The following is a 113,137-nucleotide window of genomic DNA, read 5'->3' on the forward strand; positions in this document are numbered from 1 at the left end:
TCCCAGATCATGATGGTTCATGGCTGTTATCCCCTGAGCAAAGCCATTTCAGGAAGATGGTCCCTCAATCAGTGCTTCTTCAACTACATGGGAGATTTAGACAACTGACCTTCCTGGCATAAGGACAGATATCACCCACAAACCACAGAGATCCCAGCAGCACATCTTGCATGGACCCCCACCCCCACCCCTGAACCTGCCTGCTTAATGGTGGGAGGTGACCCTTCTGTGTCAGAGGGAGCATTCCTAAGAATGGGAATCTGACCCAAGCGATGATTAGTGGAGCAGGGTTTATAACTATAAGCAAAATTAGATTTTGGGGCAGGAAATACATTACAGGGACGAGCAAAGCCTAGCACCCAGCTAACACCATCCGGTCCAAGACATGCAGGTGGAATGACCTCAAAGTATCCGTCTCTTCGCTAAAAAGCAGGTGGAGGGATAAACGAAGAAGAGGCATTGAGTCAATCTTTAACTGCCGCACTGCCCACTTGTGTCCATTCAAGCCATGAGGTACTGAAGAGTCAGTGCTGTTGGATTTGGGCTTGAACAGGGTCTTGTATGTATCAGATCCTGGCTTTGATGATCCTAGCTTATTCCACCATCCAGGCATTTATTGTTGGTCCAAATCTGTTGGCAGATTTGGCTCCACTTTGGGGAGGCATTTTTGCCTTTGTACAGTGTTCTGTTGGAAAAATCTGTTGTAGCCCCATCTTCTTTGAATTTTGCCTAGCCAAAATTGGGATGTCGCCCTTGAGACTGTTCCCAGAATTAGACTGAAATTATAGTAAGTAAAGTGTTTCTTGTGCAGGCTAGAAAGAGGGTCACGGTGCCACCCGCCGCCCCCTTTGGTAATGTGATTGCATGCACTATGGATAAATCATGCCTTTCCTTGGTTCTGCTAAGTGTTCCCTAAGAACTAGAGAAGGTCAAGCCTGAGATGTTTTCTCAAATTACATTTCTGCTTTGGACTCAAATTTATTTTATCCGACCGTTGCCTTGGTAGCAGCTCTTCCTCCTGTCCCTCCAGGTCATTCCTTCTGCCCATTACACCAATCAAGCGTTCTGGGCTGTGGTCGGACTTCGGTTTTATGTGCTGTGGCTGGGTTTCATGGTGACTTCTGCGGCTGCTGTTTTTCAAATGCCATGAGGCTCATGCAGGGAGGTGATAGGTATGTTTTGGGTTACGATTTCTCCTCCGTGTGTGTAATCTGCAAAAAACAAAACAAAAAAACCCTGTTTTTATTCTGTTTAGCATAAAATGGGGCAGAGAGAAGTGGCTTTCTGTTGTTGTTGTTGTTGTTGTTATTATTATTATTATTATCTGCGCTCAGTCATTGCTGACCCTGCAGTGACTGCTTGGACGAGTCCTTGCAGTTTTCCAGGCAATTGTTTTGGAAGTGGCTTGCCAGAGCCTCCTTCCTAGAGCAGAGCCCAGCTGGCGAGCACAGGAGGCGGGGTTTCCGTTGCTTCGCGCCCTTTTCGGGCATACGTGGTTTTTCGCACTTACCGGCAACTGCTCCCAACTCCTTTTTGCAAGGCGCCGCCAGCATTTTTCCTCCCACCAGAGTGAGAGTCCCCATTTATCTACTCACGTGAGTTTTCGAACTGTTGGGTTGACAGGAACTGGGGAGGAAACAGGAGCTCGCTCTGCTATGCGAAGGCTGGGCTCGAACCGCTGAAGTGTCGACCATTTCTGGCCGGCAACTTTCAGCGTCATTAAGCCGCTGCGCGTCCCCCTTCTGTTATTATACCCTACAACAATAAGTAGCATTCCTGGAATTCTTGCAGGGTCTGTTTCCTGGCCTGGCCTACCTCAAAGAGCACTGCCATCTGCTCGCTTGACTTTTACCCCCCGGGTGATTAAATTGGCCGGGTTGGGACTGGCCCCATAATTAAGGGAGGTGAATAATGCCGCCACGAGGGTAGGCCAGCTGAATTCTAAGGCAGTTCTAAGACCTTCCCCTGGACCCAGAAGATCTCCAAAATCATCAATCAGTTTCAAATATTCCATCCTTGGGTAAAGTGATTCACCATGGATTGGTGTCAAGAAGATTCCTGTGGATGTATCTGAAAATAGGAATCTATCGGCTGGTGACAGTTGCATGCTGCATCTTAGCGTACAGCGATAATGAATCAAATATGAGTTCTGGGGAAAATGTGCAACATTCTGAATGATACCAAGGAGAAAAAAATGATCTTAGGTGGCATGAATGAGTGGGTAGGAACAAAACAAATGCATAGAAAAAAATAACTGGGACATTTGGAGATGCAAGAATGAATGAGCATGGTGATTGGTGATATCTGCTTTGAAAAAAGTGTGTTTGTTTTTAAGTATAATCTTATGAACATGTGGCCGAAGTGGTAGTAGGTGGCCTTTGTTGAGGAGTGAATGTTTGTTAAAAGAAGCAAGCGTGTCTCTGTAGAACAGTGTTGTCCAAACCTGGCCACTTTAAGATGAGTGGACTTCAACTCCCAGAATTCCCCAGCCAGCATGGCTGGCTGGGGAATTCTGGGAGTTGAAGTCCACTCATCTTAAAGTGGCCAAGTTTGGACAACACTGCTGTAGAACAATCTGCTCCTGCCCACTTTCTCATGTGGTGGGTATGTTGGGGGAAGCATCAGAAGCAGTGGGATGCAGTGGGGATTAAGAAGAGTTTGTGGTAAAGCAAGCAGAGGGAGGGCCAAGAATGAATGAGCGAGGAGCACAAGAGTACAACAGGGCACGAACGGTGTGTTGAGCTGCTTCAGCCGAACAGAGAGAAGGAACAGGGACTGAACCAGAGGGCAAAGCTGTGAAGGAAGAGCAAATGAGCTGAGAGGAAGGGGAAGGCGGAGCAAGTTGGCAAGACCTTGAAAAAGCCTAAGGCGAGAAGTTTAAAGAACCAATGGCAGCGTGTAAAGTGGGCATACGGGCACAGTGGAAGCAAGGATAAGTTTGTTTTCCCTTTCCTTTTCTTATCTCATGACCATACTTTCTTTGGTTTCTGCACTCTTCTTTCCAGAAGAAGAATAGCAGCTTGGCTTTGTACCGAGTGCTTACGCGTATAGGAAGAGGGCGGGTACCTCTAATAGATACCTGTATCAGGACGTGCGGTTATTTATTACTGTATGAATATACACAAACAAATAAGGGTGTACTTGGCCAGGATGCGAAGGGAGGCTCCTTGCCGCAGGAAGGGGGGCTACTTATGAAGATGGCCATATGCTATCAGGCATTGGCCGGGGGAGGTGGAAATCTGAGATTTTTACATTTCATCACTGCCTTTTTCCCTGCTCTTTCTGTTCCCTGCGCTCTCTGTTCTTGGTCTGTTTGCTCTTCATGGGTATTGCATTGGTAGAATGGTTAATCCAACCTGAATGTGTCTTCTGAATAAACAAGTATTTTCTTTATTTGTCTAAATAGTTTATGTTCCATGGTTTTTGAGATAAAAACTCAATGCTTGTCTCTGAATGGCCCATTCGCCTTGTCACTCGCTGGACCCAGTGCCTTGTTAAAAATTCATTTGACTAGATTCACTGTAAGATCTAGCACGGCATAATATGTAGGTTAATTTCAGGATATTTCTTTTAATTGATTTCTATTGTTGTGTTCTATTCCTCAAAGATTTGTCAACATTGACTTTTATATGCCTACCCTTTGCAATCACTGGCCAACTTTTTAAAATTAATGAGATGAGATGAGGATGGAAAGGCGGCCTGTCTCCACCACAGCAAGCAGCTGAAACTGCCAGGTGAATAAAAATATGCTTATTAGATTAATGTTTTCCAGAGGCGGGGGGAGTGTTTGTTTGTTTGTTTGTTTGTTTGTTTCATATGCCACCTCCCCTAGTGGGTGACTCTGGGCGGCTTATAAAGAAAGAGCCCTGGCTGCTCAATCATGTATTTTTACACCAAACCTTCAAGGAGAAGAGTTCCTGCTCGGGTGCCATGAGACAGACGTTTCCTATGTAACACATTTAAATCTTTCATCTTGAGTTGGAGACTTCTTTGGCTGAACTGAACTTTTTGGAAAAGATCAGGAGCAACTCATACACTCCTAATACATTCTAGTGTGGGATTTGTTTTTAACATACTGTCACTTCTTCCTAGGATTTAACTCCCCTCTTTTTTTTAAATCAGCATTCCCTGGGTTGGCGAGGGCTAAAGCCAAGGAGATGATCCATTTATAAGATCCCCACCGGAAATGGACTGCTTCAGATGGGCTGCGTTCAAGTGCAATCATAGGCTAAGTAACTCACTGGCATGGCGCCTGTTGGAAAAAACGTAAAAGACGCCACAGAGCAACCCTGACCCTGCTACAGTCAGACGGTGCTGGGTGCAGCTCCCGAGAGAGGGAACCCTAGCGAGGCAGAGCGATGCCAGCGAGCTGGCAGAGTTGCGTTGTCCGGGCAGGACTTCCGGCAGGGAACGGTGGCAGCCCCGGTGCGTCAGGTGGTCGCTGGAGGGGGAGGACCTGAACCCACAAGTGCCAGGGAACATCAAAAGAGCCTCGATGCTTCTTGTTTTTATTCAACTGCTTTTTAAAACTATCTGCGGCTGGTGGCCACCTCTTGTCACGCAGGCTGAACAATGCATGCCTTTTTTCAGTCTGCGGAGCCCTTGGGGCTCCCTGGACTTCGTTGGCTGCCTGCAGACCTTTCATTACCCAACAAGGTAACATCACCAGAGTACTACTTTTTCAGTCTGTCCTACTTGCAAGGATCGCCAACCCCGATCCCGTTTCTCTTATTTGAGAAATTCCTTGTGTCAAGTTGGGCTCTTGTCTGTCACACCCTAACGGTCAGCTGCAAAGACCACAACAACCCGCAAAGAATAGATTGCTTTATTGTTCAGAGCAAGGGGAAAAAAATAAAGAACAGAAATGCAAAAGCAAGTGGAAAGAGGAAACAACAAAAACGTGTACTACCTATAGAGGAATATTCAGTCCAGCATCATTAGTTTTTGACTACACAGAATAATATTGGTCAGTCTGTCCATTACAACAATAAAAAGCCAGTTCATAAACAGAAACCAAATACATAACATCAGTCCAAGGATCTTCTTTGCGGGCTTGCTAAATCCATAATTCTCCATATAGTGATAAATTCCAAAATTTTATACAATTACTGTATAATGTATATAATTCAAAAGATCCTTAAATCATACTGATCTTCATAACTCCATATTAACAAACATGGATATTAAACCATAATGGGCAGTAGCAGGACAAGCCCATATCACATGAGTAAGTGCTGTTTTGTACTTCCAACATACTGAAGTCAACAGGCAGCCCTTTTTAAGCATTCTCTGGTGTGTCAGTAAATGTGAAGAAAAACCTTTGCTTGAATCAATCTTGTCTTCTGGTCACAAGAAACATGCGTTTTTTTAAAGGCCTTTACCCATTCATTCATGCAAGATATTCCAAGTCTGCTCTTGAGTTTTGGCAGATAATCACCTTAGCAGTAATCTTTATTTTTTTTTTTTTCAGAATACCGTAGACTTAGACCCATCAAAAGCCACTGCAATATTGACAATGATGTGGGAGTTTGGGATGCTGCTATGCAAAGGGGCCGTGAAAGCCACCCGCTCGCATTAACAATTGCCGGGTTTGGGAGCCCGGGTCAACCTCCCCACGGGCCGGGCGGCTGCGTGGCCTCAAGAACCTGGAGGCAGAAACGCTGCCATCGTGGAGAAGCAACCCAACGCCCGTGCAGGCGGCTCCCTTCCCACCGCCCCGTGTCTCCGGCCCCCGACCATATTTGGAACAGACCGAGATTTCTAGCAGCAGAGTCCTTAAGAACAGCTACTTCTTGTGACATAATTCACTTTAATCTTTTAAGCATTTGACAGCATTTGCTTGAAAGAAGGAGCAACAAGTACATAATTATTGCACTAATTAAGCTGCCAAAACAGAATTCTGCCGCATGGAGCACCTTTGAAACAGTGAGCCCTCGATTCATTAGCATCTGCTGTAAGCTTATTAATCACCTAACAGGCAATTAGCAAGCTGTTACTGTTTGAGACTGGTATGTAAATAAATTCTTGGGTTAATTTCTTCCTCTGATAATAAAGAAAACATTATGAAAATTAGCTAAGCGACAATGTAAACGATCTTGACTGTTAATTATACGATGCCGTTACATGTGCAGCAACTGCGCACTCAGTAGGCAACAAATGCCTCTCTTGATGCATCACTCTGAACATGGAGATGGTGTCACAGGTAGCGGGGAGATTTTGCTAAGCTGCAGTTGTTCACCTTCAACTCATCGCAGTGAAGCACGGAACACCAGACTACCTGTGTCTGGACTCACACAACATCTCATTTCCTCTGGAGAAACTGAGTGTTAGCTAAGGGTTATGACCTGATTATCATTGTGCAGAATCGGCAGATATGGAAGAAGATATGGACTTCTGCTTAAGGTGGAGCTGTGATGGAAGATTACGGCAGGGTTGAGGGAACGCCGAGGCCATGCAGTTCATGGCCCTAACAGATGTTTTGGCATCCTGGGAATCTCCGTGTCCCAACCCTCTTTTTTAAAGCCAGATTCAGTCTCTTGTGGCTAAGAAGATCTGCTCAGGAGGCCATTTGGAATGAAAGCCGGGGGGATTTCAGAAAGTAGAGGTTAGGGTGGATGAATCAGTTCTCCAACAGCCACAGGACTGGAGGTTCTACCAGGCCTTATTTCACGTGATTGTTCATACAAAGAAAAATGGTAATTGCTTTATTTTCACTGGCATAATTCATGCACAACCTAGTAATGGGATTTAATTTTTCCCGTTGCTGAAGCCCCATGGCAGCAGAAATGCAGCCTGGTTAGAAAGCATAGAAGGTTGCATTACATAACAAATTTAATCTGAATACTGAACTAACCCATTTTCTGGCTCTATACAATATACTGAGCCTTGAGTAGAACAAATGGGCTGGATTCACACAATGTGCTAAGTGTAGAGAATTCCCGGAGTCTAGGAAAGAGAAGGAAGGTTTTCAAAACATGACATACAAGGGGCAGAGGAACATTTCAGCTTTCTCTCTTAAGCAAGTGCCGGTCCCTCCCTCGCGGAGCCTAGCACACAGAGGACCAAATAAGCTCACCAGGACCCGCCTTAATGGATTCACTAATAAATGAGGACAAGAGTATACTTACCTAGTTCCCAAGACTGTGTACCCTAGCCCCTTTCCCCTGGTATTAAACCTGATTCTAGAAATCTAGCTACCTTGGCTGTGCACTGATGTTAGGAGTTTGACATGAAGCTTCCAAAAGCAACTTGTTGGGAACATCTTGGAACAGTATTTGACTGCAAACTGAACATAAAACTTTTCTGTAAAGAGCCAGTCTACACAAGGCTTCCTCCCCCTCGAATGCTCAGATTGCTTCTCTCACAAGATCCACGGTGCACTGGTTCAAGCCATCTTTCAGTAAATGGAAGTACATTTACTTCCACAGTATGCTGATTATACTTTGCGCAAGGAAAGTAGTTTCCTTCTTCTCTAAAGAAAATGTGCTTCAGCCTTGCAGGAACAAGGGGCAGCCCCAGCTGGGATGGCCTGAGCAGACTAACTTGGGCACGGTTTACTCAGGTGGCTGTTGATCGCCCTCCTGAGGGAGACCCTGGCACAATTCCTCAGCCCCATCAGTACCAAGAGTCTCCTGTCCTCTTGCTTCCCCAGGTTTGCCTCTGCCAGAGGTGTTTTTCCTGTTCTCCTGGAAAGCTTCAGCTGGCCTGTCCAGAGCCTCTTGGCTTCCTCGAGGCCTTTCCGTGGAGAAACTCTCTCCTCAGCTCCCTTCCAGCGAGAAGCAAGCTTGCGCTTGCCACGAGCGCGGTTTGGGTCCTCTCCAGGCAGGAGGACAGATCGCAGCGCTGCTCCCCTCACTGCCTGGAGTGCTTGGAGCCTTCCCTGCCAACTCCCCTCGCCAAAGGCCCCTCTTTGCTTGCTCACTTGTGAGCTCCCAGAAGCTGCTCACTGCGGGAGGACTAGGCTGAACTGGGTCAAGAGAGGGAAGGAGAAAAGGGCAGGGGAGGGGGAGGCCTCCTCTTGCTCCCCTGTTTTGCTTATAGGGCTGGCCTGTGAGCAGCAGACCCGGATTCTTCTCCTCTGAGCATTTCCCTTTCCTGCATTTTGGTGTCTCGGCAGAGGTCTTCTGCCTGCCTTTTGGTTCGCTTTACCTTTTTAAAAACACATAGGTCTTAATTTTTGTTGCCCCGAGTTTTCCTCTTCTCAGCTGGCTTACGGCTTCTAAAGTCCCCTCACCAAACTTCCACACAAACCTTCCCTGTTTGCTTGCTCTGATCAAGAGCTTTCAGAAGCTGCCTCTGGGTGATGTCTGGACTGTGGAAATCACAGGAGAGGTTGAGTTTGATGCATCTTTTCCTGCAGGAACAATGTCACATGGACAGGCTTTAAGTAACCTTTGGAGTAATATTAATTTGGTTTGAAATCTGTCCAAGTGTTTCAGCTGAAAAACAATAAAATATAGCATTATGTTAGAAAATGGACATGGCAGTGTACAAGAAACCAGAAGAAAGATAACAAAAATATAGAAACAGTAATCCTTTTAAACCATCAAATCGTATAATCAATTACTCTATCAATAGAGATATATTGATGACAGGTCTGAGTGAAGGCTTTTCTAAAGGTCAGTCATGATGGAGCCTTCCAGGTTTCTGGGGGGAGGCTGTTCCATAAGGTGGATGCCATTGATGAAAAACAGTTCCTTGCTTTCTTCCGGGGGGGAGAGCTTTACACATCCCTACCTGAGAAACAGGTAGGATCTCAATGAAGTGGGCAGCCAAGTGCCAGATCACATGGGGCTTTAGAGGTCAAAAACAGCACTTTGAATTGTACCGGGAAGTCTGCTGGAAGTCCAACATAGAGCCTAAGCCGCTGTGTCATGTGGGAACTGTGGACTGCTGGACTTTGGACCAATTGCAGCTCCTGAATCTCCTTCAGAGACAGCTGCACGCAGAGAGTGCATTGCGGTACTTTGACTCGGAAGAGACAAGGGCACGGGTCACTGTTGCCAGTGCCTTCTTGGGGCACAAGTGATGCACCAGCCAAACTGGCCAAAAGCTTCCCTGGCCACAGCCTTCTCTCAGTCCAGCAGTAGCCATGCTCCTTCAGAGAAAGGCTCGCTCTTCCAGGACTGCCACCAGAGAGAGGAGAGAGCCAAGTGAGTTCTGGGCGCACAGCAGGTCCACCTTGCTGGAACTGAACCTCACACTGTTTGTTCAGATCCTGACAGTCTCCAGGCGCTGCCTCAACCCATAATGGAAGTTATATCTGGGTATCAGCAGCCTACTGATGATATCTTACCCCAGACTGATGGATGATCTCTTCCAGGATCTTTATGTAAATGTGAACTAGCAGGAAGGAGAAGAAAGAGCTTTAACTGTCTTCGTAATGGCAATATGGAGACAGTTGCCTTTGACTGACCTATTAAAGTCTTCAATAATGATTCCCAAGAGAGATTTGCCACACAGAATTATTGCCTTCTTGGAAAAGCAGATTTCTTAAGAACGTGCTGACTTGGAAAAAGGTTCTCTCTTATGGCCACAGGGGCTTCAGCTGAGCAAAGTTCAGCTCCGTTTCTCCAAATGAAGCTGGGTTCCTAAATGACTAGAAAATATATGAAGAACAAAAATGGATTCCTGATATGACACATACCTTTATTGATCACTGCAGGACTGAGATAATGAAAACTGACCTTGTTCATAGAGTTTTCTGCAGCTACAAAGGTCAGACCAACACCACAAGCTTCCCAGTGAGAGATGATAGTGAAGCAAGAGAAAGGATATAAATCAGCCAATTGAAAAAAAGGCAGGTTACACAGGAGATGCTGGCTTGCTTGCTCCCTCCTTGTTGGAAAGGAAGGAGATGAAGACAAGTGATCCTCCTGCTGCTGCAAATGTGACAACACAGTATACTGTAGAGAAGCCCAACAGCACTTGAGACCCCCAAGGGGCTCTCAGTAGAGAACATGGCACTGAGTTCTCCACTACTCAGGAGAGACTTGTGGGGATGGGCCTCCCATGAATCTCCAAGGACAATTCAGGTTGACTTTTCAGGCTACTTTTCATTCCTTGGCCATGGGAGCAAGGAACAAGGAGGGGCTATTCCTTATAGATTTCCTACAGAAGTTGGGTCACTCCTGGAGATAGGATGTTCTGTGTGCATTCTATCTCCAGACTCATCCTTGGTTCTCTCTCTTCTCCTAGTGGGGATGTCAGAAAAGTCAAGATGGTGTCCATGAACATGTGATCCAAATTTTGCATGGACATGGGTGCCATATTGACTTTTTGGACCCCTCCTGCAAGCACCCCTGTATCCTGCCATTTAACTCACCAGGTCCCATCCTGGTGCTGAGCACAACTGACTTTTGAGTCTCCATCCTCTCTTCTTGCCTACAGCACTAGTTATACTTCACAGAGCAAGCCAGGGGGCCATGTGCAGCTCTGCGAGAGCCTCCCCCACCAAAGTTCTTCCCTCCTCACCTCCCAGGGCAGGCAACAGAGGGTTCCCCAGCCCTAGCCCTAGCCCTAGCCCTAGCCCTAGCCCTAGCCCTAGCCCTAGCCCTAGCCCTAGCCCTAGCCCTAACCCTAGCCCTAGCCCTAGCCCTAGCCCTAGCCCTAATGATAGTCTACAACTGACCCTAGAATGAACAATTGGCCCTTCTGCCTTCAGGTTGGCAAATTCAGCTCCCGCCCTGAGCTGCCAAGAATTCTCTCCTTGGCCTTACTGGCACTGGCACATTGGTAGCCAGCCCTGTTCTGGGGACTTGGGTTTCCTCCTTAATCTCTGCAAAGTGAAGCACTGGCTGAGATGCAAAATTGCAGGAGTCCAGTTATCAGCCACAACCTGGGGAAAGATTGCGCTTACTGTATGTGAGATTTGTCATAAGGGTGAGAATTCATCGTGCTTGTGAATCTGGATTCCCCTTGTTCTTGCCATGCCCAACAGGCAGCAGAGGAGTAAGACCAAGTCTATTAAGCCAAGTGGATGGTAAGAGAGAACCACGTGGGAAGTGTGCCAGCTCACGGGGGCTGTTTTTGTCTCACGGTCAGACTTGCAGCCTCAAGCCACAGAAAAGCACCCCAGGGGCCAACATGATACTTTGGTCAACATGCTTGATTAAACCAAACTGAGCTCAGGCACTTTGGGGTTCACTGTATTGTGGGAACCCAGCCACTGGTTTAGTGTGCTGCATGAACCAGGTCATTACTTTAAGCCCTTCCATGGTTCCTTTGCCTGCGCATGGCATGTTGTGGGTTTAGCACATTGTGCAAACAACTCAGCTGTTTTGCATGCAAAATATTTCAGATTCAGTTCCTGGCAGTTCCAGTTTAGAAGAAATCAAGCAGGGAGGGATGCTGAGTAGGCAGAAGAAAAGGTTTTGCCATTCTGGGTGCGATGGGGGAAGGCCGGACCCAATCTCCGGCAGCTTCCTGAGGCGGGCGTGACCAGTTCATAACGCAGTAAAACCTTCTGTGATCTGGAAACAAGATATTTTTGCTAATGCTGCCTAAAATTGCATTTTAGCTGACTCACGTTTGGCTTGTTTTCAGAATTACTTTAAGGCAAAGGGGTTCTCTGCAGAAGTGTGAAAAATACAGATTAAGCCCCTGCTGACCTTACATCCTCTAATTCTAGAGCAGCCGGGGGGGAGAAATTTCTCACTTTGGTTTCTGACCATTTTCCATTTTTCTATTCATAAGTTGATTTAACCCCGTTCTGTATTGCACTGGCAATTTTCAACTGTGTTCAAAGTACCTTCATTACTAAAAGCATTTTGTTCAGGTATTTCCCTACCTGATTTTTCTTTGGCAAACCTTGCACTGTTTAACTTCTGTTTCACTTCTAATTTGCCTATATGTTTATTCCCTCCCCACTTCACAGAACGTTGCAGAAGGCAAAGTCTTCTTGCCCCACCAGCCACCGCCGCCACCCCGGTCCTCTCCTCCTGTCCGTTTTCCAGGACAGTTCAGAACCCACATTCAGACCCACCCTCACCCCTGGAAACTGACTAGATAACTTTGGGCCAGTCAGTCTCTCAGCCCAGTCTGCCTAAGAAGGCTGTTGTGAAGACAAAGGAAGGAAGACCCCATATAAACCGCCTTTTGCTCCAGGAGGACAGCTGGGATAGCAACCTGATAAATAAAATAAATACCAATGTTTCTGAATATATGAGCTGTCAGCCAGCAGAACAGATTGCCACATAACGTGGTGAGTTCTCCCTTGCTGTGGGTCTTCCACCAGAGGCTGGAGGGTCATTCTCAGAGAGGCTCCAGAGGATCCTGCATGGAGCAGGAGTTGGACTAGATGACCTCTGATGTTCCTCCCAATGGTACAGTTCAAATAAACAAGTGACCATTTCTAACCCCTCCACCAAGAACCTGGGGAGGTTGACGGGGAGGGAGAGAACTGGGTGCTAAACCAGTATGGGAGACATTGATGCAGAATGTACGCGTCGGATGCCCTCCGAGGCGCAGTGTGACATTTAGGCTCAGCTGCCTGCCTGAGTTCTTGGCTTTTGGAACAACTGACAGTGCACGGGGCTGCTTGAGTGCTCTGCTTGCTGAGTCCAGCTAGTGCGATAAGAGCAGGGGCAAAATGTCATTTTCCCAAGGGGGCGGGGGGACAGGAGAGAAAGGAAGTAGAGAAGCACCGGCCCTCGTTGCAAAGCTCAGCTTCTGCCTCAGCTGACACCCTTGGTTGCAAACCCAGTCCAGGACAGAGACCCCTCGTCTGTCTAACAACCAACTTGAGAAATTGCCGGAAAAGAAGAGGGTCTCTGCCTCCGCCTGTGGGCTGAGGGCTGAATCTAAATGGGAGGGGGAGACCCTTGAAAGAAGAACAGGAAAGGGGGGCACCATTATATGCTCCGCTGTGCCCTTTAAAACGTTGCCAAGCCACATCTTCAGAGAAACCTGCTGGAATGACCATTTTGTCCATTCGTAAAAGGGTAAGGTGGGCATTTACAGAGGAAGACAAATACCCAGGGCTAGAGAGAAACTGTTCTGTTTTGGCTCTTTCTGCAGAAAGGCAGCGCGCAAAGTATCGATCCCCGTGCCCAGCTTTGAGGGGAAGGGCAGAGACGGAGCTGCGAGGTCCGAGAAATAGGCCAGCGAGGCCCGCGACTTCGAGGAGCGACAGGTCTTGGCTGTTGGGCCAGAGCCGCTCTTTCTGCTTCCCTGGCACAGGGGGGCAAACCAACGTTTCTTGGGTGCAGAAACCGAACCCGCTGCAAAGGCACCTCCGCCCTCTGGAAGCTGCTCCACTGCTTGGTTCACCCGCTGCCCTTCATCCCCATCCCTCCTCCCCTGCAGGGGCCAGTCATGGCCCTCGACGGCCAGCTCGGCCTGGCAGCTGCATCTTCAGCTGGTCAGAGGCCTCCTCTCGCTTTCTTCCAGTGATGGCTCCCGAAAACCACCAAGTCTCCTGGCCACCACCTCCCCCCCCACCCCCCACCCCACTTTTGCCAGCACATCTCCAATCCAGCTTTTTGATTTCTGCCCACAGCGAAGCCTGCGCTCCTTTCACCCTCGGCCTGTGCAAGGCCTCCTCTTGCTGCCCACCCCCGGGCTTTGGCTGACGCAGCATTTTGTTTGCGGGTCCTGAAAGGGGCTTGATGGCCTCACACGCCTTGCCTTTCATTTGCACCTTTGAAGTGCACAGCATGTTCTGGGACCGGGGGAGCCCAGGAGCACTCCCCTTCTTTGGGTCGTTTGCTTGTTGTGGGAAGGCGGCAATGAGGGGCAAAGGGGTGGCAGGGCAGGGCAGGGCAGGGCAGGGCAGGAATTCGTCGGCCTGCCCCTTGTCTTGGTCCGCCAGAGCAGCTGCCTCGTGGTGCTCTCTGCCCCAGGGACTGCATGGCAGCCACCGCGTTGGTGACCAAATGGTTTGGAGCAGGGTTCCTCAACCTTGGCAACTTTAAGACGGTGGACTTCAACTTCCAGAATTCCCCAGCCAGCTGGGAATTGAAGTCCACCCATCTTCAAGTTGCCAAGGTTGAGGAACCCTGGTTTGGAGGGTCTGAGGCTGGAAATGGCCTTGTGCGGAAACGCTGGTTTTGTACGTGCTCCATCAGTTCCTGCCTTTGAGGCCTCAGCGCAGGCAGCGGCTTGTCGGGGTGGGGGGGAGCCAGGCAAAACGCCAGGGAAGCCGGCACAGGAAGAGCCCCCTGCGGCTTTGGGTCAGACGCCTTGGCCCATCTCCACCCGGCTTCTCGCCTTCGATCTGCCGGTAGCGGCCCCCAGAGTCCAGGCCCTGCAGGCACGTCGCCCTTTTCCTCCGTTTTGGCTACAGGCAAGCAGGAGTCCGGAGTGTGAGGGACATAGTCCTGAGCTCCTTGGAAAAACACAAAATGGAACCTAACGTTAATAAGGAAAATGCGTCCAGCTGCATTCCCCTATTGGCAGTAACAGAAGGTATCCCAGAAGGATCCCTTCTGCCTACGAGAGTGCAGGGACCCTTCGGGTGCATCTCACAGCCTCCGGCCTCCGGGGGAGTTTCTGTGGGGCTGGATGGATAGAGGCGCCCCTTGGCTTCGTAAAGCAGCCTCCAAGGGGTGAAGCGTTGTGAAGGGCTCCCTCCAAGCCTGAAATGTGGACTTCAAAATATCAGCACAGTGATTTCTGTACCGGGATAAAGGACCATCATCAGCAATGTAATGGGAATAACCTACACTTTGGAAAGATCACACACCCTCTTCTATTTCCGGTGGTGTCTCTGGTGCATCTCTAGTAAACTAGATCTATTTCTGAGCAGAGGCCAAGAAAGATTGAACCTTTTTCGTACAATGTACTCTGCAGGAAACTGGCTTACTTTGCGCTGCTCTTTCAATATTCTGATAAAGTTGCCAGAATTAAAGAAGGACGGAAATAACAGAATCCCAGAGTTGGAGAAGCCATTTAGGCTCAGGAACTCCACCCTCCACTCCATGCAGGAATCCGAATTAGAGCCTCCCACCCGATCAGCGGCTGGTTGGCCTCCACTTGGACGCATCCAGTGAAGGGGAACCATGGCCTCACCAGGGAAGCGTGTCTGCTACTGAAGCTTCTTTGCTGCAAAGCAAGTGCCTTCTCAAGGGTAGATCCTCCAACTTCCTCCAAGGTCTCCTCATTAGACTTGCTATCTAGTCCTCTGATCATCATTGCTGCTCTTCTCTGAACATCTTCTGAACCTTTGTTAGGCCAGAACTAGACATGAGACTTGAGGTGAGATTTGAGCAAAGCAGAGCAAAGGAACTCTTATTTGGAAACAATGCCACTGTTGATGCAGTTTAAAATTGTATTTGCCTTTTTTGCAGCCACATCACACTGCCAGCTCAAAACCTTGTACACAAATACTATTAACTGTGCCAGGTATAGCCAGATATACTCAAACTTTACCTGTGTACTTGATTTTAGTTTCCTAAGTGGAAATCTTTGGATTTGTCTCTGATAAATTTCATTTTATTGCTTGCAGACAATTTCTCTAACCTATCAAGGTCATTTTGAATTTCATTTCTGTCTTCTGGGGAATAAACTACCCCATTTAGTTTCATGTCATCTGTGAATCTGATTCACGGTCCCTCCACCTCTTCATCCAGCTCAATCTAAGAGTGTGGAGGAGGAGTGGACGTGGGCTGAACCTTGTGATGGTCCCCTTGACATTTGCTCCAGTTCAGTGAGGAATGACTGAGAAGCACTGAGCACAATTCTTGAGCCTCCAGTTGTCAGGCCATCTAGCCCACACCTAATAAAGAAAGTTCATGGTATCAAATAATTAATCTCGATCACGACTTTTTGTTGAACTTTGCATATGTATGCAAAAGTCTTAGCTCTTACTTTTACGGATAATAATATTTGTACGGTGATTTGCAATTTCCTCAGGTTATAAAATGTCCTTTTTAGCCTTCTGTTAAAGATAAATTTATCTACTTAGATAGCTGTTATTAATGATTTTGGATAAATGGGGCAGTGGCAAGAAGGAACTATGGTGTCTAGGAGAGTCTCGACAGTCATGAATCTGCCCGTGATTCATCTCAGAATCTCCCTTGAATAAAAAAATAGAGTTCACTTCACTTCGTGATCCTTGGTTACGTGCTAGATTTTATTCCACTTCATTGCCTTAAAGAAATATCACCACAGTGACTGCCAGAGCCTGGCCATAAGCAGTTGGGCGAGTTTCTCCTCTACAAATCTTGTCTTGCCTGAAGCCCTCTTGAATTGGACGTGCGAAGCAGGCACGGGATCAGCTCCAGCATTTCGTTCCACCACAGGAGGACGCCTGTGCCCGGAGAAGTCATGGCGGTGCTTCAGTTCACCCTTGTGGCATTATTCCCCCTTAATTTTCTTGCTTCACGTCTGTGTTCGTTACCCTCTCTCTGGCTGCCTTTACTCCCATTTTTGGCAACCACAGGTTCTGTCTTGCTGCATTTTAAAGTTACAGAAGAAAGTATCCTTATGCCCTTGGGCAATGCAGCATGCCACTAATATAACGAAGCCACCAGATTTTTACCAGGTGTTGCGTAACAGGCAGGACACTAAGAAAGCGAGAGGAATTGGATCCTCTGATTGAACTAGACTGTGAAACTGATGAAGGAATGGGCAAAGTGTCAAGAGGAGGTGGGGAGGCACTGCCCCATCTCCCCCTCCTCAAGGGTTGGTGGGAGGGAAAGGATTGGCTGTTTTCTTTTTACCTAATATACGCATGGGAACAAAAAGCCGGGAGTGCAGGCCTGTCTGTGTTTCCCAAGAGAGAACCAGATGTGAAAACACACCAGTTACAGCCTGTGCTTGCAGCATCACCCAAACTGTGTCACTTCCTGACATCTCCCACATGGCTGATTCCTTGATCCAGGTTTGAGATGCAGGAACTGCTGTGTGTCCTGTCTGCCCTGTGACTCTGCCATCGTGGTGCCAACACCCAAAAGCATGGCAGAGCAGAGGCTGCCCAGATGACCAGTTGCTGCTCCTTTCTGGCCAGCCTGACCAGCCAACCTGGACCAGAAACAAATCAACAGCCCTAGAATCAGCTTCTGCTCAATGCCAGCTTGCTTGCTTTCACTTAAACCAGTGATTAAAAAGACTGAGCAAATAATTAGATGAATAAAGATGAATGAAGCAAGGAAAGCAATCAAAACTTTATTAAAGAAATAAACAGATAATTCCAAGCAAAACGGAACAAACTGTGTTAGACTAATGGCACACGTAGCATCTAAAGAGCATTAGTTGACATTCCTATTTAGGATACTAAAAATATTTGCTTCACCCAAAATGGGGCTACCCAAAAAATCTCAGCCTGAGGTTGGGATTCCCTTGGCCTACGCGCACATTTCTTTTTGCCAAGATTCAGCTATGTATAGCCTAATCCCTGAAATTCCCATCGTACTAGAGGTAGCTTTTGTCATTTATAGCTGGAAAATATTTAGAAAGCTGCAGCAATTAATCTTAATTAACTTGTTCAGACATTGCAAAGCCGGACTTCAGAACTCAGAGATAAACACATTACAAATCTAATTATCTATCCCTATCTTTCTACTTCCTGCATCTGTATCCCCGTCTTAAGTCAGTTGTTGGCTTTCCAAGACACTGGAAAAGGGGCCCGTTCAAAGAGCGGCAGCGGATTCGAGCTTCTTGGCTGGGGCGACAGGGAATTAGGGCCTGGGCACCGGACAGCCACTCGGGAGCCGCCGCAGCAGCGGGGCAAGGCTCTGCCCTGGCATCACGAGGAGCCTGGGGCTCGGAGGGGCCAGTCAGGCGGAGGACCGAAGGCCTGCGGAGGGGCTCCCGTGCCTGCTCGGCACCCCGCCCTACGGAGCGCGGGCCCAGGCCGCTCGCCGGCTGCTGGGTGCGCGCAGGGGCAGGGAAACGCTTAGGACCGTGGCCGCTGCCGAAGGAGCGGAGGGGCGGTGCGCATTTCAAAACACCGAAATGCGGCCCATTATGCCCCAGCGCAGGTTCCTCCGGCTCCCAGCTCGGCGGTGCGCACGGAACGGGGAGCCAGGGCGGGCCTTTGTGTCCGGGCGTTACTTGTCCTCTGGCTCTTTCTTCTGCCGCTCCTTTTCTTCCATCTTTCCCACCAGGCCCAGCTCCCATTCCATAAGCCCCTGGTCTGTTGCTGGAGGATCGTTTTACTCAGCAGCCGTGTTGGAGATCAGCGGCCAACTCCCGTTTCATCCCATGCGAGAAAGTTCTCTAGGCTGAGTCCTTCCAGCCCCCCCCCCCCCCCCGCAAGAGAAAGCTGAGCGAGAGAAGCGTTTTCTTGGTTCTTTTGGCACAATTAATTTTTCCTTTTGTCCCCCAGCAGAGTTCTTTGAGACTGGACCCCGGCTGCATCATGAGCTGCTTTTTGCGAGTGAGACAAGCATCACGTTTGCTGGAGTGCAAAGGGGCTCCTCTTCCTGCTGCTGAATCAATGGCCTGACTGGTTTCCGTGGAATGGAGATCTGTCCTTCCGTCAGTAAGGCTTTCCTGCAGTCTTTGACCAGCTTGAGAAGACTCCAAGAAAAAGATGAGAAACAACAATACTAAAATCCAAATTTAGATTAAAATTAATTACATGAGTGTTGGGACCATACATAAAATAATATAGTGCTAGTCCACTTCTAAAGTAGGATTCATTACAGTTTTACATAGTCTGGTACAATATAGAGAAAAGTGATGCTAAACGGTAAGACAGGTGCATGAATATACAGTAGCCTTTGTCTAAACTACTTTAATGGCTCAGATCTTCAGTTATTTAGAATGAGAGGGAAAATTTAAGAGGAGAAAATCGTAATGTTATTGTATTATTTACCTTTCCTTAGCTAGCTTGCTTGCTTGCTTGATTATATGCCATCAAGTTGTTTCAACTCCTAGCAATCACATAGGTAGATTTTCTCCATGACAATCTATCCCTAACCTGTTGGTCTCCCAACAGCACCCCCATCGCCACTGTAATTGACAACTCCTTGCTGCTGGTTGTCCTCTTCTTCTCTTTCCTTTCACCTTTCCCAGCATTACAAGTAGTCCTCATTTAGCAACTGCCTAGTTTAACAACTCTTCCCAGTTACGACGGTGATGAAAAAGTAACTTTACAACCAGTCCTCACATTTATGACCTTCACAGTTCTGTAAAGCAAAAGAAAGCTGAAGTAAGATCATAAGTACAGTCACAGTTTCACTTAGCAATCACTTTGCTTAATGACTGAGTTGTCAGTCCCAATTGTGGTCGATAAATGAGGACTACCTATAGAGCTTTTTCCAGTGAGCTAGGTCTTGCATAATGTATTCAGAGTAGGATAATTTGAGCCTGGCTATTTATGCCTCAAGTGAGAACTCTGGGTAGATTTGTTCAATGATCCTGTGTTCAATGATTTGTGTTCCTGACTGTCCACAATATTCTCAGGAGTCTTGTCTAACACCAAAGTTCAAAGGCGTCAATACTCTTCCAATCCTTCTTCTTCAAAGCCCAACTTTCACTTCTGTAGAGCATCACAGAGAATACCTTGGCTTGCAGGATTCTGATTTTCATCATGGCATCTGAACACCTTTTCCAAGGCCTCCATGGCTGCTCTACCAAGTGCTACTCTGCGGAGTGTTTCTTGACTGCTTGTTCTTTTACTGTTGATGGTTGATCCCAAAAGGCAGAAACTATCCACCACTCTGATATCTTCACTGCCAATTTTAAGGCTGGTTGTTAGTTTGGTCTGAGCTTCCCTGTGTTCGTGCTTCTTACATTCCACGTTCTTACTGCAATTCTGTCTTTGCAGCTTCAGATTTTCTTTTCCTGAATGGTAACATCAGCAAGTAGACATCTTGAAAGCTTTAATCTAGCCACATCAAAAACGCCATTAATACCCCCAAAGATCCTCGTCTCTCCCTCAGTAGTGAGTTGAGTGCCATCCAACCTGAGGGCCCATCATCCGGCCCTATGTCGTCAATCATTTTATATTTTCTATTCATGTGGTTTTCTTGGTAAAAATACAGGAGTGATTTACCATTGCCTTCTCCCGCGCAGTATGAATTGATGTCTTTGCCATTGTCCCTAAAGTGATCATCAGCCTCCGGCATCTTCCTCTGTCGCTGCTGCCCCATATAGGGGCCTGCTGGCTTTAGCCGGGCAGCTGGGAGGTGACCCTGTTGGGAGGATACACTCTTGACATACACTCCCAACATTCTTTACTCATCCCTCCCAGAAACACCCCCACTCACCCCCATGATGAGGCAGCAAAACAGGTTTTGGGGCAAAGGTTCCTTAACTTACATGTGTCTTAATTCAATGGCCCTATGTTTTAAGTGCCAGTAGTGCAAATTTAGCAACTGGGTGTGTTGTTTTGGGGTCTTTATCAAGGTAAAATTCACCTGGACTACCAGAGAGGAGGGGTACCATCTAAAGTTTTAGTAGTAACTATATCACAACAGGGTGTGGGTCAAAGGTTCAGTGGCCCCTAAGCCACACGGGCAAAGTGTCTCTGCAGGGGGGACCTTCCTGCATCCGCCTTTGAGAACTGCTGATGGAAAGATATTAACTCAGAGCAAAGCAAAAGGTCCTTTGCTCTTTAGCCATCATTAGCTGGCTGAGATATCTCACTAGTCTGGTCAAGTTCATGTGGTTTCCTAATACTGACCTTTGCTATTCCCTGTTTGGGCTTCTACCTCCAGCATCAGTATGGCCTGGTCAAGTCCCAGTGGCAGCAGGGTCCCCAGGGAGAAGGCAGAGTGAAGGACTTTGTCTTCAATTTTCTGCCTCCAGGGGAGTAAAAATTGCCCTTGAGCGGAGGGCAATCTGTGCATTCAAGACGTTAAGTTTATCTAATAACTAAAAACTTGTCTCCATGTCCTGCTCTCTACTTGAATTAATCCAGCTTCTTTAGGATGCACAGCATTAGCCACACAGCAGAACACCTGAAATAATTTCCTTTAAAAAACCAATTGAACCCTCTCTCATTTCTCCTGCTGGGCACCAGGTTTAATTAAGCCTGCAAAGGAGCTGTGACAGCACCTTGCCCCATGCACAGGAATCCTCTTCAGGGTGGGGAAAACATCTGTTTCCAAGGGGAAAGAGTCAGCTCACAGCAGCTGACTTCCAAGTAAGCTTGCTGGCTGAATTCACATTACCCAGATGGACGGGTTCAGTTCTGCACTCCGCACCCTGGGAAGCAGGGCAGGGTCTCACCCTACATCCCACCTTGACATTTTACTACACGGTGATGTAACTCTCCATCCCTTGCACCAATAGTGACAAGGTCCGTTGCATATTCACAAGGGAGCGCACGAGGAACTGCTCTGCAACACAAATCCCAAACCTCCTGGAGAAGGTGCCCGCTTTTCCCCCACTGCCTTGTTCTTTCCTTTGAAGTTCCCTGTAGTTTTGCGGATGGGGCCCTCCTTTGCCTCTCCTGTTAACGCGGGCTGAGATGACCGAGAAGACAGTCCCCCCTGCTTTCCTGGAGGAGCTGCTTCCGGCTCTTGTGGTGGTTTTGATTTTAGAAGGCTGTTAATCAGCGTGCTGCTTCCATCCAGCTGCTGGGGTGGGGAGAGGGGATTTCACGAAGAAGGGAGAAGGTGAAACACCCCTCCTCTGGCTTGGGCCTGGATGGCTGACAAGCCTGGCAGCAGGGCAAGATTCACAGCTGCTCGTCCCCTAAGCTAGGAAACACATGCTGCATTAACCAATAGTGCATAAATCAGTTACCAGCAAAAGACGACTCCTTAATGAAGTGGCAGCACCATCTTATTGTGTCCCACTTGGATCCTGCCCATAATAAAGTTGTGATGGGCTCCCTGGCAGAGGGACCTTCCTGGCCCTGGCGTGGCGCTTGACCCTCCATCAGCCCTTCCTTGTTTTCCGCTGGTCAGCAATGGCTTGGCCTTTCCAAGTCCCCATGGCCTTGGTGGCAGAAAGCCAGCCTTGGTCCCATTAGCCCTTCAGCCACACGTCTCTCTGACAAGAGGAGGAGCCTCTGCAACGTGCCCTCATTAAAAAGGGACGGCAGCCATCCCTACAAGAAGAGAGGGCAAAGAAAAGGCAAGACCTGCAGCTTGGATAGATGAATCAATTATGTGTCTTCAAGTTGGTGTTGACTCCCAGCTACCACATAGATAGATTGCCTCCATGGCGATCTGTCCCTGACCTGGTTCTTCAGGCCTTCCAATGGTGCCCCCATTGCTGCTGTGACTGCTGAGTCCATCCACCTTGCTGCTGGTTGTCATCTTCTTCTCTTTCTTCCCATTGACTAATTGACTGATTAGGTGTCATCCAGTCAGTGTTGACTCTTAGCGATCACCTGGTTGTCCTCTTGTCCTCTTTCTTTCCACCTCTAATGTGGCTTTGACAGCACTGATATTTCAGGCCAGCAAGATCCCTGATGAGATTAGTAATCAGGGAGCCAAGCAGCGATGAGGGTCTCACTCAGGACAGAGGGCCAAGTTCCTCCCAGCAAGCCCCCAGTTTACCCTCCTCTGAATTAAAAAGACAGCTGGCAAAGCATCCTGCAGTGTTTGAATAGGACCGAGCCAGGGTGTTTCTGAGCTGGCCAGGAGACAGCTGTTTGGAAGGGAGTTGAAGTAGTTCCCATGCCAGGGCTGGCGTATTAATAACTTGCACAGATGAGTGCCTACTTTAATTGTAATTAAGAGCTACAAGGAACTCCAATGCCCTGGTGAGATTTTCCCCTCATTTTGGATTCCAGTTAAGTTTTCCTGTGAAAGTGCTGGCAGCAACACCATCCCACTTGTGAGCATTCTTTGCTTTCCAAGAACTGGACACACCACAGCGTAGCAGAGCTATACACAATGCTTTATTGCGCCACACACCTTCCCTAACAATAGGCTATTGCTCTGGGTTAACTCCACCCTCCTGGGGCATGCAAGTTGCTGTTGCCACGTAATATATCTTTCATACTCAATCCAAACAGAAGGCTCAACGTCTGTAAAAAAACATACAACCTTTGCCTTTGTCCAAAAGTGTTTGCACTGGCTGGGGTGAGGTGCTTCCTCAGTGTGGTGGTCCTTTTCTGGTTGCTACTGAGCTCCCAGCAAAGATCCAAGCTGGAGCCCCACCAGGATCGGCTGTTCACTGTGGCTTGTGGTCCTGGCAGTTGACCGATAGTCCTTTCGCCTGCTTGTAATAGCTGCCAGTCTCCCATGCCTCCTCCGCTGCCTGTCAATGTGCCGTTTGCTTATCCCCTTTTCTCTTGCACCCCCCTCCCTGTCTGAGCATTTGCTTTCACAAGCTAAGGGCCCGGATGGGGCGCGGCTGCCCCCCGGACGTCAGCACGTCCTTGGAAACACCAGGGCATGGCCCAGTTCTTACAGGCAGCTGGAATGCTGGCCTGGATGCTCAGGAGTAAAGTTGTGAGTGAATGCATGAATGAATGAATGAATGAATGAATGCATGCATGCATGCATGCATGAAAGAATGCATGCATGAAAGAATGCATGAGGGAAATGGGGTGAGAAGCGCTTCTGCCTGGCTGCAGCTGTGGACAGCTGTCCCAACGTCACTCCCTCACACCACTTCCTTCACTTATTTTTTGAAAGAGAGAAAAACATTAAAATATTCTGTTTCTTCTGCTGTTTGATCAACATCTTTCCATGTGTCACACCAGCCCCAAAGTACATTATCCTACCGGGTTGGCAGCCTCTGTCCTGAATGGCCTGGTGGCTGCCAGCGTAACCTCTGGCCTTCGAGAAAGGTGGCGAGTTGGTCGGGCTTTTCTTATTGTACCTGGGAGGACGGTTAATCTGTAAAGGCTGCTGCCCAAAAGGGAGGGAGAGAAGCCACAGCTGTTTTGGAGGAGCAAAGCCAAGGCCATTTCTTGACAGAGAGCGCCAACATAGTTCACCTCAGGAAACAGAGCAACCCTGGTGTCTTGAGAGCCTTTTATGAGCACCAGCCCTCTGTATCCCAAGGCGGATGCATTACAGGGGACAGAGGCTTTTTCTTGCTAGAATGGATGAAAGTGGCCATTCCAGGGTGCTTCCAAAGAGGTTTTTACTAAGAAATCACGTTATGACATCCATGGAATTTACGCAAAATTGAGGTGATCCAGATAGAGGTGATCTAACAATCCTCTTCTGTCTTCCTACCACCTTCCACAAAACACGCCATGAAGAAAATTGGAGAAAGGAAGGACTGGCTATTTAGGGCGAGATCAGGGCCAAACTGTTGATGGCAGGTGAATTCAAGGGCTCAGACCTTGAACGGTTGAATTATCTTCTGTCAGATGTGTTTCCAACTGTTAATAGTCATGTTACTGCTTTTGTTCTGTCGTCATTTAAACTCAGAAAGAAAATCTTAAAGTCTTAATCATAGCCCTGGCTTATCTTGTTTCACTTCTTTGCATCCAACACTTACTTAATTATTCTGTTTCATTTTATTGTTTTATTGTATTTTTATGTTATGTTACATTGTTATAACCTATGGTTACAACAATAAAACCTATTCACTATTGCTATTTGGTAGGAATTGTGGGAGGTCAACCAAAAGCAAACTGGCTGAGCACCCAAGATGTGGGATCAGTCTCAGTTAGCCACAACTTGTGGCATCAGAGAATTCCTGCAGCAAGACTTAGGCAAGACCTATGGCCCCAGTCCATACCTGTGAAGTTCAGGTGGTCCAAGCTAAAGAAAAGGCTGAATGGGCAAGCCGTGTCTGAGCTGAAACAGCCCCAAAGGATGCATTTGCCACACTTGCTTGTGTGAAAATCTACACCAGACTACAATAAATAATGAATCAGAAACAAATCAGATGGTTTCCTTAATGATGGTTTCAAACAACCGTAAGACTTAGAATCATAGAATCATAGGGTTGGAAGGGACCTTGGAGGTCTTCTAGTCCAACCCTCTGCCCAAGGCAGGAGTCCTCATACCATCCCAGACAAATGGTTGTCCAATCCTTTCTTGAAAACCTCCAGCGATGGAGCACCCAGAACTCCAGAGGCAAGCTGTTCCACTGCTTAACAATTCTGTCAGGAAATTTCTCCCTATTTCCAGGTTGGATCTCCCTCTGATGAGCTTCCACCCATTGCTTCTTGTCCTACCCTCAGGTGCTATGGAGAATAAATCAACGCCCTCTTCCCTGTGGCAGCCCTTCAAGTATTGGAAGACTGCTATCATGTCTCCTGTTAGTCTTCTCTTCATTAAGCTAAACATACCTAGTTTCTTTAGCCGTTCTTCATAGGATTTAGCTTCCAGACCCCTTTTCATCTTTGTTGCTCTCCTCTGCACTCTTTCTAGGGCCTCAGCATCTTTTTTGTATTGTGGGGACCAGAACTGGACGCAGTATCCCTAATGTGGCCTCACCAGTGCAGTGTAGAGCGAAACTATCACTTCCCTTGATCGTGACACTATCCCTCTGTTGATGCAGCCCAGGACTGTGTTGGCTTTTTGGGCAGCTGCAGCACCAAGCTGACTCATACGTAAGTGGTGGTCCACCAGGACATCTAGATCCCTCTCATAGGCTCTACTGTTGAGCCAGGAGCTGCCTATCCTGTACCTGTGCATCTGGTTTTTCCTGCCTGACCTTACTTTTCTCCCCACTGAACTGCATCTTGTCGGATAGGGCCCAGTGCTCAAGTCCGTCAAGATTCTCCTGAATCCTGAATCTATCTTCCGAAGTGTTAGCAATTCCCCACAGCTTTGTGTCATCCGCAAATTTGATGAGCGCCCTTCCAGTCCTCTCATCTAAGTCATTTATGAAGATGTTGAAGAACATTGGGCCCAAGACAGAACCTGGAGGCACCCCACTGCATACTTCCCTCCACGTAGATATAGTTCCATTAAAGACCACATGCTATGTGCGGTTAGTCAGCCAACTGTAAATCCATTTGGAGGTGGTACTGTCTATCCTAGATTGTTCTATCTTGTCAAGAAGTAGGCTGTGGTCTATTTTATCAAATGCCTTACTAAAATCTATATATCCACAGCATTTCCTTGGTCTACTAATTTAGTCACTTGATCAAAGAAGGCAGTAAGATTTGTTTGGCATGACCTGTTCTTAACAAACCCATGCTGGCTTCTAATAATCACCTTGTTCATTTCTAGGTGCTCACAGACCTGCTGCTTGATTACCTTTTCCGGGATTTTCCCAGGTATTGATGTCAAGCTGGTTGGTCTGTAGTTTCCTGGATCCACTTTTTCCCCCTTTTTAAAGATTGGAGCCACATCAGCTCTTTTCCAGTCCTCTGGCAGTTCCCCCATGCTCCAGGAGCTCTCCAGGATTTCATTCAGTGGTTCTGAGATCACATCTGCCAGCTCCTTCAGTACCCTGGGGTGTAAACCATCCGGTGCAGGAGCTTGAACTCGTTCAGAGCAACTAGGTGTTCTCTAACCAATTCCTTACCTATTTGGACCTGCATTCCTCTTCTGTCTCCTATGGTGCTGATTTTGACAGGTTGGACTATTTTTTTCCTTCTGCGTAAAGACAGATGCAAAAAAAGGAATTAAGCAGTTCCGCCTTCTCCCTGCTGCCTGTCACCTTCTTGGCATCTTCTCCCACTAGTGGACCAACCATTTCCTTGACTTTCCTTTTGCTCCTTACATATTGAACGTACACTTTTGACTCTTCCACCAATTTCAAATTATTAAGGAAAGACGTAATTTCCATCTCTCATTAAGCATTTCTTCTCCATTTATAGTTTCTCTGATGTAGATTAGATGTTCCTCATCTTTGTCACATCATGAATATCAATCTTCGCTGATGGGATACAGAAAATAAGGGTTTAATATGTGAAGGTGGTAGCATGTTCCACTGGCAAAATCCATACATACCAAGATATGGAAAGTTGACATTTTGGCTCTGCCTAAGAAACATTTCCTCTTTTAAAGATCATATTCTGAATAAGCAAAATACAAAGAAATCTCTTAGAGGAGGAGTAGAAGATGAGTGGCAAATTTCCTCCTCCATAATTCAGAGAAACCTGCTTTCTGCCGAAGAGATTCACCCAGATCACAGAAGAACTTGTGAAACCCTAGGGCAGCAAAGTTGATAAATTAAATATATATCAATATGAAATGTAAGTGGACAAGTTCCTTTTGGGTACTTTAATTTCTACACATCCTACAGAACAATAATAATTCATTTTTTCTTTCTTTTTTCAAAAAGAAAACATCATGACGCAGAACCATAGGAAGGAGTAAGGAACGGGACCTGGATGGAAGAGATTTATGGAAGTCAAACAGCCTTAACAAGTGGAGAAGATACAGAGAGAATGCAGATTTTTTTTTCACAGCTGGCAGACCTTCCTACTGCTGGTACATGAGGATTTTGCCATCTGAGAGATGCCTCTCTGAATGGAGAAGGAAAATCATGCCTTAAAGCACACCTCATCTCAAAGTCTGCATCTCCAAGGGGAACTAGTGAACACACTAGTCCAATTATGAGTGCTGAGGATTATCAGTCAACAGGAGCCCAAAAGTATACGAGAGAGGGGATTTGGAGCAGAAGGGGAAAATACAAGGAAAGACTAGAAGAGGGAAGTGATGGGCTTAGGTGAGCCACAAGCCCATCACTGCTCAGCTCAGTAAGCCTGTTTGGACCTGGGAGTTGGTCTGCACACAGGTTGGGGGCAAGTGGCCAGACTTCAGGTGTGTCGCCATACAGTTGCTTCCTTGGCTGTAGGTCACTGGTGATCTGTAGGCTGAAACCCATTTTAATGACTCAAAAAAACAGTTATGCCAAGAAACCTTAGAAGTATTCATGGGCAGGTATTGATTCATGACTTTCTCAGCCTCATTCTTCCTTTTGGCTCCCGAAGATCTGTCTTTTCTGTGGGTCCTTGTTTGAGGGACACAATGGGATTCCCACTAACTCCTGACCTTGCCAGGAGGCTGATGGGTGTCCACAATGGCGCTCTTCCTTGGCCATTCCTTCTTTCCTCTGACAGCCTATCAGGCTTGTCCTTCAGGGCCCATAGTGACCCCAATGCCAGGACGCATTCCTTGGCTTCCAAGGGCTGCCAGACCATCATGCTCTTACAGGCATTTTGCTTCCTTGACCAAAACAGATCTTCCTACAGTGAAGAAAGCACAAAGGCTGTTGTCTGGCTACAGCTAAAGGGAAGGGAGCAGAGCCACATTTTGTGACTCATCAGTGGGACAGAAAGTCTTTATCAGATTTTCTGCCGTGGAAGGCAGAAAAGCAGGAGGAAAAGTAACCCAGGGAAAGCAGAGTTTAATGACAGCGGCTGTTCATCAGCATCTTGAGAGAAACGTAATTGCTTTCCTAAAATGAAGAATATCATATTGCGTAAATAAAACTGTTTCAATAATTCATAAAGAATGTGTACTTGGAGGAATCATAGCAGGAGAATTAATTTAGTTTCTCAGGCTAAATTGGCCACTGCAGCTGATTACTCAAGAATCAAAAGAAGGAAGGCTGCTCTAAAAATTAAAAACAAACAAACAAACATGGAGATTCATTTCTACAACAATTAAAACCAAGTAAGGCGGGCCTTGGTGGCTGCTTGTTCCCAAGAGAGACGTTTGAGGAGCCAGTGGTTGCAGGTGGGCCGAGAAAAGGGGGAGGGCGGCTGCCAAGCCTTCCCCCCATCAGGCCTGCTAAAGAATAATCAGTCTGGCCCTCTCTCACATCAAACCGAAGGCAGGCTGGCTGGGAATTCTGGGAGGCGTGGTATACGTATACGTATATGTATAGAGGGAGTCTCTTTTTGTGATAGTGTTACTAGCCTGGTTGATTGGGGAAATGCCATGGATATAGTATATCTTGACTCAGCAAGGCTTTTGACAAAGTCTCTCATAGCATCCTTATTAACAAAATGGTCAAATACAGGTGGTCCTCGGTTGACGACCACTCATTCAGCAACCGTTCAAACTTATGACAGCACTGAACAAGTGGTACTTATGACTGCTCCTCAAAGTTGTGGCCATCACAGTGCCCCTCTGGTTATGTGATCAGGATTTGAGATCTTCCCTGCTGGCTACCCATAAGCAAAGTCAATGGGGAAGCTGGCAGGAAGTCAGAAGTCTCAGCGGCATGATGGCCTCACTTAACAACCTGCAGTGATTTGCTTAACAATAGTAACCAGGGACTGCCGGAACTGCCATCGCTAAGTGGCGCACTCATGTGATGCTGTGCTTTACAACCGCATCACTCGGAGATGGAAATTCTGGTCTCAGTTGCCATTGTTAAGCAAGGACTACCTGTATTGGTTTGACAACTTAACCATTAGATGGATCCACAGTTGGCTCAAGGACCGTCCTCAAAGGGTGGTTATGAATGGCATCAAATCTGCTTGGAGAGACATCTTGAGGGGGTGCCAAAGGACTCTGCCCTGGACCCAGTGCTGTTCACAATTTTTACATATGATATAGATGAGGGTGTCAAGGGAAAGCATAACAAATTTGCAGATGATACAAAGCTAGGAGGGGTGGCTAATACTTGGGAGGAGAGGGAAAATATTCAAAAAGATTTAGTGGTGCGTGGAAACAGAATGAAATTTAGCAGGGAGAAATGTAAAGTCATGCATTTAGGTAAGAAAGATGAAAAAACATGTACAGAATGGGGGAAATCTGGTTCAAGAGCAGGACATGTAAGAAAGATTTGGGTGTACTAATGGATCGCATGCTCAACATGTCCCAACCGTGTAATGCAGCTGCAAAAAAGGCCAACATCTTGAGGAGTATCAAAGGAACGTAGGAAATCATAATCCCACTGCCTTGGTCAGGCCTCACTCGGAGTGTTGCATTCAGTTCTGCACACCCCAGTTTAAAAAGGTTATTGATAACCTGGAGTAAATCCACAGAAAAGCTACCAAGATGATGAAAGGACTGGAAACCAAGTTCTACAAGGAATGGTTAAAAAGACCTGGATATGGTTAGTTTGCAGAAGAGAAGGTTGAGAAGGGAAATGATAGCTGTCTTCAAATACCTGAAGGAACGTCAAATTGTGGAGGGTTCGGACAATTTCTCACTTGCTCCAGAGGGTAAGACTAGAAAAAATGGGATGAAACATCAAGAATGGAGATACAGATTGGACATGAGGAAGATCCTCTTGACAGGAAGAGCTGCCAGTCAGTGGGAAGGTTACCGCATGGAGTGGTTCTTCCCCTTCACTGGTGGCTTTCAAACAGGGGCTTGATCACCATCATTCAGGGATGGTGCAGTAAATCCTGCAGTGGGCAGGGGGTTGGACTTGATGACCTCTGAGGACCCTTCCAACTCTATGATTCCATGAACAAAGATAATACAACCTGGAGTCTTTTCTCCTCAAATTCAAAGGTAGGTTTGGTTTTTGAAGCTCTGTATCTATATTTCCTGCTTGAGGAATGCCAGGAATGTATGCCAAGAGCGTATCCTCCCAGCAGGGTCACCCAAGGGGCTAAGGCCATCCCAGCTGCCCGGCTAAAGTCAGCAGGCCCCTATATGGGGCAGCAGCGATAGAGGAAGATGCCGGAGGCAGATGATCACTTTAGGGACAATGGCAAAGACATCAATTCATACTGCGCGGGAGAAGGCAATGGTAAATCACTCCTGTATTTTTACCGAGAAAACCACGTGAATAGAAAATATAAAACGATTGGCGACGTAGGGCCGGATGATGGGCCTCAGGTCGGGTGGCACTCAACCCGCTTCTGGGGGAGAGAAAAGGAACTCTCTGAGCGCTAATGGGGTTTATCATGTGGCTAGATTAAAGCCTTCGGGACGTCTAGTTGCTGATGTTGCCGAACTGGAAAAGAAAATCCGAAGCTGCAAAGATAGAACTGCAGTGGGAATGTGGAACATAAAAAGCAAGCACTCCACTTGAATGCACGTAGTCAATCAATATGCCCAGTCCCCCAAAACAGCCCTCCCTGATAAATCCACTCATGAATTTGGACCAGTTAAAATTGAAGAGGGGGAAAATCAGAGGAGGTGATTTGCTTGAGCAGAAATGGGGGTGAAATGCTCAGAAATTGCCATTTCAAGCAGTGATTTCAGGTAATAATCCCTGCTTCCCTTCAACACAAGCCAAAACACAGCAGCAGGGACATTGGACAGGGAGCCCTTTGGATCTTCACCCTCTTGAGAACCAGCAGCCATGTTTGAAATGGTCTCCCTGCTTCTTGGGAGGGCCAAAGAACCAACTTCAGCCTCCCCCCCCCCCCCGCCGTGGCTTCCAAACAGAAGGCTCTTGAGCCTTCAATACCAACCGCATTCTGCTCTAAATAAACCCCGAATTGTCATTTCCATACCCAGAGTGTGCTGGCCTGGGACTGGGCTCCCCTCAGCCACAGCTGGAAAGGGAGAGGATGCCCAGTTCTGCGGAAGGTTCTGGCCCAGCAGCTCCTGGTCCTCCCTGGCACCTTCTGCTTGCCAGGCTCGCCCTCAGCCCAGCTGCCAGAATGGCCGTGTGGCAGGGGCCGGCAGCCAGAGGGGCGGGCAGCCGCAGCCCCCGGAACCAACCGGAATGGAGGCCCTGAGACAGGCGAAGGAAAGTGCCACAGACAGGCTGCGTGGCGCTGCTTTCACGGCAGAGGTTGCAAGACGTGGGTTTTCTACATGAAGCAAGAGAAGATGAAGATGCTGCCCTCGCGGCCGGCCAGAGGTGGGCGAGAGCGAGGGGTGTTCCGGTCCCCCAGGTCTGTAAGCGGCCCATTCTCCTCCCGCGGGAAACAGGATACGCAGATGAGCGTCGCGGCGAGCTCAGATTCAGAAGAGGAGACGGACAACGAGCAGCCGGCTCCAGAGTCAGCAGGCGAACTGCCGCCTGAGCAGCCGCAGGCAGAGGAGGGGCTGCCCGGTAGGCAGCAGGCAGGGCTGCCGCCGGTCTCGGGCTTCCGAAGATGAGGAGCCGGGGCTGCCTCCGCTCCCAGCGCAAGGGCTCGCCGCGCGCAGAGCAGAGCAGAGCAGAGCAGAGCAGAGCAGCTTGAGAGGTTCCTCGCAAGGAAGGCGCTTCGCCCGCCCACGCGAGCCGCGCCGGGCTCCGCGCGCCCTGACTCCTGATGGGCAAACCTCGACTCCGGAACCGGACCGGCTGACGAACCTGCCGCAAGGCTTTGACCCTCGGACCTCGGCCGACCGCTCGTCTGCCCGCTGCTTTGGACTGAGACGCTTTCAAAGGCAAGCTCGCTGAAACGTGGGGGGCTGGCTTCTTTGCTGCCTGTGCGTGTTCGCACTCGCGTTCTGGCTGCTCATTTATTCATGTTGCAGAAAACCATTTAGTAAACATTTGCAACCATCTCTCCGTGCAAATGAGTGTGCTTGGCCTGGGACAGGACAGAAAGCAATTAAAATGCTCACCTCCAGGACTTCCTTTTTCAAAACAATACTTTATTTCTAAGTCATGCTTCAGAGTTGAAATCACACATTAAAAAAAAAATCTAAAACAATATTGTATTTCTATATCACAGCACTACATTCCGCTCCCGATGTTCTGCAGAAGGCAGGGGGCTTATAAGGCCAACTAGAAAAGGAAGCGGGCCTGGCTCTTGGGAAACACGTGCCCGGGCACTCTTCACACCTCCCATGGGGTTCGAGGGGCCTAGAGGTTTTCTTTCAGCAAATGCTGAACATCTAAGAGGTTAAAATCCTCCCAGGCTAGAATCAAATGATGGAACAGTGAACACAGAACGTTTTTAAAAAGGCGGCATAATTTGCTACTGGTGACCATGATAGTTTCAATCAACAGGTCAGCAGTTAGTTGGATCAGGGCTTGGGGAAACAGTGTTGCCCAGTCCGGTGGGCACCTGGCCTACAGCTATCACTTTGCAACTCGAGAGCCAGGGAGAACATTTGCTGCTGGAGAGGACGAACAATAAATCAAGACCGTTTTGCACAGCGCATCTCTGTGTTGCACTGAAGAAACTGTGTCCCTCTTTCTGATCTTGACATGCAGACAGGTACATGATTCTGTAGCTGCCGTCAGTCATGGAATTAGACAATATAGCATGCTTAATATACCGACAGTATCACATGATTTTTATTTCCATATACAGCAAATAAAGAACTGGGAATTACTTAGTAACCAGCTGCACCATTGCAAAGGACTTGTTCCAAAATGTACAAACACTTGTCTCAACCATTAAGGGACTTGCTGCAAAGGTGCAGGCTTTGCCCTTTATACGTGCAAGATAAAGCCCCATCAGTTGAATCCATTTCCCCCCTTGAATTCTGTGGTCAAAAAATCCAGCCTGAAGTATCACTGTTCTGGGCAACGTTATTGTGAGATGAGATATTAATAACTGGCCTTATCGCAGCTGCAAGGAGTTGAAGGGTTTCTTCCCCTCCAGCGACAACACGGTTCACTCAGAGTGGATGTGGGAGAACAGGCCCAGAGCTCCACCTGGCCGGCTGGCCGTCACCCTCTAGCTCCCTTCAGCCCTGACTCGCTGGCCAGAAAGTGGCCCTGCCAAAGGGAGAAATCAGTTGCGGACTTATTAAGGGAGCTGTGCTTGTGCCGGGAACCGATGATAGGCATTTTGGGGGAGCCTTTTTATCATTTCCACATTGTTGAATGTGGGGTCTTCCCCAGATGGGAACTCCTCTTTTCTTCCCATGCGCCCACAAACCCGCCCCCTTGTGCCCCTCAATCTCCTCCTAGTGCTGGGGGGGGAGGAGCTACAAAATCTGAGCTGACTACAGCAGCACAGGGAGGGGAGGGATTCTCCAGGGACCCTCCCCTGAAGCTGGAGGGTGAGACAACCTGCAGCCCAAAGCCTCCCTCCCAATAAGCAGAACTAATTATGCCAATGAAGGAAACAGATGGTTGATATTGGGGGGCGGGGGGGGTGCTAACACCAAAGTTGCAAAGCTCACCTTTTGGGGGGACAGAACTTTCTTTTGCTCTGTATTTGTGTATGGTCTGCTGGTGACGATGCTGCACAGCACATGAGCTTCTCTGCCTCTCTTTTCACTTCTCGGGCCCTTTTCCCACCAAACAGCAACAAAGGGCTAGGGTTAGGGTTGTAGCCCCCCCCCCCAGTTTAGCTAAAGGTTCATTTAGGCAACAAAGCCATGGGGCGGGGGTTGACCCCTGCCTAATGCTTGCCTTTTTTATCCTCCAGAGTCTCACTATTATTCGTCCATCACAATGTGGCTGAAGCAAAGATTTATGGATACTTAATTTTTTTAGCCAACGTGGCTTTCTGCAGCTCACCCAACATTACTCAAAGCCACCAGTTCTGTCACTCACATCACTTCCTCTCTCTCTCTGCTCTCTTTTTACACGTACAGCTTCCCTTACTTCCAGGAACTCAAGGCAGCAAACAAGTTCACTCAGCGCTCTCATTTTAACTCTCACACTGGGTGCATCAGGCTCCGGGTCACTCCAGACAGCTCATGGCCGAGCGACGGGACACTGCAAGAAATAAGGCAATGCAAGAGGTGAAATGGAGGTGTGTGTTGCCTATCCAGCCCACATGAAGCACAAAGGAAAGGAGAAGGTGGGCACCCGGAGGACGTCTTCCGCGCCCAGAGACAGCCCGGCAGAGTTTCCAAGGAACAGGCTTACACCGTGACACCCAGCGGGACGGACTTCCACCATCCTGGGAAATTGGAATGCGGAGGAATCAGACAACAGGACCACAGACGAATTCCTCCGAAAGATCACGATGCCGGAAGCAAGCAGTTTTACAGAGTCCTGGGGAATTCCGGGGGGGGGGGCTCCTGTTCTGACCGCACCATTTCCCCTGATAGTGCCTCATTTTTAGGGTGAAAGGTCATTCTTTAATAGCAATTTCAGCCAAGAGAAAAAAAATACTGATTCCTCTGTTGAGAGGAAAGTTCTCTCCTCCCCCAACAAATGCTTTCAGGCAGCAGCATCTGGACAGCCCAGTACCCCCCCCCCCGCCACCGCCGCAGGGTCTTCCCCAGAGCCACCACTGCCCCACCAGCAGCTGCTGCTCCTCCATTGCATTTGACCCCAAAAGGAAAGCTGTGCACTGCGGGGAGGAAGTCAGACGACGCGGCCAGTGGAAGGAGAGGGAAAGCCCATTTCACATGAAAGCCCTTCCCTTGTGCCCATGGGGGGGGGGGGTGTCAAAAAAATCAAGATGCCGGCTGCAACCGCAGGGTCAACGTCCCGCCCCGCCTCTACTTTACAGGAATGCACATTAAAAAGGGGCAAGCTTGTCATTTTTTTTTTGCTTTTTTTTTGCCTCTGAGCATATGTTAAGTGTTTTTCCCTTACAGCAAAGCCTCTTCGCTTTCTCCCCCTCACCGCGAGGCCACCGGCATTCGCGCAGGCGGGACAGGATCAAGAAAGCAAAGGTGGGCGCCCCCCGGGGATCGTATCCCCTCCCGCCCAGGAGGCCCGCCCAGTGCCAGTATTGCGGGGCCGCGCCGGCTCCGGCTCGTTCCGAGGGGCGGCTTGCCCCGCCGGCTCTGAGCGGGCTCCAGGCAAGCGAAGCGTGAGAAGCGCCCTCCGGGCTGCCCGCGGCAGCGCCCAAACTCTGCCTGGGCGGCGGGGCGGCCGGGCGCGCGGACTGCCGGAGCCCTGGGGCGGACGTGCCCCGTCTCCGCACAAACGCCCCCGGCCAGGAGCGGCGGAGGCTTCGGGCGGCGCTGACGGCCGCCCTCCCTTCGGAAGCGGCCCGGCGCTGGCCGCTTCCCCGGCCCGGACGTCCCTCCGCTGACCGGCGGGCGGCGGGCGCTGCATTGGCTCAGCCACCGACGGCTGTAGGCGCCCGGCTCGCCGAGTGGGCAGCCGAGGGGCGGCAGTCGGACACAGAGGCCAGCTCCCCACGCCCGCACCCCGGGCCCGGACCAAGAGGCGACTGACCGAGGCTGCTACGCCCTGCGCAGCCAGGGCCGCGCGGGGCCCGGGTCTCTGAGCAGGCTGGGCGGGTCGCGCCTCGCCACCCGGTCCCCGCGGGGCAGCTGCGTCGCCCCCGCGGGCCTGAGCGCAGGAGCAGCGCTCCGACGCAGCCCTCTGGGGCGCGCGGGGCGGGAAGGGGCCCGCTCGTCGGCCGCCTCCTGGGTGCCTGCTGGAAGGCGGCGCCGCGGGCAGCGGCGGGAGACGGGGCTGCCCGGGTTCGGGGCTGGAGGGGGCCGGTCTGCTACCCGGCCCCGACTCGCCTTTGCCTCCCCGCGCAGCCCCCGGAGGGGGGGCGAGGGAGGGGCCCGCCCGAAGGGCCTCCCGGCGCGCCGGAACGCTGCCTGCCCCGGCCGGGGCCCCTCCAGCCGCTGGCCCGCTCCTGCCCCGCGCCGGAGAGGGGAGCGCGGGGAGCGCGGCGCCGTGCGGTGCGGCGCTGCCCGCGCGTCCCGCCAGGCGCGGCGGCGTTCAGCGTTCCTTTCCACGCGGGTCGGTCGCGCTCAGCGCGGGCTCGGATAGCGGGATACGGGATTCAGCGCCGCGGCCCGAGCTCGGCTCCAGCGAAGCGCGTGCGTGGGCACGGGCACGGGCACGGGCGGGCGCTGCGCGTTGCGCGTGTGCAACATGGACCAACAAGGAAGATTCTGTCCGATGTACGAGGAATCTGGAGACGTCTTTCAAGCTGTAGAAGTCACGGAGCCAGACGTGAATGGATGCTGACCGCGGTCGAAGCACGCGAATTCGCTGAGATGCGTATAAAGCACTCTGCATCTACCAGCAGAGTGTTTCTCAACCTTGGCCGCTTTAAGACTGGTGGACTTCGACTCCCAGGATTCCCCAGCCAGCCATTTTTTTTACTTTGCTATTTTGTGGGGTCCATGTTCTGCACGAATCGAGACGTACCTGTAAATTCACACAGCGTTGGGGGGAAGGGCAGCGTGGCTAGGCTTTTCTTTTTTAAGTGAATTGTTTCTCAAGGAGGTCATAGAGCTGGGTGGGCCCCCAGAGGCGGCCTCCCCCCAAGCGGTGCTGGCCCCAGAGAACCCGGTTCTTCTGGAGCCAGCGGGGGCTCCTCCTCCTCTTGCCCCGCCTGGCGGAAGAGGCTCAGCCCCGAGGCCCCGCCGTGGGGCGCTTGCCCCCTTCCCCCCCGAGGAGGGCTGGCCTGGCCCGGCCCTTCTTCGTGCATCCCCTCTCGGGGCCCACCGAGCCCGGAGGCGGCTCGGCTCCTTCAGGGAGGGACCGGGCAGCCCTGGAAGGGGAAGGGGGTTCCCCAGACCGGGGGCCTGAGGGAGGGAAGGCTCTTTTGCTGGGGAAGGTGGTTTCAGAGGGGCGGGCAAAGCCCTGGTTCCCGGTCTCACGATTAAGAAAAGGAAGAGGAAATCCAGAGCGCTGTGAACTCAGAACGAGAATCACCCTTGCTGTTGTCGTCATTGGCTGGTTTTGGGGGGCGGGGGGGGTTAACGCTGAAAAGGAAGAGCAGCAGCCAGGTGCTTTTCAGTACACCTGCTGAAAAGGACGTGCTGCAGAGTGCAGTGGAAGCAGCAAGCAAGCGCTGCGGAGGCGGCTGCGGGCCCCAGCGGGGAGGGAGAAATAAAGGGGGACAAAGCGGGGGCTGGGAAGCGCCCGCCGGGTCTCCGTGCAGAAGGCCGCCCTCTGGTGGCCACGATGCAGCTTTGCTCCACTGATCCGGTTCCCTGCCAGTTCGTTCCGAAAACCCGCCGAGAACCGCTTTACATTCCCCCTGCTTCGCTCGTCCAAGGCAGAGGAAGGACGCCCGTGGGCGCTCCTCAACATCTGCTTGCTAAGAAATAAGCTCCAGAAGATTTTCCACCAGAAGTCTCTGCCAGAGGGACCCCAGATGTCAAGCACACAAGATAAAACCAGGTCCACAAAGGCCTAAGCTGGGACAGACTCTTCTTGAAACAAGATCCTGTATGTCTCAAGGAACCACTCCACATGTTCAGTACAGTACAGAGTGCCATGTAGGGAAAATCACTGTGATTTTTAGCATGGATATGCTAAATGTGGTATGTGCTATTTTCAGATTTCAATATCCAGATCTGCTTTTGAAAGGGATTTAGAAGAAATCACCTCTTCTTTATATTATGTCCATTTTTATAGTCAGGGTGACACTAAAAAAATGAGAGGTCCAGTAACCTTAGCAGGGGTGAAGAGTCACTAAATTTGTTTATACTTGTTGTGATGAAGGTTGGAAGGTTTACATATTTCTTTTCTCTTTATTCTTACTTTTCTCTTTTCCATTTTCCTTGCACTTTCTACTCTTTCTGTTATCTTCTCTGTAAGTTTAGTTTGTATTAGATTTTACTATTATAATAAAAATTCTTAACAAAATTAATTATATATATATATATATATATGAAAAATTAGACATGCATGCAACCACACTTTTGCAAGACAATCCCAATTTTGAATAAAATGATTAATAAATGGCTAAAGGTTAGAGAGAGAACAGAAGTTGTTGGACTCTCCTTCATGGGAAGCATTGAAGCAGAATCCAGATTGCCATTTCTGGGTTGCTGATGCAGAGCCAGCCGTGTGTCTGGGGTTGGACCAAACAGTCACCAAGGCCCCCAACTTGCCTTAGATGAAGTTAGTACAGAGGCATCAGCGACTCGTCTTCAAGAAGACAACTTCCAACAGACCCAATGTTCACCACCAGGAGGACAAGGATTTGGTATTTTGACTGTGCCCCCATTCCCAGTACTTCAGGGTGGAGGGTGGGAGCTGCCCTTCCACTGCTCAAGGGGGGCTTCCTAACTCTTGATTGAACTGTGACCAATTGGAATACTTCCATTTAAAAGGTGTTAGTGCAACTGATAAAGAGAAAAAAATAGGCCATGCAATTAACTGCATGTTCATACATGTCCAGTCAGGCTTCAGAAGTAGAATACTGTTGCCCATGGACAGAAACTACTGTTGAGGTGAATATAGGCTTTGGGTGATACTTCCAAACACAAACAGGCAGTAAAAAGCAGCACGCACACACCAGCAGGACTTGGAAACAGAGGAAACCACCTTACCCCAGAATTAGAAACTCCCACAATCTAACTTAGCCTAGAAGCAACAGATTGAATCAGCTGTAGGTCCCTTGGATTTCTGGCCAGAGATCTCCATCAGCCTCCCCTGGAAACTCCACGGTCCTTCAAATTAACAAGTGTGAAAAACCACATGGGATGTGCAATAGAAACCAACTGTTGTTCAAAGCCAGACTTGAAACTTCCCTGCTGGCAGCTGAAAGCCAGAGATTGGGAGCAACGGCAACACCTTTTCAGAGGTTTCCCAGCAGTCCTGGTCTGGGGGCCCGTGGACGTGTGGGGAGATCAAATGCCTCATAAACTCAAGGAGCAAACCTCCTCCTTCTCCAGAACAGCTGGCTTCTTGGGACAGCCTCCCACCCCAATTTGGGCTTCTCTTTTAGAGATGGAGAGTGTGGCTTCGAGTGATAAATTATATATTATACATTAGGTGGTGCCTTTGGCTGAAACTCCAATTCAAATGAATGGAATACAGAGAATTCTAGAGATTTCTTCTGATATTTCTGTAAGAGAAATAACACATTTCAGCTTGCTGGCAATGTAACAAGCAATCAATCAACAACTCTCAGATTATGTTGTAAAAGTAGATCTACTGAAAAATAAAAGCTAAAGACCATGGTGTTAAGGCTGATAACAACAAGCCTTTATTACAATCAAATATCAGCTGTACCCAAAATAATAAAATAAACTAAAATGAATAAAATTGATCATCTTTGTGTTAGTTATTGCCTCATTTGAACTGTAGCCACACAAGATTTGGCTATAGTATTGGTGATAACATGACTGGAATCTAGGAAACGAAGTAGTAAGGGTGATATATCATCCTTGTGATGTAGAGGTTGAGTTGTATAAGAAACAGATTAAAACTCTACAATAACTAGACAAAATGAAAAGCAAAGAGTGCCAGGAAGATCTGGATTAGATCCAAGGTCAAGCTTGCAGGGAAAAAAATGTGTTCTGAATTTTTCTTACATAGAAAATAAAGAATTGTTTGCAGTTCTTTTGGAAAATACTTGCAGGAGCTGTTTCATCTCGACTATGATTTCATTGATTCATTGTTTTGCTTGCCTTGAATTATAACTTTCTTTGAGTCCTAATGGCATAACTGTGATTAGGACTCAACCACAATTACATGATGTTTTCAGGGTCACAGAACTTCCTAACAGGAAAGCTGCCAATCCATGGGATAGGTTATCACACGGAGGGCTTTATTCCTCTTCACTCCAGGATTTCAAACAGAGGCTGGATGGTCATTTATCAGGGATGGTACAGTGAATCTTGCAGTGGGGAGGGAGTTGGAGTTGATGACCTGTGAGGTCCCCGAATTGATAATTTACACTAGATTTGTCTTGAGTTGGATATGGACAAAACTCTAAAAATTCAGATGATCTACAGAATAAATTCTTGGGTAGCATAATGAAACAAATTGCCAGAGGAAATTAGTCTCTGGGCTAAGAATGCCCGGGTTATAGATGACCCATAGTTAAGAACGGAGCCTATTGTAGCAAAATTCAAATTAAATACACAAGTATTCAAGTTAAATACACAATGGTTTGTTAATTACACACTATTACTTATACAATAATACTGTTCTGGCTTGCATACAAATTTGACTTAAGGACAGACCTTGGGAATGGAATTTGTTCTTAAACTGGGGACTAGCTGTACTTGTAAAATTCACATATTGTAAGATTAAAGAGGCAACTGATTATGTTTGATTAGATGCCATCAAGTCCATGTCGACTCTTAGTGACCACATAGATCAATTTTCTACATGACAATCTGTCCCTAACCTGGTCCTTCAGGTCTTCCAATGGTGCCCCCATCTCCAGTGCAACTGAATCCACCCCCCTTGCTGCTGGTCATCCTCTTCTCTTTCCTTCCCAGCATTAGAGCCTTCTCCAGAGAGCTGGGTCTGTGCTTCTTACTTTCCTGGCTTCCCTGTGTTCGTGCTTCTTACTTTCCACGTTCTTACTGCAATTCTGTCTTTGCAGCTTCAGATTTTCTTTTCCTGAATGGTAACATCAGCAAGTAGACATCTTGAAAGCTTTAATCTAGCCACATCAAAAACGCCATTAATACCCCCAAAGATCCTCGTCTCTCCCTCAGTAGCGGGTTGAATGCCATCCGACCTGAGGGCCCATCATCCGGCCCTACGTCGTCAATCATTTTATATTTTCTATTCATGTGGTTTTCTTGGTAAAAATACAGGAGTGATTTACCATTGCCTTCTCCTGCGCAGTATGAATTGATGTCTTTGCCATTGTCCCTAAAGTGATCATCTGCCTCCGGCATCTTCCTCTGTCGCTGCTGACCCATATAGGGGCCTGCTGACTTTAGCCAGGCAGCTGGGATGGCCTTCGCCCATTGGGTGACCCTGCTGGGAGGATACGCTCTTGACATACACTCATCCCTCCCAGGAACACACACACACACACACACACACACACACAGTGATGAGGTAGCACAGCAGGACTTGGAGGAAAACAGGCAATACTGGAACTAAAAGCAAGAGAATCTCCTTTACAATTGGGCATACAATAATTGAGATTTTGACAGGTGTACCTCTAGATATATTTAGGAAGAAGAGAAATTTGAGAGTTTTGACAACTGTTCCTCAGCATAAAAAGATCAAATGGGCTACTTCATTTCATCTGGAAATCAGTTGGAATACAACAAGAGCCCTTGTGTATTCTATTGACAATGCTAACAGAATGTTTGAATCTTTATCTGTTACAGAAGAGGGGACAGAAGATCCAAAACTGAACAAAGCAACAGGTAGCATTTAATAAATTAACCTAAGAATTGTTGTCATGGATCAAATTAAAACACTTTCAACTAATATTAATGAGCTGAATAGCCCATTAAAAAGGAAGAAAACCTATTTTTTAAATTAAAAGAGGGAAAAGCTCCTATTATGTTTTCAAGAAATACACAATAAAAATTACAATATAAACCTGTTGGAATATAAACATCTTGCTCAAAACTTTGTGGCCTCAGATAGAAAGAAATGGAGTGAAAAATATGTGAAAAAATTACCATGGACTCTAGAAAAGCAAATCCAAGATGAGGAAAGAAGATTTGTAGTATTACAATTTCAGATTAAATAGGAAAAAATAACTACCTCAATTTATACTCCAAAACGATAATAAAACAAAGTTCTTTGAAATTTTTTTTCAATTACTCCTTGAAATCACAGAAGGAGATGTCTTAATTCTTGGAGATGCATATAGGTTTTATCCCCCACTGATGGATAAAACTATTTCACGCAAAAGGAATACCGGAAAATTTTCACAACTCAGCTTATATGTCATCATTATCTTTCTTGGACATATGGAGATATAAATATTCTCCAGAGAGGGAGAGTATTATTCTTCAGTCCATAAAACTTATTCAAGAATAGAGATGTGCTGGATTTCTAATTCACTGTTAATCAATGCTATAGACATGGAAGTAGCAGCTCCTAATTATGCAAATTATAATCCAATAATTATAATTCTAGGTAAAGGAACTTCTAGTTCAAAAACATAATGATTTTTTATTAATACAAGAGGATATTAAAATTGATGTATTACTGTACCAGGAACTAAAAAGCTTATTCCACTAATATGGGATGCTAAGTTTATTTTCTCTCTGGCATCAAACAGAAAGAAAGCCACGCAGAAACAGAATATACAATATTGCTTTACGAGCCGAAACAATTAGAATCAAGGCATAAACTCAATCCAATTCTGGATTTAGAACAAATGATAAAAGCAGTATAGAAGCAACTAGATTTAATGGATGTAAATGAGACTTACCAAAAGTTTAATTTTATTAAACAGAAACACTTTGAAAAGGCAATGTCAGACAAGTAGTTGCCTTATCAGCTGCATAAGGAACAGGACAAAAGAACTATTCTATCTGAAATGGAACTAAATACGTTTCCACAGTGAAAGAGATAAAGGAGCACTTTGTTAACTATTATTCCAAATGATATAGTACATAGTCATCTGATGCAGAAAAGATGAAAGAACATCTGAATAGACACTACTTAAGAATTTACATATCAACAAAAGTAGTTCTTAATTAACCCACAACTGAAGATGAACTAAACATGGAATAAAAAAACAAAACTGAATATTTCTGCAATATACAGTCATGTGAAAAAGAAAGTCCACCCTCTTTTGAGTTCCATGGTTTTACGTATCAGGACATAACAAAAGTCATCTGGTCCTTAGCAGTTCTCAAAAGTAAGTAAATACAACCTCAGCTGAACAACAGCACATGACATGTTACACCAGGTCATCATTTATTCTACAAAAAGAAAGCCCAGTTGCCTGCTAGAAACACACCACATCATAAGACACTTAGGGCAGGCCATCCTAATCAGCTTCCTACTCTTGCAGGGCCACAGAAGGCAATAAGCTGCATATGGACTAGGAAGCTTTTGAGCCTGGCAAAGAACAGCCACACCCACCATCTTCAGCTCACAAACCAACAGCTCTGAGAGATGAGATCTGGCCCCCTATGAGAGACATGGAGACAAATATGTGTGTAAGAGACAATGTGCTCCATCCCAGACACCCCCTCCCTGGTAAGTATGGAGACTGGACTCCCCCAGCATCAAGAGCCATGGAGAATCCAGCTCAAGCTCCACAAGCTCAGGAAGAGATGCTGCTGAACAGCTGGGTAGTCAGCACACTGCGTATCTGTCAGAACCTAACCCGTCCCTATGGTCCAACTTCAGATACGAAGACACAAAACCTATGGAATAGAAGCCCTGGCCATACCCAAGGCGTCACAAAGTATCATCACCCCCCTACCAGGCCTTGGCGTCATGGGCAATGATGCACCTGAAACCAAAGAGTGCAAAGTTTGGCAGGATCACATCCCCCCAACAAGGTTTGGGTTATGCATGTCAGGTCCCCTTGTGAGTCCACAACCAAGTCATGAATAAATGTGCTCCTGGTGCATAGGGACCTGGCATCCACCAACAGCCCCCTGAGCCATGGAGCCCAGGACTCCAGCCTCCCGGGCCCAAGAATGAGGGAAGCATTTGGGGTAGAACCTTAGTGGGCTCCTCTATGTCTTCCAGGAGCTTCCATGCTATTCCAGCAAGCTCAAAATCCACCTCCAAGTTAATTTATTATAGGTGTGGCCAGAGGACTCCAAACAAAATTGGAGGGCAACCAAACTGAAGCTCAGTCTCCAAGAATAACAGCTCTTTGGTGAGCCTATTTTGGTGATATCTGAATGCAGATTTTATAGACGTAAATGCTTTTTTGCTTACTCTCATGTATTAGTTATTTCATGGTTTTTGGAGTTATTTTTTATAAACCAGAAAAATGAAGCAGCCATTATTCTGCTGTATTCCCAGCCCACCCACCCAAAATAGCAGCATAACATTTCAATAAAGCACAAGGGACACTTAGAAGTGACACAGAAAATAAAGCTTTATTGATATGTAGTGTAAGAGGAAGACTAGAAATACATAACATGTCTCCCAGAGAAAAGAAAATTACAATACTTTAAGTATTAGTATATCAAAACCAGACAATTATTGTTCAGTTATTCAAAAGAAAGTTGCCAAGAACAAGAGCACTTGGTGAATTGGTTGATCTAAGCCTTCCAGAGAAGCAAAAAAGAGGCATTCTCTAAAGTTCTGTCAGTTTTGAAGACAACCCCCACACACACACATTCTAAGCCCACCAAATCTATGCACAGGTTAACCTTCCCCAACTTCCTCTCCTCTGTTTGCAATCAGCTGCATCATCCCTAGAAAAATGGCAATGGAGCATGTAGTCCATTGTAGCCCAACACACTGTAGTTTCCTGTGCATGGAAGGTTCACTTTGGAAGTGGGCAAAGCGCAGAAATGCCCAGTTATTTGCAAATCTGGAAGTTCAGACCCTTGTGTTTGATCAGCATCATGGTCAGCAGAATCAAGTTTTCAGCCTGCTGAAGCAGCACAACAGCGAATCTCCAGCTCCAGATGCTGGTGCCAAGAGGAATTTATGCAAATCAAGGAGTCACCCTTAGAAGCCCACCTGGGTAACATCCTCTCTTAGTGCCTCCAACAAGCACAATGTTGCCTTGTGATTGTTCACAGTTCATGCTCAACTTCAGACGCTTAAGCAACTGGTGTTTTTGAACCAATCCACTTTTAATATTTCTATGTAAAAAGGTGGATTTTTTCCAGAACTCCAGGACTCCATATACCTTGGAACTTTTGCAACTATCCCAAAGTTACTTAAAAAACCAATACCAACTTTCCAGCGCATAGTATTTATTCTTATAAACATCACAACTATGCCAAGTTAATTCTCTCACCAAAACTCTTTTCCTGCATAAATAATATCCCATGTAGTGGATTATCATACATAATTTACAAAATACTATATTTTAAGATGTTGCTATTAATCACCATAAAATCAAAGAATTTGAGCAAATGGGGCCCGTTTTTTGAAATACAAAAGAATTCTAAGGCACAAGCCTCACAACAGGAGCAACAATTTCCCCAGGCTCCACAAGATGAATGGGTCTTTCACAAGAACCGCTTTTAGCAGAGCACTGAATGGCAGAGGCACCGTTCCCCCCAAAGACTAAAGGAGCCAGAGCTATCAGTCATGGCCATCAGTTCACAGAATATGATTAAGAACATTATGAAGTCCACTGGGTAACTTAACAGACGCGCTTGCTCCTCTGCCCTGTCTGGGAGGACGCTCTTCCTTTCTTGACACCAAGCTCAGCAAGCCATGGAGGTCTGGAAAGCACGAGCCCTTCTTCCGCCCCTTCCCAGTCTGCAACATGGCTGCAGACGGGGATCCAGGGTCCAAGAGCACAGTCCAGCCCACCACAAGAGGCACAGGCATACTTCTGTTTCTGCATATTTTTCCAAAAAACGTTTTTTTTTACTTTTTCAACTACTTTAGTTGTTAATTAGCTTACCAGTAAACAGTTTATTTCTTCTTTTTTAAAAATGAATGATCAAACACAAATCTGACTGCTGCATTTCAAGGTAGTATAACAGCTTTTCATCTCTCTCTCTCTCTCTCTCTCTCTTTCTCTGTGGTATTATGTAGATATAGATCTATCCCAGTCCTGCTGTCCTTGAAACTACAAATAGATCAGTAATAAAGAATCTGTGAAAAAGTATCTTGTAAAAAGCAAAGTATTATCTGATGGATTTTTCTCTCATGAAAATAGCAATAAAAAGGCATTACTTTTAGCAAATCTTCAGAGGCAACTTGGCCAGCCAAGCCACCATGGGGCACAGACTGAGCCTTGAGGCCATTCCCAGGATGTTGCTCGTCTGACGCAGCTACAGACCCCCTCAATCTGGCACAGCCCCCACCCCCAAACAATGCAGGCACCTTTGAGCACATGGGCTCAGGACTTGAAATCTGTCCACGTGCCATATTTTGCAAGGAGATGGAAAGGGATATATGTCTGGGCAGGGCAGGGTTTTCTTTCTTTTAGGGTTGTCAATCCGACCTCCAGAAGAACTTCGTTTTGGTCATCATTTTGACTACCTATAAATAACCCCCCCCTTTTATTTTTCAAATCATGAGTGATCTTTTCATTGTGTTTAAAAATGAGTCTGTGTACGTATTTTTTTCCACATTCCTGCTACCAGCAGGTAGAGAGGAGGTGTTTGCCAGCTGCTAACCACTGAGAGGCCAGCTACAAACCGGCAGATATGCCCGCGGCCTGAACAGGTGGACAAGAGCCCCGTTCCCTAGCAGACCAGTCCCTGTCGCATGCGGATGATCTGGAGCAAGGCTGCTTGCACGTCTTCATCCATGTGACCCTGCAAAATTAAGAGGGTATCTTTTTTTAAAAAAAGTAAGCTACTCAACATTTAAGACTCTTCAGAACGCTCTTGTTCTGAAGTTGTATTGCCTGAGTAATTCTGGGGTGTGACTAAGCCTTAGAGGAGACAGGAGGGATTTCCCTCCAGTCACATCCCAGAATAAGAGCAACGGTCCTGGAAGAAGCTTCACAGGCCAAAAGGACCCTTCCCCTCTCCTTCCCACGCTTCCTGAGCGTAACATACCTGAACGGCACTAAGAAGATGTGTCCGGTATATTGAGATGACTTCCTGGTGCTGCCTCTCAGCATCCTAAAACAAAGGCACACCCTGTTATTTTTCTACAGGAAATGCTCAGGCTGGTCAGCTTCACCCTTGCTGAGGAGAGGTGAGATGCTACACAAAGGACTGACGTTGCTTCTGACATCCCTAGAAACTCCTCCTGAGATTTTAGTGCTCACAGATTTATAAATAGAGCACTGGCGTACAAGGGCCAGAAAACAAGAAATCTTCTTTAAAAGGAAAGGAGAGTGTTAACAGAAGAGTGGTGATGCAATCCCATACAGCGTTCAGGCTTCTTCTGCAGAGGCGCAGAGTTGCACGTCATACAAGGACTCGAAGGTGCTTTTCTCACCATTTCTAAGCCCGGACACTCCTAACACACTTCAACTAATTCTCATGTCACAGATCCCCACTTACAGCCAGCTGCTGCTGCAGAGTCTTCACCTGGTCCTGGAGCCCTTCCATCTGTGGATTTTGCCTCTTTGCAGGAATATTGTGGGTAAGCTGGGAGAGGTCATGAAGGGCCTGTTTGAGCCGTTCCACATCACTGAGAAGCTCAGTTATCTTCAAGAGAAACATTGCCAAATCTCCGGTGAAAAGACAAAAAAGCCCTGCCCTTCTACAACCCCCAGCCCACAAATAGGGAGCAAGAATGCAACCCAACCACTAGTATTCTGGCACATTCATCTGGAAGAGAAGGGGACAGAAGTTCAGCTTTGCCCATAAAACAGGGCTGACCCCATTTTTACACTGAATTCTTGCATTATGTAAAAGGGTAGCAAGCAGGAAACAACTGCAGATATTTCCATGCTAAGCAGCTCTCATCTCTTTTGTTTCAGCTACACTAACAGCTGCCAGCACGGAAGAATCTGCTACACGCCGATCCTGGCTGCGGAAGGAAGGGAGGGACGGGGGGAGGCCACCCAAATCCTGGGAGACTTCAGGTCAGAAAACCAAACTCCTGAGAGTCTGAGAGTAAGATTAAGGCTGACAAATCATACCTGTCTTTTGAAATTTGGGGTATGACGTTTGTTTTTAAATGGCAGCGCCCCCCCAGCGCTCGAAAGGTTTGCCAGCTGCTGAGTTACAGCGACTACATGTATGCTACCAGGAGTCTAAGTGGGGATGGTGAGTATATGACTACTGTAATGAATAAATATATTAAATAAACAATGGCAGGTTTAGACAACCATTCTAAACTAGAGTAGAGTCCTACTCAGCCCTTCAAGGACCAGATGCAACAGTCCAGGCAGGGTTTCCATAAATGATATCAGTTTATGCAGGTCACCCACACAAGTAGCCAAGCATCTGCAGAAGAACATCTATGTAATACTGGCACATCCGGTGGCTTCCATGTGAGCACAAAACCCGATGGTGCAGCTTCTTGCTCACTTGGAAATCCCTGTAAAGGTCCATGAGACACAGGTGGATATTCAGGAAGCTACTGACATTTTAGTGTCTTTGGGGGTTTCCATAAAGTACTTGCATGGGGTTTATGAATGCAGCCTTTTGTAATCATGCGCGCTAGACGCCATAAGCAACGCTCATCTAATGGTTTCATACACGTGACTCCATTGCACGGCTATTTAAGGGAACACAATCCGCCCTAGGAAATCTAGACGTGAATGATTCCGCATTACTTAGAGGCCTCTAATCCACTCCAGAGAATGGCTCCCTTCAGGCAGCTCAACTTCCCCATTTCCTCTGGCTCACCTTGTTATCTTTGGCCTCCACCTGCTTGGCAGATTCCTGGATCCTTTTCTGCAGCTCCACAATGGTGCTCAGAGACTTGTCACACCGCTCTTTCTGGTCCTTGATTTCCTGCTCAATGTTAACATTTCTTGGTTGAAGCAGCTCCTTCTCACCCTTCAAGGACAGCTCCTCTGTCTTTGCCTTCAGCGCCTCTTCCTGCATCTTCTCCTTCTTTTTAGTCAGTTCGGCCAGTTTCTCAGCCATGCTGCTGACTTGGCCTTCTAGCCTGCTTCTCATCACCTTGTGCTCAGACGCCTCCACCACCTCTCTCTTCTCCAGCTTGCTTAGCGCTTGCTTAGTGCTCTGAAGCTCAGAGAGCAGCTGGGAGATCTCCTCTCTTCTCGCTTGGCTTTCTTGCTCCTTCTCTCTCCATCTGCACTGCAGGGCCGCCATTTCCTTCTCTAGCCTTTCTTTGATTTGGGAATGCTCTGCCAGAGGCACCGAGGTGGCTTTTAAATGGGCCAACTCCTGCTGCAGTTCTTGGGTTCTCTGCAGCTCTTGCTGACTCCTTGCTGCCTTGCTGCCAAGTTCTCCTTTCAGCTCCTCAACTGTGCAGGTGAGCCTTCTCTCCAGGGCCTCCACCTGCTCCACAGGCACGTACTGGCCCTGCAGGCGGCTCTGCATGAGGAGCGCCTCTGAGCGCTGCCTGGCAGTCTCCTCTTGAAGCCTCTCCTTCTCTCCCTTGATCTCAGCAAACTTTTGCTGCAGCTCCCTTAACTGCTTGTTCAGGTCGTCCATTTTCCTTGCAAAGATCCCCTCCGTTTCATGGTATTTCTCTGCAAGGATATAGTTTTGCTGCAGATCATTTTGGACAGCCAGGATCCCAGCTCTTAACTTTTTGTTTTCCTGATTGTGTTTCTTGATTTCTTCCTCCTTTATTCTGAGCTGTTCCCCCTGCTCCAGTAGCTGATTTTTCAGCTCCATCACAGTTGCCTCAAAGTTCCGCTCCTTCTCATCAAAACTGGCAAGGGGAGCATATTTGGACTTGATGCATTCCTGAATCAAGTCAATCTCCTTTTTCTGGGCTTCAATCTCTGCATGCAATTGTGCAACCTCTTCTTGCTTTTCCTGGTACTTTGCCAGCATTTCAGACTTGCTTCTCTGAAGGTCCTGAATGTTTTTATTCAGAGCAGCAACCTTACTGTCATGGTCTTTTGTACTGAGATATTCAGCCTGCATTTGACTTTGCAGCCCTCTCAACTTCTGTTTCAGTGCTCCGTTCTCCTCATTTACTTTCAAATATTCCTGCTTCACCTCTTCCATCTTCTCCTTCAGATCTGACAACTCTTTACCTGTTCTTCCCAGCATGCTATTCAATGCAGATTTGGCCTCTTCATGAGTTTCTGAAGAGACGTACTGCTCCTTCATGACATTTTGAAGAGCTGTGTTTTTAGTTACCAGTTCAGAAACTTTGGCCTGCTCTTCTTTGTATTTTTTACTAAATTCATCAAGTTGCTTTTGCAAATTTGCCAAGGTAGATTTTAAGGCTCCCATTTCCTTCTCGTGCTTTTCAGGAGAGATGTAAGCTGTCTGAAACTTACTGACCTTCTCCTGCAGGCACCGCTTCTCTGCTAGCAGCTTCTCTGTTTCTGCTTTATACCGGTGGTATTTTTCAGTGGTTTCTGCCAGCTTTTTATTCAGCTCTCCCACTGCTCTCCTTGTGTCTTCACTGATCTTCAGAGGAACATACTGGGTCTTCACCTCACCCCTGAGGGTCTCCATCTGCTGCTTTAGGAGGCTGTGATCCTCCTGAGCCTTTTCTACTGCCTTCTGCAAAGTATGGTTTTTCTGTTTCAGTTCCAAGTGCACCTTCTCAAGCTCACGGGCCCTTTGCTCATATTTGCTTCTGACATGCTTGTGCTCCTCTGGCCTCACATAGTTAGTAAACTGGGCTTTCTGCTTCTCCAGCTCTGTCCTAAGGAGCTGGGCTTCTGTGCACAGCTTTTCACGCTCTTTCTCCAACTCTGCTAGCTTCCAGTCCTTCTCATCAATTTCACTGGACAGTGAACTCTTCATCTTTTCAAATTTGTTAGCCAATTTCACTGCTGTTTCCTTCAGCTGCTCTTCTGCCTCAGAGAAAGTCCTCTCCCTTTTCTCCCGTTCCACCTTCAACATGCCAAGTCCTTTCTGCAACTTTTTGTTCTCCTCCACCAACCTTGCTTCATCTCTTCTGAATTCTTCCACCAATAGCTCGTTCTGCTTCAGCTGATTCCTCAATTTGCCCACTTCAGCTGAAGCTCCCTCATACTTAGCCTTCATGTCTTTCAATTGATCCTTCAGCTCCTCAGTCACCTTAATGCTACCTACAGCAGCTTCATTTGTCAGGTGATCCTTCAAGGCAAGAAAGTGTGTCTGCATCTGCTTCACTTTCCCTTCTGAATCAAACATTCTCTTCTGCACATCTTTTAAAGCATCTTCCAGCTGTTTTATCTGCTGATCTGACTCCTGCTTCGTTCTTTCACATTCAGATGCCAGGGCTTTGCATTCCGCAGTTTTGTGGGACAGCTCTGCCTGAAGCCTGCTTATGTCACCTCTTGCCGTCTCATAGCAGCTCCGTATGCTGCTCAGCTCTCGCTTGAGCATGTCAGTCTCTGAGGCGCAAGACTGTGTTGGACTTAGGAGCTCCAAAGGCCTCACCATGGAGCGGCTCTGAAGATTAGCTGGTGCCAAAGCAAGTATGTGCTTTAAACAAAACAGAGGGATTTACTATGTTTCGTACAATGGTTTCTACAAAAAGTAACTTTAAAAGCTTTTTATGTAAAGGAGAAGAGCCTCCATCTAGCTCAACTGTGGTCTTTTGAATGCACACAGTCCCAAGTCCGTGATCTTTCAAATTAAAAGGCAGGCCAATGTTGGTTAGAAGGATGGAAAACATTGTTGCCTTGAGGGACCACCAACTACACATTAGGGTAAAAAGTAGGAAATAGGTGAAATAATACCTAGGAAGGACTTTCCTCCACTAACACAAATGTATTGCCTCTTTATTTTGCTAACTTGGATATTAAAATAGTATCCTCATTTCCAGATTTAAATTATGAGCACTGGAAGAGCATGCAGCAACCCTGCAGCTCAGAGAGATAGCAGGAGTGGGCCGTTTGTTCATGGCCTATGGCCACACAAAGTATTCTGGAAGGCTTCAAAGGCTGCAGCAAGTGGGGCGATGATGGAAAGAAGATGGGCTAGATCATGCACATCAGCACAGCTGCGATTTTCCTTCTTCTTTTTTGAAATAAAACACTAGTTTTATCTAGTGTTTGGGAAAGGACTTGTTTCCAAATAGTATTAAACCAATATTTCAACTTTATTTTGGGGGTGAGTCTGCAGTTTTTATGAATTTCCCACCTTAACAAGGCAGAAAAGCATGTTGCCAACTGTCAACAACCATGGTTGGAGGGGGACAGGGACAGCAAAAAAGGTGGGGGGAAGGGGGGCAGTTTTGGAGGCATGTTCCGGCCAAGGGAGAGTGTCGCTTCTCACAAGTCTGTTATAGAGATCTGGAGCTATAAGAAGTTCTGCTGAGGAATCCTGGGGGATTCAACCCAACCCTCCAGGGGGTGCCCAATAACAGACTTATATGCCAAACACTGCATGGATCGCACTTGGATCAATCTTGGAAAACAAACTGGGGTCGCACTGGAGCCAAGAATATTCAAGTACCTGGGATTCTGCAGAACAGCCTGGATCCATCTTTAGTACATTTTCTTTCCCTTCAGAAAAATAAAAAACACATTCATTCTCTAATTTGAAACAAATGTCTACATGTCTGTTTGTTTTTAAATAAAACTAACACATTGGTTGCACCAATACTTTTTGGAATTACATTCCATCTCTTCAGATGCACAAAGTATTTCTGTAAGCTTGCACACACATTAGGGAGGTGGAAAACACAATAATAATTACATTAAGCTTAATTAACTTAAAACAGGAATATTAGTAATGATAGATGTTAATAGCTTTACAAAGCAGAGTTGCTACCACAAACATTCTGGCAATAGTAAGCTAATGAACACTTATTGTGAGATTTAAAATATTATTTTGATTTAGGCTACAGATGGCAGAACTGAATATCAGGATAATTCAGCAGTTCCTCAGGGGAATTTCCTCTGAAGTTCCAAGCACGAATGGCTACTTTAAGGTTAGCAGCACAGGACACTCAGCTACCAGAGGCTGAAATCTTGTTTTCAAATTCTGAATACTGCCATGATAATAAATGTATCCTTGGGCCTTTATTCTCCTTGTGTTGAAACCTGTATCTTTTTGTCACTTGAAATGCCAATTATGAAATTGCCAAGGAAAGTAGTGTCATCAGACTGGGACCCAATGGCTTAGAACAATGCTTTCTTAAAACTGTGAGAGCCAGCATGGTGTGGTGGGTAAGATAACTAGGAGCAGGGAGACCCAGGTTCCTGTCCCCCCTCAGCCATCGAAGGTCTCTCTCAGCCCAACCCACCTCACAGGGTGGTGGTTGTGGGAAAAAATAAGAGGGCGTACTCTATACACCGCCTTGCGGTCCTGTACAGAAAAGATGGCATATAAAACTAGTAACTAAACGAAAGCCTCTTTGCTATCTGAGATACGCTCAGGAGAACATACCACCCACCCCACCATCATCTTAGATCCAAGGCAGTCCCCATATACTGGGAACTATATAATGAAGATATCAGCACCATTTTATATCAGAAAGCTACTGATCACTACAGTCCCTACATACTTCCAGTTCCCCACTTAACACATCTCAAAATCCCTTACCAAGCCCTATAACTCAGACACAACAGAAACTTACAATTAAAGGAATTATAAAGTATGACTTATATACTGTATTTGCCCTGTAAAGTGAAAGCAGAACAAGGCTAAACTGCAGGAATAAGCTATTACAGAATATGCCATTATCTGTGGTCACTTTGAGCTGCAAACTAAAGATTGCTACTGGACAAGGATAGTGAAGCTTCTCTCTCACATGATAGGCAACCCCAGCTTGCAAACAGCAGAGAGAAATACAAGGCCCAAGACACAAGTCTTGCAAGGATTTCAGGGGTCAGCCTTGACTCCTTCAGGGATCAGCCTTATCTATTCATGTCTGCTATCAGGTCAACAGCAACACCAAACGGTCAGCTTTCTTTTCTGACATACGCTTCCATCTACCAGCAATGTCCTCCTGCATTTACTACATAAAGTAATCAAGCCATTCTTTACCCCTCCCCCCACATACACATAAATCTAGAAGCAGATGTCACAAAACTCAAGAATATCAATGGTGAGGGTGAAATGTTCACCCAGAAAAGAGGCACAGAGCAGAAGACAAAGAAGAGGCAAGGAGGGCAGGACATCATACAGTGGTTGGGAGAACCAGCCCACTCCCATCTCTTAAAGGTCCAACCCCTGGACCACCTGAGCAAATCTATTTAGAGCCACCTTACTGTTGGTCCATTCCCTGGAACACTCCACCAGGATCTGATTGCTATGGGCGCATCCATACAGCTTCTGTACTTGGATCCCACTGGGTAGCCTACCAAACCCACATCTCCCCAACTTCATTCCACTGCCTGCCTACAGAAAGAAACATACGTTGTTTTGGAAGAAAGTGTAGGATAATGCAGTCAAAAACTCACAGCTCCTGTATTCGCAGATAGGCACATGGAAGGAGGTGGAGACTCTTTGAGGTCACTTCCGTTTCCTCCTCCACCATGCTCTCAAGGCGAAAGCACATGTCTGAGCTATTCAGCTCAGAGACTAATTATGGCCTAATTTTCTAATTTACTTAATACTTTAAATATGCCGTTTTATTGTTGCTACTGTAACTGCTGTTTCTGAAAAAAAACTACTTTGCGTGAGTAAATGTTAATTTTGTCTGATGTCACATGAAAACTGTGTTCGTTATTTTTGGAGGGGATAAAAGGGGTAGCACCAGGTATAATCCCATGCCCATAGAAAGTCTGCTAGGAACTAATCTGCTTACAAGAAGACAAACACAAGGAAGGTAACCACAGGCTACACAAACAAGCAACTGCAAAGCTGCACAGAAAGAATGCCTCGGCAGAGGAGCTGTACTATGTGACTGTCATGCTGAACAAGTTATCAAGAACTACCTACTGTTACTGAGGCTGCTTCCAGATCCTGCATGATCACCCTGAAATAACAAAAAATAGATATGGGTTTCACACAGGCTACCAATCAGGAGTTTTAAATGAGACTTCCTATTTTAAAATTCATTCAGAATTACCAATGATAAAATACAAATTCGAGGTCTTGTAAAATGTATGGAAGCTTCGTTCCTATCGACAAAATGCACGCATGAGGTAGCAGCACATGGACCGAGCTCTTTAACTAGGTCAAGAGAAATCACAGCTTCACTCTGTTCTGCACTGGTCAGACCAGAACTGGGCTGTTATATCCAGTTCTGGGCTCTGCATTTCAGGCATGCTCTGCAAACTGGAGCATGTCTGGAGGAGAGCAGCTAAGATGCTAAGGGGCCTGGAAGGAAAACTGATGAGGAACAGGGGAAAGCATTGGGTACATTTAGCCTGGACAAGAGAAGACTGTGGAAAGACATGATAGTTTCCCCAAAGTATCTGAAGGGCTGCCATGTAGACAACTGGGCAGAATTGTTCAGTCATTCCAGAAAATGGGCAAGAAACAATGGGTTTAAAATACAAGAAGCAGATTTACTCCTTCGCTGCAAGTATTTAAAGCCAGGGTATCCGTTGGGGATGCTGTAATTGTGGATCCCTGCAGAGGATCAGGCTAGATGATCTCCAGGATCCCTTCCAACCCTTATATACTGTGACTCTCTCACCCAGTTATTTCACACATACACACAACAGGCTGCCTTCCAAATTAAGGGACGCACCTCGTGGAACCTCAGCTTTGACTTCAGAGCTTCAAGCATTCGCATGCTCTCCTCCTGCTGCTTTTCCTTTGTGGCCAGAAGCCTCCTAAGTTCATCTTTCTGGAAGAGAGCAACAGATCACTGCTATGGGAAGCCAGAAATATCTATTTCTCTTTCTGGGATAAAACACCTGTATAGATTTGATACATACACACATCATTCCTCAGCGTACAGCAGTCAGACAGGCTAAAGTTGATTCTTAAAACATGCTGCCATTACATGAATCCTGGCATGATATCACAATCAGCCCAAAATATTTTTAAAAGACCCACCCCTCCTTTATGATTTTAAATCAGTCAGGCAATTATCCAAGAAGATGAAGAAACGTTTTCCATTCAGGTTAATGAGAGTGAACAATAGAAAGAATCTCTTTTTTACCTCCGTTTCAAGATCATCAGCAACCATTTGCTCCTGAAAACAGAACAGAACATGCATTCAATCGTATTTGAAATTATTGTTTCTTTCATCATTCATGAGTGACTAGGGCTACAATTCACCTGGCAAAGGGAACTTTTTTCCTCTATATTTCATATATCCTCCTAGATTTGGCCAAAAAAATCATCTGAACAGAATTCTTCTACCTTGCATTCATACCCACAGAAAAACAATCACAAGAACTAGAAAGTCCCTCTCCTTTCTGTCCCAACCCCTGGCCAATTTTCTGACAATTCAAAGAAGCGATGATCCTGAGGCAAAAGTTGCAGGGGGGAGGGAAAGCGAGAATGGGATCAGCCTCTCCTGATACTATATTTGCCGCACGATCTTCCTTCCACATGAGAAAGCATAATAAAGAGCATCAGTTGACTGAGTTTGAGATTCCTGGATGCCATGCCAACATAGCCTCTTTTTAAAAACACGGTGCTGACACAACAGTTAATTAAAACTAGAATGACAAAGTATTTGGTAACAACATTTGGCTTGATCCCCAAACGCAGATTAGCGTTTGAACGTCTAGACTATTCAGTTCAAATATGGAAAACCAGAGAAAATCAATGCATACATCTCTCCTGTGCAGGCGCTACGCATGTCTAATCATCATGAGAAGCACACTGCAGATGGCAGGTGTGGCCACAGAAACGTCTCCCACTCCCAACTGCTAAATAACCACCACTGGACTGTGAGGCAGCCAGAAAAATGCCATCTCCAGAAGCGAAGCTGGATTGGCCTGCACAGAATCAGTGTCTCCTTGCGCACAACCACCACCGCTGCAGCTTTACTTTCAGTGCTGGTGAAAGTGGTGCCAGATTCCAGCAAGAGGGAGCCCACATCGAAAAGCCTGGCTTAATGTTGACAGGGGACTCTTCAGCCAGAGAAGAGTAGAAAAAAATGTAATCACCCTTATTCTAACAGTTGTTCAGAAATGGGTGGGGAGACAAAAAAGAAAAAAAAAGGAAAGGAAAATCTTAGAATTGAAGCTTGATAAAATACAAGCAATCCTCACTACAAGTAATCTCAACTAAATGTTAAGCATGACACGACAGTTGGATTCCAAGGGCACCACGAACTGTGCCTTGTTACCTCGTTCAGCTGCAACTGCAGCCCATTTATTCTGTCTAGTAGGATTCGTTGTTCTTGCTGGATTTCCCTCAGTCTTCCTTTTAAATCTTCATTTTCTCTTTCTAATTCCTGGGAACAAGAAAATAACCTTATTCAAACTGAGGATGATCATCAGGCATCTATGTCTGTAACCTTCAACTAGGTGAAATGGCGTGTTATAGGGCAACAATTTTTGAACCACGGTACCTCAAATGGGCTAACTTACAGAATGCATCCAAAATCCTGGACCCATTATTCCCATGGGATTGAAATTTGGGAAATTTGTGGCTGCTTCGGCACTGCTGTGCTGCTGCGCTGCCAGGGTCAGCCCAGGTCACATGATCGCCATGGGCATATCCCTGACCTCTTTCCTGCCTCCCTCTGTCCCCTGCACCCAATCAGCTGCCAGCAAGGCCCAACGAGCAAGTGGCAATTGGCTGCTTTGGAAACGAGGCAGAAATCGGAAATCTCTTAATGGCTGTGGGGACTGAGGGAAGGAGGAGGGAGTGACTTGGGTGCCTGCTGGCACAGTAGGGCTGGCTGAGGGGCGCCAGCAGTTGACAGGTGAGCCCTTTTCCTCCCTTGAGGGAGGGAACCCTCGGGGACACACCAGAATGGGGAGCAGGGGTGCCGTATTCCTCACGGTATGTGGCTCCCTTTGTTCCACCTCCCCCCAGCACAGTTCCACAGGTCAGCAGAGGAGGAGGAGGAGGAGGAGGAGGTGGTGGCAGCGGCAGCAGCAGCGGCGGCAGCAGCTTCACGAGGGCTCTCCTGAGGGTCACGTGGGGAGGGCAATGGCACAAGCCTATATTATATGTGGGGAGGGGGGAGGGAGGGAGGGAGGGAAAGGAACCAAGATTTCTGATGCTCCCTCCCAGCTTCCCACAAGCAAAGTCAATGGGGAAGCCAGCAGCAAGTTGCAAGTCGCTCACACTCCCACTGCTTTTTTGCCCTTGGTCATTCTGTTTCTCTGTTAGGTAAGGAAATATCTCTGAAACAATGACCCAATGGGTCACAGGTTCTCTAGTTACACCTAATCTTAGGTTCTACCCCAAGTGAGGCCCTCTCCTTTAGAGGGACATCCAGAGTCTCTTTCCTGTCCTCTGTCATGGGGGGCTCGGATTCAGAGTCAGAAGACGAAGAAGGGCAGCCAGCTCCTGAAGTGTCCTTGGAAGATGAGCAGTCAGCTCTGGGGTCACTGGACGAAGAGCCACCTGAGCAGGTAGAGGGGGCAGGGCTGGCCAGTGATCAGCGGGGGCAGCTGCCGCTGCTCACGGAAGATGAGGACTCGGAATTGCCACCCCCTCCCAATGCAAGAGCATGGAGAGCAGAAAGAAGAGCACAGAGGAAGTCAGCAAGGTTACTTGCAAGGAAGCAGCCTCGCCCTCCTAAATGAGCCCCACTGGGGCTGCTCTTATTTAAAAAGAGCTATGAGCTCGAGATTGGTGTTGGAAACAACGGTTCGCTAACTCAGACTCTCTGTGCCTTGCCTTTTGACTCGGAACCCAGATCGGCTGACGACCTCGCTATCTCTTTGGACCCCTGGCTTTGCCTGACCATCCTTGCGCCTTGGACTTTAGGCAACTTTGCTGGACTTGTGAGAACTTGGTTGTTTTTGTGTGTGTGAGTTTTCATGTAACTTTTTGTTGCTGCTTGCTATAAGTAAAAGTTTGCAACTACCTCTTGTGTATTTGTGTGTGCCTGGCCTGAGACAGGACATCCTCCACACATTCCAACAGCCACCTGTCAGCAGCAGAATACCTGTAATGGTCTGTGGGAATGACCTTGGGAGACGGTGGGGGGAAGAGATGCTGCCTAGGGAACCATCAGATAAGAGGGGGCATAGCCTGCAGCTGCATAACAGGCAGAGAAAGAAACCCCCTAACTTACCAGGCTGTAAAAGAGATGGCGGGAGATTTGTACTTTCAGACTTGCAAGATTCTGTTAATATAGTCTTACAGTAAAGTAGAATTAGCTCATCTGGTTGTGTTTCCTGTCTGGCCTACCTGGGAAGGTTGAGAATACTTGACTTTTTCCTGAGGCTAAATCGGAGCCTCCTGCCCTCCAGAGCAGGGGAAGCACAATCCCCCCTCACGGGCCACATTCAGTCTGCAGTCTGGTTCATAGCCACCCCCCATGCCAAACACTGCTCAACCCCAAGCCAGGAATGACACTGACATCTTCTGCAGGGGAGACCAAGCCAGCCAGCAAGCAAGCCCGAGCGCAGCTAATTCCTGCTTCCCTGGAGGGGCGGATGGAAGCAACTCTCAGCTGCTCATGCCTTCAAACACCATCGGCCCACAAACAGGCAGGGCACAAACCCAAACTCTGCCAGTGTCCCTTCTCACTTCCTTGTAGACAGCACCTGGGTCTAATCAGATCTTGATGTCAGCCAAAGGCCACCATTAAATGACATAAAACTGCAGGAACCACAGCCATTTCAGTAGAAAATGAAACATATTATGTTCTGATGTAAAACATCACACCTCTAAATTCCACATATAAAAATAAAACTGTGGTGATACTACTAACTTACTGGTTAAAAAATTATCCATAAAATGTATTAATATCAAATTATTATTAAAAAGAATAAAAGCCATTAAACTGTAAAATTAATCAGTACAGGTAGTCCCCAGTTTAAGAACGAGTTCCGTTCCCAAGGTCTGTCCTTAAGTCAAATTTGTATATAAGCTAGAACAGTATTATTGTATAATACCGTACAAGTAGTATTGTGTAATGAACTCAAACCACTGTGTATTTAACTCGAATTTTGCTATTGTGGACTCTCCGGTCATCTGCAAACTGGGCATTCTTAAACTGGGGACTACCTATATCTGTTTAATGTATTTTTTTTTTTAAGAAAAGTATTACAACCAAACACAAGCCAGGTAAAAAGTGTAACAACACTAAGTAATAAACCCCAAATCCTCCTAAGCATACACCCTCACCATCTAGCTGCACATGCACACAGATTCTTCCAGCCTAAAACCACTTCAAGGCAGACCAGTTAAAAATTAAATTGTGGTCAGCTAACAGTCAAGAGAGCCAATCTGGTGTAGTGGTGAAGCCATCAGGCTAGAAACTGGGAGACTGTGAGTTCTAGCCCCACCTAAGCACAAAGCCAGCTGGATGATATTGGGCCAGTCACTTTCTCTCAGCCCTAGAAAGGAGGCAATGGCAAACCACTTCTGAAAAAACTTGGTAAGAAAACTGCAGGGACTTGTCCAGGCAGTCTCTGAGAATTGGATACAACTGAACAGTTAAAACAAAAAAGTCAAGTGACAAGTTCACAAAGGAACCAGTGAGTAAACCAGTGCCTTGGAACCTTTCCGGATAAGGAGGACAGATCACCCACATGTACTCTGGCCGGCTGCTCTTCACGAGGAGACCGCAGGACAGTGGTTTTCCACAGGTTTGAGCAATAGGAAATGATGGGATCAGTCATCTTGCTCGCAACCATGGCAGAGCCGTTTAAAGGATACAAACCTCACTTTCTAATCACTTTTGGAAATTGTCTATTAACTATCTTAAAGCTATTAGAGACCTTCAGAATGACAAGTTTGAAAAGTCTTCATCAGGTGAGTTTATCTTCAACTCCGAACAAAAGACAAATTAATTATAAGCTTAAGAACTTAAAGAATTTGAAATAAACAGCAAAAGGCTAAATAGGATTTTGATCTAAGAAAGTTATAAACAGATTAAGGGTCCAGATAAATTTAGAATATTGACTTTTACTATAAGATTTTGGAATTAACAATAAAAAATAAATAATTTCTCATGGGAAACAGACTTATTTTGGCTATTCTGGCAATTACAAGTCATAATAAGTGATGATTTTAGAAACTGACCACTAGAGGGGATTAAAGATTCTAAGCAGAAGAAAAAAAATATAAGCCTGATGTAATACTGGGACTTACAACATGATACAAAGTGTTCTAACATCAGAAATATTAAAGGAGATCTTTGAAGAATGGAACCAGAAGTTAGAAACTCCAATATCAACACTGTCAGTAACTATGTCTACTTCTGTGAATAGACTATGTCTAAAAGATGTTAACGAAGGAATGACAGATGTGGAACAAATTTTATCTGACAAGACAGAGAAAGTACAGAATGTGGAACTACAAATGACAGGCCAAGAGAATGATTTGGAAAATGACGCTTTACTGGATATATAAAAGAACCAACTAAAAACTAAAGGGAAGTACAAATGAAAAACCAAGAGAATGACCTGGAAAAAGTTTTCTTATTGAATCTACAAAAGAGGCTTGTCAAAGCCTTGAAGAAATCTGTGTGGTGGGATAAAGAAGAATTGAGGAGAAATCAAATCCTATGACAATATTTGACTGAATTAAAGATTACAACTGTTAGAAGTAAAAGAAAGGAATATAAAGTTGGTTTATTTGATCAAGATTAAAATAATACTTTTTTTGTAATGTTCTGGCAACCCTTTATGGACTTTTTGCTGATACCAAGATTAAAAAGTAGATGTTTTATAGATTTGCTTATTGATAAGGGATGGGATATGGTAGGAAGAGATATCTGTTTAACCCCTAGAAGGGGTGAAGAGTTATTACATTTATTTTAATAAATGTTCTTCTGTGTCTGAGAAATAGGAGGGAAATATGGCTGGTGGGCTCTCCTCAGGGACATGTAACCCACTCTCTAATTTCCTCCATTGGGAAGCCTAGTTCTGGTTACCGCAATATATCCTCAATTCACCCATGGGGCAGGAAAAATAAAATTTCTGCAGACAGACAGAAGAAGCAAAACGTTAGCCTTTAGGCCTTTCACCTAGACCAATATTTCTCAAACTTTTTTCTCTCAGAACCCCTTCTCACTTTTAAAAATTATAGAAGACTCCAAAAGAGCTTATGTTTGTACAGGTTATATTTATCAGTATTTACCATATTAAAAATTAAAACTGATGTATTCGCTGCCACTACCAATTCTAATTATTGTTTGATGGGATTTTAATATTGTATTATTTTTCAAGATAGGCTGGTAAATCATTTTGATTTCACAGACCCCTGAGAGGGTCTTGGAAGACCCCCAGGGGTCCTAGGACCACACTTTAAGAAACACTGACCTAGACCAATATACATGTGAGACCAGACCCACTGGAAAGAATATATTTTTCAGTCATTCGTTGGCAATTGCTAGCCAAACTCTTGTTCCCACTCTCTGAAGGCCAACCTCCAGCAATAAGGAAGCATTTGGGACACATCTAAGCAAGTGTAAAACTGCTCTAAAGAACTTAGTTTGTTCAAGCGACCTACAGTTGGGCTAAGGGCCAAGCACTGTACCATAAAGAAGTTGTGCCAATGGTTTTTCTAAAATGCTGTTATTGTAGTAGGTACCAGTCTACGCCCAATCTTGTGTGTGGAAAAATGTCAGGATAGCTAGTGAGTTCCTACATGTTTCTATTTGGCCTGCCATGGCCCAGAAGAACACCATGCCACTCCAAGAATTCAAAAGATTTTAGCCTGTTCTCTTATATCTGTCAATGAGCCATTTATGCAACTTAGGCATGTTAGAAAAGACCATTATCATCTTTGTGTTTTGGTGGTTTATTTGTAGGTGTTCCCTTCTGCAGATGTGATGGAATGTATCTACGAAGAGGAGGGTGATCAAGGCTATCAGGAAGGAGGGGGCGCATTCCAGGAGGGGAAAGGAGACAATACAGTCCACAGGGGGAGTGTGGGAAGCGAAAGAGGTTCAGGATAGCTCCTCCCTAGAATCTCCCAGGGTATATCCACTAGTTGCAGTAGTATAGATTGAGTATGGCAAGATTCTGTCTATAAGGTGTAAGCAAATAAAGGAACTTGACTCAACTGGATCGTTTCACTTTGTTCTTGGGCTGGGCCTGACAACAGGACCCTGTCAAGGCTAGCAGCTGTCCACCTTTTGCACCAGACATTGCAGGACTCTGAAAAGAAGCTTAGGAACAAATCTAGAGTTTTCAAGAGATGATAGATTAAATTCCGTACTCTTTTCAGAGCCCAAGACCCTTCCTTCACCTGTATATTCTGGTGCTCCCTCAGAAATGGTTTATTGCTCACTTCCTCCAAGACATTTGGTTGAGTCCATTTGGGCAGCATGCTGGATACCTGAAAAGTAAGAATTGTTCAAGTTTATCTACAGTAAGGAAAGTTTTCAGAAATACTAATTGCAGTACCTCATCTGCACAAGTTCCCCATTCCTTACATGCATTTCAGGCAACTGCAGATTCAGAGTCCAGCCACCTTTGCAGTGCAGAATTGGGCAGGAGGTGACAAGTTTCACCACAGATGCTGATGAAGAGGGCCAATCATTTCGAGAAAGGCCCCAGTCACTGGTGATGCCAACAATATAATATCTTCCCTGGAGGGCAGAACTTCCTCCAAATTGCCTCCAAGGGACATAAAAAAGAGACAACCTTTTTCTAAGGCTTACATTGGACATCACACAGGATCCTTACCTTCAGTACTTGCTGCCCTTTCTTCGCGACTTCGTAACTTGCTAAAAAAAAAAGTTTCTGTTAAGACATTCCATCCACGTTCAGGCAGAATGTGAAGAAAAACAAACTTATTCTTTATAAGCTGACTGGTCTACCAGTCTGCACCTTCACTAACGTTATACACTCAATAATAAAGAACACCAATTCCAAAGAAAATTTAGAATAGCCTCCTCAAGCTGAAAGCCTTCCGGATTCACTGGATAGCACCTTCCACTAGACACATGACCTGCAAATGCTGAGAATAAACCCAGTAAAGCCTGAAGGGAAATTGATAAAAACTCTAACAGCACCTGGCAAACAAGAAAAGAATATTTGTTTATTTAAAGGGCTTATACAGTGGGGCCAAAAAGTATTTAGTCAGCCACCAATTGTGCAAGTTCTCCCACTTAAAAAGATGAGAGAGGCCTGTAATTTTCATCATAGGTATACCTCAACTATGAGAGACAAAATGGGGGGGGGGGGGGAATCCAGAAAATCACATTGTCTGATTTTTAAAGAATTTATTTGCAAATCATGGTGGAAAATAAATATTTGGTCACCTACAAACAAGCAAGATGTCTGGCTCTCAGAGACCTGTAACTACTTCTTTAAGAGGCTCCTCTGTCCTCCACTCGTTACCTGTAGTAATGGCACCTGTTTGACCTTGTTAGCAGTATAAAAGACACCTGTCCACAACCTCAAACAGTCACACTCCAAACTCCACTATGGCCAAGAGTAAAGAGCTGTTGAGGGACACCAGAAACAAAATTGTAGACCTGCACCAGGCTGGGAAGACTGAATCTGCAATAGGCAAGCAGCTTGGTGTGAAGAAATCAACTGTGGGAGCAATAACTAGAAAATGGAAGACATACAAGACCACTGATAATCTCCCTTGATCTGGGGCTCCACGCAAGATCTCACCCCGTGGGGTCAAAATGATCACAAGAACGGTGAGCAAAAATCCCAGAACCACACGGGGGGACCTAGTGAATGACCTGCAGAGAGCTGGGACCAAAGTAACAAAGGCTACCATCAGTAACACACTATGCTGCCAGGGACTCAAATCCTGCAGTGCCAGACGTGTCCCTCTGCTTAAGCCAGTACATGTCCGGGCCCGTCTGAAGTTTGCTAGAGAGCATCTGGATGATCCAGAAGAGGATTGGGAGAATGTCATATGGTCAGATGAAACCAAAGTAGAACGTTTTGGTCTAAACTCAACTCGTCGTGTTTGGAGGAGAGAGAATGCTGAGTTGCATCCAAAGAACACCATCCCTACTGTGAAGCATGGGGGTGGAAACATCATGCTTTGGGGCTGTTTTTCTGCAAAGGGACCAGGACGACTGATCTGTGTAAAGGAAAGAATGAATGGGGCCATGTATCGTGAGATTTTGAGTGAACACCTCCTTCCATCAGCAAGGGCATTGAAGATGAAACGTGGCTGGGTCTTTCAGCATGACAATGATTCCAAACACACCGCCCGGGCAATGAAGGAGTGGCTTTGTAAGAAGCATTTCAAGGTCCTGGAGTGGCCTAGCCAGTCTCCAGATCTCAATCCCATGGAAAACCTTTGGAGGGAGTTGAAAGTCCGTGTTGCCCAGCGACAGCCCCAAAACATCACTGCTCTAGAGGATGGAGGAATGGGCCAAAATACCAGCAACAGTGTGTGAAAACCTTGTGAAGACTTACAGAAAACGTTTGACCTCTGTCATTGCCAACAAAGGATATATAACAAAGTATTGAGATGAACTTTTGATATTGACCAAATACTTATTTTCCACCATGATTTGCAAATAAATTCTTTAAAAATCAGACAATGTGATTTTCTGGATTTTTTTCCCCATTTTGTCTCTCATAGTTGAGGTATACCTATGATGAAAATTACAGGCCTCTCTCATCTTTTTAAGTGGGAGAACTTGCACAATTGGTGGCTGACTAAATACTTTTTTGCCCCACTGTATGCCGCTCAGATCAACACCACCTCTGAGACTGTCAAAAAACTGGAGGAATACTAGACATAAACAATGCACAAATGGGAGAGGAGCTAATCAGTGATTTATCTCATAAGTGGCAGTACAGTCTGGCTTGCAAAGAGCCCAGGAAGAAGATGTGCAAAAAGATTCTGCCTTGAGGAACTCACTGATAAAAGATGAGTGGAGGCTCCTATCACATTTTCCAAGATTCTGTACTCTAATCTTTGCATTAAAGCGTATTACTTAAATCTGTTTAATTCCTGCTTCCTTGAATGCCCTGTAAGCAGCTTACAAACCCTGTTTTCATAAATAATGTTAAAAATATAGATCTCCAATAACCAGCATAATTTATTTATTTCATTTATTTAAAATATTTGTTTGACTGCCCATCTTAAAGCACAACTCTGGGTGGCTCACAGCAACAATAAAACCACAGAGCCATAAAAACATAAAATCGTAAAACAAATTATAAAAACAAAGTTTCATGTCAGATTCAATTAACCCCCCAATTTATAAGAGGAAACAGATCACAATGTTTTCATCCCTAAGACTTCTGAAAAAGCCAGGTTCTGGGTGGCCTTCTCAAACCCAGAAGGGTAGGGACATCTGGTTCTCAGGGGGAAGGTGATTCCAAAGGAGGAGGGCAGCAATTAAAAAAAATAAAATAAACCTCTGAGGCCCTGATAACGAGCAAAAGGACCTGAAGGTAACCTCTTCTACCTGATCTTATCAGAGGGGCAGAAACAACTGGGAGAAGACAGTCTCAAAAGCATCTAGGTCCCAAGCCACGAAGGGCTTTAATCAAACCAGCACTCTGAATTGCATTTGGAAGCCAACTGGTAATCAGTGCAGCTCTCAAAATCAGTGTCACATGGGCAAATCACGAAGCACCCATCACTACTCAGATGGCTTCATTCTGGACCAGCTGTGGCTTCCAAGTGGTCTTGAAGGACAGCTCCATGCAGAACACATTGCAGCAGTCCAAACAAGATACTAAAAACCAAGAGATTTATAGTTTCACTTCACATTTATACAGTAGAACCAATTCTGCAGCAGGAAGGCATTTTACCCTAAGAGGTCACGGCAACCGAGCGCAGGACTTCCCAGTGAGAGGGAAGGTTGCATTCGGTCACAAATGAACTTAAAGGAAATGTCCCTTGCCAAAATCCAGCTGCAGCCCTATCATGAGCGAAGAAGAAATTTCCCCGGAAAATATGAGGAAAGCTGATATACCTTTGCTGGATTCTTCAAAGGCAGCCTTTATCAGAGACAAGATTTCAACATTGTCCCCAATTCGTGCATAGTAAGAACAGTCATGTCCTAGGGCATCAACCAAGGTAACATCTGCTCCATTTTTGAGCAAAACCTCCACAGCATCCTTACAGCCGTATTCACAGCCCAACATCAGAGCAGTCCTGCAGGAGAAAGAAGAAAGCACAAATGAGGACTCTGAAAAAAGTCCATGGAACAAAGGCATTTGTTTACTTTCAGTCTGATTAGAAAAGGTAATAATGCTACACCGCATGAAAATCCCAAACTTTGCAAACTGTGTAACAGAATTGTTGTACCAGAAGAATCCAGAAGGAAAAGTCTGAAACATCCTTCACTGTCAGCCCTTCATGGTAGACCAGATCAGGAAACAGACTGCACAGGAAGACTAGAACTCTACTTTATTGAGATAGGCTATAACAACAGAATCTTACTAGGCTGTCCATGTCTTGTCTTCCTTTCCCTCCCTCTTCAACCCAAGGGGACTAGTCTGAGTCTCTTCGTAATCTCCCACCTCTCTGAATGCAATTCCAAAGTCACCTCTATCGGATTCATTAGGAGGCAAACAGATACTGTATGATCGCCTGACAAGGAGTGGTTTTGTATCCTGACGAGAGGAGCACAGTGGTTCAGGTCTTGGAGCAGGGAGGCCCACATTCAACCCAACCCTCAGACATCAAAGCTCAGTGGGTGATTTTGAGCTTACAGGAATATTATCAAGGGACAACTGGACAAGCACTGTGTATGTCCCTATAGAAAAGGCAGGCTATAAATCTAACAAGCAAATTGTCACGGCCAGCTTGCACTCTGACAAGGAAACCAACAACGAGCGGCCTGTTCCAGAGTTGCTGGGCGAACTGCAGCCTGTGCAGTTGCAGGCAGAGGAGGCTGCACCACCCGGTAACCAGGACACGCAGCTACCGCCGGTCTTGGGAGATGAGGAGCCTGAGCTGTCACCTCTCCCAGTGCGAGGACTCGCCACGCGGAGAGGAGAACAGAGCAGAGCAAAGGGCTCTGTGAGGCTTCTTGTAAGGAAGGAGCCTCGCCCTTCCCAGCAAGCAACACTGGGGTCGCTCGTATTTAAGAGCAGCAGCATGCCCAAGCCTCTGTGGGCAACAGCCATCCACCAACCTCGACTCCGTGTGCCTTGACTCCCGACTGGAAACCTCATGACCGGACCGCCTGACGACCCCGCTACGACGTTTGGACACTTGGACTCCGACTAACTACTCTCGTGCCTGCTGCTTTGGATTTGGACCCTCTCAAGGCAAGCTTGTTGGACTTGATTTTGTGTGTGTGTGTCTCTGTGTGCGTGCAGCACATACCAATCCTTTATCGTTTGCTATTTGCTTAAAACTTCCTAGTAAAGTTTGCAAACCTCTCTGCACATGTGGCTTGAGAAAGGACACAAATATCTGAGGTTTCTCTCCTTTTCCTTTTGAAATGTACAGTATAATTCCAAACTTAAGGTATTTTTCAATGCAACTGAATAAGCTGCTTACTTAAAACTAGGGCCACATTCTAATATTATAGTGTCAGCTGCTTGATTATTTCTGCTTGTTTCCTATTTTTCTGTGGCTTTGTTCAGTACAATGTACAGTCTGGGAACTGATCCTCAATAAGGAGCATGATCTGGGAACCTGTCCTCCTTACAAGCGCATCAAAGCAATGCCCAGCCCCACCAAGTTCTGGCTAGACAGCAGGGAAACATGCCTGAATTCACAGCTCCCCTCTCACACTAAACTAGCCTTGCCAACCTGTGTTTTCCAGATGTGCTGGAAGTGCTATGATTTGTTCAGTCACTCCTGTTACCCAAAGAGGCAAGAAGGAATGACCGTGTGCCTTCACAGCTGCGATGCTTCAGAATTCCAGGTTTTCTTGATGTCAGACACAGCCATGTGGTTTCATATCCTAGACTACTAACTTTTCATAAATTACAATACACCTCAGGAAGCTTGATGAGCAAATAGGAAGAAGAAATGTGCAATGGCCAGAGTTCAAGCTGGCACTTTACATACCAGTTTATTCTTATCTCTGAACTTTATGGAGCACAATGAACCCTGATGCTCTGTGAAAGGTAAGTTCATTATTGTAACGGGGGGGGGGGGGAGGCACTCCCGAGGCAGCCATTCCTCTGAGGTCCTTCGGTTCTGGAGCTCAGCCCGGTAAACCAAAATCCGCCTTATTAAAAGAAGGTAAGGGTCCACACATGCAACACGCCGTTTACATGCGGGAGACCCTCCATAACTAAGCTAACTTTTGGCCTTGCCTGAGGTGACCCCCTCCTCCCTCCAAAACCTGGCAGACCCCCTTCTTTTCCCCTATTGGCCCCCGGGGATCAGGTGACTCCTTCTGGACACAGAAGGTGGGCTTTTCATTTAAAGGGCCAGCTGCTCCCCACTAGTTATTTTTTAGTTATAATAAGCATCTGGTGTTATTTGTTTATACCGTTTACATGGCCACCCAACTCAGACAATGTGACTCTGGGTGGTGTACAAAAACAGGAAAAAGAACCTCAAACCAACAAATACAAAAAGATATCCTTAGAACCTACCAAAAACAATCAAACAAAGATTAGAGCAGTAATCAACTGTGCCTCCTCAAACTGGGGATTCTACTCTGCCTGTCTCACAGGGCCAGGGAAGAGCCAGGTCTTGACTGTCTTCCTAATGGCCTGCAGGGTTGGGGAAGACAGAAGCTGCCAGCGAGAAGACACTCCTCCAGGGGCCCATAAGGTGGCAGTGTTTCAAGGAAGGGACGTGGAGTGTGTGGGACGTGCAGATACTCTTTGGGGCAGGCAGTCCCACAAATAACTCAGTCCTATGCCATATAGTTGAAGGCAAAAAGAGAAGGGGACGGCAGAGGATGAGATGGTTAGATAGCATCACTGAAGCAATGAGCATGAAACTGAGCAAACTCAGGGAGGCAGTGAAGGACAGGAAGGCCTGGCGCGATGTGGCTCATGGGATCACGAAGAGTCGGACACAACTTAACGACTGAACACCAACAACAACATGCCATATAGGGCTCTATTGGGGTAACTAGCACCTTGTACTGCACCCAGAAGCTCACTGAGAGCCAGTGCAGCTCACAGAACAGAGCTGTAACAAGAGATGGCCGTAAGTGCTCACACCACTGCGTTCTGAACCAATTGTAGCTTCCGGATGGTCTTCAAGGACAGCCCCATATACAGAGCATTGCAACAGCCCGCAAGCAGGTGACTGAGACATGAATGGCCATGAACAGGGGCCCCCATTCCAGGAACAGGCACAAGTGGCACACAAGATGGAGGGGTACAAAGACCCCTCTGGCCACAGCTGCCATCTGCTCTTCAAGCAGGAGCTGTGAGTCCAGGAGAACTCCCAAATTGCACACTGAATCCAAGTAAGGCAAGTAACACCATCCAGAGTCAAGGATGAAATATTTCCAGTTACAGAACCCGTGGGGCCCCAAACCCACAATCATTTGGTCTTGGTAGGGTTTTGCTACAGGGAAACTAATTCTACCATGTATGTTCTTCAGAAGCATGTAAGTAGATCATCTGCAGGTGCCAGGGGGTGTCTTACCGATTCTGCTTATCTCTTGCATTGACTTCAGCACCTCTGTCTAACAGAAACTGGCATATGGTTGGATGGCACATCTGAGTGGCCAGCACCAGTGGTGTCCTTCCATCCTAGAAGAAAGGGAAGGAAAACATCATGGAAAAAGAACAAGGAACTTGGCCTTCTGGGGAAGAAATGGCAGACTGAAGACTGCTCCATGAAAAGAGGAGCTGATGACCGCGGCAAAGTGAAGAGCCAGCAAGTAGACTGACCCTTTGATAATTCCTCTCCGGACAAGGAGAGGGCTTGAGATTGTCCACAAGTGCTCCAGTCAGCTGCTCCTCATGAGGAGGACGCAAAACAGCAGTCTCTGGTGGGTTTAGAGCTCTGGGAGATGAGGAAAAGCCATCTTGCTCAAACCATGGTCGGTGCCTTCAAAAGGACACTACATTTGCATACTTCCTTTTCTAATCACTTTTGGAAATTGCTTGTTAACTGCTTTTCAGCTATTAGGAACCCTTGGATCAATAAGTTTTACAGCACTGGGTAAGTTTCCTTCAATCCTTAGCAAAAGAAGTTTTAACTACAAGTTTAAGATATATATATATATATATATATATATATATATATATATATATAATGGTTATTAAAACTTTGATTTTAGAAAGTTACAAAGGGATTAGGGGTCCAGATTAATTTGTAATAAGATTTGGGAATTAATTATAAAGAATCCTTCCCATGGGAAAATGTTTTTGTTTTGAATTTCTTTAAAAAAAAAAGACTTTAAAAATTGGACACTAGAGGGAACTAAAGATTGTAATTAAAGGAGAAAGACACTTAAACTTGACTTACAATTACAGAATGATGTAAAGTATTTTAACGTTGGACATACTGAAGGATATTTTTGAACTATGGACCCAGAAGTTAATTTTAAGAGTATCTGCCTCTATAGATAGATTGTGTTTAAAAGATGTTATGGAAGAGGAGCATGTTTTACCTGACAAGACTGAGACTGATCTGAAAGTGAATTTAAAAGTAACAGGCTACAACAATGACATGGAAAAAGGTGTTACACTGGACATACCAAAAAAAAAAAAAAACAGCTGATGTCTTAATAATTAAAAGGGATATACAAATAATAAACCAAGAGCATGACCTGGATAATTTTCCTATATTGGATTTACAAAAGAAGCTTGTTAAAGCTTTGAAGAATTTTGTGAGAAGGGACAAAGAAAAAAATGAAAAGAAATTAAGTTCTATGACAGTGTTTGAAAGGACTAAAGATCAAGATTGTTAGAAGTAAAAGCAAGGAATATAAAGTTGGTTTACTTGATCAAAATAGACATGTTGTTATCTCTGGTAACCCTTAATGGGCTTTTGCTGACATCAGGACTGAACTAATGAGGCTTTATAGATTTGTTTATAGATAAGAGATGGGATACGAGCAGAAGAGATCATTTGTTGTTATTTTAAGAAAAGGTGATGAGTTACTAAAATTGTTTATACCTGTTGTGATGATGGGGTAATCTGGGGGTCCTCCTGGACTTACAACTCCTGCTCAAGGAGCAGATGGCAGTCATGGCTTAGGAGGGCCTTTGCTCAACACCGTGTTGTGTGCCAGTTGCGCCCGTTCCTGGATTAGGAAGCCCTTCTCCCGGTCACTCATGCCCTGGTCATCTCCTGTATGGACTATTGCAATGCACTCTAAATGCGGCTATCCTTGAAAAGTATCCAGAAGCTGCAGCTGGTGCAGAATGTGGCAGCGTGGGCAGTTATGGGGGCCTCTAGGGCTGCACGTATAACACCGCTGTTGCGTGAGCTGCATTGGATGCCAGTTTGCTTCCGGGTCCAATTCAAGGTGTTGGTTATGACCTTTAAAGCCCTTCTTGGCATAGGCCCAGGTTACCTGAGGAGCCGTCTCATCCCGGTTACATCGGCCCATCCCACCCAGTCCAGGAGGAAGGGCGTGTTACAGACCCTGTCAGCTAAAGAATTTTGACTGGTGGGATCTAGGAGGAGAGCCTTTTCTGCTGTCCCCCCTGCTCTAGAACATCTTGCTCCTTGAGGTGAGATTGGTCCCCACTCTTCTGGCCTACCAGAAGAGCATTAAGACCTGGCTCTGTGAACTAGCATGGGGATCCAGTGGGGGCTCGCAGCACTGAGGGCGGTTGGTGGCTTGAGGATCCTCTCTCCATCTTTTAACTGTGTATATTTTTGTAAAGACTTTTATCATTTTTTATTGTTTTTTACTTGTAAGCCACCTAGAATCACTTATATAGTGAGATGGGTGGTGTATAAACTTGCTTCATAGTAATAAATTTAGCAGCAAACATGGTTCCCTGTGGTGGAAGTGAGGGCTTTGCTTTTTGTGCTTCCCCAGCTCCTGAAGCCCAGAGGACCTCTGTGACAATAAGAAGCAGGTCAGCCTGAGCTAAGACTCGGCCAGTCTAATGCTTAAAAGAGGGTCTCTTTTTCTTTGCTATAGTCTTATTTTTCCTTTCCTTTCTTTTCTCTTTCTATTTTTTCTCTTTTTTTCCTTTTCTGCGCCTTCTATTTTTTTATTCTTTCATTTTTTTAGTTTGTGTTAGTTTTTATTGATGTAATCTTTAATGAAGTGACTATTAAAAAAGAAGAAAACGAACAAGGAACTTGACCAATCTTGGAAGAAGACTCTGAAAGGACTCACGGCATCTCTGGCGTTCACCAAGGCTCCATGGTCACACAGCAACTGTATACTGGATGTACAGTCCGACATCGCTTTGGGGAGCAAAAGAACAGATATTACTGGTGGAAAATTCAAGATTCAGCTACTAGTAGGCTATTTATTGGCTGTAGGATCTGTAGATCAAGTCTCTAGACTGTTTAAATAATATCTAGAGATTTTCATTGCAATACATCTACCAAATTCGCAATCAGAATGCATTATTTTCAAAGTTCTGAGATATAAAAAAAAAGTTGCCTTAACAATTATCATCTATCTTTTGGTGAAATACAAGCAGCATCTGTGGAGTCCTTGGAGTTCTCTGAGCTTGGTTGTTTTCTTGCAGACATTTCATTACCCAGCTAGGTAACATCTTCAGTGCTAGAATGGAGTGGAGTTTGCTCTTTGTTTATATATAGTGGCATGCCCTGCCTGTGTTGGTATTCCTTGATTAGGGTACTGTTTACCACTTGATTGTATGTCTGGTGATAATCTTGGTGTTAATCTCTACCAGTAGCCCAAGAAGAAAAAACAGGAGTCATCTACAACATTCAGTGTAAGGACTGTAACAACTACTATGTAGGACAGACAGGCAGAAGGCTTGCAGAGCGCATCCATGAACACCAGCTAGCAGTCAGAAGACATGATGAAAACTCCTTAATCTCACAACACATAAGACATAACCATCGTTTCAACTGGGAAACTGTCAGCATTTTAGACCAGGCTAAATCCAAAACCCAAATCCAGGTTTAGACCAGGCTAAATCCAAAAATGTGAGGGAATTCCTGGAAGCTTGGTATTCAGACAAGTCAGCCATCCACAGGCACATAGAGATAAACAACATCTACACACTATTCAAAAGAGACGATAAAAAGGAAACAAAAAGACCAGAACATCTCCTCACCAGCAATCACCGCCTGGGTAAGCAGAGATTAACACCAAGATTATCACCAGACATACAATCAAGCAGTAAACAACAGCTTAATCTAGGAACTACCAAGGAAAAAACAACTCCCCCACCAACGCTGTGTTGATGTGACCTAGCCAGATAATGAGATGTCTGCAAGCAAACAACCAAGCTCAGAGAACCCCGAGGACTCCACAGTTCGACCCCGAGCTACACATATCCTCTTCTATGGAGAAACAGCATCTGCACTGATGACTAGCTTTTCCACGTTGTTAGACCTCGGCTACCTCTCTTGTAACATTAGGAATTCTGGCTATACATGCAGCATATCCCTTACCCGCATCATGAAGAGCAGTTCGTCCTTGCAGATCCACATTTTCTGTTGAGCAATTGTACTGCAGAACAGCCAAACATATTTTATTACCATTTTGTTGATATTTAATACTTCCAATATAGCAGCAGAATCTAAACCTGGCAACACTTCAAGAAGCACTTCAAATACATTTTCATTCGAAAATGTTGCACGCACGGATCAGGAAAGCTCATGTAAGAACCAAACTTTATATGTGACATCATATCTACTCTAGTAATGTCTACGGGAACATTAGCAGATGCAGCTTTCTTCAAAATCAGACCGCAACTCCACACGGTCTCTTCTGATTTGTAGGGCTTCTTTCTAAGTGTTGAAAGAGAAGCTTTTTCCTCCTACCCCATGGACAGAATTGCTAAGTACTAGACCTGGATTTCTGCATTTACCTCCACTGACCTTCTTCATCTCATACACAGAAAGCGCCTCTCCTGGGCAAAGTTACTCAGCTTCCTGCTTATTTTTCTGAATTTATTTTGAAATCCCACTGGACATCTGGTATCTATACAGCTCATCAAGGCCATGAATTTTTCCCATGCAATGAAACAAAATTCCCTATCGTATTTTCTTTTCTACACAACATTTAACAATTTGTCAAATATTCAATACCTGCAATAGTTTTTGCAGACAAAGCGCATGTCCATATTTTGCAGCTAAATGTAGAGCATTCCTTCCTGAAGAGAAGACAGCAACAAGGAAACTCTGAACACAGCCAGGAAATATATGCTAGATACATAAGCAAACAGATACCTATCTCCAAACACACACACACACACACACACACACACACACGACCTATACATATATAGGTAACCTTGTGTTGTTTACAAATGCAAATTAAACTTGGTCACTATATTTTAACCAAATTATATACCTCAAGGAAAGAGAACAAAACTATTTTTTAAATTAATTTAAATTGATTTGTACTGCAGGGTAACTTGTTCCACAACTTCTTTCTCTCTTTTTTAGTTTTCTGCCAATAAGATACTAGAGTTCCAACCTACAGGCAACAAAAAAGCAAAATAGAACTGAATGGGCTTACAGGGCCAGACACACAATACCTCTTGTTTTAGTAACAAAATGCAATTGTTCTTTTAAATAAGGAGATCATACCTGCTACATCAGTGGCCACAATGTCAACTCCATGTACAAGAAGAGCATTCAGACAATCAAGGTTACCCTTTGAGGCGACAACATGGAATCTGAGCAAAATAAAAGGTAAAAAAATGTCCTGGTCACCTGTACAATTCCATTCTGTGCAAGTAAATCCTACTGAGTCCAATGGAATTTGTTCCCAAGTTCTACAGCTGAAATTATTCCACAAGTGTGTGGGAAAAGAGATACATTTTAGAAGAAAAATATCAAGATTAAGTACCTTTCAGTAGCAGCTGGTCTTTAAAACAGTAGCTCATCTTCTGAGCTATAGCTAAAGCAGAACTAAATCCTGAAATTTATATAATCTACTAATACTTGCAACAACGTATTTGTAAAGCTGTTTTGCAGTTGCTGGTATTTACTGATTGATCGACCCCAATAGAATAAGGAAGGGGCAAGTCACCGAACAGCCTAATGCCAACCAAGAAGCTGGCCCTGCTGAGACACAAAAGGGGCAGCCAGAATCCCCGCACAGACCTAGAGCCTCCCCATAGCAGGGTGGCCACATTTTACTTCCTTTCCTAGCACTGCTTAGTTCTGAACAGCTGCCTGAGCCGTCCTGACCATCTAAGGCTTGATGTTAACAGGAGCTGCTGCGATCAAGCACATTTCAGCTGGCCCAGGGTCCCAGGGTCACTTGCCACAAGTTGTTCAACATAGGTTCTGCAGAATATCCCAAGCAATAATCACGCTCACCGTTTTCAACTCAAGAGAGAAAGCCATCCTGTGGAGTCATTTACAGCTGATATTCAAGCCATCTTGGCTTTGGGCATTTAGAAGATTTGGAAATTACCAACATCTCTCCTTTTTTGGTGAGCGTCAGGGGAGAGCCTCACAGGGCCAGTGCAGGCCGTGCGCGAGTCCTGGGAGGCCGGGAGAGTCAGTGGAGGCTGCATGTGGGCGAGGGGTGCTGAGGGAGGGGAAAAAGGCTGGAGCGACTTACCAGAGCGACTTGTGACCTTCCTTGCCAACTTCCCCATTGACTTTGCTTGTGGGAAGCCGGCAGGGAAGGTCACAAATGGTGATCATGTGACCGCAGCTCCCTGAGACATTGCAGTCATGAGCTGGGCACCCGAGCACCCAGATCGCAATCACATGACCCTGGGGAGCTGCGATGGCCAGAACCTCGAGGACCGGTCACACATCCATTTTTTCCAGCACCGCAGTAACGTTGAACAGTTGCTGAGTGAATGGACACAAGCTGAGGACTACCTCATTTTCATTTGCCTCATTTTCTGCTTGTGTTTGATTACAACCTGAAATTCTTTTCATACATACTATCACAAGTCAGATATCCTTCATCACATAACTGCACATTTGAGTCCTTTTTTCAGAGCCATGTTTTGTTCCTTGGCTTAAATAAATGAACACATTTGAATGTCCAGATTTGATTAAAGAGAAAGGTTTAAGTCTAATCAATTTTGTCAGCATTTAATAGAATGTTTGCAAAATGGGCTCTCTCCAACGCTTCTCTAACATTCCTAAATTTCAGAATTTCAAATAAAACTGGTTATTCCAAAAATACAACATGAGTTATAAATATGAAATTCCTTTCCCAGGATAAAAGCTCCAACAACTTTCTGTTTATTTTAAAATTTTCTATGGCATTTTCCCAAGGCTTAGGAGGCTTCTAAGAAATAAACACTAAATCAAGTTTATACTTGATAAGGTCTATTAGAATAACATCCCTCTGAAAAATCTAGTCCAGATGAAGGGGTTAGAAGGGAGGCCAAAATAGTTAAGATCAAAGTTCTCTTACTTACGCAGATCTCCCTTCCAGATCCAGCTTAGTGGGGTTCACTCCCTTTTTAGCAAGGACAGACAAGATCTTCTCCACATCACCCCTTTCAGCTGCTTTCATCAAACGATCATCATATTTGTTCCAATCTGCAGTCAACTGTTTGAAAAATGCAGAATAAATATAATAAATGTCAGTAGTGGAAAATCTAGTAGAAATTCCAGAAAACATTTGTTTCATGCAAATGATTAGTATCTGCAAATAAAAAAGATGAATTGATGAAAAAGATGAAAAAAGAATTGTTGCTCATCTGGCACATTGCTAAAAGGAGAAATCACTTTAAAAGGCAGGTTTTAAGCAGTTTTGCAGGCAGACTGCCTGGAAGAGGCATTTCTCTGGTCTAAGAATACAAGAAATAAATCTACTTAATTGCATTTTTAGCAGCCTTCTTAACTGAGGCACAGTATTATTTCTTCTATAATATGAGCCTGACAAAGAGCAGTATACTCCTGAATGCTCTTCAAGATGCAAACGTCTTCAACAAAAGTTGCAACCTTGGTTAAACTAGAATTATGCAATTTCTGGAGGATATAAGACATAATCCTGTAACTGGCTCGCTGGAGGTTGCACTCCAATAAATAAGGGGAAACAAGGAAAAAAACCTGAATGTGATTGAACCTAAATCTAAATCCATTAAATACACTCTACAATTTATGCTTAAAATAACTGTTGGAAAAGTTGGAACTGGATGGCCACTTTAGCCACCCCATTTTGGCTGCCTAGTAGATAACATCTCCCTGGGTGAAAGGATCAGAGTGTACAATCTTCCCCCAGTGAGATGCTTTCCAGTCAGCTATGATGGCTAGAGACTATGGGGAATGGAGCCCAACGCATTTGGAAGCACTGCACTGGTGAAAAGTATGCCGGAGGGGCAAATATTCTGAGACTGTGTAAAGCAGCCCCCTGTGTTCCTTCAGCAATTCTAATTCCCTATGGAATCTTTTATTCAAACAGACGTGGCCTGAGGTATCTACCCCCAGAACCAAAATAATATTATGTACAGAGGAGAATCAACCTTCCCAGAGCTTGTTTTTGGGGGAAAAAGATGGCCAGCATGGCTAGGTTTTTAATCAGTTTTTTCCCTCAAAAGCTCTCCACCTTCCTCAGCCCAGCTTCTGATCACTACCACAGATTCAACAGTGCGTGTCTTGTGTGTGTGATCCCCAAGCTCCTCACACGATGGCAGCAGCATCTGAACTGCAATTTGAACTGGCACTGTTCGTGAGATTCCTCCTGTTTTCCAGACCCCTTGGAGATTTATCCTCATGTTGAGGAAAAAATAGCCGTCTGAATAGCAGAGAATCTGCCTCATCTAGTAATGGGTCTGTTCTGAAGGTAGACAATACAGAAATAAAAGGCATAAGCACTACAGTCACCCACGGTACCATTCATTTTGCACAAAATGTGTTTTTTCCAGTCAATATCAGAAAAGCACTATGCAAAAACAAGAGCAGATCTGGATGCACTATTTTTGCCACTGCCCACACAGCAAGTGAGAACATCCTCTCTGTACAGCAGTGCTATACAGGGTGCTGTATGACAGGAGCTGCCAGAGGACAAAGAGAACAGTTTACTTTTTTGAAGCAAGTGCCACATTCACACACCAAGGAAGAAGCATTTTCCAACCTGCATTGTGGCCATCCTTTACAAGCTGTTCTTCTACATGATCAGGCCAGACTCTGATTTCACTCATTTCCGCGCACAGAACAGATGACTTCCTTTGTGCAAGCAGAATCTCAGAGGGCAGCTAAAACAAGCTGTACACAATTATAGTTCCATCTTTCCCCTCTCTACAACCCATTTTAAAAATGAACACAGAAACACATGCATTTCTGTTTTCTAAATGGCTTCAACAAAGTACCTTGGAGGCCACCATCTGTCTGTATGTCAACATCCCTTTAGAGAAAGAACTCAGACCATAGTCTGAGCCTCCATAATCAGTTCCCCCTGCTCAAAATCAATGACCAAAAACTGTGTAGATATCACCAGACATTTTACTTCATTATCCAACAACTAATGGTGGCCTTTATTGGACTAGGGTGGCATGGGGTCACCCTATTCCTCTTTAATCGTTCCCGTCCAGCACTTTTCAAAGGATCCCTTTTTCCACTTGCCAAGCAGAACACATTACACCGTTCAGAGCCATTTGCATCCTTTCAAAGCCAAATCAAATCAAATCACCCCTTCAAACCCAAATCAGACATTGCAAGAGAAACACAAACATGGGACTGGAAGTCATGTGCACTTCCTCATAGCACCAAGGAAGTGATGGGATATCTGTAAAGAAGATACAGCACTAGACAAGCATTTCCAAAATGTCTTCCAGGTTGTCTTCCATTTCTGTCAAAATCTGCAGCCAAAATCAAACATTCAGAGAAACAAAGCATCTACAGGGAGAATTACACATTCCAATCCACTGCTTATCCCAAAATGTGTCCCCTTACCCCAAAATGCCTCATTAGCTTTGAGCATGGACTGAACATCTGCACCAGATATATAGCTTAATTGGACTGGGAAATCGTTAAAGCTATCCTTCCAAGATGGAGGAGTCCCAGCAAGGGAGGGACATTTTGAGGCTAAGAAAGGGATTACTTCAGCCACTTTCCTCTCCATATAATATGCATTATCATTTGAGAGCCTTTCCATAAAATTTTCTTGGTGAGGTTTTTACAAGGTAGGTCGCCAAGTCTTTCCTCAATCCTCCCCATTTACCCAGGCGTCAGCGGTAAAAGGAAATGAGGACGCCAAAAAACATGGTGGTTAGACACCATCAAAGCCAACACCAACCAGAGCATAAAACAACTGAAAGAAGACTGGAAAATATGGAGAGAGCTGGTCCACCGGATCACCAAGAATTGGACACAACTGAATGGATATCATCATCTTCATCATCATCATCATCATCATCATCATCATCCAGACTGAAACACATATATTGACCTCTTCCAAAAATGTCTCTTGGATTTTTAATCCTAGGGCAATGAATGCTTCCTTTAGTTGAATATATAATAGTTCATTAAGTGTTCTAATGATCCAAGTAAAAAAAAAAATTGAAGTTATACCAAAAGAAACATTTCTTTTTTAAAAACTTCTGGAGGATTTGTCACAGTAAAAACCAGAGTTTGCAGTGAAAATGCGTTTGAACACTCTACAAATACTTTGAAACACGTGTCAATAAATCCAAACTTTTTCTACACAAAATAGCTTATTATGTCAATTTATCCATCATCTTTGATGCAAAAGTAGTTGTAAATGAACCAATAATTAAAGAAAATTATAAACAGAAACATTACAATGGTGGAACTCAACCAATACATATTGGAACAAATTTATAATATGTATTGGAACACATTTAAGACTGCTCTGCCAAAAGTTTGCTTGGTTCATTATCAAATACATGATACCTACTACATTTTTATGAGCACATGAAAACCAGCAACTCATCCTAGAGTTCCAAGAGCAAACAATGCACCCCACATTCAGCTACAGAAACAGAAAGACCCCGCCTGAGTCCAAGGAGGCTGCTCGTTGTAATCTGGAATTCCGCTGCCCTGCTGTATTCATCTCGGCCATCCTTTTCTTAGCTTGGATCCCCAGTCATGTCCTCTCCGTCCTCCGGTTCTTCTTCAGATCTCATGATTGAAAAGACTCAAGCATTCTGCCAAGCACAAGAGTCTTCCTAGCATGTCCTGACAATGGCTTGGGCTGCCCCTGCCAGGCACTGGTGAAGGAAACCTACACTGAGAGGGCTTTGTTTTGCAGCCTTTGGGCCGTGGCACCAACTACTGCCTCAGCAATTCCGACACAGTAAATATTACCCAGGTCCAAAATATCCTGTAAACAATATGCAGACAGTCTCACACGAGTCCAGGGCTATTTTCTGATTTGCCTGGTACTTGATAGCAGGGTGATAGAAAGAAATGGCTAATAATACATTCAGTGCATGCTCAACCAGTGAGTAATATGTCAGCTAGTAAGGCAAGAATGCATAAGTTGATCCCACCACAAGTGGGCGACATCCTCTGAAAACAGGGGATACTGTCCCATTCCTAATTAGCTTTGAATAGGAGCCCCTCAAAGCAAAGCCACAGGAAACTGGGCTTTCTAAATACCACCCAGAAGGCCTGGCACAGCATGGCTTTCAGATACAGTAACTGCCACTTGGTGATCGGATGACTGCAGCAAGCAAAATTTCAACTATCCAGCAAGAGGAATCTAAGAATCTATTTTGACAAAAACATCTCAGAGGCTAATTTAGAAGACCCATATGCCTTTGCCTTTTAAAAAATAACAAGAAATCCCCACAGAAGCTTCCATTCGGAAAGGAGGTAAGTTTCAGCTGATTTCTGCTGCCAGGCTGTTTTCTACAGGCTAGTTGAGAAGGCTTGTCAAAATACTGAATGTGAAAAATGCAGGTTGCCTTCTCCTTCTTCCCATCCTCAGTGCATTTGGATGATGATGGATTTGCCCCTCTGAGTCCACCTCAATGAAACGTGCCCCCAGGAGAGGCTGAGCCTTTCCAGACATCAGACAGAATAACTGAAAATGATTTGTGAATATGGCTTCAAATAGTGTCTAGACCTTCTGAAGAGAGAGCGCACGCTCAGTTAATAGGATAACTCTCTACTCCCCTCAAGACTCATTGTAACAATTAGAAAATTGAAAACAAGAACAAAATGCTCTTCTAAATAAGGTTTTGCACTGCCTCTTCAATGGCACTTCAGCAGAACAGCCAGTGAAGTCACTCCTTTGGTTGGTTTCACCACTTCTCAAAGTAGCCCCATCTTTAAGAAGTGATTCCCTCAAGGCTGGATGAGTATCAGGAACAGCTGGTTGCAGAGCTTAGCTAAGTTAGCATTAGGCTGACAATATGAACACTCTAATTCCTTTTACCCAAGCAGGTATACACTCTTCAAGATATTTGAGATTTGTGGTCTTTGAATCGGGCAACGCCCAGCTGATTCTAGGCCTGCTAGCTCTCTTGGTCAATTTACTCCTATGGGAAGCTGCAGCGCGCCATGCCAGCATGGCACCAAGATGAGGGTAGTAAGAATTCTGAGTTAATCAAGCTTCTCCTACAGGTACATCCTGACAACTCAGAAAAACTGTAGCAGGGTTTCTTCCTGTATTGCAAAGCCACACTCCTGCTCTAACGCTAGAGGGAACATTCTTTTAAAAACACACATTCCAGCAAGCCAACTGCAGCCAAAAAAAATTTTCTGGTAGAAAACAACATGCCAGGGAGAGTTTCGCACAACTAATACAACTGCATTTGTGGACGGTGTCTTGAATTTCTACTATTAAAAGGTTCAAGAAAAAATGTTGAACTACAAAAACAGTCATGATGAATTGGTTTTCCTGACTTGCTGTAATCAATCTTAGCTACTTTTGCCTACAGCAGTTATCAATTCAGTTTTGCATTTAACTTCAACATAATGAAAAAAGGTCACTTGGGAGATACTGTTGGATTGTGCAATCTATACTGGACTTCCTCTGACCTTCCAGAGGAAATGTCTGTTCTGGAATACATTTCCCAGGTTCAGAATATAATAGCAAAGATTACAAATTAAGAGCAATTCAAGCAGCATATAGACTTCAGAATCAATCTGTCTAGAAATGAGCAATCTGTCCAGTATTCAGGCAGGTTAAAGCCCTAAAGTGCAGTACTCTGTTATATCCAATTCATGGGTAGAAAAAATGGATGATCAGAGCCTGAGAAATGTGAAAACATTCCTCAGCCCTGCCAAAAAGACAAGAGCACAATCTTCTCTCCAGCTCTCCAGAAATAAGACTTATCAGGTTCCACAGGGCTTCTTCCAGATGAAGGACATACAGGGCTATATTCTAAGACAATATTTTATTGCTTCATCAAGGTGACATCTGTGACTTTGATTTCTACATCTTTTGCTTTGATTGCTTTTGTTATTTTTATTGTTAATTCCATATATAGAGGCATCAGTGGTCATGATTTTCTAATACTTCTTTTTAAAAAACCTAATTCAAAATGGCAAATAAAAAAAAAAAAAAGCAGTCAAAGCAAAAGTTGTAGAAATCAAAGTCCCAGATGCAATCATTTTGCCACTACAACATTTTGGCACTAGAAGCCAAAATTCATAATTTATTTTGAAAGGGATCATCCAAAAAACAAGAGACGGTACTTCTCAGTCCTGCATTCCCCAACATCTAGATGATGTTCAAAATTATTTTGCTTTAAGAATCCAAATGCTTCTCTTTTTAAGAATTTGAAGGTACTTGTACAACCCGCCCCCCCTTCATTAGCCTTTTTCTATTTTACAAGTTATGCTGGAATTAGTCCCAATTACAGAAACTTAGAACAGCTTCCTTACCTTCATGCCCCCAAAAGCCTTGGTTGCCACAGACCAGAGACAGCTTTGCGTTTTCTCCAAACCCAGGATAGTTGAGCACAACCCAAGATTTATAAGCCAACAACAGAACTGAGTTTAAACCTGGGTTCTAATTTCTTCTGTTGGGCAGATAACCCCATGCTGGAATGCTATAAAATCGTTTTCTTTCCTGCTTTCCTTATCAGGGGGTGGTGGGTGGGGAGACAGCCTATCCACGCCCCATTCATTGCAATAAAAGTGGTGGTTTATGGTTTTCATGAAGATGCAGCCAACGGCTCTGGAACAATCTTTCCCTTGAAAGAGTTGGTCATTCCTAAGGTCTGTTTTAGTTTTCAGTTGAGAATCTACACATATAATTTTTTTGACTCACAGGTAAAAGGATGAGGAGGAGGAGGGCAGGATGCGCTTAAATTACCAAAGAAAGGCAAAGGGCACGTGGTGGCTGCAGATGCAGAAGGACCATTAATGGAGTCTCTGCAGCACTTTGGAGTTTTCTGATTCTTCAGTTATCAAGCAGCTCTTCATTGAGCCAATTTTTTCGCTCTGCAGAACTCAGAGATGGCACATTAAATTTTGACTAGAAATAACTATTTTCATTCTAAGAAAAACAACAGCACCTACCATTCTGCAAGCATATCCCTCCTCAGCTACCAATATAGCTGCCATTGGCTGCTCAAAGAACAACAGGGGTATAATCTATCTGCCTATCCTCAAAAAATCCTGGAGAACAAGTGAAAGCAGACTAGACAAGGGGAACTGTTCTCCCTTTTCAGAAAACAGAAACAAGGAAGACAGACTAGCCAATCTGACATAAATACCTAAGATTCTAGAAGAGATCATAAAGCAATTTGACCTTATAAATAATGCAGTCATTCCAATAGTCAGCAAGCATTTACCAATAACAAATCTCAGATTAACCTTATTTCATTGTTTGACTGGTAATTTCCTAAGTAGGTTGTGGGAATGCTGTGTACATTATATACTTCGGGAATGCTGTGGACACTGTATACTTCAGGGAGTCCCTCAAGACTTGGTTATGTTACCAGGCTTGGGGGGTCCCAGGGAACTGGCAACATTTTAAGGTGGCTCCCCTATTGAGGGTGATATGCGGTTGCTATAATTCTCTCTCCCTTTGTGGTTTGTATATTTTAATTTTTTAATGATTTTTTAAAATCTTTAATAATGATTGTCTATATTTTTATAATGATTGTTTTTATAATGATTGTTTTTATATTGTGGTTTTATTTGATTGTTGCATGGCGCCCAGAGTCACTTCTGATGAGATGGGTAGCTACATAAATTTGATAAATAAATAAATAACAATATTTTAATTTCAGGAAAGCACTTACTAAAGTACTCCATGATAGTTTAAAGCCATTTAAATATGGTTTAGGTGGCATGTCTATTAGGTGGATCTTCAGTTGGCTTGAAAACCAGGTTCAGATCAGATTCACCAATGGCTCTTCATTAACATGAAGTAAAATATAAAGTGTTATGCTGCACAATTCAATCCTGAGGCTGAAATTCTGGTGTATATTACTGAGACCTGGCTGGGCCCTGAAGGGGGGGGGGTGCCCCTCTTGGAAATGTGCCCAGCTGGGTTCTCGGTGTGGCACCAGCCAAGATGCCAGGGCAGGGGAGGAGGGGTAGCGGTTGTCATCCGGGACTCTCTTGTGGCCTTCGGGGGTGCTGCTCCACAAGTGGCCGGCTGTGAGACCCTGTTCCTGAAGCTGGGTTCGCAAGAACAATTGGGATTGTTGCTTCTGTGCCAACCTCCCTGCCTGAACTGCTGGAGGCTGTCTTGGGGCTGGTGGTGGTGTTCCCCAGACTTATGGTTCTGGAGGACTAATCTGGGGCAGGAAGGCTGAGCGCCAAAGAATTGATGCCTTTGAACTGTGGTGCTGGAGAAGACTCTTAGGAGTCCCTTGGATTGCTAGGAGGTCAAACCAGTCAATCCTAAAGGAAATCAACCCTGACTGCTCATTGGAAGGATTGATACTGAAGCTCAAGCTCAGAGACTTTGGCCACCTAATGCGAAGAGAGAACTCTTTGGAGAAGACCCTGATGCTGGGAAAGATTGAAGGCAAAAGGAGAAGGGGACGGCAGAGGATGAGATGGTTAGATAGCATCACTGAAGCAATGAGCATGAAACTGAGCAAACTCCGGGAGGCAGTGAAAGACAGGAAGGCCTGGCATGATGTGGTTCACGGGGTCACAAAGAGTCGGACACGACTTAACGATTGAACAACACCGACAGCAAATGACACTAGTCAGCATGGAAAATTGATCAATTCCAATGCGGTCAAGGCTTCCTAAACTGAAGTTTCACTACAATGTTTGCAAATCTCAGGAAATAATAGTTCCACTTCATTCTGACTTGATCAGACGCCTTTGATGTTTATGTTGCATCAAAACTGTTGTGGGAGATAGGATGTGATAAAAATGTTGTAATAAATCAATAGATAAAACTGCCATTACCTAAGAGCTTAGACAACTTCAAAAAAGAACTGACACAGCAATGCATTACACCTCCTTTCTAAGGTTGGCCTTTCAGGGTGTACGCTTCCCACTAAGCACCTAAGCACCACCCTGCAAATCCAGGCTCTGTTTCATTAAAAATATCTCAGTAACATCTTTCTATAAGCAGTCAGCAAGCTCAAAACAAGAGACACAATAGAATTCTGGGTCAAATTTCTACTGAGGAATGAGGAATATTCTCATTCTCATCATGGAATTTGACAGGATAGTCGTTTTGGGAGCAACATGTAAAGAGATACATCCTAAAGTTCTGCATAGCCATTCATTGAGTTGTTTCTGAGAAGCCACACAAAACATTCCAGGCTGCAGTGGGAACTGCGTAGGTAAGGAGGAACTGAAAAGGCTGGGTGTTTAATTGAGGCACTCAATTTAATAACATGCTAGCATTACATCAAGATCAGGAGGCACGCGTGTGCATGCACAAGAGGTAGTGGCTTGGATCCTGCTAATTTTGATAAGGAGCCTCCAAACTTTATTTCCACAACCCAGCCGCACCCTCCCCACAATTCCTGGGGAGAGATGACTAGGGATGCTTCTCCCAGCCACCTTACTCCAGAGAAATCCTCCCTGTCACTGAATGCCCCTTCCTTCTACAGACTGCAAGGTTTGTAATCCTTTCCACAGAATGAGAAACCATCACTGGTTCACTAAGAGTGCTAAATCTTTATTACATCTGATCAAAGTGAGACCAGACTCTTCAGAGCTTGCTCTTAAAGTCAGTTCCTCCCTCCACCCAGGATCTTCTCTCTCAGACACACAGACACCAGAACAAATTCACATGGCCCAGATCTCAACCCCTAAAATAAAACATAAGCTATACTATAATTACACTGATTCTAGCTTGCTGTCGAAGTCCAGCAGCAGCTAGAGTCCAGCCAGGATGTTGTTGGCTGGAGTTTTGCTCTTACCTGGTTTGCAGCCAGCTTTGGGTGGTGGGGGGAGCAGACCAAAAAAGAAAAAGACAAAATGGAGAGACTGCCCTCCCTTCCTCTAAAAGCCCCACTGAGAGAAGAAACCTATCCTCAGCTGCAGGGCCCTTCCCCATTATCTGACTTGCTGGCTCAACCACTTTTCTTTAAGTCTTTCAGTGTCTGAACCCCTCAAAATGGAATTTCCCACATTCCCTACAGAATGATTTCATATATCCTCAAGCTCCATAATTTCCATAATTTCAACTGTAGAAATGTGAGGTAAATGTCAGCACTGCAATAGTGGCAGCTGTACCCTGTTCTGCCTTAGCTAATCTCCGGCAGAAGCTCCTGACTACGTGAGATCTCATGTGAGAGCCACACACACAATCATCCCCTCAACTAAGCATTCACATATAGCTATTTTCAAGCTACATTTTCTGCCAAGGAAGCACACAGCACAGGACACACTGATGAATCAACCAACTCCCTTTCCCCCTGAATTTTCCCTCCTTCTTCTTCCTACCTCCTGATCCAGTATTTCTGTAGTGCCAGTGGTTCTCTTACGAACACATGGAGTTTGCCAGCCCACAGGAATCTTTGGCATGACGTTTACCCAGCAGGTCAAGGCCCTACAGAAATGCCTTTCAGTCATCTGCCCAAATGCACTTCTTTGCACATTACACACACAGTGGCTGGATTCACACACAGAACTAAGTCATTTATTTAGCTTTGCCTTAATATTACGCTGCCCAGTCACTGTGGTTTGTAAGCCATGGTTTTTAGTAAAGGACAATGAGCAAATTATGGCTTGTTTAGTTAAGCGCACATACACTTACACAGTGTGAGAACCCAGGCACCATCACCTTTTCCTCATAAGCTCCCTTCTTAAAAGTAACAAGAATGATCTTTTTTGTCACAGAACTGATCCTTATTCTTATGCTATAGCACTGCATGCTACATACCAAATAGTAGAGCCCATAACTCCTTATTTACCTTGGTGTTTTCCCCAAAGGGAAACAGAGTTCAAATCAAACTAAGCAGAACAACTAGCAAAGGAAGGGAATGGAAACCAAGGAAAGTAAAGATGAGTGAATGTAAATCTCCATAACTAGACTAATTACATCCAAGAGTTTTCACAGAGCTTGTGGATGTTATCTCAGAGCCTCTTTCTGTGATTTTAAAAAAAAATGGAGAATGGGTAAAGTGTCAGGAAATTAGAGAAGGGCAAATTATGTTCCTATCTTCAAAAAGTGGGAAAAAGAGGATCTGACTAACTATAGACTGGTCAGCTTGACATCAATACTAGGCAGAAATCTACAACAGATTATTAAGTGGTCATTTTCTGAGCATTTAGAGAACAATAAATTGTTTGGTAGGAGCCAGCATGGATTTATCAAGAATAAATCATGGCAAACCAACTTGTTCTTCTTTTTTGATAGTGACCAGTTTACTGACCATGGAAATGTGGTGGACAGAGTGATTTGGGATTTCGACAAAGCATTCAACAGTCTCACATGACAACCTATCACAAAAGATTGCAAAAGTGAACTGTTTATGCTACCATTAGAGGATATAGACCTAATTAAACAATTATCCCCCATTGCATGTCAATGGCTCCTCATCAAGCTGGAAGAAAGCATCAAGTGGTGTAGCGCTAAGTTCTCTTCTAAACCCTGTGTTGTTCAATATAAAGACTTCAATGAGAGAATAGAAAAATTTTTGCAGATGACATAAAGATAGAGAGGATCGCAAAGATGGTAAAGAACAGCATTAAGATTCAGAAATATCTTGACAAGCAGAAACAATAGGCAAAAACCAGGAAGATGACTTTCAATAGAGACAAATGCAAAGTTCTATATCTAGGTAGAAAAAACTCAAAGGTATGAATATAAAATGGGGTTGGGGTGAGAGATCATCCCAGGCAGCAGTACACACAAAAAGCTGGCAAAAGAAAGCAAATGCAATCCTTGGCTGCATCAACAAAAGTTCAGAGTGCAAACCAAGAGGAACTGTCATTCCTCGCAATGTTACATTGGCTAAACTGTACCTAGAATATTATGTCTCATTCTGGCCACTGCATTTTAGAGGGGACATTGACAACTGGATCATGACCTGAGGAAAAAACCCAAGGTAAGGGGCCAGGAAGGAAATACATACAAGGAATGGTTAGAGGAGCTACTTATGTTTAGCCAGGAAAAGACTGTGGGAGACATGACAACTGTCTTCCAGTGTCTGAAGGACTGCCAACTAAGAGATGGGATAGTTTAAATGACAAGAAAGTAGTTTTCAGTTAAGGCTACCATAGTAGTATAGTACTATTGTAGTATCAATTACTACACTGAGCGTGAGGTTAGACCACATAATCTCCAATGTCCCTTCTGGCCTTTACATTCTTTAATTCTACAATTAACATTTGTTTTAAAAAAAAATTTCTAATGAGCCACTGTGATAAGAGCACATTTCAGCCACAGGTTTGTCATTATTAGAAGAATATGTCAATTCAATCTAATTCAAAATAGAAACTCTGCGGGAACTTTGGTACATTAGCATTTGAGGTCATATCTTGCAAGACGTTTAGAACCACATTATGATTTTCCACAAGGCCCACTGAGAGGTACATACAGAGAAAGCCCTAGACTCTCCCAAAAGAGTAGAAAGGTTCTATCACAGTGCATCACAGGGGAGAGATCTACAATAAAATCAAACAGAATCCTGCTTTAGTAAAGTGACTTCCACACAACTGGTTTCCCCTTCTTTTCTTCTGCTACACTTCTACAGCACTACACAGATGTCCTCATGACTGCTCCTTGAACTTCAGTGGACAGGGAAAGAGGAAAGAAGAAGGACTATGTGGCCCACCAATGGGGGAGCAGGAAATTTGCCATTAGGCTTAACCATTCTTATGCAGCAAGAAAAAGGTGACTCCTAATATTCCTGATTAGAATGAAGAGAGGCAAGATGGATGGATTCAGTTACAGTGGCAATGAGTGCACCATTAGAAGACCTGAAAGGTTAGAGATAGATTGTCCTGGGAAAAAATCTATCTGTGTGGTCACTAGGAGTCGAAAATAACTTGATAGCACATAATCAATCAAAATATTTCTGAAGATCAAGAGCAAAATGGCCAAGGCACTTTTAAAGAGTGGGATGGAAGTGGGAAGAGAAAAGAGGATGAGTAAAGGGAGCCTGCCTTACAGCTCCAGAAGAAGAGCTGCAACTGAGCCAAGAAAACTGGCTCAGCTCTAAGCCCCATGTGCAGAAGAATCCACAGAAGGGCTCCCTTAGGAAAATATATTGAAGTCTGCTTGTTTTATTCAAGAGCAGTCATAGCCACAATGGTTCATAAAGAAAAGTTGGCTGTTATTTTTATTTTGATCAACCAAAATTACACAAAAAGTGAGCAAATTTGTTTTTTTATATATATAATTTTTCAATACAGTAAAAATAAACAAAAAGATAGAAAGTAAGAAAAAGAGAATAAAGAAAGGAATGAAAATTTAAAAATACAATTATACCTTCCAGTCTTCTTAACTTTTTCCCCATCTTTTTCATCCCCTTTCAGTCCCCAAACCCCAAAATCATCAATTCAATCTTTTCTTCTTTCAACAAAAAGTCCATATAAGGTTTCCAGTCTTTCAAAAAGATTTTTGTCAAGCTGGTCAGCTTCACCATTTCTGCAAGTCCAGTTAATTTTATAATCCAATCTTCCACGGTAGGTTTCATTGCTTTTCCAACTTTTTGCATACAATAATCTAGCTGCAGTTACCACATACAATATTAATTTCTGTCTTTCCCTCCTTCTTCCATGCATTTGATCCTTCCTTTATGTCTCTACCACACTAAAGAGATCTTACAAGAACCCTAAATACAAACCAAAAATGCAATTAAAAACAGCACAGGGGACATGGTAGAGTTCTTTGGGACAGCACAGATCAATGATCAAGGGGATGAACAGAGGTCCCCCAGCACCATCTTCTGGGTGTGTCCTGACAGGAATGACTGAAATCACTGCAAAAGTACCTCCAAGGTTCAACCCCACCAAACAACCTAGCAGGACATCATGGTTGATGATACCAAAAGCAGTGGTCCAGGAGAACTAATAGGGTTGCATTCCCATCATCTACTTTCCAATGCAGGTCAACCATCAAGGTGAACAAAGCAGTCTCACAATCATATCCCAGATGAAACCCTGATTGAAATGGATCCAGATAATCATATTTAGAGCTGTAATCATGTATCCAGAAAAAAAAATCAAAATTAAGTAGAGATGGTAGAGTATTCTACAGGGAGGAAGGGTGGCAAAGTTTGCCTCCACGTAAGTGAGTAGTTTGACTCGTCATGCCCAGCATGGCAGCCATTTTTTCAATGAACCTACTTTCCCATGCTAGTAATGTTATAAAAGCATCTATAACACAAAAGTATCATTCCCTTTTATGTAAGGGCAGGAAGGGACCAAGAGCAACCAACACATACTGGCCTGTTGGCAGCTTCCTCCATTTATTTTCTAACTCTTCAGGCATGTGTTTTGCCAGTTTCATATTTTGCCACTGAGGGAAAAGTTTATGAACGAGGAAAGTTTTGTTATTTCATACAAAAAGATTTTGAAGCTGGCTAGAGATGGCTGAGAGTAGAATGCATTCCCATGAGCCATCATACTAAATAGCTTTACATACTTTTACAGGAAAAGGGAGTTGGAAGTTATGTAATTCTGTATACTGAAAAAGTTACTGTTTCCAAAAACAATGACACTCCCTGCCCCTCCAAACACATACCAGATAACACACACACACATCCAGAGGAACAAGAAAAATTAAATCCAGTTGATAGTTACACACCATCACTTGCAATTGTATGAATAGTTCCTTCTTCGTTATAAATCAAAATGCAGATTATTGACAAAATAGTCAGTATTTGGAAGTGTCTCTGTTCTGCCCAATTGAGAAAGTTTTGTGCTAGCTGAGTGCAACTAATCCTGCTTACAGTTCTCACTTGACAGAACTGGACCGTCTATGCAAAGGTCTAAAATGAAAATATTCTCCTTGCATGCCTACTTTTCCCATACATCTATCCTTAGAAACCGGGGGGGGGGGGGAATATAAGATTAATATGTATTTTATCTCCTACTCCTAATTATATTGATTCCTTGCTCATTCTCCACCGATTCTGAGGATTAGAAGGGATTTTGGAGATCATCTAGTCCAACCCACTGCCCAGGGCAGGAATCGACTACCACAATACCCCTGACAGATGGCCACTCTTTAAACCTCTCCAGCAAAGGACAGTCCACCACCTCCTTTTCCATTACTGAATAGCTCTTACTGAGAACATTTTTCCTGATGTCCAAGTAATAACCCACTGCTTCTTGTCCTGCCTTCTGGAACAACTCTGCGCTGTCAGGAGCATACTGCAAAGGAAGCAAATTCCCCCTACCTTCCAGCATCTTCCTTCCTTCACTGAGATTACTGAGAAGTGGATTTAAACCCTTCCCCAAATATTGGCTTTACTCACTTGCTAAGCCCCAGACTGAAAAAAGTTGCCCACCCCTGATACAGCCTTTTAAGGGCTAAGCCCAGGATCTTTCTGATGCAAAACAGGGCTCCCCTCATGGTGTATGGCCCTTCACGCTGGGAGGGGCAAAATCTTGACATTCTTGAATAGAACTGTAGAACAGCAGGTTTTAGAAAAAGCCTCCGTCACCCCGTAATTAATACAGACAAGTCTTAACTCATTTATCCACTAATAATACTTCATTGTAGGTGTTCAGTTTTCCAACACAGAGTTACATAAACATGTACTCTTTGTATTAAACAAAATAACTCTGTAAGTCTGCCTTCTAAAAAGGAACTAATTATTCACAAAGGAGTAGAATCTTTGAAGCTATTTCAAAGCCGTAACACCTATAGCCAAGAACTGCCTGAAAAACAAGCTTGTGATATTCAATTCCACTTTCCAAAAAACAATCCTCAACCAAGGTATAAAAGTGCTAATTAAATGGACACACCTTTTGTTCATCTTGCAAGCAAACTAACATTTCTAACCTTTCTTTCACATGCAGTTGCTAAATTCATTCCTCCAAATATGTCAGAATGCTACAGAATCTGGAGTAAGGTCACAATTTGACCACATTTAGAATCAGACTCATAAAGAAAGTAATTGCAACATAACTGATCAGAAACAAACTAACATATATCCTTCATCCACATACACAGAAGTAATGTTCCCCCAAACTGAACAAACAAACATTTCAAAGGAAATTTAATCTAATCATCATTACAGGTAGTCCTCACTTAATGACAGCAACTGGGACTGGAATTATTCCGGCTGCCATCGTTAAGTGAATCATCGCAGGTCATTAAGCGAGAGCGTCATGCGGTTGCCATTTGCAACCTCCTGCTGGCCTCCCCATTGACTTTGCTTGTAGGAAGCCAGCAAAGGAGATAGCAAACGGCGATCACATGACAGCAGGACCCTGCGACCAAGCAGTACAAGGACTGGTGGTAACTACCACTTGTTCAGCACAATCTAAGTTCAAACAGTCACTGAATGAGTGGTTGTTAAACAAGGACCAACTGTAGTTCACTTTTCCTATATTATTTGTGTCTGCATTTTTTTATTCCAGCAAATCTACAACAATCACCACTTATAGGCCATTCACTAGATTCCAGATAGCACTTTAAAAGTATACAATTAACAGTAGCACGTTTTATGTACAGAAAGCAGCGTAACTTAGAATATGCCTTTATATACCATATCAGTCAATACAAGAGAATCTATTACACAACTCATGCACAGGAGAGACCAAAATAATAAACCTGGGCACAAATACCCCTATCCAAGTCTAGTATAGAACCTCCTTGGAAGATTACATATTTCAGAGAGCCATTCCAATAGAATAAGCAGTTTTGTATCACATCAGCAAGAAAAAGCTCAAGATCTTTGCTGGGGTACTCTTTTCACAGAACCATGGAATGTATCAGTTGGAAAAGGGTTCATCCAAGCAGTTCACAAGGACTCCTAGTTCTTTCTCACACACGCTGTCATCAAGCCAGGTTTCCTGCGTCTCTATGCATTTGATCGTTCCTACCCAGATACAGGATCTCAGAGTTGACACAGCTGAAAGCTACCCAGTTGGATTTGGCCCAATGTTCAAGCATGACGAGGTTATTTTGAATTGTGATTTTGTCCTTAAGGCATAAGCCACTCTTCCTACCTTGGTGTTATTAACAAATTTTACAAACCTCCCTTCCATTCCTACATTGCTAAAGTAAATGCCATGAATAAAGAAAAACCAATATCAGATGTTACAAAGCATGTCAAAGATCACTGAGTATAGTAATGGGATCTACTGCACATGACTGTTTGTCCTGGTGAACCCTCAAAGCTAAAACTCCTCAATAAAAGCGCCTCAGCAGCTCCTAACTTCCAAGAATATTAAAACCACATAGTCTGGGGAGTACACTCGGCTGCTAACTAAATGTAGAACACAGCAACACAGCACTGAAGTTGCAACACTCAACCAAGGGTTTTGCAGGGCAGTTAATCTTGTCTTTGCTCTCTTATATCACACCTTGAGTATGCGTCCAAGGTGTACTTTTCCTGTTCATTCAGTATGTCAATCATCAGCAATACTCACAGGATTGCTGAACACAAAACAAAAAACACCCCTTTTACTGTGCTGAGGACCACGCGGGCTAATTCAACTTCATGGGCCAGAGTACAGGGGAGAAACAGATGTTTCACATTCTGCTGCATCCCATGGGCAGCTTACCACTGTTTCTTTATTGTTTAGAGAAAACTCACAGTTCACATGCAACATACTAATCCAAGTAATTTTTTGTGAAGAAATCACATCTGTCTGGCATGGTAGCACTGTGAAGGTGTACACCTAAATTGATAAAGCACAGCGGATGTAGAATGAAAAACAGACATCCTGGCTTTCCAAAGAAGCGAGCTGTAGCAGCTCCAGGTTTGGGTTTTGGATTTCCTTCAAACGCAAGGTGGTCATCAGCACGCATTATAACGGATAAGACTAGGGCAAAGAGGACCCCCCAAAGCTAATTTCATCAGTGACAACAGGAAAGGCACCCCCCCAAGGGACCCTCTCTTCTGCTCCTGCTCTAAAGGAAAAGGGACAGACACACTCTCAAACTCCATTTTTCACGAAGTAGAATTCAGAGTTTAAAATCCAGCCCTGGCTGGACAACAGTCAAGACCTAAAGGCTGCGAGGCGTTCAGTCCAAAGTTCAGAAACTGCCAAGGAACAGGCTTCAGGCCGCAGCTAAACCCTGGCGCTGGGAAGACGACCGCGGGGCAGAAACTGCAGGAGGAAGCGCTCCTCCTGGCATCCGTCCTAAGGCGGCCCCGCCTGGCTTGTCTTGCGAGTCGCATTTTCATCCCCGGTGCGCGGATGAAGGGCATCCGCGCACGCTGCCCGTTAACAGTTAAGTGATTCACCCACGCGGGTCCTCCGCTGCGCCCGGGAAAACTCCGTCTCCAAGCGCTTTCCCGGCCTCCCAGGGAGGGCCTTCGGGCTGTAAGCGAAGTCCGGGGGGAGAGAGGCGTCCGGAAAGGCTCGTCCTCCCCGGAGACGGGCCCACCCGCGGGGCTCTGGCCGGCCTGCGCGGGGCCGGCGCTACTCGGCCGGGGCCGGCGCGTCCCTCGCCTGGCGCGCCAGCCTGGACCCCCCGCCTCCGCCGCCCGCCAGGCGCGCTTTCGCGACCCGAGAAACGGCCGCGGGAGCGCCGCTCTCGGCCCGGCCGGACCTTCCCGGGGAACGGGGCCTCGCGGCGGCCCGCTCCCTCCCCGCCCGCCCGCCCGCCCTCCGGGAAGCCCCCGGCCCACGGCGAGAGGGCAGCCGCCGCCGCCGCGGGCCGGGCCGGGCGCGCCCCCCGCGGGACCCTCGGGCCGCCCGCCAGCGGAGAGCGACCCCGCCTGCGCCTTCCCCGCTCACCGCTCCGGGGCCGCCCGCGGCGGGCGAGGCCTCCGGCTTCCTCAGGCGCGACTTGAGGCTCTTCATGCCGCCGGTGCCGCCGCCCGGCGGGACGGAGCCCGCTCCCTCAGCCGCGCGGGAGGAGCGCAGGCGCCGCGTCCAGGCAGCCCGGGCGGCTGGCCCCGCCCCGCCAATGGGCGCGCGCGGGGGGCGGGACTTCCTTCGCGGGCGCCCCGAGCCCGGGCGGCGGGCCACGCCCCTGGGCGGAGCCGCCGTCCGCGGGGCTTTGAAGGGTCTCGCCGCCGCGCCTCCGCCCCGCCCCGCCCCGCCCCGCCCGTAGGGCGGCCGTGGGAAGCGGGGCTTCCCGCCCCGTCACGGTCCAGACCAGCTGCAGCCTCGGGGTGCCCTTCGAGGGCGGCCCGCGTACAGCCCCCTCTGAGGCTGCCGGGCGCGCTCGACCGCGAGCAGCGCCGCCCCGTCTACCGAGCGGTGCGGCTGGCACGCAGAACGGCGCTGCGCAGCGGCTCCCCTGACCAGGCTGCCAGCTGTGCCTGGAACAGCGGTTAAGCGCCCGGGAGGGCCCCGGTTCGCACGGCGGACAGGCGCGACGCCATCCCGCCCAGAACGATGGGCGAAGACCGCTGGGCCCCGGGCGCCCGACCCACAGCCCGTCAGTCTTCCTGGAGCCGAGCGGAGCCCGCCCTCCCTTCAGACCCTCGCGGGCTCTGGACGCCGCGACGGGCCCCGGCGGCATCCCCGGCCGGCCTGGGGCGAGATGCGATGTCGAGCGCGCCGGGGTTGATGCGGGGTGGGGAGACTGGACGTCCCGGGGCGCCCTGCAAGGCCTCTTCCCCGCGGCCCTCGGAAGAAGAGAACCGGCGCGGTCCAGAAGGATACGTGGTCACTACCTCGAAGGCCGTTGGGAGACCACGGAGAGCCAGGATGGACGCGCTGCGCCCACCCGGCCCCCGCCAGAGGCCGTCGGCAGGCGTGTTTTGATCAGTGCTGCTTTAGTCCCGTATCCAGGCCTGGCCCCCGACTGAAAGGGGTCCGGATAATCTGCTTCTCCGGGGTCCCCTGAAGCTGCGGTGCAACCACCTTCTCAGCACCCTTCCCTAAAAAGGGAAAATTGGAGATGGGACAGACATGATCCGATACGGTTGGACCCAATAATGGCTTCTTGAGGAGGGGGTGGACCACCCCCTCCTCATGAAGCATGACGTTCCTGTTTTGGTTTGTAATAATGGGTGTTTCAGCTGAAGCCTGCATAAAAATCATAATTGCCCATGAGGCTCTACAAGAACCCATTCCACCATTTTTTCCCAGTGGCGACGCTAGAAGTTATGATACTTTAGTTTAAAATCACCAGAATCCATTAGAGCCATATTTTTACACACACACATTTATTACCGCCCTAAGGCCAGATGCAATCAAAATACATAATAGCAACCATCTTACATTTATGTGTGTATATATATATATATATATATATATATATAAAACAAAACAATATTATTTAATCTAAAATTAAAATAAAAGTACTAAAATATATCAGAGTAAAATACTATGTTATGAAGTTTTAAATCTAAATAATGGTGGAGCATATTGTGCAGATGGTAGCACAAAACTGGGCAACTTGGGAGGACATTTTCGGGTCCTTGCCCAAAAGGAGTAACATTAAATAGAAATCACACTCCCTACCAGGAAATCTCTTCAGAATCGGGTATATAAATATCTGTCTAGAGTCCTTATATAGGGAACAGTATAATAACATATGGCTTAGTGTTTCTACTGAGCCACCGCCATGTGGGCATAGCCGAAGGTGCATAGGAGTGCCCTTGAAACGTCCAAAAGGGACTGCTGAGGGCAGTACGTCCAGTCTGGCTAAGGTGAAAGCTTTACGAAATTTCAAAATTGTAATAGATGATAAATAAGAAGCTGAAACAAACCCTTTTGGTAGAAAATGACAAATATTGGGGTGTAGCACCTTACTTAAATTTGTTTGTAGATCTATATTCCAGATACAGTGGTACCTCGGGATACGAACTTAATCCGTTCCGTGACTCTGGTTGCAACTCGAGTTGGTCTCAAGTCGAGGTAAAGTTTCCCATAAGGTTCAATGTAAATCCAGTTAATCCGTTCCGCCCTCTGAATTTGGTCGCAACCCGAGGCAAATTTCCCCATAGGGTTCAATGTAAATCCGGTTAATCCGTTCCACCCTCCTCCCGAATTTGGTCACAACCCGAGGCAATTTTCTCTTCAGAGCCTTACTCCCGCCAAGCCTGCTCTGCATTTTCTTTGGAGCCATGCTAACACGCACACCAAAAACCTTCGCAAAACACCACAAAACACACCACAAGCCTCACCGAACGTCTCCTTGCTACCGTGACCTCGCCCACAGGAAGCCGCGACCACGTGGCAGCAGGGAAAATGGCCGCGGATCCGGTTCGTAAGTCGGGGCGAGTTTGTAACCCGAGGTAAATTTTTCCTGCCGAAGGTGGTCGTAACCCGAAATGTTCGTTAGTAGAGGCGTTCATAACCCGAGGTACCACTGTACTTTGTTTAAGGGCGGTTCTAGCATTGTCGAATCCTCGTAACCACAGACTTTCCATAGAGAAGCCCAGCAACTGAATTCTATCTAAGCCCTTTTTTTGCCATGATGATATAAAATGATCTCTAAATAGTAATGGGGCTAAACCTTTAGGAAACAAAAGTAACTTTAGCCAGAAGGTAAAGGAGAAACCATGCTCTGGCATCCGATGAAACTATACCTAATTCTACCCTCAGGATGGCATTTTTAACACTTTTTGGTGCCATCAAAATAGCTCTAATAAACTTATTCTGAATAGTTTCAATTATATTAAGCTTTGCAAGGGAGCAAATTTGAGAACATAAAAGACCTTGCAAGCCGCGGGGATATAACGGGCTCCTTTTGAATGGTAGAATCTTACAATAGCCGATGAGGTGCGCTGTGCCACACTTGCCCGGTAAGGGAAATGAGCATTCCAGAATAAGGAAGCATGGAACTGCACTCCACGGTATTTATAGGCGCGCACCTGTTCAGTTGGGGTCCCATTTATTGCCATTTGTGACTCTTATGATGGTGTCGGGCAAAAACTAAGACTTTAGTTTTCAGATAATTTACTGAAAGTTCTTACCTGTGCAAAGTAACGCTAGTGCCCTAAGTGCTTTTCTCATTCCCACTTGTGAGGTAGACATAATGACTACATCATCGGCATCGGCATATAGTAGTGCTGGAACTGCACGATCAGCCAAAATAGGTGGATGACAGGCTGCAGCAGCAAGCGCTTGAATTATTGGATTTAGATACAAATTGAAAAGTAGTGGAGCTAATATGCAACCCTGTCGTACACCTCTATGAGTTGGGAGCCATATTTTTGATCCATGGAGACAGATGTTATTTTTTTTATTTTTACAGTGATTTCAGATAATCTCATGTAAAAATCACCAGGATCTGTGCCATGTTCAGCACTCCACCCATGAAGCAATTTTTCTTGTGGGGCAGAATGAAGACCCATGAAGATAAGCGGAACAGCCCCCTGCCAGTAGACAGCATTGCCACACACTTTGCAGCTCAGCAGTGAGGTCAGCATAAGGGACGCACCACTTGGGCACGCCGGTCTCACCAAGTACTTGTGAGAAGGAACTGGGTGTCCTGGAAGACCACAGATTAAGGACAAGGGAAGAGGGTGTGGACTGTCCCCGGGTAGGACAGGAACGAATGGATGGAAGCTTTAAAGAGAGAGATTCAAACCTGAACTAAGGAGGAATTTCCTGACTGCGAAAGCTCGTTAAGCCATAGAACAGCCTCCCACCTGGAGCCCTGGGGCTCCATCACCAGAGGTTTTCAGGCAGAGGACAGCCCTTTGCCTGGGATCCTCGGAGGATTCCTGGCCTGGGCAGGGGGTTGGACTAGAGCACCTCCAAGGTCCCCTCCAATCCTAGGATTCAAAGCAATGTGGCCTCCATCAGGCAAAGATCATATTCGGGACAGATGCAGGCAGGAGAGAAGAGCCAAAGCCGGACAAGCTGCTGTCCCTCTTGCTTAGTGTGGTGCATCACCCCAGTGGGTTCTCTGCATAATTTCTCTCCTCTGCCATCACGCCACACACCCTATACGTAGAGCTAATCACCCACGATGGACTTAATTAAACCTGATGCCTGGCTTAACCACACCCTGAATGCATGGGCTGGATTCCTACCACATCCGGGGTTAAAGTGTGGTTTATGGTGTTGTATGAATATAGTTTTTGTCTCTCTGAGAGAGGTGTGCTAGGATCTTTCTCTAGACAGGAGCCCTTTCTTTGCGAGGGGGTCAACCAGGGACCTATTGCAGATCAAGCACATGTTGAAAGTGGAGAATCTTTTTTCTGCATGCAGGTATGGCCATTCACAGTAAGAGAGTTTCATAAGGAAAGCAAGTTCACCTTCTCCAAGCTACATAAACAGCAGCAGGAACAGAGTTGAACGTATGCCAGAAAGAAGGGGCTCGCTTGGCCCCAGAGTGTTTTATCCACCCTGGCATTCCTGCCTGCCTGGGCTCTCTCCCAGTTCCAGAAGTTGCAGCAGCTGACAAATAAGAGTTAATTGGCTGGCAGCAATTAAGACACACATGGAGTTATTAACTTGACTCATTTATGGAGCCTGTCTGTCTTCACTTCTGTGATACCGGAACCAGGTGATTTCAAAGCAGAGACCTCTGCACAGGTTGAAAAATAGTCTCATAAGGCAGCTGTCCTCCAGACTGAAATTATGGGTGTTGTAGTCTGACAAGCCTGAGGGTTCCATGTTCAGGCAAGCTGTCCTAAAGGATGCGACAGAGAGATTCTGGGAAAAGGAGCACTTTGCCAGCAGTGAACCATCACTTAATTTCAGTCTGGACATCTGGATGGCCTCCAAAATGATCTGAGGATCTATCCAGATATAAATCTTCTTGCATCCAACCAGTCACAGCTTTAAAAATCAGCACCAGATCTAGAAACCGACTGGGAGCCGTTGAGCTGACAACATCGCCCGAGTTAGTCACCAATTGCTCTCTTTTAGGCCAAGTTAATTTCCAGATCATCTTAAGATCTATAAGAGGACTTAATACAGAAACAGGATTCAATATTAACAGGATGGAGAATTGGGTCAAAATGAATTTTAGTAGAGAGAGATAATTCACGTTTAGTAGAAAATTTCCTTGAGCGAAAATAGGTTTTAGACCATTTATTTATTTAGAAAATGTATATAGCCACTCATCTTAAGCAAATAACTCTGGATGGCTGAAAGTACAAAACACATGAATACAAACTCAAACAAACGTAATATATATCAAATAAAACTACCAAAACTGAGGTACCTTCAGTTGTAAATTTACCACCATCAGGGTCCACTAATTTTTTTTTCTTCCTAGTGTTTTCCCGTAGGTGCAGGGTCCTTTTTTGTTGTTTGTTTGTCTGGATCAACCAAACGTTAATCCATCGGTTGTGACAGGAATTAACTGACCAGCTTGTCACCTGAGCCTGACGCTGGGGGCTGAGAGAGAGAGGCTGGCCCAGAGTCACCCAGCCGGCTTTCCTGCCTCAGGTGGGACTAGAACTCAGGGCCTCCCGGTTTCTAGCCTGGAGCTTAGTCGGGCTCCACTAATTACCTGGTCTTAACACCTGTGGGAAAACCCACATTTTTTTCAGCCTTTTTGAATATCAGCAGGAGCCACCCAGACCTTCAGCGGGAGTTTGTGCCACAGAGCAGGTGCCACAACAGAGAAGACATATCTCCTGGGTCCTACAAGGTGGCGCTGAGAGGACCTAGAGCATACCCACTGTGCCAGATCTGGTGAAATAGGTGAAAACAACTCAAGACAGGTGTTCTGGCCTGGCCCCCTGCCATGCAGGGCTTTAAAGATGATAAGTAGCATCTTGAATTGCAGCCGAAAGCATACTGAAAGCCAGAACAGCTCACACAGCAGAGGCGTTACATGGGCAAATTTTGGTACACCCAACATTGCATGCACCACCACATTCTGGACTGGTTGAAGCTTCTGAATACTTTTTAAGGGCAGTCTCGTGTAGAGCGTGTTGCAGTAATCCAGACAGGATGTGACCAAGGCATGAATGTGTACAATTGGCAGACAAGACTGATCTGGGCAAAGGTTCTCCTAGGCACAACTGCCTCCTGCTCTTTGGGCAAGAGTCATGAGTCCAGAAGGACCCCCAGATTGCACACTAATTCTGTCTGGAGGATTACAACCCCATCCAGAATCATTGATGGAACAGCTCCGGAACAAGGAGGCCCTAAAACCCAAAGACACTCAGTCTTCCCAGAGTTGAGTAGTAACCTTTTTCCCTATCCAGATGCTCACAACTTCCAGGCACTAGGAAAGGACCTTGGCAGCATGGCCAAGAGTGGAAATATATACTTGGGTATCATCCAAATACTGATGAAACCTCACCTTATGTTGGCAGATGATCTTGCCCAGCAGCTTCACGTAGATGTGAAATAGAAGTAGAATGAGAGTAAGAACCCTGAGGCACTCCACAGAGCAGGGGGCTAGAGTTAGACCTCTTCCCCTACCAACATTGACTGCAACCAGCCTTGGAGGAAGAAGGAGAAAAACCACAAAACAGTGCCTCCTACTCCCAACCTCTAAGCTGGTTCAGAAGGATACCATGTCTATGGTATACACTGCTGCTAAGAGATCCAAGGAGGGAAGGATGGTTGCACCAGCCCCATCCTGAGCCCTCCAGAGATCATCCACAAGTGTGACCAGTGCTTCTTCAGTGCTATAACCATGCCTAAAACCAGACTGAAAGTGATCCAAATAATGCACATTCTCCAAGCCCTTGAAGGTGAGAGCCAACCCCCTTTCAATAACTTCCCCCAAAATGGGAAGGTTGGAGATTGGATGGAAATTGTTCTGTACTTTTGGGTCCAAAAATGGCTTCTTGGAGAAGGGATAGATTACCCCCTCCTATAAAGAATCATTCACTTATCATTTGGAGCCAACTAATGCCATCTCCCAGAAGCATGACCAACCTGGAGCAACGTGAATCTAAAACACAGGTGGCAGAGCTCATAACTCCAAGAATTCTGCCCACTGCCTCAGGGCTAACTGGGTGAAACTGAGCCCAGATAACTGGACAAGACCATGTCTCTACCACTTTCATAAGATCTGCCCAGCCAAACTCTGAGCGGATACAAGTGACTTTATCTAACAGATGTTTAGAGTAGTCCTCACAGTGACCTTGCAGGAGTTCCCCTGGCTCCTCCTTACTAAGGAAGGACCTGGTTACTCGAAACAGGGCTGCTGACCATGTATCTGAGGACACAATAACAGCAGAGAAATAAGTCCATTTCACCACTCTTATCAACATAAGGTAAGCCTTAATAAAGGTTCTTACTTGTGCTCCATTGGATTCACTCCAGCAGCATTCTAGGGCTCTCTTGCACTGTTTAATTTCACAGGGTTCCTCTGAAGACCAAGGGGGCCTCTGAGATCCATGGACATAGAGAATCTGTGCAGGCACAATCTGATCCAACATCATTGTCACCTGCTCATTCCAAGCTGCGACTAAGGTCTCAGCTGGGCCATGTGACAGAGTTTCAGGAACAGCCTGAATCTTCCTCTGGAACCCTATTGGGTCCATCAGTCACCTGGGGCGGACCAATCAAATAGGCCTGCCCTCCATGCAGAGGGGATTAGTTAGAAAACTCCAAGGCTAGAAGGGAGGGAATCTGTCTGTGACAAGGGACTGATATCAGTATCTCCCATCACCAGATCATTTGCCAATACCCTGAAACAAAACCCCCATCTAGAGCGTGACACACACACACCATGAATGGGGCCCCAGTAATCTGGATCAGGCCCATGGTGGCCATGAACTCCCAAGCCACCTCTGATTCTGGGCCCAGAGAAGGCAGGTCGAAGGGTCCCAAAACCATAAGCCAGGGGAATTCCACTGCCAAACCAGCCATGGAGTCAATGAGCACAAGCAGGGAATCCACTGTGCAGCAGGGAGACTGATACAGAAGCAGTAATCCAACTGATCCTTCTGGACCAGTCTCACAAATGGCCTCACATCTAGCTATGTCTGGCACAGCACCTCTGAAAGCCACCAGAGATTCCTGGATGACAACAGCTCATACCCCCTCCCCTGCCCCTGGGTTGTGGCTGATACCACACTTGGAAGCCAAGAGGGTACCTTTCCAAGAAGGGAGCCTCCCCCATCTGTGCTCAACCAGGTTTCAGTAATGCAGGACATTCATGATTAGATCATAGAGGAGGTGTCTTATTACAGGCCAGCCTTGCATTCAGTAGTAGCAGACAGAGACCGAGGCCACTGAAGCTCTGGAGACCAGGCCTTGGGGCTGAGCACAGGGCTCTGGAATGCAACAACCCCAAAGTCACCTTCCCTGAGAGAGGCCCACCCTCATCTCCTGCCGTATCTCCCCAGGCCCGTCATCCTCATGATGTCCCTGCCTGCTCTCCCCACATTCCACATCCAACCTCACCGGCCCTCATCTTCTCACCCCCCCCTCCAGTCAAAGAGACCCATCACTACCACCCTCACACCGGTCACAGTAATCTTCCAGAACGAGCAAGAGGCTGGACTGGGTGACTTGTTAAGGTCTTTCTAACGCTGTAATTTGCAGTATTTGCTCTGGGGAAGAAGGCATTTGCCTGGTGCCAGGGAGATGCAGGTTCTTGTCCCCTTTCCTGCAATCCACTGGGAGAGTTGTTCCTCTTTCTCAGCCTGTATGTGTATGAGTCTCTCTCTCTCTGTAGCAGAATCTGTCTTGGTTACAAATAGATTCTAAAGGATTTGGCCAGTTGAGTAGCCATCAAGAGTAAAACCACATTCAGCACCCCCAAGCGAGTTGAAAATAATGCCTCTAATTTTATACCTGCAGTGATGCCTTCAGGCGAGGCATTCAGGCTATGCTTGTGAATGACCTAAAATTATAGCAGGTTACAGACGTGATATTTATCATTTTAAAAGTAGCATCCTGCTGGTAGCTGATATGCCTTGTGCCTTCCCCGTGGGCTATTTGTAGTTGGGGGAGCTGGAGGGAGGCATGCCAGACAGCCTCCTCCAGTCTTTTTCCTCTCCCAATATGCTGATCCATTATGGAGAGAATACAAATAAGGCAGTCTGTGAAACGCTGCAGCCGGACCTGCCGGGTGACACACAGCCTCAGCAATCCAAGGCAGGCTTCTTTGGGGTCAGAACTTCTACACTGCCTAAAACGTCCCTTTAAGCTGGATGGCAGTCCACGTGCATCTCTGCTTAAGCTAAAAAGTCAGCGGCAGTTAGAAGACGCGGCCCTGTGTCCGGAGCAAGCGCTGTTACGGTCTGAGCCTGGGAAGAGGCAGCTCTGTTCACTCGCTGGTCCCTTCCCGTCTCCAGGAAGAATTAGGACAAAAATTAGCCCAAGAAGCTGAGGCTTGGTTATACAGATCCTTACAGAGCCCCTGCACTTCACCCCTTGAACTATCCCTGCCTTTCAAGAGTTCACTGATGGCAAAAGCGGGTTGAAGGAAGGGGGCATGGTGGCAAGGGGTCAGCCAGGCTTCCAGCAGTAGATTGCGGGCAACACTCAGAAAGGGTGAAAGAGAGAGTGATCTTTGCTCGAGCAGCCATTGTGCTTCTTAGGCAATAGGAAGGGTGGAGAGAATTGATTAGGCTGTGCTTTGCTTTCTCTTCCACTGAAAGCCCGGAGCACGCCTATAGGAGAGCAGTCAGGACGATCAGGGGCCTTGAAGGAGAAGCTTACGAGGAACAGTGGAAGGCAGTGGGGTGCGTCGCCTGGGGAACAGGAGAGAAGACTGTGGGGAGTCACGATAACGGTCTTCAAGACAGGTAGACCAGCTCAGAAGGCAGGGCGAGAAACAATGAGCTTAAATTACAAGGCTGTAGAATTTGCCAGACATCGTGAAGATTTCCTAACGGCAAGAACGGAGCAGGGCGGAATCGGCTGCCTTGGGAGGGGATGGACCCTCTTTCAACAGAATCTAGATGGCCACCAGTCAAAGATGCTGTAGCAGTCAATGCCTTTCTTGCAGGGGGTTGGACTAGGTGACCTCCAAGGTAATTTCCAGCCCTTATGCTCTGCATCATTTAGTGCAGATGAGAAAACTTTGGGGTAATTTGTAGCCTTCCAGCAGCAACACAGTAATAATTATGCAATATGAGGGATTCAAAACTCATAATTACTTCATAACACGAGGCGTCATTAAAACTATAACATTTGTTTTTTCAAAAGGTGCTGATGGTTACCAAGTTATATTACTTTTAAAAACGATTAGAGGATAGGACTTGCAATGATTACAAATACAAAATACAAATAGAAAAGTCATGGTGTTAACTAGGAAATTAAACAGACGGAGACGTTTTAATTTTTCTTGTTTCTTTTACTTAAATCTGATTTTCCAAGGCTTATTGCAATACAACCACTCAATATGAGCAATGCTTTCTTAAAATAAAAACTCTAGGACCTTATGCAAGTCACAGTATTAGTACCTCACCAATTAGCAACTGTAACACAGTGTCCCTTCCCAGGAGAGACCCTCTTTTTTAAGCATTAGACTGGCCGAGTCTTAGCTCAGGCTGACCTGCTTCTTATTGTCACAGAGGTCCTCTGGGCTTCAGGAGCTGAGGAAGCCCAAAAAGCAAAGCCCTCACTTCCACCACAGGGAACCATGTTTGCTGCTAAATTTGCAAGCATGAAAGATATTTGGGGCTTTATTCAAAATTCTGAGAGGGCCATTTTTTTCTGAAACAATAATTGTTTCTAATTACATGCATATTTCAAGCTACGTATTACTATGTAATAGAAATATAATTTATTGGGTTTATGTGCCACCAACTCATATAGTTTCATGGCAACTTACAACAGATCCATATTAAAACCACAATAATGACAATTAAAACAGGCACAGTAATAATACATCAAAATATCCCACAGTCAATGATTAACTAATAAAACACCCATAGTAACCATTCATCATCACATTGATGGTAACGACAATCCTGAACACTAATGTAAGTAGGCAAATCACCTCCAACCACCGAAGGTCCTCCAGAAGAGCTCTGTCTTAGCAGCTTCCAGAAGGACTGCGAAGGAGGCTATTCCAGAGGGCTGGAGCCATGACGGAGAAACCCCATCTCCTGGATTATACCCCCTGACCTCACCTCACAAAAGTGTGGGATAAGTAGGGGTCTATTCCTAGACAAATGTACTGGATGGGTTAATACTAGTTAGAAAAAGTCCTGAAGAAACCTTGAGGCCAAGCCATCTAGGGCTTTATGGTCAAAACCAACACAGTTGCCCTTAGAAGCAATTGATAACCAGAGTGGGCCCCTAAGACTGGGGCAACACATTCCTGGGGAACATCTGCTAGAAGATAGGGCATGGCATTTTGGACCAACTGTAGTCTCAGAGAATCAGCCATATAACTACTCCCAAAACTGTCCTTCTCACCCCTGCCCCCTGCCCCCATTCCTGTTGTTTTCCTGTTTTCTCGCCTTAGTTATGAGCTCTCAGCTCTAAAGAATTCTGGCTGAATCAGAAATAAGTCTCACCCCGCTTTCTGCCACTTAATCCTACCTCTCATTGTTCTCTATTATAATTTTGGTTTCTTGAAATCCAAGATACATGCTTTTCTATAGTCAGCTTTAACTGCCTCTTTAAATTAAGGATTCTAATAAAATACCACACCTTTTCCCCAGTTAGGGTTAGGGTTAGAGCCATGACAGAGAAACCCCATCTCCTGGATTATGCCCCCTGACCTCACCTCACAAAAGTGTGGGTAAGTAGGGGTCTATTCCTAGACAAATGTACTGGACGGGTTAATACTGGTTAGAGAAAGGAGTCCTGAAGAAACCTTGGGGCCAAGCTTTATGGTCAAAACCAGCACAGTTGCCCTCAGAAGCAATTGGTAACCAGAGTGGGCTCCTAAGGCTGGGGGTAACATATTCCTGGGGAACATCTACCAGAAGGTGGGTATAATATTTGGGTCAAATGTAGCTTCTGTGTGGTCATCAAAGGCAATCCCATAGAACGTACATTGTAGTGGTCCAGGTATTTAGTTAGTTATTATTGTGAGGTCCTCATGCCCAGGTAAGGCTGCAATTGGTGCACCAGCCAAAGCTACACAAAGACCATCCTGGCCATAGCCTCCACCTGCCCACTTAGCAACAGCCACAAGTCTAGGAGAAGCCCAAGTCACAGACCTGCTGTCTTAAGAGTAGTATTCAGGAGACAACCGTGGAGCTGGCTAAGAAGCTCAACAAGCAAGAAGCAACTCTATCTTGCCCTGGTTCAGTTATGGCCTGTTTTGTCCCATCCAAATCTAGATCAACGTTGCTCAACCTTGGCAAACTTGAAGACATGCGGGCTTCAACTCCCAGAATTCCCCAACCAGCATGAGTTGAATTGGAGTTGAGGTCCGCACGTCTTCAGGTTGCCAAGGTTGAGAAACACTGTTCTAGATACTGGATCCAAACTCCCATGGCACCATCAGTACAGCCCTGAATAATTATACAAAGAAGAGTGTCCTCAGAATACCGATCATGTTGCACCCCAGACTGATGGATACTGGTGATGTTGGCTACCCAGCAGCCTCAGGTGACAGGAGTGAAGGGACAAACCCTGCCACTCCCACCAAGTGAGCAACCAGCAAGTGAAGCTTGCTGCAGTGCCTCAATTTCCAATCCTTGCAGGATCAGGAAGGATCCCATGAGTGAAAGCATGAAATGCTGCTACGGAGTCCCAAAGGGTTCGGAGGGGAGCACTGGCATCATCCAGGTTCCAATGAAGGTCGTCCACTAGTATGACCCATGTTGTTTCTGCCCTGAATCTGGATTGAAAAGAATCCAAATAATTGACGACTTCAAGAATCCTTTGTGATTGCTTCCCTACTACCCTCTCAATAAAGGAAAGTTGGAGACTGGGTGATAGTTATGAAAATTGTCTATATTCAAGGAGGGCCTTTTTTTTAATAGTAATTTTATTAAAGATTACAACAATAAAAACTAATACAAACTAAAAAAGAATAAAAAGAAAAAATAAAAGGTACAGAAAAGAAAGAAGAAAAAAGAAAGAGGAGAAAATATAGAAAGAAATAGAAAAGAAAGAAAAAATACAAATATAGTAAAGAAAAAGAAAAGAAATATATAAAGAAGGGACTTCACTCTTCATCATAACAAGTATAAACAATTTTAGTAACTCATCACCTTTTCTTAAAATGCAACAAATGATCTCTTCTGCTCATATCTCATCTCTTATCTATAAACAAATCTATAAAGCCTCATTATTTCAGTCCTGATGTCAGCAAAAGTCCTTTAAGAGTTACCAGAAATCATAACATGCCTATTTTAACCTTGATCAAATAAATCAACCTTATATTCCTTCCTTTTACTTCTAACAATCTTGATCTTTAGTCCCTTCAAATAATGTCCTAGAACTTGATTTCTTTTCATTTTTCTTCTTTGTCCCTTCTCACAAAATTCTTCAAAGCTTTAACAAGCCTCTTTTGTAAACCCAATATAGGAAAATTATCCAAGTCACTCTCTTGGTTTGTTATTTGTATATCCCTTTTAAAACAACATCTTTTGTATGCCCAGAGTAACACCTTTTTCCATGTCATTCCTGTAGCCTCTCATTTTTAAATCTACTTTCAGATCAGTCTCAATCTTGTCAGGTAAAACTTGTTCCTCTTCCATAACATCTTTTAAATACAGTCTATCTACAGAGGCAGACACTCTTAAAATTAACTTCTGGGTTCATTGTTCAAAAATATCTTTCAATGTTAAAATATTTTGCTTCATTCTGTAATTGTAAGTAGAGTTTGAGTGTCTTTCTCTTTTAATTATAATCTTTAGTTCCCTCTAGTTCCCTCTAGTGTCAAATTGTTAAAGTCTTTTTTTTTTTAAGAAATTCAAAACAAAAGCATTTTCCCACGAGAAGGATTCTTTATAATTAATTCCCAAATCTTATTACAAATTTATGTGGACCCTTAATCCCTGTGTAACTTTCTAAAATCAAAGTTTTAATCACCCTTTTGCTGTTGATTCCAAAAAAAAAATCTTTTTTTAAGTTCTTAAACTTGGAATTGAAGGAAACTCACCCGATGCTATAAAACTTGTTGATCCAAAGGTTCCTAATAGCTGAAAAGCAGTTAACAAGCAGTTTCCAAAAGTGATTAGGAAAGGAAGTATGCAAATGTAGTGTCCTTTCGAAGGCATTGACCGTGGTTTGAGCAAGAAGGCTTTTCCTCATCTCCCAGAGCTCTAAACCCACCAGAAACAGCTGTCTTGCAGTCTCCTCATGAGGAGCAGCTGACTGGAGCACTTGTGGGCAATCTCAAGTCCTCTCCTTGTCCGGAGAAGAATTATCAAAGAGCTACTTGCCGGCTCTTCATTCCACTGCAGTCGTCAGTTCCACTTTTCACGGTGTTGTCTTCAATCTGCCATTTCTTCCCTGGAAGCCAAGGAGGACCTTTTAAGAAGGGGACATTCCACACCTCTTTCAAAGCTGCAGCACCACTCTTCTTGCAGGGAGGAACTGACCACCCCCTGGATGCAGCCAGTCACATTGGGGCAGAGATCCAGTCCACAGCTGGCAGAGGACATGCTAGATAGCACTCTATCCATCAGAGTCCACAGGCCAAAAGGAGTCCCAGAATACATAAGGTATATTCATGATCAAGAGAGAAAATCGGGGGGGGGGGGACCCTAACACACAACTGACCATTTCAGGTAGTTATCATAAATCAATTTCACTTTCAGCTAATTGATTTCTTTTTAATATGGTTGAAACTGGAAGTATTTTGCTTTTAATTTAACCCCAGCTCACCTTAAGGCCCGCTATCACAGACATTTATTTTTTTATTGACTTCTCCCATGATTGACAGCTATTGATTCCTTCTAGGATTGGAGGCTGAGGGCCTTGAATCAGAATAGAAGCAGTTGCTGTTGTCCTCCCATCCTACTTGAAGCATTTAGCTGATAGCTGCAGAAAGCAAAAGCGAGACCTTGGACTAGATGGTCTTTGCTCTCTCCATCTTCAGGTGTCCTTATGTAAGGGAGCCCCTAATGGCGCTGAAGGAGCTAAGCTCCTAGCTATGCACTGCCAGGTGACAATGTGCGCACAACTCTGGTGGAAAACCACTCTAGCCATAACACTCAGAGATCGCTTTTCCTTGCAAGATCAAAGGAAGCCAGCATAACACCCACAGAGGTTCTCCCACAGCAAGTCTAGCTACCAGCCCCACCTGGCTGCTGTTGCCACACCCAAGTGAAGATAACCAGCACGGTGTGGTTTATCATCCAACCTCGCCCGTAGTAATGTAATGTCATCCAGAATCTCAAAAACAACACCAATACCATAATTAAAGAAGCAAGCAAAGGAGGGATGATTGTCATCCTGAACAAGTTGGACTACATACAGGAACCCAAGAGGGAACCTCCACGCTAATTATACAGGGCCCTCGGATCCTCCTCAGCACATCTCTTTACCACTCAGAATACACAGACCAGATGGCCCTGGATGACCCTTTGTCCCTGGAATTAATAGTATCATAATTGGGAAGTCTGGTGGTTTATATGCACTCATTGGCACACCATAATGCAACCGATAGTCCAAGTATCGTACAGGATACCTTATGAGGAAACTACAATCCATCAGCAATCTCATATTGCCATGGATGTTGAGACTCTTTACACCAACATCCTACAAAAAATGGACTTAAGTCATTGGGAATATCCTCTTCAGCAGTGCTGCAGCAGATCTGTGCACCAGTCTCTGCTGATTTCTACTCACTAAGAATTATTTCAGTTTGGGGAAACTGTATCTCTCCAGAGCAATGGCACAACCTCATATCGTGATACCACGGCCAGTATCTTCATAGCTAACTTAAAACATATCCACAGCTAATATTTCATAGGCCTCTGTTTAGCTGATCTGCACTAACGTATCTTTATTATCAGAATGCATATTCAGGATGTCCTAGCTACGTCCCAACAAACTACTCGAATACACACACAACCTAAACCCATATAAAAGCATCATCCATGATCTAAGCCCATCCCGGATAAGGATAGGCCCTTGGGTGGTTGATCTGCTCTTGCCAACTGGGAACAGTCCATCGTCTCCCTCTCAACTAAACCACAGTAACACAGAAAGAGCAGGCCCAGATGTCCGCACTGTTCCCGTCCTCTTCTAGTGGTGTCCAGGAACCTGATACTGTCATCTGCGTTATGGGGCTGGGGTGGAGGTGGAAAATCATATACATACTCCTTTTCCAATTGGATACATTCAACAAGTTCACCAATCTCTACACAACAGAATAAAAGGGAATTTTTTGCCATGGAAAATGGCCATATCCAAAATTGGAGGGGTCAGACATTTCAGTTCTCCAGGGTACCATCACTGACTTCGCAGTGGCTGTCCTTAAGCAAAAGAATTACAAAGGCCAACACTGCAAAGCAGGGAGCTGGAATTTATCAGAAGATGTACATTATTTCTCAAGACTTAAACACAGCCAATGGTTTTTACTGCTGTACACAAGATCAAAGCAAGAATCTTTCCCTTGCAACCACGTGCTAGGGAAATAGTTACCCTTGTCTACCCCTTCGGCATTTCATTTCCCTCTGACCTCTGCTTTTCCTATTCATATTCCACAAAGATGGCTATCTATAATAGAGGTCTGGGCCTATCTCAGGGGGCGAGGGGAGCAACTAGCCCCTTTCTCCTAAGAGCAAATCACAATATATTTGGCTATCTGATTACAACAGACGTGTTTCTGCACTAGCATCAGCACCAGTTCTTGGGCAGAGATCAGTGGACCAAGTGCTACAACTTTCTCCAGGCATCCAGTGCTCTTTAGACAACATCATTGTCACTGGAAAAAAATCAGGTGGATTATGCCTTCAAGCACAACACAACAAATGTGAATTCTTTAGACCTAGTATTACACATGGCAGTCGCACCATTGATATACAAAACCTACACAAGTGCAGAGCAAAAAGTCAAGGGGTCTTGAATGACATGAAGTCATTATAACAGATTCCTGCCAAATGTAGCTGCTGTGCTTTATCCCTTGAATACGTCAGGAGGGCGATCCCAGCAGGAAACCAGGATGAACAAGCTTTCGCAGAAGCAAAGAAAATGGTGACCTCAGACCCACATTACAACCCACTGGT

General features: G+C 45.6%; 1 protein-coding gene across 2 annotated transcripts; it reads right to left on the reverse strand.

The window, feature by feature from the left end:
- Positions 1–44,170: 44,170 nt before the first annotated feature.
- Positions 44,171–96,122, reverse strand: UACA (uveal autoantigen with coiled-coil domains and ankyrin repeats). 2 transcript variants are annotated; one of them, XM_088139261.1, is made up of 19 exons: positions 95,952–96,122; positions 77,153–77,286; positions 75,348–75,436; positions 74,844–74,908; positions 74,205–74,262; positions 72,946–73,016; positions 70,284–70,390; positions 66,682–66,863; positions 63,461–63,501; positions 63,021–63,110; positions 56,983–57,090; positions 55,843–55,875; positions 55,426–55,524; positions 54,669–54,705; positions 52,236–52,285; positions 48,540–51,260; positions 47,244–47,390; positions 46,791–46,856; positions 44,171–46,544 (listed from the first exon to the last, which is right to left on the reverse strand). In XM_088139261.1, the coding sequence occupies exons 1-19, from the start codon at positions 96,015–96,017 to the stop codon at positions 46,473–46,475; spliced, it is 4,236 nt and encodes a 1,411-aa protein (XP_087995387.1). In that variant the 5' UTR covers positions 96,018–96,122; the 3' UTR covers positions 44,171–46,472. The 2 variants fall into 2 exon arrangements, with proteins under 2 accessions (XP_087995387.1, XP_007432081.1); XM_007432019.4 differs by lacking the exon at positions 95,952–96,122 and adding an exon at positions 80,596–80,991.
- Positions 96,123–113,137: the final 17,015 nt, after the last annotated feature.

The sequence above is a fragment of the Python bivittatus genome, unplaced genomic scaffold (genome assembly GCF_059951505.1).
Source record: "Python bivittatus isolate LINGU-HERP-01145 unplaced genomic scaffold, Pbiv_v1 ctg000210_np1212, whole genome shotgun sequence".
Taxonomy (NCBI): Eukaryota; Metazoa; Chordata; class Lepidosauria; order Squamata; family Pythonidae; genus Python; species Python bivittatus.

Bases quoted from the DNA above. Each gene is read 5' to 3' on its own strand.
- UACA (XM_088139261.1), bottom strand. From the start codon at position 96,017: ATGAAGAGCCTCAAGTCGCGCCTGAGGAAGCCGGAGGCCTCGCCCGCC. The intron at 77,287-95,951 runs GTGAGCGGGGAA...TTTTTCAAACAG, and splicing joins CCGCGGGCGGCCCCGGAGCG to TTGACTGCAGATTGGAACAA. The intron at 55,876-56,982 runs GTAACAAGGCAC...TTCTGTTTTCAG, and splicing joins TGCAGTTGCAGCTGAACGAG to GAGCAAATGGTTGCTGATGA.